The sequence below is a fragment of the Mytilus californianus genome, unplaced genomic scaffold (genome assembly GCF_021869535.1).
Source record: "Mytilus californianus isolate M0D057914Y unplaced genomic scaffold, xbMytCali1.0.p SCAF_3, whole genome shotgun sequence".
In the NCBI taxonomy this organism is placed as follows: Eukaryota; Metazoa; Mollusca; class Bivalvia; order Mytilida; family Mytilidae; genus Mytilus; species Mytilus californianus.
The window spans coordinates 79,562,043-79,701,052 of record NW_026262679.1 but is presented as its reverse complement, the minus strand read 5'-3'; the positions used below and the strand labels follow the sequence as shown (position 1 = coordinate 79,701,052).

Genomic DNA, 139,010 nt, shown 5'->3' with positions numbered 1-139,010 from the left:
CATGTACAAATATTCCTGTGAAGTTGCAGTTAATCTGACCATTCCTTTATACATCACTGATTTGTTCTGGTTCATTGTTCATTTAACATGTACATTGTGACAACCATATGACTTATCCTCAGAATAACTGACATTTCGAGGCAGAATTACTGGGGCTGGGGGGCTCGGGTTTCCTTAATGAGCTACATACAATGCGCGCGTAGCTACGTTTACATCAAAACGCCCGGGCGTACACATAAATTTTGAAGAAAAAAAATATTTGAACCCAAATAAATTATAAGAACTTATTAAAAGCACACGAGCCTTGTATTTAAAAAAAAAACAATAGAACGACAACATTAAAATGGAGACTTGCTTTTTGACTATCTCTATATAAAGAGTGCATTTCTTTCTAACCAAAATTTTGTAAACGTTGTGTGGCGTTTGTTATCGTTTGCTAAACGCTACAAAAGAAGAAACAAATGCATCGTTTAATCCGTGTTTTTTTACCCTGTTTTGAACTTTCAATAATGCATGCACGTGTTGTTGGTAAACAGATGTATCCCCATAAGTGAAATCAAATTCGAACCATTCTAAAATATTACAAGAAAGGTAAAATATAGGGGATACTTGATGAGGATAGGCCTAGGTCTACATGACCATAACCGAAACACCTCTTTGTAATACTGGTAATAAAAACACATACCAGATATGAATTTCTATTCTTAAAATACACACATAAGTCTCATACTACAAGCATGCAAGTATGAATTATGAAAAATGTATTCCACAAGACATAAAAATATGTATCATTCACAGAGTTATACCAGCTCTAAATTACTCTAAATATATGCACATAGAAAATGGATGAATTACGAAGGATTATAATAAGATATACTGGATTGGTCCTGGACCCGATTTATTTTTAATATATTAAAGGTTGAAGTTAGAAACAATTGTAGCGTTTGTACTAACAAACGACAAACGACAAACTGCAGACGCATTTTTAGCGAGTGCATAGTTTGTCAAAGTTTATGTAAACTTTGCAAACGTATGTTTGAAACAAATGATCAAAACATGTGCGCGCTTAGTCGTTTGCATCGTTTGTGCTAGAAAGAAATGCACTCAAAGTTTTGATTTTTTGTCGATTGATTGATTACCCTGGCCACATCTCCTTTTAAACCAATCTAATTAAAATATATATCTCTGATTTCGTTATACTCATAAGATATGAGCATGCGAGTAAATATAGATATAAATTTTAGATTGCTTCTAAACATATTTTTAAGCAACTGTTTTGGGCAATTTTTCTCTTAAATAATTACCATTATATTCCAGATCAATACAATGAATAAATTTAACTGTAAAAAACAAATTAGACTCTAAAAGAGACGCGAAAGGGATATTCAAACTCATCAGTTGAAAACAAACTGACAATACCATGGCAAAAAACGAAAAACTACGAAAAGGCAAACAACAATCCCTTATTTCCATTCTCAATTTTAACAGTATACAAAACACAACATTGAAACATAAGACTTGACAACACGGACCCCACCAAAACCTGGGGGTGATCTCAGGTGCTTCGGAAGGGTAAGCAAATTCTACTCCACGTGTGCAAACCCAGTGATTTATTCTAATTCGGTAGGTAACATTAGAGGAAAAGAGGACGGGATTGTGGTTATATCAACAATTGGAACATATCCGTCGTCATTAACCTACTCGTTATGTCGAAGCATATTGGACACTTGGAACTCTTGGTTCAATAGCTTCCTTGTAAGCATCCACTATCTATCAAGGAAAAAGTTAAATCACAAAATTACTGAACTCCGAGGAAAATTCAAAACGGAAAGTCCCTAATCAAATGGCAAAATCAAAAGCACAAACACATCAAACGAATGGACAACAACTGTCATATTCCTGACTTGGTACAGGCATTTTCTTATGTAGAAAATGGTTGATTAAACCTGGTTTTATAGCGCTAAACCTCTCACTTGTACGACAGTCGCATCAAATTCCATTATATTGACAACGATGCGTGAACAAAATGTCACAAATAGGGGTACAACAACAACACAAACCCCACCAAAAACTGGGGTTGATTTCAGGTGCTCCAGAAGGTCCTGCTCCACACGTGGCACCCGTCGTGTTCATGTTATTAAAAAGCGGGTAAATAGTCTAATTCGGTAGGTCACATTCGTGAAAAGGGAACGGGATTGTAGTTACGACATAAGGAACATATCCGATATCATCTGTATAACGGATATTCCATAACGGTCAACTAACTCGTGATTGCGTTCGTAAAATTTACGAAGTGATGATTTCAACTTCACCACTTGAAATGATGATAGGAAATGCAAGCTCTGGAATATCTTATCAACTGGCATGTATATACTCCATATGCAGGTGCTGCTGGAATGTTGCTACAAAGAAAAGAAAAGTTTACAATTGGAGGCTGAAATCATCTCCTTTGTCGTAAAGTTTTGTTATTAACCGACCAAGTATGTTGCTATTGATGAGTTTTTAATGACAGATATTGGTATCTTTTTCTCAATAACGCGTGAACATCCTTGGGGTTTCGCCCGCAACCAGGAGGTCTTCTGTTCTGGACCTCAAACCCCTCGATGAGGTTCGGGCGTACACTTAAAAATGGCCTAGCTACGCCACCGATTCCAAAGTTTGTTGTGGTTGTGTTTTTTTCTAGAAGATAGTATTTTTATCTATTAGATAAAAAACACAATAGATAAAAACACAAACTATTTTCTCGATAATATACAGGAACAGGAGATAATTATATATAAGGATTTCATTTTTCCGGCTTTATTAAGTACTGCTTTTCAAGACGAAACAATTTTATTTTTGCGCTTTCCTCCTGGAAAGTGTTTTTTTCCTCAATTAAGAAACTAAGAATTAAATAATTTATTAAAAAAAAAAGAAAATGCATTCACCAAACAATAAGTGAATGGTCTGTGCCTAAATCTCTTTTGCTAGCTAGGAGATTCCAGCCAACAATATCATAGTGGGGCTTTGGTTTATTGTTTCCGATGTTGATTATGTGGGGTGTCATGTTTTTGGACTTTGTCTTAAAAAGGGGGGTCGTTATATGTGTTTTTTTTTTAATTGAAGGGGGTTACCAACACAATTGACTTGTATCAAAATTTAACCGACCTCCTCAGCTATGAATATTAACTGTTCCCTTTCGAAACACTATTTCCTTTGATACTTGTTGTCAATAACGATGTTCTGTCTATAAATTAAGCGTACAGAAAAAGAACACCTGCTTATAATTTGCTTGGCAACAACAATCTTTATTATCATAAACCATGAGTTACAACGGTAATAGAGATATACGTCTGCTCTATGGTCGGGTTGTTGTCTCTTTGACACATTCCTCATTTCCATTCTCAATTTTATACATATAGCGATGAAAACAAACTTATTTATAATAACATCATACACACAAACATACACACAAGCATACACCAATTATCAGTAAATACCCACATACACATATCTCATTATGTACAATATATACTAAATGGGGGTTATGTTATTGCCTAGAGAACAAATGTTTTATTTATTTTACGATTATTTAAATTTTTTAAATCTACACAGTTTTTCTGATTTAAACTTGTTTGTAAAGCTCATTATTTCTTTGAATTTCAAAATATTTGGTCTTTGCCACACATTTTCATCTATTAGGTTTTCCTGTTAATTTCAAATTTTTTACATTCTAGAATATAATGATATTCATCACCAATACAATTATTATTACATTTCAAACACATTCTATTTTCTCTTTCTATACCATTCCACCGTCCTGTTTCTATTGCATGGTAGTCTATGATTTGTGGTTCTGAACTTACAAATTGTAAAGATATCTTTATCTTCCAATATATTTAAAAGTTTTCAAACTCAAATGTTACTTTAAATAATCTATAATTTATAGATATTGGTGAATTTAACATAAGTGAATGCCATTCCTGTCTTAATTGATCATGTTGGCGCATCTTTATCGAATAAATAAGCCAATCTGAGCTAGGAAAAATCTGATCTGTCCAAATGTAGGAATAACCAGTATCATCAAACACTTTTCTTATGAACTTTAACCATGGCGATTCAAAATGATTGTCGACCGACAATTTGTATAATAATTGATACGCTAAATAAGATAGTTTTGAATCCTTTCCAGTTAAAAGTCGTGTCCAATATGCAATAATTTTTAGTTTGATGTCTAGCTGAACAGGAAAAATGCTAAGTTCACCATAAATCATATAGTTTGGGGTGGATGATTTCAACTAAAGTAACAATTTACAAAAACGTAATTGTACCCTTTCGATGCATTGTATATTTTTACAAAATCCCCATACATCTGAGCCATACAAAAGAATTGGCTTTACCATTTTAATAAACAGTTGTACTTGACATTCGATTGATAAATTATGAATGCGACCTCTTTTTTAAACCTCATACATTGCTTTTGTTGCCTTCTCTGCTTGCTTTTTTATTGCTTTACTGAAATTCCCGGTCCTGCTAAATAGTATTCCAAGATAGTTTAATTCCTGAACTATCTCTATATCTGCCCCATTGAAAGAAAACTTTAAATCTGCACTAGGCCTTCCCCTTGAAAATACCACGACTTTGGTTTTATTAACATTTACCTTGAGTCTCCATATATTACTGTACTCTCCAAATTTGTTCAATATGTTTTGTAAATCTTCTTTTGGTTCAGACATAAGGACCGTGTCGTCTGCATATAGGACAAAATGTTTCAGGTAAATGTTCAACTTATCTTCTAGTAAATCTGAAATCTCGTTTAGACCCTCAAGATTTTCCGTTTCTAAAAAATCTTGCAAATCATTCAAAAAGAGAACAAACAGAAAAGGCGATAAATTCTCACCTTGCCGTACCCCAATATCACATGAGAAATAGTCTGATTTGTGATTATTATATGTAATACAAGACTTAATATCTTTGTACATATTTAGAATGACATGATATATTTTTCCTTTAAGATCATTTAAAAGTAGTTTATACCAGAGAGCCTCTCTCCAAACCGTGTCGAACAAATGCACAGAACAGTTTCTTATTTCTATATTTCAAAATTTCAAAAAATGAGTATAAAGCAAATAGACTATCAGATGTCGAATACGATTTTTGAAATCCCAAATTGATTTTCAATCAACAAGAGTGTTTCTTCAGAGAAACGATATAATCGTTCATTAAGTATAGCTTTAAATAATTTACCAAGGCAACTCAAGATGGTTATCGGACGGAAGTTTTTTGGATCAAACTGGTTGCCTTTACCTTTATATACAGGTTTTATATTTCCAATAAGCCAAATATCAGGCAGAACGCCGGAGTCAAATATGAGCTTCTCATAAATCGGAAGAAACAAATCTGCAATAGATTTCATGAATTCGTTTACTACATAATCTTCACCACATGCCTTGTTGTTCTTCAGATTTTTAATGCATTTAGTTATTTCTTCTTTGGTAATGTAGACATTTATTTCATCATTAAAATGATCAGATCAATGTCAACACTATCAAATAGATCTGTATATGAAATTTCTCGAACAGCGGGTTCTTCAACCGTTTGGTTCAATTTAAAAAAAAAAAGGTGAACAAGTCCTCAAGCGGAAGATTTGGTTGCCTTTTCAGTTTACCCCTATTTAAAAGATTCCAATACTCTTTCGGGTCGGGGGAAATTTTCATATATTTAAGCTTACACTACGCGTTTGCTTCCTATACTTTTTACTATTCGCATCGAGTGGCTTCTTATATCGCTTCTCTGCTTCTGAAACCTGTTGTTTAAGTGTATCTGTTTTTCTAAACTTAAGTTTTATTTTAAGTTTACGATAGTTTTGTCTTGCGTATCTACATTCTTCGTTAAACCACGGTTTATCTCCCTGAGGCTTCTTATTATTAGATTTTTGCCTTCGCGTATCTTGTCGGGAACCAAAAGTTTTTTTTCGCTATCAATAAAAAGATCGAATAATTGGCTGACAAACGAATTAACTTTATCTTTATCTAAATTGCCACTAAAAGTTTCTTCCTAATAAGTATATAATACTTGCAATTTTTCTTTATCTATATTATCAACAAATGAAGTCTTTTTCGACACGTCCCACTTTTTTAACTCTACAGCTAATTGAACTATTAGTTCGGTGACCAAACTCAATATTTTCAAAATTTAATCGTCAAACATACTATATGGCTATATTATATATTATTGGATTCATCAAAATAAGTACTTTCGAAATATCAATGTCGTCAAAAAGAAATGAAGTAACAGTTTTGCATAAAATAAGGTCAAAGTTCAAATACTATAATGTTAAAGTTTTTCTTGTATATTTTCTTAATTTAAAGATATATGTAGCATTTTATGTTAAATTTCCGATAATAGACATCTTTTAAAATCAATTAACTATTATCTTTGAAAACGTTAAAAAAACAACGCCCAAAACGTCATTTTATATAAATATTGGCGTTATTCAAACACTTGTTCTATTACCAGTATCCAAGATCAACACATATTCCATTGATGTTACAGTAGTCACCTTGTCTGGTGACATTCAAACTCTGGAATAAATGATAAATATTGTTTTTACTTGAGGCCTCTTACCTTGAACGCGTCTTTGGCAAAAGCTCATTCATGTTATTCATAAAAACCAAAACCACTGAATACCTTGCAAACAATTACAATTAAGCTAAAGCCCAACGAAGAGGTCCAAACAACAGAATTCAGCAAGGAGTTTATTCTGTTTCATCTGTCAAAAAAATTGATTAGGCATTTCTTCATAATTCTGACCCCCTGACAAGTACACAGCTTCGTACATGCAAGGTTTAGTTGTGAAAAAACACGTGACATTTTACATGGTGATTTCCCCTTACATGAACACACAAGATCCTGCAAGAATTCTGTGGATATATTATTATATGCCTTTTAAAGTACACGGGGTGAAATGTATTATAAACCTCTCTCCATTCGTACTCTAACAGTGATAGAATAGGGGGTTTAGCAATGTGTGATGCTGTGCAAATTTTAGTTCGAAAAGAAGTACCTTAAACATTCTGTGTCAGTGCCATTCACAGGGAAGCAACCTAGCTAGACTTGCACCTTTAATGACGCGCGTTTTATTCATATCATGACGAAATCATTTATTTTTTCTGATCATATTGCTGTGTAACTGACTTTATCTTACCTCCTATACATTTCTAGGAATATGATTGGTTAAAAGCAACCGCGTGGAGACCGTGTATATTTCATATTAGGTTAGTAGGCGGGGCTTATTTCAATACACGGTTAGTAGTGGTGTTACGTCCCTTTATAAAAACAACACGGTGTTGAGGAAAAATCTGAAATTTTGTATAGACAAATGGAAGTAGGTTCTAAATACTATAGGTATTGAAGACTTAATCGCGTTGATAGGCCGCTAGTCTAAATACCACATGTGAAAGAGGGACGAAAGATACCAAAGGGACAGTCAAACTCATAGATCGAAAACAAACTGACAACGCCAAAAATAAAAAGACAAACAGACAAATAATAGTACAAATGACACAACATAGAAAACTAAATACTAAGCAACACGAACCCCAACAAAAACTAGGGGTGATCTCAGGTGCTCCAGAAGGGTAAGCAGATCCTGCTCCACATGTGGCATCCTTCGTGTTGCTTATGTTATTACAAATCCGGTAAATAGTCTAATTCGGTAGGTCACATTCGTGAAAAGGGAAGGATATTGTAGTTACGACATAAGGAATATATCCGATATCATCTGTGAAACGGTTATTCCATAACGGTCAACCAACTCGTGATGGCGTCCGTAAAATTTACCAAGGGATGATTTCAACTTCACCATTTGGAACTCTTGGTTTAATAGCTTCCTTGTGAGCAGCAATCCTCTATCAAGGAGATCATGATAGGAAATACAAGCCCGGGAATATCGTATCAATTGGGAGATATACACTCCGTATGCAGGCGCTGCTGGAATGTTGCTACATAGAAATGGAAAGTGAAGATAGTCGGTAAGATAAATTCGTTACACGGTGTGCTAGTGACCTAATACGATATATATGGGGTCAGTAAATTCCATATGGGGATTCGTGATTTACTGACCGAAATATATATCGTATTAGGTCACTAACACACCATGTAACTAATATTCTCACACGTACAAGGGCTCTATCTTTATTGGGACTCCCGAAGCTTCTGCAAACCACTGAAATCATTGTGCGTATTCTTCAATGTCCCGTAGACTGATTTCTTACCAACTCCAGACAGAGACTAAGATGTGTCGTATCCGGTAAGAGCTTGTACAAAAGGCAGCTGTTTACAAATAGTTGGAAAAAGGCAGCCACCTAGTTGGTGAATAGGCAAAACAATTATTCGCCTGTTCTTTACACATAATACACTGATAATGTTCCCCATCTGCACCCACAACTCGTTGGTATGTGTCATCTGTTTGTATAGTAGTGCAAACACAGAACAATCACATCCGTATCAGAGTCATTAAAGACAGAAGTGTCTGAAACGACTTAGACAATTTCATGATTTTCAAAAGTTCCGGCTAAATAAAGCTCACAATCATCAGGTGGAATCTTAGGGGGATTGTCAAAGTTTGAAGAACAAAACTACCAAAGAAATTAAAGAGAGCCTGTTTGTTTTCTTCATCATACAGGAATTTATACCAGTCAAGAATACTTCTACCTTTTATAACCTGTTTTGTGCGGCGTTTCCTTTCAGCAGACTATATAGAGTTTTTTTGTCGTAGCGGTCAAACATTGTCTGCTGCTGTGTGCGCTAGAGTAATGCATTGAGACATACTTTTATAATAAGCAGGTGAAAGGTAACCGAATGTTTTATTTTTCTTATCATCAATACTTTGAACCAATGGCAGGTATAAAAAGTGCAGAATAAACTTTAAATTCGAATCGCTTCACCAAATCAGACTTGCATGATTTCTTTATGGTGTCCTCATCGTGAAAAGGAGAAACTGGAATGGGACCGACAAGTCGAGACTACACATTTTGTATTGTAACACCATCTCTGCATTTTGCCAAAATCAATGCACGTCTCAATACAAGTTCTGGTTTTTTGTAACCTGAGATTATTTCCACCGATTTACATTTTAATAAGGTTTGTTTTTAGGGTCATATTTTCAAACGTTTTTACTTTTGACTTTGATATTGAACTATAAAAACTAATTGATTGACATTCATAAAGAGTACTAGTTATGAAATGTTTAGACATGTAAAAGCCTTCCTTGACCGCTATGAGCATCTCGGATGAGATATTGATAAGACATGGAGGATGGAATTCGACATGAAAGAGATCAGTCATGATTTGATTCAGATGGATCACAATGACAGTAAAATGTTCTTGGCCTCTTGTCATTTCTGCTGGTCTTTTTTCCTAATGTTAATTTGTATTATTTGCAGCAATACTAGCTCTTACCATAACACCACTAAGGGATGCTTGGAAATGTTTGGTAAGTGTCAATCTAACTAGTGCAGACTTTTGAATTTGCATGCATGCATGCAATTCAACCTGATCTCTTTGAATCTTTTATAACAGTCTTTTCTGTTGGCATGCCGGTCCCTTTACCGTTAAAATGTCCCGTCTGTGTAAAAGCAAAGTCGCAACCTGTAAATACTGATCGACTCTTCTCTAGAAGTTTCATATAGAGTATGCAAACTAGAGTTATGTGTACGGTTGGTTACAAAAAATAATGTAACATTTGAGATGACGATCTCAAATGAAGTAGCCAATTACCCTCATGTTTTGCTCTAAAATTTTACAGCAAAATATCTACAGCTTCAGGAAACATACATCAGTATTTGAATGTAGGTTATGCAGCACATCTCCCTTGCTTATATGTTTTTATATGATAAAGTATATGAACTTTATTTAACTCCGTCAGATTAGGCGTTATGCCTTGTATCTGGCTTGAATTGTTGGCAATACCACTTTGAATCTTCAACAAAGCATTCCGAGTCGAAATTATGTTTTTGGGATAAATGAATTTGATATTGTTGTTTAATTAAGGTATAAAATATTATATTAATGTCGATTATTTTACATTTAGCATAAAAAAAAATATGAAATTGAATTGAAACGGACTCTATTAAATTCAAAATATTCGTAGTGTTAAACTTATACAAAAATTCTTCAAAAACGGATAAATTTGGCCAAACTCTGTTTGAAATCGATAAAATAAGGTGGAACAACAATGTATATTGTAACAGAAGGAATATAACGAATGTTATTTTAGAATACAAACCTGAAAACTTGCCAATGTCATTTTTTCTTTAAAGTAAGCTAACGTACTTTAAAGCGCATTTTACAAAAAATGCACCATACGATTTTTTGACGACAGGTCAAAATATAAAGTTTAGTCTTTTAACTACCAATATTGTGATTTATAGTCATATAGTCCGAGTGAAATTAAACTCTGTAACTTGATGATATGCGACTTTTCCTCACTCTGTCACCGTACTATATCGCCAGTATTGTCAATTTGGTCATTTACAGCGGCAAGTTCATTCAGGTGTAAAGTAGCGGTAATTAGAGAGTTGGCCTGGGATCCTGGCTCACTGCTCGACAGATGACAAAGTATTAAATTTGGTCAGGATGCCAGACTATTGGAGAATGAACATCTGAGTATAAACGTGAAAACCCATTAACTTTAAAATTAGATATAAATTTAAGAAAATCATATGTGGGTCATTATCAAAAAAACATGCAAAACTATGTTATTTGGTCTTTTCAAGTCAAAAGACATGAAACTATATCAAAATGTATCAAAATAACTATTGCATATGAAAGATATGAATGTTTTGTGATACACTATACACAGTTTACAGTATGAAATGTTATAAAAACATTCTTAATTTTTTCTCAAACCCTTGGATATAGCCAGAATCAACTGTTATTTTTTACTATAAATCCCTTCAGACCTGAAATAGGGCTATTATTCATATCATTTGTTATTAGAAATTATCACTTTTTATTGCATTTGATACATACAAACATTTTTTTAATAATTTGGAAGGTGTATGTTGGTTTTATAATAAAAAATTTAACCAAAAGGAAAAGTCTCATTTTTTAAGTCAATGGTGTAACCAAAAGACAAATTGGTAGGATAAGAGTTATCTTTCTCAATATTTCAGCATTTACAATAGTTTCTCCCTTAGCAATGTTACCTGTAAGTATGTTATGCAAAAGAAAATAAACATTTATGTTGAAAATTTAGTAAAAAAATATTAAAAGTAAGTACAAGCTATATCGTAATTGAAAAAAATGTCCATGGTGTACCCTTATAAAAATCTTTTTGTTTTTTAAATCCCTGAACTTTGAATTATGAAATATATTGATTGTAGAAACAGGCACCAGGAACACCATATAAAATAGGGGAATGGAGCCCTTATTTTGTAACTAAACCTTAAAATACACCTGAAAATCAATGGTGTTACTGTCAATGGTGAGTCCATTTTAATAAAATAACACCATTGACCAGCTTAGTAACACCACTGAATATATTATGGCAATCAGCATTTTTTGGTTTTTCGTTCATGTTTAACAAGCGAAACATCATATTATTTATAACAAACAATACTTATTTAACAATGTTTTAACAATATCATGTATTACATATACACAGTTTTCAAAAACTGGTGTATGCTGGTAACACCAATGACACTATTTAGTAACACTACTGACATTTTTAGTTATTGATATTATGTTACATAATTTGAGATTTTTAAGCCTAAGAATTATTTGTTCTTCTTTTTCTTTTGCTCAGTGTTCTCTGTTTTGTGTTCAGTACTTAATAAAAGTAAAATTTGAAATGTGTTGTCAATGGTGATACTTTTGTGTCATTGGAGTTACTGAAGAGTCAGTGGTGTTACTATATAAAAATGCGATACTTTTTAATTTTTATTCATAAATGAAAGCGTTTTTAGGTTGTATACGAAGGATTAAGCATATTCTAATCATTTCATCTTATACATTATACATATATTCAATTTAAGTGTATTTTTTAGTAATTACATCAGCCATAATTAGGACAGCCAACTTTTTTACGACAATGAATTCTGAAATTTATGTTTAAAAAGAATGTATATCTAGAAGAATAATGTCAATAAGAAGAAATTTAAACCTTAACAACAAATTGGAACAGTTGTTTGATGTTTAACAATAATATTTAGTACCTAAATGCATGTTTTAAATTGGTAACACCATTGACACGATTCTATCAAAGGATGACCTAAAATTGTTAAAATTGAAGGAACCCTTCATTTTTCCCATTGCATATTTCTGAAAATAGTTGCTACCATACTATAGAATAGATGGACACATTTAAATGTTTTAAACAATGACATCGTTTTTCCAAATATTACTTCATCGAAATTTGCATGTTTTTTGATAATGACCCATGTACAAATACAGTTATCAATAACACTGGTATTTTTACATGTTAATTTAGCAGATTCAATTTTATCATCACCAATACGACCATTAACGATAAGTAAGTCATCAACTTTACATAATTCTAATATTTTTTCACCAGAACGGTTTTTAACAGTATCCATAGTCTTTCTATTTCTGTCCGATCAATATTAAGAACCTCTAAGCAATTTAGATTATCCTGTATAAATTCAGAAAAATCTTGTTCGTGTTCATTTGTTTCTATCCCGATATAATCTGGTTCATCTGCAGTTCTGCCATTAAAATCGCCCAATAAACAAATATATTCAAAATTTTGGGAAAAACTACGTAATTCATTTTCAACTTGATCGAAAGTATCTGGTTGGTGATATTCGGAATTTTCTGGGGGAATGTATATACATACTATACCAAAGACAACATCTTCATCTATTTTAAAAAAAAATGAAGAAAGTTTGAACCAGAGGACATATTTTGAATCTGATTCTAATAGTTCTAAATCATTATTTAGTGTTTCTTTATATGCTAAAATAATACCATCAGATTTATTCCCAAATTTTTGTCTGTTTTTCATTTAAAAAATATAACCTGGAAGTGTTTATTGTATCTAAATCATCATCGGCGATAATTACTGTTTACTATGTAAATATGAATGTAATATGGCGTTTTTAGTTAGACACAAGGATTTGTATCGTGCTTGTTTAAACCATTTTTACAAGATTGTGACAGCCGAGTATTTCTTGACCAAAGCACTTCACATGACAGCTGTTCATAGTACGCCTGTGTTTACCTTCCTTTACATTTCTTTAAACATTTTTAGGTGTTTGTTACCCAATACGATAGAGGCTTTAGGAAAGGCTTTGAAATACATACATTTTTGGTAGATAAAAAAAAAAGAGTCAAAGAGAACATGAAGGTTTGGTACCATTAAAACGTTTAAACCCGCTGCAATTGTTTGCACCTGTCCTAACGCAGGAATCTGAGGTTCAGTAGTTGTCGTTTGTTGATGTGGTTCAAAAGTGTTTCTCGTTTCTCGTTTTTTATATAGATTAGACCGTTGGTTTTCCCGTTTGAATGGTTTTACACTAGTAATTTTTGGGGCCCTTTATAGCTTGCTGTTCGGTGTGAGCCAAGGCTCCGTGTTGAAGACCGTACTTTGACCTATAATGGTTTACTTTTATAAATTTTGACTTGGATGGAGAGTTGTTCTTATGTAGTTCCATTTGTAGGAATTTGGTAAAACTGGTATTTTACATCCAGTGTTTTACGGTTACATATTTTATTTAGATATGTTTTGAAAATTGTCCTGTAATTGGTGGATTCAGGTATGTGCCTCCCTTTTTTTTTTATCGAAAAAAAATTGTATCAAATAGCAAAAAATATTTTTATGCTAATTTTTTACAATTACAAAAGTTCTATTTAGCCCATACTTTCCTCGAACCCTGGATCCATCTGGAAACACTGTTATGGTTCAATCACTGCGTCAGTTATTTTTGGGGAAAAGATAAATTCTATAATCTCTAGTTCAAAGGACTAACAAATTGTCCCTTTTGGTTGTTTGCATTGAAATTCTGTACATGTTTGCAATGGGCAATGCACAACATGAACATGCCTTCATCTACTGTCCATGACGTTGCCGCAGTATGAAATCTACTGTGAAGTACAGGCATCGATATAAGAGTGTAGAAAGGCATGATGGCATGATTTGATATGATCAGGTTAAATGCTTTAAGCTTACTTGGAGCACCGTTTGCACTTGTATTCAGTTTTATAGTCTATTACTAATATAGAGTTAAATGCTTTTCCTGTGCTGATTTTTATTGTGTGTTATTTTATGTAAATTTTGTTAGTCCACTGATAGTGATCAGAAAAAAAAACTAATTTAACCACACAATATGTTCATATGCTTGACTCAAAAGAGAGGCGAAAGATACCAAAGGGACATTCAAACTCATAAGTCGAAAAGTAAACTTACAGCGCCGTGCCAAAAGACAAACAACAGTATACAAAATACAACATATAAAACTAAATTAAGACTGAGCAACACGAACCCCATTAAAAACCGGATATGACCTCAGGCGTTTCGAAAAGGTAATCAGATCCTGCTCCACATGTGGCACTCGTCGTGTTGCTCATTTAAGTACAAACCCGCTAATACGTCTAATTCTGTAGGTCACTATTGGGGAGAAAGGAGGACGGGATTGTGGTAACGCCGATCGGAACATATATTCGTCGTCATCTGTGATATTCCATAACGGTCAACCAACTCGTAATAGCCACCGTAACATTTTCGAAGGGACGATTTCAACTTCACTACTTGGAACATTTGGTTAAATAGCTTCCTTTTCAGCAGTAACCTTCTATCAAGGAAATCATATATATACTCCATATGCAGGCGCTACTGGTTTGTTGCTACATAGAATTGGAAAGTTCACAATTGGGAAGCTGAAATCATCTCTTTTGTCCTAAAGTTTTGTTCTCAACCCACCATATTTGTAAATTTCTAGATGTAAGTCAAGACATGAGGCAGACCTAACTGTGTCTGTTTCAAAAGTCAACAAACTTTGAATTATTTAGTGGGAGGATATTCTTCCTTAGAAGCTCCTGTATAAAGTCAGTCTTATATGAATAAAGGAACAAGTCGACAAGAAGAGCCGTCTGTTCCCACGGAAATGCCAATTGTTTGTTGAAAAACACGTCCTGCAAACGTAACTTATATGTTGCCAATCAAGAAATCAAGCATCTCATTTTCAGAGAAAAATATTTTTGAACCAGAGTGATTTTTTTTATAAAGTACGATTTATCCGACTATGAAATATTGTCTCAATACAAAAAAAATATTACCTCCCTTTAACAGGACAACATTTCATAGTATTCATCTGTGAAATATTGTCTATATATAGACACAATTTCACAATGAAAATTTGTCCTTCTCTGGTGGACAATATTTCATAGGACAATATTTTGCTTTGCACTTCCCCTTGCCAGACATGGATCAAGGATTTTGAAAAGGGGGGGTGCAAACTAGGCATTGTTTGGAATGGGACACGCAAAAAGTCTAAACATTAACCATGCATGTATATGTAGCTCCACAAGCCCCCTTTTGATCCACCTCGGCTTACTTATAAAAGAAGAAGATAAATAACTGTCCTCCGTTAGCTGTTCGGTGAAGTACTTCTTTATCAGTTGGTAGAGGGGTACCTTACTGTCCAATTTCTGTGAACTGTAAGGGGGGACTCTTTTTATTTTGTATCTAGTGAAAATCATCTAGGTCGTAGGCTTGGATATATTGCACGTGTATTATGGAACGCCATAGCTGTCTTATGTGTCTTTTTTATTGCTTTTCTATTATACGAAGGTGCTTTTCTATTATACGATGATGGTTTTCTATTATACGAAGGTGGTTTTCTATTATACGAAGGTGCTTTTCTATTATACGAAGGTGCTTTTCTATTATACGATGGTGCTTTTCTATTATACGAAGGTGCTTTTCTATTATAATAAGGTGCTTTTTTATTATGTGATGGTGGTTCCCGTGATTAACCGGAAGCGTGGCGTGTATTTGAATCTCACCGAACCAACATGGCGGCCATGGCTGTGAATACTAAAATGTTAAACGTTTTACAGAAATTAAACTTGCAGCAAGCATTTCCAAACTTTGAGAAAGAGAAAATCACTCCAGACATTGTATGTAGGCTTTCGACACATGAAATGGAAATATTAGGTGTATCTAGTAGGGCAGATATGATGAAGTTAAGAACTGAATGTGTAAAATATGGAACGTCTGCCCCTAATAAAATAAACTCTGAATGCGGCCCTCCGAAATTCGATATTCCAAAGTCTGTTCAGGGATTGACCTCTGAGCTCGTGCTGGCGCTGTGCTGGGGGAATCACTTTGTTTGCATTGTATTTACTTTCATTGCATCATAGTTTGATCAGAGTTAATGACAGTTGAACAAGAGCTACTTGTTGTATTAAAAAATATGTTGTTCGAATATTAAAATGAAATAGTTAGTTCAACATTTGAAGAAATTTTGTATCGCTAAATGGAGTCAAAAAGCGAGACATAGGTATGCTGTTTCCGGCGGCGTCAACAATGTATTAGTTTGTGATTAGGTCTAGTTTATGGTGAAGCACTAGTGATAAGTTAAAGATATTTGGTATGAAGTTGTATTAGTATTGACAAATCTCATTACCATGGAGATTATTGGCCATGTCCCCTCAGTTATGGTCTATTGACTCTGAAATTATTCCTAAGAATCATGTATTAGTTTGTGATTAGGTCAATTATTGGGGAACCAATAGTGGTAAGTTAATGATACTTGGTAAGCAGTTGTATAAGCATTGGCATATCTTATTTCCATGGAGATTATGTGGCCCATCCCCTCAGTCATTGTCTATTGACTGAATGTTTTGTTTAGTTTTTATGGAGCCTGCGACTTTTGTCACAGAAAGCTCGACATATGGATAGTGATCCGGCGGCGTTAGCTAACTTCTTAAAAGCTTTATATTTTAGGTGGAAGACTTGGATTGTTCATACTTTGTATATAGATGCTCAATGATACTAAGTTTCCGTCTGTCACATGGCCAATGTCCTTGACCCCATTTTCATGGTTCAGTGACTGCTTGAAAAAAAGGTTATGATTTTTTGTAATGTTAATTTCTCTCTTATTATGAGTAATAGGATAACTTTATTTGGTATGTGCGTACCTTGTAAGGTCCTCATGCCAGTCAGACACTTTTCACTTGACCTCAACCTCATTTCATGGATCAGTGAACAAGGTTAAGTTTTGATGGTGAAGTCTTTATCACAGATACTTTAAGCAGTAGGTCCAGTATTTTTGGCGTATGGAATGATTGTAAGGTGTGCATGTCCATCTGGTAGTTGTCATCTGACCTTTACCTCATTTTCATGGTTCAGTGGTTATAGTTAAGCTTTTGTGTTTTGGTTATTTTTTCTTATACTATAAGCAATAGGTCAACTATATTAAGTGTATGGAATAATTGTAAGGTGTACATGTATTTCTTGTTTGGTTTATATTACCTTGACCTGATTTTTATACTCATGTTTATGTGATAGTTAGGCTTTCTATTTAGGACTATCAACATATTATCAATGTTTAGTAAAGAAGGCGAGACATTTCAGTGTGTGCACTCTTGTCATGTATTAGTTTGTGATTAGGTCAGTTTATGGGGAACCACTTATGGTAAGTTAATGATAATAGGTATGCAGTTGTATAAGCATTGGCATATGTCATTTCCATGGAGATTATTTGTCCCCGCCCCCTCAGTCATGGTTAATTGACTTTGAATTTTTTGCTTAATTTCAATGTATTTGTTTGTGATTAGGTCAGTTTATGGGGAACCACTAGTGGTAAGTTAATGACAATTGGTATGCAGTTGTATAAGCATTGGCAAATGTCATTTCCATGGAGATTATTTGGCCCCGCCCCTCAGTCATGGTCTATTGACTTAAACTTTTGCTTAGTTTTCATGCATTAGTTTGTGATTAGGTTGGTTTATCGGGAACCACTAGTGGTAGGTCAATGATATTTGGTATGCAGTTGTCATAACATTTGTACACCTCATTACCACAAAGATTATTTGACCTTGCCCCTCAGTTATGGTTTATTGACTTTGAAATTTTGCTTAGTTTACATGTATTAGTTTGTGTTTAAGTTTGTTTATATGGAATTATGATAAGTCAATGGTATTTGGTATTAGCATTGGCACATCTCATTTCCATGGAGATTGTTTAGCCATGTACCTTCAGTCATGGTTCATTGACTTTGAATATTTGCAAAACTTGCATGTTAAAGTGTTGCTATTTTAATTTCAACATATGCATTATAAAAATTACCAAAAAGGGAGACATATATCTCTATGATAACAGTTTATTTATTTTAGTAAACCTGACTGGAGGAATTTCAGTAGAAAAAAATCTATTTAAATTGAATTTTCTGTGTTTGATATCTTCATACCATGACTCTAAGTTTAAAAAAGGTATCTGGTGGGGGGGGGGCAATGCCCTCCAGACCCTCTTAGAAAACTTCTCGCATTTGGCCCTCAACAGTGATACATTGTACTACTAAAAAAAACTGAGAACATTCAAATATTACTGATAGACTAACTTTAGATAAACACCTCTGCGTTATAGATGAGCATCACCACACAAGTTGGAGACTGTTCTTAGTGGAAGAACGGTAGAAGATGCCTTGAAATGAAATTTAGCTCAAGTTCAAGATAGGTGATACGCCAAATTTAATCACTGGAAAGCATTTTCGCAAATATTAGCATTAATTTCATTACATTAAAAATGCTTTTAACCCAAGTCTAATAGTAAAAATAAGTACATTCAGCTACATACTAGTACCTCGGACAGTTTCGAAAAGTACATGTTCGCTAAAGCTTGCCGACACATTTTTTTAAAATCAATGGACTTGTGTACTCCCACAATACTTGTGACACAGTAAAACCTGTCTAAACCGAACCGATTACAGTTAGTTGAAGTAGAGACATATTAAAAAACAAGAGATTGGAAACTCTGAATATTATACAATAGAAAATTGAAGAGGTTTCGGTCTGGAACATTTTATGACAAAATGAAGTTTTCATATTAACATGACAATATTTTGAAACTTACTAAATAACAAAGTATTGAGGGGCATGTGTTGATTTTTGATACTTCTTTTACAACTTGTGTGATCGGTATATTTAGATATCTTGTTAAGTTTTTGAAAAATTAAGGAATATTTCTGAAAACTTAACTACTTTCTTTCTTTATATATGACTCTTATACATGTTATATTCTTATCAAAGCAAGTGGCTGCGATATTTCTCGAAGATTTCACAAAGTTTCTTATCTCTAGTATTATATGTCTCTGGTTGAAGTACTTTTTAATTTGGCAAATTGTAAGACCAATGACTTAATATTCAGGACACAATTAATGATTTTCAGTTCAAACACAAACATTTAAATATTTGTTCATTATTGGCCAAATTCTTTTAATGCATGTAAAAGTCACAGTTACATAAGTTTTCATTTAAAGCATTACCGAAGAATTTCATTTAGCTGAACAATGTAGCCAACCTTTAGCTATATATAAAAAATAAAGATAAAACAGGGAATGGCAATAATTCGATATAAAACATCAAACAGCACCAACACCACCAATCAAGCCATCAAAATAGAGACATACAGCGACAACACAAAAATGAAAATGTACAGAAGGTAGAGAGAAGTCCCGACTTGGTACAGGCAAAACTTGGCAGAGTGGTGGGGTTGAACCATGTTTATGGGTACACTAACCTTGCCCCTCAATCTACTCGACTTCCTATCAATATTCGAAAGACGCGCAGCAAAAAGACTTGCACAATACAATTGCCAACTTAGCGTCCATATAAGTTAGAAAAATTGGTTATAATAAATACTAAAATAGTTAGAGGATATACAGATCTGTACATTGTACATGTACTACCTCTACACAAAATGATACAGTTACATATAACCAATATACCACTTTAAAGCTTGAAGTTGTTGAAAAGTCATGGGGTTTTATAAGATTAAGTATATAAAGAAGTTATGCAGTTATCCATTTACGTTCAAGATATGAAGGCAATTTAGTAAATTACAAATAAGTTTTAATAACCAGTTTACTTATTTCTTTCAATGACTTCCAAACATTCAAGATAATAATCTATTCCAAAGTTGGTATTGCTTCTTATCAATTGTCGAGTTAAATCCAGCCTGCATTGATCACTTATCATGTGTGCAAGGGGTCCAACTATTGGTCTCTCGCCATCTTCTACATCATTTTGATCCACATAGCCTTCAATTCCAATTCCATTTGTCAGTTTTAGTGGGTCTAGATAACCTTCATCTTCCATGTAATAAAATAAGTTGTAAAAGTAAATTAGCACACCTTCATACACATCTCTCCATAGTCTCTCAATCCGTTGATTATGAGTGCTTTTTCCCGTTACCATACTGTTTGGGCCTTTTTGAATCAACATGTAGTTTGCCACAGAAACATTTTCCAATCCTTTGTCAGACCTAACTTTATTGGGTATCCCATACTTTGCAACACCAGAGAAGAAACAATCCAAAACTGTTCTTGATGTGTTATTGTCGGTACATTTTAAAAATGTTATCAATCGACTAAACCCGTCAATGCCACCTACAATAACAAATCTCCACCGGACAAGTTTATGATTTGTATCTATGTGCCATAGGTGATTTGGACCCATTACATTGTAAACACGCCTATGAAGCCTACCAGTACGTCTCGCCTGTACACCGGCGGTATCTTATCGATGCATACACTCCCTCAGTCTCCACCTCTGTACTCTTATGCCTTTTAATAGAAGCATCTGTTGCAATAGTGTTTCGTCACACAATGGAAACTCTTTCATTATTTGTCCAAGTGTCAAGTCTAAATCACTGTCATCAATTTGTGTAAAATTCATTTTGCTTAATCCGAACTGTGACATTCTTCGGTAAATGGTGCTTTCAGACACGGACAACAATTTAGAAATGTCGGATATTTTAAATCCATTTTCCAGAACATTTTTTAGAACAGACTTTGGAATATCAAATTTCGGAGGGCCGCATTCAGAGTTTATTTTATTAGGGGCAGACATTCCATATTTTACACATTCAGTTCTTAACTTCGTCATATCTGCCCTACTAGATACACCTAATATTTCCATTTCATGTGTCGAAAGCCTACATACATGTACAATGTCTAGAGTGATTTTCTCTCTCTCAAAGTTTGGAATTGCTTGCTGCAAGTTTAATTTCTGTAAAACGTTTAACATTTTAGTATTCACAGCCATGGCCGCCATGTTGGTTCGGTGTGATTCAAATACACGCCACGCTTCCGGTTAATCACGGGAACCACCATCACATAATCAATCAAAGTACTGAAGTACTGAACATCGGATGACCACAAGTTCTTGAGGATGGTCAAAAGCACTTGTCTCAGAAAAAAACAACATATCTCTTTACCTGAAACTGAGGTTAATGTACAGAGATATATTTTTTTCTGAGACAAGTTCGTACGTGGATGATGAATAAATGACAGGAAATTCAACTTCACCGTAATAACTATTATATTGTAGTGATACAAATCAGTATACATGGTGGACGCTTTTCTGTAAAAATTCGATTTTTCTAAGATTGGATACGAGTAGGCATTCATATTTTCCCGCAAAAACAATTACAGAGTTACCGGTCCTCGCAAAAAGTTCTCTGAGATATTCTTCCGCATGCTTTAACACAATTTTTCGGTACGTCTGCATTGATATTATCAATGATTTTTTACTTATATATATATATCTAACTACAAAACATTTTCATATTATTAATTTATTTTGTAAACAAAAATATTTTTATCAGTATTCATTGAAGAGATGTATTTATATCAAACGATAAGGAATGTTATTTTGCATTCGTTTATGTGCGCATATTTATCATGTTTATAGATCGGTTACAAACCCAAAACTAATTTACATAATGGAAATCTAGGCGATAGCAATACATCTGAATGACCCCAAGGTCATCGCGATGTAAAAAGCACCTTATTATAATAAAAAAGCACCATCGTATAATAGAAAAGCACATTCGTATAATGCAAAAGCACCATCGTATAATACAAAAGCACCATCGTATAATAGAAAAGCAATTTCGTATAATAGAAAACCACCTTCGTATAATAGAAAACCACCATCGTATAATAGAAAACCACCTTCGTATAATAGAAAATCACCTTCGTATAATAGAAAACCACCTTCGTATAATAGAAAAGCACCATCGTATAATAGAAAAGCACCTTCGTATAATAGAAAACTACCTTCGTATAATAGAAAATCACCATCGTATAATAGAAAAGCACCTTCGTATAATAGAAAAGCAATAAAAAAGACATATAAGACAGCTATGGCGTATATGGAAATAATTCTGATTGTCAACGATAAAATAAATACAAGGAACATTATTATTTATGGGTGAGTCTAAGTAACCACCATGGCATCCTCGAGGATGCCTGATGCAGAGAAGCTAGATCTATATTTTGCCTTCATCAATCAGATCACAAACAGATATTAACATATCAACATTCTCTACATTAGGTAGCCAGATTAGTTTTTGGTTAAAGTAAGAACAGAGTGAGTTAATCATGGAGTACATGCAGTTTCTCATAGTTATAGATGATGTGCATGAATTTTTTTTTTCATTATCAATTTCATTTGAGGTGCACTTGAGACATACTCTGTTTTGTTGAGAATTACCATGATATCTACATTGTTTAATTCTAAGTTCATGTGACGAAATACGCAATCGAGAGAAATTTCTCCCCCGCTTAGGGGATCGCAATAAAACAAGATATCTTTCAAGACCAAAATTTGTCTTTTTGCAAGAGGGGGTCCACCATTAGGTATACAATTATTGATTTTGCTCAAAACAGATAACAGTTAATTTAAATTATCTTAAATTAGAAAACAGAAAACTGAATTCAAAAATAATATAAAAAGGGGTAATTTTTTTCATAATAACAGTTAACAACAATGTCAATTTTAAGAAAACAGATAACAGCTAATAAGTCAATAACAATTATTAACAGAACAAATATTTTCAATACAACAGTTCACAAAAGTTTTAAAATGCCTAAACACCTTAACAGAAAAGATCTTGCCCTCCTATTACATATAAATCTTGTAAGAGGATTTTGAGAGGTTGCTGGGAATAGTTCTGTACAAAATATAAATTTTCGCGCGATTAAAAATTAAGAGAGCCTCGCATAATGTAAACTGCCAATATTCCATCGGACAAAAAAAAAACTCCTCCCATATTCAGAATTATCGAATGATTGTCCTCGATTTAAGTTCACTGGAACCTCTCGAGTAGATTATCTGTCTGGTTACCTGAAACTACACCGATAATATATACAAGTTGTCAAATGTACCATATATACGTGTTTGTGGTTTGTGTAATACGCATAGGTAGTGGCACTTTGTTATTGAATATTTATTTTTAGAACGTAACTGAAAAACCTAGAGAAGTTCCATTTAGCGGGAAAATTATGTCTAAGCATCAAGCCATCAATTGATTTATTTAGATATTGGATAGTTTAATTTCTTTAAGAGGTAAGTCAGTATTTCTGCAAAGATTAAAACCCTGAGCAGGTCCTACTAAAATGTCATTCTTCCCTGACATTATAAAGACGTATAAATTACAACAGTATTCAGTTCAAATTATGTTTCCCCGTATGCATATCCTCGAGTAGTACCTTGAAACACTTCCTCAAAATACGTGAAGTCTTATATTGTATATAATCACAAATTTGTTATTTTCATTGCACTAAATAATTACATTGTGTTTAAATTGGGGTAAAATTTTGTAAATAGGCCACGTATGCTGACAATACAATAATTATGTGATCATCGGATGTCGATGGATCGAATATTGTATACCAAAAGAAGAAAGTCGTTCATGCAGATATATCTTCTGTCGTTTCATATAAAATTCATTTAAAATTTAATGTCATATATAATTGCTATGATTAGTAAAAAGTCAACTAGGACCTATAATATATTGAAACAATTGGTATAAACATAGGAAGAAACTGAGGAAGAAAGAAGCCATTCTGTCATATTACATGTAAAACTATTTATAATGGTAGTTTCCGGAAAATCAACAGATTAACCTAGTTAAGATAATTTGATTGGATTGAGAACATCAGACAATATGTATATAGTTTAACAATCAATATTACTTGTATTTAAAAATTAATAAAGCTGTGTTTAAACATCATTTTATGTTTTATAAGAAACATTTGAGTTGGCTTGTCATTATTTTCGATTTCAGAAATTCAGAATTCTGAGAAACGAAAATAAAAGTACTGGCATTGGTTTTGACTACGTTTTAGGAGTGTTTATTTTCTGCAAGTCAACCAACCATGATGACCTATGACAAAACTTAAAAATACAATTATTACATGACTTTTACGCTTCATTGATTATATGTCTTGTGTTAAGAAACTGACTTGTTTTTATTGACTTTTTACCAACTAAATTTGAATATCCTTGAATCTACTTAATTTTCACTAACTTTATTTAATATCTAAAGGGCTTATCAACACGTGCATGTGAATGAAAGAGAACGGTTATCACGTGCACATCTCTCGAAAATAAGAACCTGTTTGAAATCTCCACATTATAATACTAAAATTAGAAATAAGGGCATACCCTTGTAAGTCAGGTATTGGAGAAGCTGTGTAAACATTGATGATCAAAACGTTTTCAAATAGATTTCAAGATAGCATATAAGTTCGTCCCGCTCTTCAGCAAGTATGCCTATAAAAACCATACGGCTATTCACCAGCGAAAACAAATCTTGTTCGTGAAATTTGTTTAGGAAAAGGAAATCACTCTTCCAGACAGACTGTACGTTACAGATTTATACATTATTAATAAAATAATTAAAATTTTCCTTCAGTTTCAGATTGGAATAAAAAAGATGCCGAGAACGTACGTGAATAATTCAATGAATAGAAGTTTGGGTAGAGTCGGGATGGCCCACGGCAGCATGCCTGTATCCCGTTCAGGTGGCGGTGGTGGCAGTAGTTACAGTGGCGGCGGTGGTGGTAGTTATGGTGGCGGCGGCAGTAGTTACAGTGGCGGTGGTAGCAGTTACAGTAGCGGTAGCAGTTATGGAGGAGGAAATACAAAGACATATGTAGACAACTCTTCCAATCGAAGTTTAGGTCGGGTCGGAATGCCACATGGTAGCATGCCAGTATCTCGTTCCAGTGGGAGTGGAAATTATAGTTCAGGTGATACTAGTTCCAAAACATATGTAGATAACGCGTCTAACCGTAGTTTAGGTCGAGTAGGAATGCCACATGGTAGCATGGTTGTTTCAAGAAGTGGCTCAAGTAATAATTCGAGTCAAGCATCTATCAGTGGAACCAAGTCATATGTCGATAACTCATACAACAGAAGCATAGGACGAGTTGGATTGGAACATGGTACTGCTGTGGTATCGGGAAAAAGTCCTATGAGTTACCGCGAAAACGTATTCAACGATAGTGGTATTGGGGCCTCGTTCCATGTATCTCCGTCACCATCATCGGCCGCCAAAGTCTATAAAGATAATCCTTTCAATCGTCGCCTCGGGCGAGTTGGTTTACCGCACGGTGCTGCTGTACATTCAAGAAACTCAACTTCACAAGCATCTCCAGCAACAAAGAAGTACGTTGATAACGCTCTCAACAGGTCAAAAGGGAGAGTTGGAAAGCCTCTGGGATCTATGCCTATTTCCAGAAAGAGTACGATTACTTCTGGAGCTTCGGATATATACAGAAATTATATGAGGGATCCAGTAAGTAAATTATGGATTTGTTGTAATTTCGTTTTGGAAATATCGTCTGCGCTTGTTTGAATTTTGTGAAGGGATCACGACATTCATGCCTCGTTCACACGTACATTTAATTCGAATTGAATTCGAATCGAATGCGAATCGAATTCGCTAATCGCGTTCACGCACTCTTCTTTTTTAATTCGAAATTAGAAATGCGTTTTTGTTAGTACGAATTAAAAGTTAACGTCGTTCGGACAGTAAAGCGAATTTGCCTCGCAGTGCAATTCGAATTAGAATTTGCGTTTGGACGTAAAACGTTTCGAATGCGAATTAAACTAATTCGAATTAGTTAATGCGAATCGAATTCGAATTACATGTGAACGCAGCATTAGTGTAATCAAGAGTTTTAAATAAAATGTATATCAGCTATAGTCGACAGTTCTGGACACGGTGAAATAAAAAAAAATCTTGTTTTAATTGTGTTAACAAATCCTTACGTGAAATCAGATAAAAACTACCAATTTGATATTATAGTGTTTCCAGCTTCCTCCGTAACATGGTACATAGCTTCCTATTCACATTAACTTAGTAGGCAGTAAGTACCATTTACTGTATCGTTGTTGTGTACTGATGTTTGCACTTTTCAGAATGAGATACTGTTATATAATTTTGTATGTATTTGTCTTTTTGTCGTCTTTCGTTTTTTGCCAGGCGTTGTCAGTTTCTCGCGACTTGTGCGTTTTGAGTGTCCCCTTGGTATTATCATATACATTTTTGTATGTATTTGTCTTTTTGTCTTCCTTCGTTTTTTTGCCAATGCGTTGTCGGGTTCTTACGACTTTCGAGTGTCCCTTGGTACCTTCCACCACTTATTTTACGTTTTTTTCTATGATTGTAAACATTGTATGAGAGGATTTTCACACTAGTGTACTGTAAAGGAATATAACGATTGAATTATATTTGGAATTTTATTTTGCAGGTAAGAGAAATCGATTTCTCAAGAATGGGGATAGACGAAGAACAGCAATATGAAGCTTGTGATGTGGCCCTCAGTCTTATACATAGAATGGAGGAGGTGATGAGATGGCAAAAAGAAACTAGTACGACACGTGAACCGCACACTTCCGATCGGGTGCTGCAGAACTACAGGGGAACTAAAATTGATTTTAGCGACATTGAAATTATGCAGAAAATCGGATCCGGTGGATTTGGTGACGTTCATTTTGCTAAGTGGAAAGGAACCGTTGTTGCTGCCAAAAAACTTCGTGTTCAGAGAGTGTCAAGGCGTAGGTTGAAGGAATTTACAGATGAAATTTTCCTTCTCTGTGAATTAGAGCATCCCAATATTGTAAAGTTCATCGGTGCTTCAGTCGTCACTCCAAATTTGTGCATTGTGATGGAATATATGCAGATGAGTCTGTTCGATGCACTGCATATCAAAGATGACGTGGAGTTTTCAGAGAGAGAGAAGATTGAAATAATTCAGCACACTGCCCTTGGTCTAGAATACTTGCATGATGAAAATATTGCCCATTGCGATATGAAATCTCAGAATGTTTTACTTGATTATGTTGCTGGTGAAACACTTGTTGCTAAGATAACAGACTTTGGACTTAGTATGATGAAGAACGAAACCGAAACGTCAACGTCTGCAGGTGGGGATTACGTACGCAACATCGGAACCCCTCGATACTCATCCCCAGAGAATTTGAGAGGTGAATATCTTCACCTTCGGGACTTAATGATGTCTGATATGTATTCATACTCCTTAATTGTTTTCGAAGTTTGTTGTGAAGAAGAGCCGTTTTACAAGTTAAATTACCCACAGCTGAGAAAACAAGTCGGCGAGTTGGGCCTTACTCCAGAAATACCTCCCGACGTCTCTCTGCATAGTAACGTACTTAGTCTATTGAATAAATGTTGGGACCGTGAGCCGAGACGTCGTCCAACTGCCAAACGCTTTGCTGAATATGCATTACAGTTTGATGCCATTTATCAAATTAATTGAAAGAGGACATGAAAATGCCAAGATTTGAGTTAAGACATTCATAAACTTATTATATTAACTTTACTAATATCCATAGTGGGATTTGATATTGACAAAAAGTTACGAGAACTGGATTTAATATTTTATGTAGTTAGCTGTTACATTTATATAGTGCTATTTTTGTTGCTTAAAAGTAGTATGTGACTGAAATGAATCGAAATGTTTTTGTTAGTGATTACAATTATCACGAATATTTTTGTAAAACGAATATGTTTTTTTTTTTGTTCGTATATACCAAACACTTCATTTCAATGAGGCCAAAAAAAATAATACATGTGTTTCCGCTAACCCTACCTACCCCAATTTTTAGTGCCTACCCTAACACATTTATGCCATTTTGGAACAAGCACTGTTAAAGTCAGAATGATTCCCTAGTAGTAACCAACTAAAAAATGCTTGCAAAATAAAATTAAATAAATTGCCTACGTACCTACCCTATTTTTTGTTTGGACGTTAGCGGAAACACATGTATTATTTTTTTTTGGCCTGATGAGATATGTTTTGTACACTGTTGCTCAGTATTGCAACGATCATTGAACCTCCTTCATATAACTTAAAAAGTCGAACATTTATTCATAATAGTGAAGATGCTTTTACATCCATGAAATACCTTTTAATTTCTCACCAGGAAATACCTGTTCTGGTTTTGGGGGATTTTCTGTGAAAGACATCTATTTTGCATACTAAGCCAGTAAGGCCATTTAATTGCGTAATACAATGATAATGAGTTTGTACACTGTATATATTAGTCTCTCTTTCCCCCCTCTCTCATGCTGCATAATAAAACCTGATGTCATGTATTGTTTTAGTTTGTTCATTCGTCTGTCCTCACAATAGATATTGAAATCTTGTAATGTATCCTGACTATCGTGACTGTGGTACATTTTTTGGGATCCAAACGAATTGTGCGGGTTTTTTTTTTTTTTTGTCTTACAACACAATATGTACTTTGCCGTATATATACTAGTGAAAGGGTGACATGTCATGACTGTTATTTAATTAGTATTGCTTATGTAGGACTATAAACTGTTATTTAATTATTATTGCTTATGTAGGACTATAAGTAAATAAACACCGACAACTAAACATCACCACACACACAGCACGTTGATCGCCACACACATAGCACGTTGGCAAAAACCATCGGATACCCAGTTAAAAAATATCATAATGATAGTAAACCACACAGAAGCCATTTCCAAAAAAAGGAAATAAAATATTAAAGTACGTAAGTAAAAATGTGTTTATTCGCTAAAAATTAAAGAAATACAATATTAAATATTTTTTCGTTAAAAATTAAACTATTTGATATCATAAAGTGAGTTTATACCGATACAGAGGGTAAAACGGAAACGGCTGGTTTGTTTGGTCTGGTTTTTCTTTCCGGTTCTATTCTTTTTTCGTTTTTAGACTTGGGGATATTTTTCTCTGCTGCTTGATTTTCTCTCTTCAGTTTATTTTCTATTTTTCTTATTTTTTCTTTTAGTCTTGCCTCTTTTCTAGCTATTACTTCTTGTCTTCTTTTTGCTGACTCCTTTGCCATTTTTCCTAAATACAACAATACATGTTTATCTTGTTATGATTGCTTATGCAGATATTTACTATTTTTTTTTTATTTCAATAGAATAGCCGGTCAAAATACATAGATGACATAATCCGTGTAATTCTTCGCTACATGCGTGGCAACCATACGCATGAATCAGCTTTCCATATCAGATGACACTGGTGATAAAAAAAAATATATTCCAAAAATCGTGTTTGCAACTTTTGGCCGATAATTCTGTCCACAATATAAAAAAAATCCCTAGTCGTTTGATTGCATGAGTTGCTGTTGATTGTTTTTCACGCTTTTGTTTTTTGTGTTTGTGTTTGTTTGTTTTATTGTTTTGGGTTATTTTTGCAATTAGTTTGTATGTTTCATCTGTTTTTGAATATCTTTGGCTCCTAAAAATCCGCATACAACATACGTTTAAATTGATTATGCGAAACTTTTATAATTACCTTTATCTGCAAGCGCGCCAATACGTCGAATTTCGACCATTAATCCCTTATCTTCTTTAGTATATATATCGTTCTCTAAAATAGAAAAAAAATAATAATATTGTTCAAAATTCGTTTTCTAGAAAAGTACAACATTTTCGTGTTTCACTATAAAGAAACCAGATGCATATAAGAATAGAAAATACAGAAGATTTTAATAACTATTTTCGACCTGTATTTCAAATTAGTGCCTTCGTGATCATATAACTATATGATGCGTAGTGAAGATCCCGGGGTTCAATACACAGTGTGCCACAAAATTCATCAAATTTAACCTTCCAGTTAATTTCCAAATTCAACTTTCCAGTTAATTTCCAAATTCACTTACTTGCAATGATCTTGCCTTCCCACATTCTAACAAAATTTTAATCTGAAATATACCTTTTGAAGTGGTAGCTCTTGATTTTCCAGTGGGTCTTCCTCTTGTTAAACCAGTAGAACCAGGAAGGGCAGGAAGTCGCCTTGGCTTTTCATTTAGCTTGTCACTTTCTGGTAATGTCTCTACAAAAAATCTAACTCCGCCAGAACGTTCGGACACAATCCCAATTCTTTGTAACTCTTGTATAATTTCAGATGATGGACGTGTTTCAAATCTGTGTGTTATGCTGTGCTGAGAATTTGTTACCACCCCTATCTTATTTTTACGGAAGCACCCAGAGCAATCCAATTTTGCAAATGTAGCTCCCATTTTTCCTTTTGGTTTATAGTGTGACTGTCAAGCGGATCTCGTACTAGGGTTTCCAAGGCGCAGTTGTGACGTTTAAGGTCATTGTTTGTGATTTAACGTCATGTTTCAATTCTATTTTGTGCAGTACCGCTATATAGGATTCTTTCATGAGGATTACGTGTAGCTTGATTACAGATATTCGTTTTCAAGCTTCTTGCAATCGGATTGATTATTTAAAATAGTTTTTATCTCATGTAAATGAAAAAAAAATATGAATATTTAAAAAATAACACGTTTTAAATGTGTAGCGTCCAAAGCGCTTCAATAGATTTACCTTTATCAAGAGCTCAAATCTTGTTCAATCACAGTGGTCAGATACATTGACTTAAGTGGGCACAAAAGAACAACCCAAATTCTGGCCGTGCCACCTTTAGAGTTTTTCTCTATAGATATCAAAATGATTCTGGGTCAGCTGTGTATTTTTACTGTCTCAGTGTATTATATTACTATTGACCCGAAACCGTTAATCGAGTATGTCCAAATTTCATAAAATTCCATGAAGGTTTGACAAAGTTATTGATGTCTATAACACTTTAACTAGGATCGCCATGTCTAGCTTTCGCGACAAAAATGTCGCAGGCTCGACAAAAATGATGTTGACGTATGGCTGTTCAACATTCAGTGGCGAATCAAATGCATTCTTAGGACGAGAACATATTAATGTGACATGAATGTTATCCATGCTTTGTACTAGACCGACACTATTTGCCGGGGTTTTACCGTTTTAGTTTTAAGGTAATCATAGACAGGAAGTCATGTCAACTTACCCTGACATATTAATCCGAATCCGAGTAACCAGTCTTTTCTATTACGCCTTTATGTCGCGCGGTTAGCGGAGACACAGCACACATCGCAATATTAAATTCTTTTGTTTAACTCGGCCGGGGTTCTGTATTCAACATGAACAAATTGGTTTGTATGTTTGTATGTTTTTATATTTTCTTTCAAAACAGAAAAAAAACTAATAGAAGTATGCTGTCCCATACACAAGACCAAACAACCCAAGAGAAGGATTAGCACCAAAATAAAATCAACCGTTCTTTATTGTCATGTAAGGACATATGCATATGTGTTTACCATTCTTCCGTCATTGAATTTCCAAAAGCTGTACACCTTTTCATTTCGTATGAAGATTTGCTGTGTAGTACATGTAGAACAATTATATTTGATAAGTTATTAAAGTAACCGGCCTCCTGCATGTTGATTTACTTATAAAACCTTGGATTTATAATATTTCTATACACATGATTAGTATAAACTGCAAACCGTACTGTTCTAGAATTAGTTGGGGTGTTTTAAAGAAAAAAAGAAGCAACACGAGAAATAAATGTGTTAATACATTTTTCAGTATTAACTAACGAACAAAGATCATTCAACGATATATAAGTTATTATCAAACAAGCTTATACCTTTTTCTTTTTCTTTTTATTTACAGTAATTTAAAGCATCACACTTATATTTTCATTAAGGGACAAATTCATTTTTTTTCCCTTAACTATAAATTATCATTCCTTTTAAAAGGCGTTACAATTATTTATTGGAGAATTACGATCTGCAAAGGCATTTTGATATCACACCATGACTCTTTGCATTAAGAGTATCTGATAACATTCTACAATTTTCAATGATTAAGAGATTGCAAAGCATCATTTACTATGGAAAGCCTCAGCTGTCATATATTAGAGATTTACAAAACGTTATGCTGAAGCTTAAAATGTAAAGTTGAGACAGCGTGATGTTGAATCGAGTCATCAAAATGCTAACTCTAAATTACAATATGCTAAGTTGAATCTGCGCAATGTTGACTTGCAATGACAAGTGCTTTAGTCGTGATAGTATAATGATAAGTCACGATGTTGTGATGATATGCCAAACACACGTAACGTTGGGTTTAAAGTACATGATGTGAAGTTGACGTTGCATGATGTTAGCGTGCAGATGGATACTGCTCAGTCATCTACATCGACAGCTATGATAACAAATAAAATGAATAGCTAAAATGTATGGTGCCGACTTGTTATTAATTAATGTTGAGCTGAGATAGTACGATGTTATATCATTGTGATATTACGATTGGTCTATCATGCAATCTGTTGATTTAAAACACCATGATGCACAGTTGAAAGTACATGATGTTAAGTTAAGATAACACGATGCTACACCACTATATTGAAACGAAAGGCTTACCATACAATTTGTTGACTTAAACCAACACGATGCAACGTGTTAAGCTAAGATGCTCACTTGAAACTACAGGACGTACAGTTGAAATTTTGTAATGTTAAGCTACGATAGCACGATGTTATATCATTATAATGTCACAATAGGCTTATTATACAATTTGCTCATTTAAAACTACACAACGTACAGTTGAAAGTACGTGATGTTGAGTTAAGATGGCACGTTGTTGTATCATAATAATATCACGATAGGCTTGCCATACAATATGCTCATTTAAAACTATACGACGTACAGTTGAAAGTACGTGATGTTCAGCTAAGACAGCACGATGTTATATCATTATAATGTCACGATAGGCTTATTACACAATTTTCTCATTTAAAATCACACCACGTACAGCTGAAAGTACGTGATGTTAAGCTAAGATAGCACGTTGTTATATCATTAGAATGTCACGATAGGCTTGCCATACAATATGCTCAGTCAAAACTACACGACGTACAGTTGAAAGTACGTGTTGTTGAGCTCAGATAGCACGATGTTATATCATTATGACGTCACGAGAGGCTTATCATACAATGTGTTGACTTGAAACTACACGATGTAAATTTGAAGAAGTTTGGTCTTGACTTGAAACAGTAAAATGTTAAGTTAAAAAAACAGAACGTAAAGTCAAAATAAAACAATGATAGGATGACATGTACTTGTGCAGAATTGAAGATTTTTGGTGTTGACTTCGAATATAGTACAAATATTAAATAGTTTTATGTTAAATTGAAAGACAAGAACGATGCGTAGAAGTACTGCAATTCTATGGAAAAGAATGAGGGACAAATCCCCAGGATTTTTTCCTCTTTATTTGCAAGTTGATGAATATTAATGAAATTTAACTCCGGAGTCAAAATGATATACAAAGAAAGTTTTCCATAAATTCATAAAGCAAAAGAATTACCCTTCGCTATATATTACACTTGAATACAGTTTTGCCTATATTTTACATGTTTTGTTTGGGTTTTTTTTTTATGATTAAAAACCAGACTTTTTTTTATGAACAATATTTAAGAAAATATTTATCTATGTGGTGTTTTAATATATACAACATAATATTGCGCTTATAAGACTTCGGTTATGACTGTGAGGGTCAAATTTTACTCATATAAAATCACATCTATGTAAGAGTTAGCGGAGAATTTGTATTTACCACTCCCGTTTTCCATGAAATAAAACATAAGAATCTGGAGTCTTAATCTTAAAAAACAAAGATCAACTGATATGACAAATAATACCATTAGCGTTGGACTGAGATGGTGAGAGATATATCAGAATGTGACCCCCTCCCCCCGGTTTTGTTATAGGTATCTAAAAATTTGTATTTTCTTTTCCACGAAATAAAACAAAAGAATCTGGACTCAATCAAAAGCGATGCGATTACGATTTCCATAGAATGTCAGAGACAGTTTGTCGACTAGTTCGTTGATAATTCGGCTAGGCAAGTAAAGTATCTCTTGTAACAAAGCAGGGTTTGTTCATATTCATATCACACTTACATGTTCTCGTCCTGATATGCATGTAATATTTGCCACTGTACGTAAAACGCACCCCTTTTCCCCGAAATAAAACCAAAAAATCTGGACTTAATCAAAACCGATGATATTTGGATTTCCATAGATTGTCAGAGACGGTTTGTCAACTAGTTTGTTAGAAATTCGGCTAAGCAAGCAAAATATGTCTTGTACAGAGCAAAGATTTATTCATATTCATATCACACTTACATATTCTTGTCCTTATATGCATGTAATATTTGCCACTGTACACTAAATACAAATACATTTTCATCAATTCTTTTTTATGAAAAGGAGCCTATTTTAAGCATGTTCATCGATTTGACACCCTGTAGTTCATGTTTTTTTTTTGGGGGGGGGGGGAGTTCCTCGAAAATTATAACACATTCCTTCTTTATTTGCAAAATCGCCAAGTGACGGGTGCCACATATGAAATAGGATCTGCTTACCCTTCTGGAGCACCTGAGATCACCCCTTTTTTTGAGAGTTTCGTGCTGCTCAGTTTTGTTTGGCTTTTGATCATTTTCTCTCGTTTATTTCGGCTGATGAGTTTTTGTCATGCCATTGTCAGTTTGGTTAAGATTTTTACTATCCCTTTTGTATCTTTCGCCTTCTTTTATCCATTTTTGTGTATTTTTTTTTTCGATTCTCCCCTCCCCCTGAACAGTATAATAGATAGATAAATGACCCTTTTCAACAAAAGGAGATCTACAAGTAACTCGACTTGACCGAAATTGTAATTTTCTTCCTCATTAGATATATTGTCCTTAGGGTAGATCGGGTGTCTTCCGCCATCTTAGGGAGCTACCATTTGATTTTTATTGGGGGCTAGAATGAAATTTGAGAAAAAGGCAGGACAGGAGTTTTGAGTTAAAAAAAAAAGGCAGGATGAGCAACTTGGCAAAAAAAAAAGCAGGATGACAATTTATGTAAAAAAAAAATTTTCGTCCTAGCCCAGTCTGTATTCGACTTATGAGGTGATCCCAATTTTTGTTTTTATTTTCTAACATTGAGTTTTCCATGTATAGTTTATACAAAATCTGACAATACTGCATAACCTGTAGCTTGCAAAATGCTCTGTGGCCCAAACTTTTTATTATGTTTTTCAAAAAAGAATAAACTACATTTTTGCAAATAATTAAAAAAAAATCTATCGATTTTAATTTAGACCACACTCATGAAAACTATAAGAGAGAGAGAGAGAGAGAGAGAGAGAAACTGTTCACATCAAAAAAACATATCTACAAATTAATCAAAGCAATACCAAAATAATTCATGGACTTTAACAATTTTTAAAGATTTTTGATTTTTTTCTTTTTCTTTGAAAACACATATAAATAGAGAGAAGCTGCAAAGAACCAAGAAAATCACTATGGACAAGAAAATAAGTGACGGAATTCATTAATTGGCTTCTTATTATAAGTTATAGGGGTCATTGTCCACCAATGACTTTACCAATTTAAAAAATAAAATATTCTCCGAGTGGATATATACATAAACCTGGGCACTATCTTACTTGGTGCTGGAAAAAATGGTTGGCACTGCTGTAAATGATGTATTTCTTTTTTTGAAATTTGACGATTTAGACTGGAGGCTATAGGTCAAATTTCATTAGGTTTCATATAGACTTCATGTATAAGCGAAAAGTATACAACAGAATCTACCATACTTTATATTTGGGTTGCCCCCCCCCCCCACCCCCCCCCCCCCTCCCCCCACCCCTAAGCAGTAGGATTCTTCCACCTATCAATTCTTTTTGTTTTATTTCGTGGAAAAGAAAATTCAAATTTTCGGATACCTCTAACAAGGCCGAGGGTGGGGGTCACATTCTCATATAGCTCTGACCCTCTCAGTCCAACGCTTTACCGTATTATTTGTCATATCAGTTGATCTTTGTTTTTTAAGATTAAGACTCCAGATGCTTATGTTTTATTTCATGGAAAACGGGAGTGGTAAATACAAATTCTCCGCTAACTTTTACATAGATGTGATTTTATATGAGTAAAATTTGACCCTCACAGTCATAACCGAAGTCTTATAAGCGCAATATTATGTTGTATATATTAACACACAACATAGATAAATATTTTCTTAAATATTGTTCATAAAAAAAAGTCTAGTTTTTAATCATAAAAAAAAATCCAAACAAAACATGTAAAATATAGGCAAATCTGTATTCAAGTACAAATATATAGCGAAGGGTAATTCTTTTTCTTTATGAATTTATGGAAAACTTTCTTTGTATATCATTTTGCCTCCGAACTTGCAAATGAAGAAGAAAAAATCCTGGGGATTTGTCCCTCATTCTTTTCAATAGAATTGCAGTTTCAATTCACATTATTCTGTAATGTTTTACGCATCGTTATTGTCTTTCAATTTAACATTTGTACTATATTCGAAGTCAACACCAAAAATCTTCAATTTTGCACAAGAACACGTCATCCTATCATTGTTTTATTTTGACTTTACGTTCTGTTTTTTTAACTAAACATTTTACTGTTTCAAGTCAAGACCAAACTTCTTCAAATTTACATCGTGTAGTTTCAAGTCAACACATTGTATGATAAGCCTCTCGTGACGTCATAGTGATATAACATCGTGCTATCTGAGCTCAACAACACGTACTTTCAACTGTACGTTGTGTAGTTTTGACTGAGCATATTGTATGGCAAGCCTATCGTGATATTATTATGATATAACATCGTGCTATCATAGCTCAACATCACATACTTTCAACTGTACGTTGTGTAGTTTTAAATGAGCAAATTGTATGGTAAGCCTATCGTGACATTCAAATGATATAACAACATGCTATCTTAGCTTAACATCATCTAGTTTCAACTGAAAATTATGTAGTTTTAAATGATCATATCGTGTGGTAAGCCTATCGTAACATTCTAATGATATAACAACGTGCTATCTTAGCTTAACATCACGTACTTTCAGCTGTACGTGGTGTAATTTTAAATGAGAAAATTGTGTAATAAGCCTATCGTGACATTATTATGATATAACATCGTGCTGTCTTAGCTGAACAACACGTACTTTCAACTGTACGTCGTGTTGTTTTAAATGAGCATATTGTATGGCAAGCCTATCGTGATATTATTATGATATAAGATATTGCTATCATAGCTCAACATCACGTACTTTCAACTGTACGTCGTGTAGTTTTAAACGAGCATATCGTGTGGTAAGCCTGTCGTGACATTCTAATGATATAACAACGTGCCATCTTAGCTTAATATCACGTACTTTCAACTGTACGGTGTGTAGTTTTAAACGAGCAAATTGTATTATAAGCCTACTGTGACATTATAATGATATAACATCGTGCTATCGTAGCTTAACATTACAAAATTTCAACTGTACGTCCTGTAGTTTCAAGTGAGCATCTTAGCTTAACACGTTGCATCGTGTTGTTTTAAGTCAACAAATTGTGTGGTAAGCCTTTCGTTTCAATATAGTGGTGTAGCATCGTGTTATCTTAACTCTACATCATGTACTTTCAACTGTGCATCATGGTGTTTTAAATCAACAGATTGCATGATAGACCAATCGTAATATCACAATGATATAACATCGTACTATCTCAGCTCAACATTAATTAATAACAAGTCGGCACCATACATTTTAGCTATTCATTTTATTTGTTATCATAGCTGTCGATGTAGATGACTGAGCAGTATCCATCTGCACGCTAACATCATGCAACGTCAACTTCACATCATGTACTTTAAACCCAACGTTACGTGTGTTTGGCATATCATCACAACATCGTGACTTATCATTATACTATCACGACTAAAGCACTTGTCATTGCAAGTCAACATTGCGCAGATTCAACTTAGCATATTGTAATTTAGAGTTAGCATTTTGATGACTCGATTCAACATCACGCTGTCTCAACTTTACATTTTAAGCTTCAGCATAACGTTTTGTAAATCTCTAATATATGACAGCTGAGGCTTTCCATAATTTACACCATTTTTAACACAATTTACGTCAAATTGTGTTGGAATAGAAGATCGTTTTACTTTAACTGAACAGTTGTAAAAATGTTTGTTATTTGAATGAATAATGTTTTTTTTTCTTAATAATTTGATGATGACCAAACATTCAATTACTTCTTTTTGTAATATTCTGTAAATTTTTTTATGAAATGCGCTGTTATCGTAACACGGATATGAACCGTCCTGTCTTTTTTGAAACAACAAATCAAATAAACCCTGAAAGCCTTTTCTATTAAAAGCTAAATCCAGATGACATTTTTAAGACCGGATTGAGCACATCTTACAGCCATCTGAGCAGACATATATTTTCCCTTAACAAGAAGTCCAAAACTTTCAGCATTATCCTTAACTATTTTATCATATTTCATATTTTCAGCAAGCGATTCAACGCTAAACGAAAATTCAAGTACATCTTGTTCCTGTACTTTGGAAAAAGTCATCAACTTATGTAAGGAATCGACATCATCAATGGCATCATGCGCATTGTCTTGCTCGTTACAAAAATGTTCAAATAATTTCTGCTGACTGTAGCTATTTAGGCCTGCATAGCAGGTTAATTTGGAGATGTTATTTATCAGCCGCCTTGCATCAAATAATTAGCAATTATGTGCAACAAGCATGACCTGACTATTGTTCTCACCATAGTACAAAACTCTTGAGAGCTGCCTCAGAAGTAACGGCATGACAGTTTACTGGAACTCAGCGCTATTGATTAATTCGACTGAATATATAAATATCAAACGTATTAATTCGGTAGAATATAAGTATCAAACGTATCACCAGAGGCTGTGTTTAGTGCAGCTATTTGCAAAGTTTCAGAATCGAATTTCAGCGATGATGTTTCCAAGTCAAAAGATGAAAAAGACAATAGTGCAGGTTTCTGTTTGATTCCTGGGATTTCTATATCTTCAGTAACTAAACTAAGAGACAATCCCGATTTATAAGTAACACCGTCTTTTTTCCCGTCTGTATCAATTTATTCCTAAAGGCCTCTTTTTAACCCCTGATTGCTGGGAGTATTTTTGTTTCCGTTTTCTCTCTTTGGACAATTTTTCAGAATGGTTATTAGTGATTTCATCAGGTAGAATGTTTGCTTGTGTATTTACAAATATCCAATTTTTTTTGTGACACTGCAGCGCTCACCCGTTTTTTTCAGATTTTCACTTTTACTAAAACAAAACCGTTTTGGTGCTTTTGATGCATATATGTTATTTGTAGATTCAACATACTTTGTGTATCCAGCCGGGGCTAGTCGTTCAGCATTATTAGCTACTGTGTCAATTATGATTTGGACGTCTTGTAAAGCATCATCTGTAAGCGGTTTACCATGAGGGAGATATTTATGAAAAATTATTTCCAATACTTTTATATGGCACCAATTGCCACAGTTGCCATGATTACCAAATGAGTGGGGAACTATTGATGTCAATGTTTCTTTTAGCTTAGTCTCATTGTTTTTATTTTGTTGAATTTCATATGAAAAACACATTTTATAATATTCTATAATATCTGTACTCAGTGTTTTGTGCTTAGATTTCAAAACATAAAAAGCATTACCGAGTGATTTTGTTGAATGATTTATATCGCTCCATTTTTTTAATTCGTGGTCCAAAGCTTCTTTTACCCTAGACAAAGTAGCTGCATCGTCGTCCATAATGAGCACATCAACAGGAACCTCAGACACTTTTTCAATATTTTCCATCAGGGATGCTCCTGTGGACGATTCCATGGCTTTTGCGCTTTTTGTCCAATTCTTTTGACGGTTGTGCGGTTTAGCGTCTCTTTTGGCTTTTTATGCACTGTGACATATGGCGCAATGTGTAACACGAAGGTCATAATCCAATATTTTCCCAGTGAGCTGACCAATTACTTTTCCAACCCCAGGTGAACTACTTAACGAGCGACCTGATCCTCGCTTCTGCCAACACATATCGTACTTTACTGACAATCCTTTTCCATTTGTTTTTGCATTTCTGAAAAGAAAATTGAGTTTTGCATTATTACATTTGATTATATTGGTTTTATAATTTTAATTATAAATTCAAAGTAGTATATGAATAAGACTAGTATTTTTCAGCAAAACCGGATGTAGCGGCAAAATCTTTTATTGACAATTATGAGCTACATGTTGTTTTAGAGATTGGTTGATTGTTGGTTGATTAACGTCCAGTGGAAAATATTTCATGCATGTTCAGGACAATGAACAAAAATGTCGGCATTCACCTCAAAAGCTAGCCAAACCTTTAAACAGACTTATTAAGAAGGGATATAGTTACGATACTGTTGTCAGGTCATTAAAGATGGCATATTTTGGCTTTAATATTGATACACTTATAGGGTCTTTGCATCGGAAATAAACATATCTATTCTAAAACCAGTTGTTGGCATGATACGGGTTATGTTCTTCTCATATATTTTATGATGGTATGATACTAAACCCCTAACGAGAGGGATTGTGCTTGATATTCATATTATGAAGACATAATCTTTCAATCAGTTTAATTGAGGTCTGGAGCTAGCATGTCAGTTACTACTAGTAGACCTTTGTTAATTTATGTATCATTGTCATTTTGATTAGTTTCCTTTGTTACCTATATATCATGATTCTGACATCGGACTCGGACTTCTTTTGATCTGAGTTTTACTGTGCGTATTGCTGTGTGTTTATTTTTCTACATTGGCTAGAGGTATAGGGGGAGGGTTGAGATCTCACAAAACATGTTTAACCCCGCCGCATTTTTGCGCCTGTCCCAAGCCAGGAGCCTCTGGCCTTTGTTAGTCTTGTATGATTTTTATACGACCGCAAAAAAATTGCTGGGATTGATTTTGGGGTAATTGCCTCAAAATTTTAGGAATTAGGTGCCAAAAAGGGGCAAAAAACAAGCATTTTTCTAGTTTCAGGACAATAACTTGTGTGTAAGTGTATGGATCTTTATGAAATTGTACTACAAGGTTCCATATTACAAAAGAAAAGCTGGGTTTGAGTTTGGGGGTAATTGCCCTAAACGTTTAGGAATTTAGGGCCAAAAAGGGGCCAAAAAACAAGCATTTTTCTAGTTTCCAGACAATAACTTGACGTGTTCAAGTGTATGGATCTCTCTGAAATTGTACTGCAAGGTACCATACCACAAAGGGAAGGCTGTTATTGAGTTTTGGGGTGATGAATCATATGGGGTTCAAAAAATTTGGGGGGAGATTTTTTTTTCCTTTTTTTCCTTTTTTTTTCTTTAAAATTTTCCATTTTAAATTGGGCCACATCTAAAAATATTTTGGTTTGCCCAAACCCTACCCAAAGGTAGAGACAGTGGATAGGTAGGTAGGCATTTTCTTTTCTTTTTTTCGGCAAAGAGAAATTGAAGTGTCAGATTGTGTTTAGTCTTCATGCCTATCTGATTAAATAAAAAAATTTAAAACATTAAGACAATAAAAGATTTTGACGTCCATTATCACTGAACTAGTACATATTTTTGTTTGGGGGCCAGCTGAAGCACGCCTCCGGGTGCGAGATTTTCTTGCTGTGTTGAAGACCCATTGATGGCCTTCTGGTTTTATTTTAAAGTGCTTCGTACGGGAATAAAGGGAATGTGTGGTATACCGACAATAAAACATTAACCCAACAACAGAAGACATCAACAGGTATTTACTTTTTTCTTTGGTGTAAATATTTATCTATACATTCATCATCCTAATTCTGGACATTTCTTAGATGAATACATATAGATGCGACACTATTTTTTGTAATAAGCCGGAGTCATATAATATTATATTAAACATCCAATAATTATATATACATTTTTTATATAGAATCCCAGCGAGGGAAGAACAAAAATTTGCGATTTAACATTGTTGTGCTGATATTTAGAGTAATTATGAATATAATATGTGTTTTAGCCGTGTATCACCTTCACTGGTGATCCAATGGATGGATCGGTCGAAGAGTTGTCACTTGTTTAGAGGTACGTATTAAATAATTATTTCTGTGACTGCATCTTACGATCCTTTACGACAGATAATTTAGCTAATCTGCAATCAATTCCATCTTCATGCCTAATATATCATGTACTGTGTTACAACTCTATATTCTACTGACGAGGAAAGGTAACACTAGGCCACCGAAAGCTGAATTTTTAGTTCAGTCTAGGTGGCCGAGTGGTATAGAGTGCTGGACACAGTGCAGGCGGTGTTGTCACGATATCCCAATAGCATGAATTCGAATCCCGGCGAGGGAAGAAAAAAAAATTGCTTCCACAAAATTTTATAGTTTGTCTTTCTATGTTGTGATGTTACACTATTGTGTTAGGTTAGGGTGAAGGTTGGTGCCTATCAAAACGTTAAACCCGCTGCATTTGTTTGCACCTGTCGTAAGTCAGGAACCTGATGTTCAGTGGTTGTTTGTTTATGTGGTTCATAAGTGTTTCTCGTTTCTCGTTTTTTATATAGATTAGACCGTTGGTTTCCTGTTTGGATGGTTTTACACTAGTCATTTTTGGGGCCCTTTATAGCTTGCTGTTCGATGTGAGACAAGGCTCCGTGTTGAAGGCCGTCCTTTGACCTATAATGGTTTACTTTTACAAATTGTCACTTGGATGGAGAGTTGTCTCATTGGCACTCATAGCATATCTTCTTATATCTATTAACATTTTTGTGCTGATATTTAGAGTAATTATGAATATCATATGTGTTTTCCGTGTATCACATTCACTGGTGATCCAATGCATGCATCTTTCGTAGAGTTGTCACTTGTTTAGACGTACTTATATATGTATATGTGTGTTATAACAAAAAAAAAGCTTACCAATACCGGTATATGTGCATGTAATAACCTTGTTTCGGAACATTACTTTGTAATTGCTTCATGGCACGAATCTCGTGCTACATCCACCATGGGCTTATACAGTTCGCGTTCTCTCTTCTTCATCGTTATTTCAGTACTACCAGGAACACCCATAATTGTCATAAGTCTTGCAAGCTGACGAATACCTATGCAAACATCTACCATGCATTGCAAAAAATATAATATCACATCTTTGGTTGGTTGCAGGTGTGTTAATGTATAGAGATTTACAGAATTGGATTAGTCGGTTTAATTCAAATTAAAACAACTATAAAGCTGGCACTGGCATATTTATTTACAGAAAACATTTTCATCGCATGAGTTTAAAATACTAGACTAAGTATGCTTGGTTTTAAACACGAGGAAGGACGGACGGACGGACGAATAAAACGAAAATTATATGCTCCCTTTTTTCTTTTTCGAGAAGCATAAAAACCAAACACGTCTTTAAAATACAGAAAAGAGGAAATTGGTTTAGAAAATGAAAGATTTTTTTTTTATACAGGAACCTTTTTTTCTTGGAAATTGTATATGAGTTTGTTATAGGAAATCTACTCCGAGGTTCATTCGCCGATATTACAATGTAGGGGCAGTGTGATTTTATATGAGTCGGTTAGGTGTTTTGCTTTCTGTTACTGTGATTATTTCTTTTATACGGTATGATACTGTACAGCATTATTACAGACCAGTAAAGTCATATTGCCCCACTGTTCAAAGTTCTGTGAGGTTTAGCGCTTAAAGGCAAGCCACATACTATGTATGACTGTCCCAAGTCAGGAGCCTGCAATTAAGTGGTTTTCGTTGGTTGTTTTCTGTCATATTTTGTTTTGTTTATCATAAATCCGGCCGCTGTCTGTTTTGTTGTTGTTTGAATTGATTCACATTTTGTGAGGTCGAGGTCTTATATAGCTGACTAAACGGTATGCACTACTATAAAGACGTAGAAGTTGATATGTTTGAGAAATATTAATTCTGGATAATACTAAATGTCGTTCAAGTAGTGTTTTATTTATTGAAGGAATGGAATTGCAGGAGAAGGTGCAACTAAGATAAATCAATTCAAGTGATCTATTATTTAATCACCTAATGCTGCTTTTGTGTTTTTATCATACACGCATGGGCAACTTTTTCCATGTACATGCGTTTCACTTGTCTCAATCTGATTAACTTACCCGCATTCACATCGTATTAACACATGGCTTGCATATCCCATATTTTTTTCTGATAAAATGTTTATCAGAGCAAGTGCTTTCTTGCATTTTCGACAAAAGAGCTGTTGGTATTTTGATCTCTTAGATCTCTTTTTATTACTTGTGTCGGTAGCTTGCTGTCTCATTTGTGTATACCCAACATCATATAAATAACACATAGCTGAGACGGTGATAGAGCAGATTGTTACCCCGAGAAAACATTGTCAACTGAATCGAAGCCAAAGGTGACAATGTTTATTCGAGAGGTAACAATCTAAATCTTGAAATGGGCAACAAACTGATATGTACATACAGTAATAATTACATTAGATGTATGTTTCCTTATTATACGTTATTTTGATTGGCTAACAGCAATCTCGCGTCATTCTTCATTTCAATGAATTTCATGACTCCCCGAGTCTATCCCCAAACTGATAGAAATGCAACTTCAGAGAAAATATCATTGATCTATCACAAGATGTTCTTATCAAAGAAACTTTTAAAAGCATATACCTTATTCGTTGACGCCGACGTCGCCGGAAACGCGACACCTATGTCTTGCCTTCCCATACTTTCGTTTATGAGTGTCTAGATTGGGGTTCTTCATTCCTTTATTTATTTAATTTTTTAGACCTTTTTCTCTATTCTTTGTTTATTTAGCTCATTATTCTTTATTCTTTTATTTTAGCACATCGTTATTCTCTATTCTTTATTTTTTAGGGGTCTTTATTATGCACTTTTTGCCTATATTTTTTTCTATTCTGTAAACCCATCTAGACTCTGTTATTATTTGATGGGTATACTTTTTAATATATTTTGTTGTCCTATGATTATATGCTGTTTGAATGATATGGTTCTGTTATTGTATCCCACGCTACGAAGTAGCGAATATATAGATATTTTGACACATCAGTCAGTCCGTCAGGGTTAAATCAAATGCTTTATATCAGATTGCAATCTTTTACTTGGAAATAATATAATGAGAGGAAGGCCCTTCTGAATTCCAGGTCAAGGTTACTAGAAATAGACTGAGATTTGTGCAGAAAGGTGGTTTCTAGACGATAAATCAAATACATTGTACTATACATACAGGATTACAACTTCACTTGGAAATATGGTAAAATAGAATTAGCGGAAGTTCCCGATTATTTGACACACTATGTCTAAGGTCAAGGTCATACTTACTAATCATAGATTTGTGTAAGAAGATAATACTGTCTAAAATCTGTAGAATTTTCCACCAAAACCATGTTAATAGAAGTAACCTCCAAATTGGAAAAATCCAAGAAAACAACCCCAAAAAACGAATCAATTTCAAAATGTTGAACCCCCCTTTTAGAAGAAAACAACTAAACAAATGGCATTCAGTGTACATTAATTACATTTGTCATACAAAATAAAAAAACAATACATACATTGTTAGAAAATTTCAAAACCTTTTTCAAACCTAACTTTTAATCAGTCCTAACCACTCTCGACTCCTCCATCATTCTCACCTTCACTGCTTTCACTCTCCATTTGCTCTTCACTTTCATGACCGATCATTTCTTCCACATGGGCTCCCTGATCGGCAGTCTATCCCAACTTTCTTGCTGTTTTTTTCCCAATAACTTTCTTCCACACGATTATCCAAGATTTCCAAAATCAAACATTTTGCTGTATGATTAAAAACATTTTTTCTCGAATTAAAAAAAGAGCTTTCAAAGAAGATCAAAGAAATTTGCCGAATTGTTCAACATCAATATTGTCAGTACTAATGAATTTACCTTTCTTTGCAAAGGTCGTATAATCCATTCATATGAGGAGAAAACAAACGGGTTGTGTTTCAATTGGAGAACAAAGCTGTTTGTTCACACTTTGAAACCAGAATTTTAATTTCCTTTCAACAGCCTTTCTGCGGTTATGGCTCTTCTTTTTGTCTCTCATTCCAACTTCAGTCCTCCCAACTCGACTCTTAGCTCAGAAAATGGGCTTGTGTTTATTTAGCAATCTTTTACATTGATGTAAAATTTCTTTCACTTTGTTTTTCCGTTGAGATAAGGAAGCAAGCATTTTCAAATTAAAAAGGTGTTGAACTATAAAACACAGTTTTTACATACATATGGGGAAAGTGGACACATAAGTCTAAGATTTCAAGTAAAGTCGTTTTGTAGGAGTTGTCCCTCTTAAAACTGCGAACCATTAGAAAACTATAGGAAATCTGCGATGCCGGTTGACAGCGGGGAATATTCAAGGTCACAACCAGTCTCAGGAGCAGTGATGCAGTTTATGTCGTTTATGTTCAATTAAATTGTAAGTAGTCTAATTATGCAATGAAATCAATTCTAAGTACTTCATAAAAATGGTGTTCTCATTTCATTCACACAGAAAAGGAAACCATGTGTAGTTTTAACAGAATAGTTAAATAGTTTCATGATCAATGATGTGTAACAAATTTTAAATAGTCATGACCGATCGGTCATTTCTTCCAAATGGGATCCCTGATCGGCAGTCTATACCCATCTTTCTTGCTGTTTTTTTTTTCAATTCCCAATGTCTTTCTTCACGCGACATGTGGAAGAAATGATCGGTCATGACTATTTAAAATTTGTTACACATCATTGATCATGAAAAAAATAAAAATGGCGACGCACCTTGCGTATCCCGCCAAATCTGCACATTATTCTGGTTAACAGCTCTAATAAAAAAGCAAAATGAGAATGTTGAATTTGATGTATGCCTTTGGTTCATTCCTCCTATTCCCACTTTTTATAAAGCTGCCTGGTAAGAAAAGTTAAAATTTCATAGGGGGAAACTTGTAGATGATGTTCTCTCACTAAATAATACAAAATTTGGTGACTATGTTGAACGAATCTATCCCATCGAACTAGAGATAAAGGATACTACAGATACAGTTAAGTCTGCCTCATATATTGACTTACATCTAGAAATTGACAATGAGGGTCGGTTGAAAACAAAACTTTACGACAAAAGAGATGATTTCAGCTTCCCAATTGTGAACTTTCAATTTCTATGTAGCAACATTCCAGCAGCGCCTGCTTACGGAGTATATATCTCCCAATTCATACGATATTCTCGTGCTTGTATTTCCTATCATAATTTCCTTGATAGAGGATTGCTGCTCACAAGGAAGCTATTAAACCAAGAGTTCCAAATGGTGAAGTTGAAATCATCCCTTCGCCATCACAGTTGGTTGACCGATTTGGAATAACCGTTTCACAGATGGTATCGGATATGCTCCTTATGTCGTGACTACAATACCCTTCCCTTTTCACGAATGTGACCTACCGAATTAGACTATTTACCGGATTTGTAATAACATAAGCAACACGACGTGTGCCACATGTGGAGCAGGATCTGCTTACCCTTCCGGAGCACCTGAGACCACCCCCAGTTTTTGGTGGGGTTCGTGTTGCCTAGTCTTTAGTTTTCTATGTTGTGTCATCTGTACTATTATTTGTCTGTTTGTCTTTTTATTTTTGGCCATGGCGTTGTCAGCTTGTTTTCGATCTATGAGTTTGACTGTCCCTCTGGTATCTTTCGTACCTCTTTTGTGCGTACAACTTTATGAATGTTGTTGTCTATCTTGTATGGAACCTGAATCCCTGTTCCTTGTGCTTTTCACCAGATGCATTGTGTATAGTGGAAAAACAGTGGTTTGCGTTGATGTAAGGAAAAACATAATACGCAGCATTTCGGATGGCGACTTCTTAGTCCAGAATGAAAGTGGTAGGCTGAAGTTGTAGTTGGTAACATACATCTTTGCGTAAAGTCAGGAACCTTGTGTATACTAGTTGGCTGGAAGTGAACTGACTGTACCAGTGGATACCTTGCGCCATCAACCATTGCGTAAAATGTGTAAAGTTTGAAGAATAGGCTTGGACAGGAGTAAAATGTACCTTCACCATACTAGTATATGATATCTGCTGCTGCTAATGTGTTAGATTCTTTTGAGTACTGATGATTAACATACACCCAACTGTGTTGTCATCTGTTAGCAGTCATTTTTTAGGTTTACAAATTCAATGATTTTTTAATCTTACTTTTATTTATCTGACTTATTCTTTATTTTAAGGTATTCTTTAAAGAAGAAAAAAAAAATATTACAAATAAACAGTGTATTGATTTTTATTTTTTTTAAATAATATACTTAAACAGTGTAAGAAATATGTTTTCTTTTAAAAAAAAAATATCTTAAGGTGAATTTTTAATTAACCTTGATTGTTATAAAAACAAATTATTTATCAAAACATCTATTGTTATTTGCATGTGGGAATAGAAGGAATAGTGATTTTAAAAAAGTGGGAATAGGAGGAAGACACCGTGCCTTTTTGTGAGCACTTCTTTGATACATTTGTTTGTTTTGATGACTGCTGTACCCCTATTTTTGACATTTTTACCTATTGTGTCTGTTTGTTTTGTTCACGCATCGTTGTCAATATAATGGAATTTGATGCGACTGTCATACAAGTGAGAGGTGTAGCTAGCTATAAAACCAGGTTCAATCCACCATTTTCTACATAAGAAAATGCCTGTAACAAGTCAGGAATATGACAGTTGTTATCCATTCGTTTGATGTGTTTGGGCTTTTGATTTTGCCATTTGATTAGGGACTTTCCTTTTTGAATTTTCCTCGGAGTTCAGTATTTTTGTGATTTTACTTTTTCTATGAAAATACTGCAAAAAGAACCCGAAATATATATATCTTTTGGTGGCTGGTTTCCGATCACGGTTATATTAATGATTTTAAGATGTAAAAGATATTTTGTTACACATCATTGATCATGAAAAATATGTATTGCATAAAAATGGCGACGAACCTTGCGTATCCCGCCAAATCTGCACATTATTCTAGTTAACACAGCTCACATATCGTATTATCAATAAAATATTGCCTAAATTGGCTGTAAAAATAGGAGTATTTTGTGATTAAGCAAATAATTTTGTCACATCAACTTAAAACACGCGACCGTGGCTAGCAGGTCCTTGTTTATAACATAACATTTCATAAAATTTTCCGTTGATAGATTTAAAAATTATTGGAAAACTTATGTTCAACCTATCTCAGACAAAATTGTCATTACATGTACTATATATATTTTGCTATTCTATCTTGGTCCCCTTTTTCACAAAGCTCCTTAACTATTCAACTTTGAAACATCCTTGTAGTTAACTTCCAATTTTTGGATTTGAGCGTTCTTGGTAAAGTTACATCCAGAAAAACGTTTCGGACGCTACACATTTATAAAGTGTTATTTTCATTTTGATACTATCAACCAAAAGGAAAAATGGTAGCTACATTTGGCAGTCATTTGCTAAGCTCGATTGTTCTGGGTGCATCCTTAAAAATAAGATATTTATGCCCTCAATTTTAGAATTCATTCATATATTTTTGTATATTCAAAATTATCAGTTATATGTGTTCTACAAGGATCACCAGTCCTTTCATTTGATACCTTAATAACTAAAAAAAATTCTACATAGTTTTATATATACACCTATGCGTAGGAACTATTTTGTTTTAAATGTGTACTAAAAGAGGGGGGGTGGAGATACCAGAGGGACATCCAAACTCATAAGTCGAAAATAAAATGACAAAGCCATGTGTGTTCTTTTCGACTGGGCCAAAAAAATTCCACTCAAACCGGTGCTAGGGGCCGTCTTAAACTTACAGTGAGGTGAGAGTTGTTTTTATTTTTTTGCTCCGTGTCGAAGGCCTTACTGTGACTTTGAGATGAAGAACAGCAAGAAAAGTGTTTTTCCTTTGCTTGTTGTGTTTCTTTTGCTGTGAATGTTCTGCTTTTGTGTCATGGATTGATATCCCATATCCTTTGTTTTTTCTATTATAGGAGCAAATTTTCAACACAGCATTACACACAGATTTGAAACACGTCCATCATCTGTAATTAAAAATGAATTGCAGAGAATTGGGATTGTGTCCGAACGTTCTGGCGGAGCAATATTTTGTTGTAGAGACAACAGAAAATGACCAGCCAAATAAAAAGCCAATGAGACTACCTTCCATTCCTGATTCTACTGGTTTAACAAGAGGAAGACTCACCGGAAAATCAAGGGTTACCACTTCAAAAGGTATATTTCAGATCAAAATTTTCGCTCGGTGGAACGGCAAAAGCTACCACAAGTAGAAAATTTCCGGATTACCTGAAAAATTGAATTTGAATGTGGTCGCATAATGTGTATTGAACCTAGACCTTCACACGCGTGATGTAGCTATAAAATCTTCTGTATTTCTCGTTTCTTAAAATATACCTTCTGTATTTCCCTGTTCTTAAAATATATCTGGTTTCTTATTCAAGACTTTAAAGGAACAACGGATATCTTGTGCTTTTCGAGAAAACAAATTTTGAACAATATTATGTTTTACCTTTTAGTGAACGATATACATGACAAAGAAGAAAAGGGTTTGATGGTCGAAATTCGACGTATTGGAGCTCTTGCAGATAAAGGTAATTCTAAAAATTTCGCCCAGTTCATTTTAATCTATACATATTAGTTACTAGAAAGATTGATAGCATCTTTATAAAAATCATATGTTGAATGCGAAGTTTTGAAAGCTAGGGATATTCAAAAACAGATTAAGCATACAAACCTATTGCAAAAAGCCCAAATCCAAAAATATGAAAAATCAAACAAATAAAAAAAAAAAAAAAAAAAAAAAAAAAAAACAACAACCACAACCCATACAATGAAACGGCTAGGGATTTTTTTTTATATTGTGGACGTTATATACGAAATATTATAATTTTGGTTGCTTTCACTTTACTATTTTTGCTCTGCTCCTTATTGGCAGTCATATTGCATGCTATCATATTATATCATATATTGCATGCTATGATATTATATCATCAATTGCTCAGTAGAGGCAGAGACATATATACACATATATATGTCTCTGGTAGAGGGCGTACTTATATAAATAACATAATTGATTACAAAATGGAAGAATTACTGTAGAACATTATTTTAATCGTAGGGGTGTGGAGATAGAATAGAAGGAATTTGTATGTGTGCGCGTGATTTTGATTTTTTTTTTGGGGGGAGGGGGACAACATGAGCTTTTCTTACATCGGCCAACAGTTGCAAATGCGATTTCTTACATGTAAAAATCATTTTTTATCATCAATTTCATATGATACATGTACTATGTGGATAGCTGATTTACGCTAATGATGCAATGATGCGTGCGTGTATTTTTCACAGCATGAAGCGAAGAATTACACGGATGATGTCATCTATATATATGATTGACCAGCTATTCAATTGAACAAAAATAAAATAAGAATTTATTATATGCATAAACAATAACAAGATAAATATGTATTGCTGTATTTAGGAAAAATGATAAAGGATTCCGAAAATAGACGACAAGAAGTTATAGCTAGAAAAGAGGCTAAACTAAAAGAAAAGAGTAAGAAAATAGAAAATAAGCCGAAGAAAGAAAATCAAGCACCACGGGAAAATATCACAAAGCCTTCAAAAGAAAACAGAACAAAACCTGAAAGACAAACCAGACCAAACAATCCAACTGTTTACGTTTTACCCTCTGTATTGGTATAAACTTTATGATATCAAATCATTTAATTTTTAACAAATAAACAATTTTTAATTTGAATTTATAAGTTAACTTGGCATTTGATTTGCTATTTTTGAAATAGCTTCTCTGTGCACGTTTTACTATCATTATGGTTTTTGATCCGACGTTGTGTGCCAATGTGATGTATGTGTGGCGACGTTTAGTATTCGCTTTTAAGTTACTTTTTATTGTGTTTAGCTCTACATAAACAATACTTATTCAATAAAATTCAATAGATATCCGCAAGATTACCTTAACTCGAAATGACATACAACCTTTTCACTTGTTAATGTGGCAATACAGTTTATGTTGTGCTGTAAAAATAAACCAAACTTTTAAAATTCGATTGAATCACAAACAAAATGTACCAGATGTACGATTCCTTCAGAATACATTACACGATTTCCATATTCATTGTGAGGACAGACGAATGATCAAACTTACGCAATTCATGACATCATGTTTTATTATGCAAACCGGGGTATACTGGAGAGAAAGAGTGACTGTCTATACATCTTTATCGCACCGCGGGTAAATTATCACGTTTTGATTGGTTTAAAGCCGTCACGTGGTGACCCCCTATGGATCCGTAGGGGGTTAGTAAATTTCATAGGGGGTTCATGACGTCACGTCTACTGTTAATGGTGACGTCATCTATTAATGTTGTTGTGTCTCATTGTTTATTTTTCAACAAAAAGCAGCAGAAAAAGTCCAGCGTGCGATAAATTCGTTATACGGTTAACTACTGACCCCCTACGGATCATAGAGGGTGAATAAAATCCATAGGGGATTCGGCCTCCGGCCTCACCCCTATGGATTTTACTAACCCTCTATGGATCCTTAGGGGGTCAGTAGCGAACCATATAACTTATAGGATATTACCGTCCTTGATGGTTAATACACAATTTGACTCCGAGCACCATATTTATTTTCGCATATTTCCGTCCTTGAGCTTTCATGATATCAGTAAAAAAGCATGGTACCATGGTATTATTACCGTCCCTGATGATTGATAATCAAACGATCCTAAATGGTTACTCACACGATGCAGGATGCGACGTCCATAGTGCCACGACGTCCATAGGACGTATCGGCCATACCTTGAAAAGATGTATCGGCCATGGAACAACATCGTCCATACTATGTGAAAACGCGTCGCGTCGTCCATGTTTTTTGTTATCGGAAATTAATTTTATTTATAAAGTATTGTGATATATATCGGTTTTCGCGCTATTAGGAATGCATTGTGACGTCACAATTTCCATTGAAAAAGAATGCATAGCAAATTCATATGACGTACGAAAACATATGATCTGAACAATGATGTAGATTGTGATTATAGCTGATCTGAAAGTTACGCCGTCTACTCGTCACTAGCACAGGCACTTGTCCCTGAAAAAAAATCCTATATACCTTAATATAACACGGTTATACTGCGGTCACTAGACAACATGAACTGTGTAACAACCCTAGTAAATCCGACAGGGAAAGTCAGTTTAACACCACTGGGTCGAAACCACTGCTTGCGGAATTTTAGTCCCCAAGTGTATCATCAACTCAGTTGTCAGTGTTTCGGTGCTGAGATGATTTTTTATCGATTTTTTCATACTGAAATTCTTCGTTGATACATTACGAAATTGTAATGAAACTAAGGTTCCAACTCCCTCGTGCAAAGCCACAGACATTTGTCTCTGAAAAAACAATCCTACAAGGTATATAGGAAAAAAATTTCAGAGACAAGTGCCTCTGTGCAAAGTGACTATAGATAAATTTGGCTATTTCTTTTAATGAGAGGCGAAAGATACCAAAGTGATATTCAAACTCATAAATCGACAACAAACTGACAATGCCATGGCAAAAAACGAAAAACGAAGAAAGACAAACAACAGTACACAGCTTAGAAAACTAAAGACTGAGCAACACGAACCCCACCAAAAACCAGGGGTGATCTCGGGTGCTCTGGAAGGGTAAGCAGATCCTGCTTTACATCAGGCACCCGTCGAGTTGTTCATGTATGTACAAACCTGAAAGGTAAGTCTTATTTGGTAGGTCACATTTGAGGAAAAGAGGACGGGATTGTGGTTACGACAATTGGAACATATCCGTCGTCATCTGTGATACAGATATTCCATAATAGTCAACCAACTCGTGATGGTGTCTGTAAAATTTTCGAAGAGATGATTTCAACTTCACAAATTTCTGTTTAGCTCAGTCAGTTGTCATTGTCCTCCGTTTATTTTTGTTATCGCGGTTACACAACAAGCGTTAAGCACCAATCCGCCCATAGTCATCTATCATGATAGGTCAACATTAGTTTCTCTCAAGGATGTTCTTAGGTGAAATTAAAAAAATCTAGAATTAAAAATTGATACTATAAGTCAGAAGAGCATTAGTTAAGAAACAAAATGAGCTAAAATTATTGATAGGTTATGAAGCTCCTCTTCGAGATATTTAATTTTTAAAAAAGGCTGACCCGGACTTTTACTTTCTGTTTGCATTGGTATTATTTGGGTCTTAAATAGAAAGAAAAGAAATCTAGAGTCTGCTTAATTTTTGGTAAATGACCTTTTATGAGCTATTGAAGTCTTATATGAAAAGAAAAATGGGTGTTATGGGGCAAAATATTTTACCCTGTATCGTAAGAAAATACCGGTAAATGGGGAATGTGTCCATGGGACACAGATGATGCCCCCGCTTGTCTATCATATAAAGTTATAAAGGGACATAACTGAAAAACGGTAAAAGTGAAGCTACCCAAATTTGTACTTGATCTGAGTTTTGTGGTAATAGCAATTGTGTATAAGTTTCATAACATTTGGTTGAGGCAAACTTAAGTTAGAGAACGGAAACGAAAAATTCAGCATTTTTTCCATTTGAAAAGGGGCATAACTCTAGAACGGTTAAAGTGACACCACCAAAATTCCAACTTGATCTGTATTTTGTGGTAATAAGCATTGTGTAAAAGTTTCATAGTATTTGGTTGAGGCAAACTTAAATTAGAGAACGGAAACGAAAAATTCAGCAATTTTTCCATTTGTAAAGGGCATAACTCTTGAACAGTTAAAGTGACACCACCAACATTCCAACTTGATCTGTATTTTGTGGTAATAAGTATTGTGTATAAGTTTCATAGCATTTGGTTGAGGCAAACTAAAGTTAGAGAACGGAAACAAAAAATTCAGCAATTTTTCCATTTGTAAAGGAGCATAACTCTAGAACAATAAATGTGACACCAACAAAATTCGAACTTGATCTGTATTTTGTAGTAATAAGCATTTTGTATAAGTTCCATAGCATTTGGTAGAGGCAAACTTAAGTTAGAGAACGGAAACGAAAAATTCAGCAATTTTTCCATTTGTAAAGGGGCATAACTCTAAAACGGTTACAGTGACACCACCAAAATTCAAACTTGATCTGTATTTAGCGGTAATAAGCATTGTGTATAATTTTCATAACATTTGGTTGAGGCAATCTTAAGTTGGAGAACGGAAACCAATTTTGGGACCTACGGACGGACGGAAGTACGAACAGACGGACAAGGGTAAAACTTAATGCCCCCTTCGCTACGGCGAGGGCATAAAAACCTAGGAGTCCGAACATTTGACGAAAATTCCTAAACCTCACCCAAGTACATCCTTAGGTTGCAAGTTGTACATGTAGATGTTGACATAGTTCACCTGGTCTCATTTCTATGGTACTGAATATATAGAATCAACGTTAATTTTTCGTGATTAGGTTATTGTAGAGCAACTGTATTTGGTCAGAATAAATGTGGTATACATTGTCATCTGACAGATATCAACAAGTCACTTACTGCATAGAAAAATAAGAATTTCATGTTGAATGATCTTACAGCAGAATGCATTGACTGTGTAAGTAAAGGTAGAATCTTTGGTTAGCTTGCTTGCTAGCTGAACGTGAAGTCATTATTAGGTTAGGTATACTACCCTCCTTTCAGAGTAGTCTAGTCCTACAGACAGATAGATTGGTCATCTGTCGGACTAGTCTACCCTTAAAGGTACATAATAATGACTTCCCGGTTTAGCTAGCAAGCAAGCTAACCAAAGATATTACCTTTACCTACACATTCAATGCATTCTGCTGTAAGGCTATTTTTGTTCAAGTATTCATCACTAAGCTTACATGTGATTTAAAGCTTGATATTTGGTACTGGCACTTATGTATTATGTCTGCACCTTGTGTTGTGTTGTGTTTTGAACATGTTTGTGTTTTTGTTTTGTAGATGTCTCATTGATGTTCACTCAACACCTCCTTTTCATGCAAAAAAGCTTACTTTGAAATTTAAATATTTTTTTCAGTCACTACGGATGCCACATGTGGAACATTATTTGCTTACCCTTTTGGGGCACATAAGATCAACCCTGGTCTTTGGTGGAGTTTGTATTACTCATTCTTCAGTTTTCTAATTTAGTTAAATTTTGCCATGGTGTTGTTAGTTTTGTTAGACATGATGTTTTAAGTCCCTTTGCCTCTTTTTTTGTCATTCCAGACTTACTAGGTTTCATTCACATAAGAATAATTGTATTTAAACTACAATTGTAGTTAAAGATATGCAGATCAACTACTCTGAGTGTAGATTATAATGACAAATGTCAATTTGTTCATTTGTTGGTGTTTTAAGATTGGTTATGCAAATTACACGTGATTATGTCACTAATATTCTTAAAAAATAAACAATGAATACCTCTGACTGATCTAACCAGGGTAACAAAGCTAGTTTTAACAATTTTATGGCCGATCTGAGGTTAATTCTGTTTAATCAATTAACCATTTGTCTAAACTTAGTATAAATTAGAACTTGACTTGGGTCTACTATTGCTGAAGACTACACATTTGACCTCCAGTTGTCTTTGCATTCCTTTGAAATCTGATAATTTTTTGCGGACTTGACACGATAGATGCTACATGTGGGCATTCCGTGTAATATTGTTGCTAGTATACATAGAAAACAACCAAGGAGTATCTATGAACAATCGAGCCAGGGTTATCAAGCTATTTAAACCATTTTCAATCCAGATGTCAAGCACAAATCTAATACATGTATAATTTAACATTTTATTAGTGAGCTGTCATTCACATTTTCATATAACTTTTACACGTTTCTCATTCTCATATCTACTAGAAAGGTATCAAAAGAGGTTACATCACCTACTAAATATAGCCTATAATGCTGTTATAGAGTATTGATCAAATGCTGTCAATACAGGAAGTTGTCAATGTTGTAAAATAAAGTGAATGCAATGATTATACCCTGTGCTGTTTGAAATATTACATAAGTTGAAAAAATAATTAATCTGTCAGTAATTACATATATTTAATTTTAATTTCATACATTTGTACATCTGTATTTCCTTTGATGAAAATGAAAAACTTGTTCGTCCTGAAAGATGTTATATAATATGACTTCATCTGACACTTCTGTGCTTTTACAATGATATTTTTTTCTGTGAAGTAATCATTAGACTTTTCACTTATACATTTGGTACCGTAACGAAAAAGGAGAATGTACGAAAAAGCCACTTTTTTTTGGCCCCTTAATTTCTTTTTGGGTAAAGCTGTTGTTCATATATTTTTTTACATAAAAACATACGTGAAATGGGCCATTTGAGTCAAAATAAGTTCATTACAACATAATCATGGTGTCATTGGTTTTATTAACCTGTTCAATTACAAATAATTGAACATAATTTGAAGGCTTGGAATAAGTTTACCGGAATTAATTTTGCAATTTCAGGGGCAAAAATAATGGCTCTAATCATATCTCCTCAATAATGAATTTTCAGGTATTTGGAAATATCAATTTCTAGAGTAACTCTAAAAATCTTACCAATCTGTTAAAAGAATTTTCAATGTGATTTATGTAAACTTCTTTGATTTAAATGAAATTTTTCTATGAAAAGCACCAATGTACATTTTATTACACCGGAGAAATATTTTTTTTTTTACAAAGAAAACAGCACATTTTATTTCTAAAACATCGATGAGGTTACTGAGAGAAACGGACAAGTTATAAAATGTAAAACATTCACATAAAATAATCAGGACATATATACACAGCTGAATCCTGCAGCACATACATACAATAATAAATATGATTCAAGTATCAAACTTTGCTTGGTAAATGGTGCTTTCAAAAACATGTATTAAAACAAACATGTAAATAAGGACAAAATTCTCAGTTATTTAGGCAAAATCTACAGTCATTTAGTGTTTTTTTTTTTTTAATTGTTCTACAATTATACACAGTTCTATCGTTAGAAAAAATAACTCAAAATTGTTATGTGAAGTTTATGACAATATAAAAGGATTTTTATCATGTTAATTATGATAATGAGTAAAAACATGGAAGCGACAGATGAAGCAATTAAAAAATATTTCTCCTAACACAAATAAAAGAAGAGATCAATTATTATATTAAAAGTTGATTTACATCCACACCATTTACCATGCAAAAAGACAATTCTTGTACAAGTCAAATTTTATAGCTATATATATATATATTGTAAGAAATTCATATGACAAACATCAATAGTAACCTTTGTACGAACATTCATTTTATATTTTGAGTAACAAAAATTTCTTTCATTCATTGTCAAAAACAATTTGATATTGGTAACATTTTTCAATGCAAAATTGGGCTTATGCAAAAAAAGGAAAATCATTAAACTCCCACCCCCACCCTAAAAAATCACATTAAGAAATTTTGTGTACAAGCTATGAAATCCAAATTCTTTACAGTACTGCAAAACTAACACATATATGAAATGAAAAAAGGATCACTATATGTATGTAAACTTACAGGTAATATGTTATTTGTTAAAAAAAAAATGAACCAAATCCTTCCTCATTAAGCTTCAAATTCATTTAAAAAAATCTATTTTTTTTATACTGAAAATGTGAAAGAATGATATTTTAACTAGATAGAATGTACCTTCATTTGCAAAATACCAATGAGCTTTAAATACAGATTCCTATGTCCACTTTACAAAGGAAGATAAGTTAAATAACTATCATAAACTTCTTCTTGACAGCATAAATTTTAGAATGCACATTTTACAAAGCAATACCTTTAAGTTTCTTCTCATTTCATTTTAATGTAGACTTTACAAAATTTTGCACTGACAACATTTATCATGAGCACCTTGATTCCTTCTTCTAAACATACAAGCTGTAAAACTGCATGAAGTTTCTTTGTAAAGATATTCCTTTTGAATGTTAACTGTCATTGATTTTGGATTTACAAACTTTTGTGTCCAGCAGAGTTGAAAAAGCTTTGTGTAAAGCAGGATTGACATAGCTTTGTGTCAAGTAGACAAATTAAACAAAAATAATGCCTCCTTATCTAAAATGTGGTGGAAACATCATCCTGGTATATCACGCCACATTATGAGCAAGTGTTGATCAGCTTAAAAAATGCCCATACTGTAAAAATACCAGTAGTTACTACTATTTGTTGAACAGGAATATTTGGTATTCATTTGATTGGAGATTATCTAAATAAAAAATATTCATACTCAGAAAGCTTTAAAGGTAAATTCTACCTATATTTTTATTGTCATTTTGTTTGACTTCGCCATCTGATTTTCTAAAACTTCAATCGAAAAGAGAGTTGCAAGAAAATATATACATAGTTGAATCTAATAACTTTCAATTTTGTATTTTCAATTTATATTGGCTGGATAAATGAAAGACTGATCCTCCAGCGCTTTGAAGCAGAGATTCATTAATGAGATTCTCTATTAGTTATATTTCAAATCTACCATTTGAACACATTGCTCTAGCACATAACAATAATTAACTGATATTAATACATTTTTGTCACATTCACATTCATACAATACTATTTACTCATTATGTAGTCACAATCCTCATAATTTAATTATTTACAAGAGTACTCTCTACCTATGCTATAATATTGGACTTTTTCACTTGGAATTGCTATTTGAAAAATTTATTAAAATTTATTTATTAAAGTATTAATAATCATAAATCTTTAAAACATGAATATTTTACAGAGGTTGGTAAAGGGTCTAGGGAGGCTTTTTGTTGTTGACTATGTAAGCAACCTTTATTACTTTTTTATTTTGCTGGAAGGCTGTTATTGGCCATGTTTCTGCAAACAGGTAGAAATGCAACTTTCCAGGTTGAAAAATTGATTTCTTTCGTCAAATAACTTTTGTATTTCCAGTTCTCCACTGCAAAGGAGCCCTTTACTACCTTTTATTGAGATACAGAATTACTGTCTTACTTTTTTCAATAAGTTCAATTTTCTTCTTGATCACATTATTTGATGTCTAAGAACCATCTATTCTTAAGTTCACTTCCTGTGATATACCAGGGTAGTTCTCTCAGAAATTTCATTCAATAAAAAATTTATTTTTGTTAGAATAATGTTTATTCTTAATCACAGATTTAATGTTTATTTACAATACATTTGTTAATTTTACTTCCTGGTGGCGTGTAATCCTAGTAAATTCAGCAAACAGAAAAGTTATAATCAAACAAAATATAATCACAATGCTTCATATATGTTTGTTCTTAATGGCTATAATTAAATATCTAGTCATGTGTTATTTATAGTATATTGAAAGCATCGTTTTTTTTTTTTTTGTATGTGGTCAGGCATTATATAAAGCTTAAAAAAAACTTGGTGTTAATATCATTTTAAGAGGTAGAAGATATATCAACTTTATCAAATGGTCTCAAATGATCTATCTGATTAAACCAGACTGTAGAATTTGTAAAGAAGTAAACCCGGTCAAAAACCAAACATCTGTCAAAAATGGCTATATGTAAAAATTGTAACTTCTAAATGAAACCTTTCAGTAGAAAAGGTTAATAATTTGACAGTTATGAATGTCCTTTACTAGATGTATCAAAAATCACAAGTAAAACTGGTGCCACATCTTCATACAAAACAGAACTGCCTATATCTTGAAATAAAGCATCCACCTAACACTTTAGATACCCCCCAAAATATGATAAGGGGCCTACCAGATTTTTCTTGGGATCCAAGATATTGGAAGTTTTACGTAGACAGAAAATAATGCAAGGTCCTAATGTATCATGGTCATGACGGCGTTGTGTTGATTCCGATGTTGTATAATTTAATCCTCTGTGACCTTTACCTTCATAACCTTGAGTGAAGGCACATTGTTACATTATGACCAACCATTCTGCAATGCCCATCTTAGATTGTGGCAGGTAGTACAAATATTTTGCCTGTACAGCATTTCAATGGACGAATTAACTGCAATCATGATCTTCAAGTGACATTCACCAGGGGTTACAATTTAAAAGATTTTGACTTGAACTAATGGCAGATGTATAATTCACACCTTCTGTTCATTATATCTACAAAGGTAGGGTGTGGATACAAAATGGGAGACAGATGATAAATATTATTCATAAATACCACCATAACTTTCTTCTGGTTGATAAATTTAACAACTGAAATCCTGTACTGTAATTATTCTAAAAGATCATTAGTATCCAAATTTATAAAAATATATATCAACTACAAGCATTTTAGTTATTTTTGGTAAACTACTATTGGTGAAGATTTTAAAAGTTTAAGCAACATTTCCAGTTATAAAAGCCAAGAATTTTCATCAAAGTAAGATGAATTAAAGGAAAGTGTATTATGTTTCATAGCAAAATTTGATATATATATATATATATATATATATATATATATATATATATATATATATATATATATATTATCCTTATAAAATAATGCAAGTCTGGCCTAATCAGAACTACAATGCACAATGAAAAATCACTTCAACGCTGGACAAAATAAATCCTTGTATTATAACGGATGCATTATTTACTACATATGAAAACTTGACAAGTCATCAAATGGGTTCATAACAAAGAATATACATACATCTTAAATACTGGCAGATACTCATTCTCACTATAAAAACTTCTCTCATACCAATGATACAATAACTGAGGAGAAATAAAAATCTAACAATTATAACAAAACATATTACTGTGAGCACATTACCTTGCAATGTAAACAAATCTTTTTTTTTTTGACAAAATACTGGCAAGTTTTCTATCTACGAAATTTCCTTATAGGAAGACAACATTTAAATGAACACCAGGTACAAATAATCTTGACTAGCAAGCTGCCATCATAGCTCCTATCACTTGTTAGATACAGGCATTTATTACCCTATGGTCACATGTATAGCAATCTCATTTTAACATACTCTGAGGGGAGCACACTTTATGTTTGGGGATCTGAACATAAGATGTGTTCCTCTCTCCATGTGTATTTAAATGGGAAAGCCATTATATGAAAGTAAATAAACTCCTCGTCTCAACTTTGGTCACAACTCAGTCTTATTAAATAGTGGTCAGAATAAATAAATGCCCTATTCTATAAAGATTATATAATGTGGGGTATAATATATAGTTTTGTTCCAATGCGACCTTGAACTTGGTCAAAAACTTACTCCCATATTTCAGAGTAAAGGAAAAAGAGGGGATGTGGTATCAATTCATTACAAAATCCCTACATGTACTTAGTTGACAAGACCATTATAAAAGATACAGAGCACTTTTATTGCTGTTCTTCATCTCTAATTATCCTTCACATTAAACTACCATAATAAAAACCATGTTTCTGATAGATTCAAAAAAATTAAGTGCTTGAATAAGTTATGTGAATTTGTTATATTAATAAAATTTTCTGCTCATTACCTATAAGGCTTTGACAAACAACTATGAAAAAATGGAAAAAAAAATAATCATGAATGTTACAAGATTTTTCAAGCAAACAAATGTTTTTTGTTGTTTTTTTTTTGCTTTGTCAAAGTTGTTTTAGAATAAAATTAAACATATAACATGCAATTCTTAGTTTCCTATCAGAAGTTTAAATAACTTCACTTTAGTTCAAAGTGTGAAGTCAAACAAGGTTGTCTTAACTTGGATTTTTCTGAACCAGTACAGAAATGGGACTCTTGTTTTAAATCAGGAAGGAAAATTTCCTAGCACTACTGGATTAATTATAATTTACTAAGCCGACATGTTAAAACTCTTTCAACAGAAAGAAAACTCATTCTTATTCTCTTTTCTGCAAAGAAATATACAGGTCTGCTATAATATGCAAATCATTAAGAAACACAAAATATAAATGTATAATATTAAAATATAATCAAATATCAATGTATTTGAAAGTTATGTTAATTTTTATCTTTTAAAATGTGCAGGGGTTCAAATTTTTATAGTGGTCTAAGGCCCTTAGCCCTTCCTCTAAATTCGTACAAGTACTCCTATTTTCAGGAAAAGAAATTTTTAGGACTAAAACAAAAAATATGTACTATTTTATTAATTATAATTTTTTTCTAATTTAAACAACCGTAAAGATCTGGTTGATGATTAGCGTTACAGTATTGTAACCTAATCATTAGGGCCCATGAGAGCTTAAAGAGGAAGAACTAGGTCAAGGGATATGACTAAAACAATAATGGGCACTTTTGTGGTAACCATTTTTTATAAATTTATTCTAAGCTTTTAAGTAACACAGATTTTTTTTCTTCAATTCTGTATCACATGAAGATAAAAAATCCATGATAAGCATAAATAATTTAGAGTTGTATCCCTTTACCAAGGCTTACCTCCCTTAAGTAAAGGATAACATTTAAAACAAAATTTAAATCAAGACATTTGATTGATATCTAGTAAGTACCCTGCATTATCTAGAGAAGGAACCTGAGTTCTTCAGCTGATCAATGACCTTATTATTAAAATAACATCTAGCAAGTGATATTAGACCTTATTATTAAATATCATCTAGCAAGTGACCACTAGACCTTATTATTGAATATCATCTAGCAAGTGACCACTAGACCTCATTATTGAATATCATCTAGCAAGTGACCACTAGACCTCATTATTGAATATCATCTAGCAAGTGACCACTAGACCTCATTATTGAATTAACATCTAGCAAGTGACCACTATTCACATTTTATCACAGGAGCCCTACAATCCTAAATCTCACATATTCTGGAGGTGCATAATCCACCTTCACAGAAAAAAATGATGGCATATATCTCTGTTTGGATAAACACAATAAGATTATATCAAGATCTCTCTTAACAACAAAAATAAAGTAAGGAACTAGCAAAGTTGTTGATTATACTAGGGAATTTATAAAAATCATTCCTCAGAGACGGCTGTCAGGTCTGGAGTTATCTCCCCATAGACAGTTTATCCTCTGTTTATCTCCCTGGACATAATCCTGAGCTTTGATAAATAATATCACTGAGTGTCTTTAACACCAGGTAAAATACCTCTGTCAGTGTCCTTCTGAATTCTGTTAAAATAGAAAAAAAACATTAAAACTGGTTACAATCAATATTAATAAGAAAAAACCAATCAGTAGAAGTCTGTTATCACACAAGGATCAAATTCACAAGTACCAATTTAAGCTAATCTGACTTAGCAATACTCAATTATTCACTAAAAACAGAGAATGCAAATTTATCAAACTTATAAGTAATACAAACCCTGTAAGTAAATCTCAGATTTGTTTTAATTTTTACCTAAGACCACTCAGATGATGCCCCCACTTGCATACAACATTATAAAGGGGCATAACTCGAGAACAGTAAAAGTACAACCTTGATCTGTGTTTCGTGGTAATAAGCATTGTTTATAAGTTTCATAACATTTGGTTGAGGCAAACTAAAGATAGAGAACGGAAACCAATTTTGGGACGTACAGACGAACAAGGGTAACACTTACTGTCCCTTCCAGTGATGGCAGGGGCATAAAAAAACTTAATATATAAAATAATTTATCATTCTAATATTCAAAGTGTTGTAAATCTATATTTTAATAAATAGACCATATGTAGATGATTTAGTCCTGTTTCTATCTTGAGTGTGTGACCCCAACATTTGCCAATCATAAACTGTTGACACTGAGATATGTCTCGCCTGTTGGTGGAAAATTTTAGAAAAAAAAAACAATCTGATTCACAGTAACATTGCTCTTTAATTGAAAGTTACTAGACCATGACCTAGGGGGCAGGGCCTCCAAATAGTTGTCAAACTGATATGTACTGATAGTAATGCAACTTTATAGAAAATATCTTTGATCTATCACAAGCAGTTCCTATCAAACTAACTTAAACGGAAAACTTAACATTGAAAATTGCTTATTAATTCAAAGTCACTGGACCATGACCTATTGGACATGGCCTTGAAATAGCCATCAACTTGATATGAACTGATAGTAATGCAACTTTATAGAAAATATCATTGATCAATTAGTTCCTATTGAACTAACTTAAACAGGCATTAACTATGATTTAGACAAAAAATTTAAGTACGATTCTTTGTGTTTCAAGTATTAATAAAAGCAGAATTTTGAAATAATATTTCATTATAAGCAGTCAGATTGGCCAAAATCTGTCAAAATAAGCTCAAAATCATTGCTGATGTATCATTGACTTATAAATAATTAATTTAACCTCTTTGAATCGGTATTCATGTGACCTTCAATTTAACCCCTTAGCTGGAGATGGATTACACATGTACCAGGCATGTTCAGCTATTGAAAGGAAAAGAATGAAAGTGAAATAAAGATGGACCATTTTGTTGACCGAGTCGACTCAATCCACAAAAAATCATTTTTATACAGGTAAAAACGATGATTAACATATTTCTTTTAACCTATAACATGAAATCAAACAGTCTAAACTAAAATACACACAAAATGCTGATACATATTATCAAGTCCATGCATTGTTAATTGTTTATGTTAGACTTTTAGTAATTTGGATATATGTTGTAGTATGTTATAAATAAAATATAAGATTTTGAGTCAAATCGGTGAACATTAATTTGACAGCTTATGCCCCTTCAAGCAGAAAACTTAACATTGAAATTGCTTATTAATTGAAAGTCACAGGACAATGACATAGGGGGCAGGGCCTCAAAATATTCATCAAATACTGTAAATTCAGAAATTATTGCTTGCATTTATTATTGCGATTTTGTCATTTTAGACTAAAATGCGATTTCAATTTTTGCGATATTGAGAAAAATCCTGTTTAATTGATATAAAAAATTTCAAAATGCGAGTTTAAATTATTGCGATTATAACCCTGTCGCATTTTACGCAATAATAAAAACATCGCAATAATTTCTGAATTTACAGTATAGAAAATATCATTGATCTATCACAAGCAGTTCCTATCAAACTGACTTAAGCAGAAAACTTCACAATTGTTAACGCCAATAGAAAAGCAACACCTATGTCTCACGAAAAAAAAAATGGCTACAGTTATGATAAGATACAGAATATTGTACCACTAAATGCTAGTCAGTCTTCCATTCTCCTTTAAAGTAAAAATTCATCCAATTTTCTAGATGAAGAACATTGCACATGTTATGGGTAAACACCATTATTGATCATTTTCTTTATCATTGCAATTGTATTGTTTTGGTGGTGGTCCACATACAGTATCTTTTCACGATTTAAGACATCTCAACTGGAATCTTTCAAGTGGTTCATTTAAACCACTTTTGGAAAAAATGTGTCAATAAACTGGCTAGGTTATTTCATTATTTACAATACATGAGTCAAGAGAAATTAAAAATTCATGCTTAAACCTATGTTCTACTTACATAACAGCAATGATGCTGGTTGGTCTGCAAAAATATTCAATTTAAAACTATACACCATAAGGAACAGTATTAAAGGGGTATTAGCTATAAAATTCATGTTCACCAATTCAACTAAAAATCTAATATTTTATTTATAAAATACTATAACGTCTATCAAAATTGTATAGGTCATTTGACCTGAGATGCACATCAAAATATAAATACACAGGCAAGCAAGTGCGATTGTTTAATGCCAATTTTTCTAGATCTGTTTGGTTTTATGTCAAAGATTAAAAATATGTAAATATCTTTTTACCTGTATTTGAATGATTTTTTTGAAGGATGAATAAATTAACGAAAGGGATCTTCCCAGTATCTGCCTTGTTTGAAACAAGTTATTTCACTTTGCAATTTTGACAAACTTATCTTTTTGTTAACTAAACATGCTTAGCCCATCCCAGTTAAAGGTTAAATTGAAGTTTGCATGAATATGGATTCAAATGAGTTGAATTATTGACTTGTAAGTAAATAATAATAAATCATTAATGTTTTGAGCTTATTTTGACAAAATTGAACCAAAACCGACTGCTAATAGTGAAATATTATTTCACAATCCGCTTTTATAAATATTTGAAAAAAAAAAAAATCACATATTTTTATTTTTATTCAACTAAAAATTCATCAGTTTCCAATACAATTTTTTTAATGAAATTTTCCAGAAGGTAATTGGCAGTGGTACATATCCTGAATTGCAGGCAAAGTCATGGAATGTCAATCTGAAAAGGAACCAAATTTTCAAAACCAAATCAAGTTGGTCAAGTGAATTATCAAAATTTATATACTTTGTTCCATAAATTTCAATTCATAATTTTCAATATTGGCTGGTTAGCTGGTACCCTCTCACCTCAGTAAGAAACAGAGAACATGATCAATCTTATGGATATATCCAATTTTTAGAAATGTTTATTTTCCTAGATTGTCAATGGAAAATCAAGATAAATTCTTAAAATTGAACTCACTACAGGTAATGCTGTTTGTTTTGTTCAATTGTACGAAGGGTTTCTGATCAAAAGATTGTTGGTAGTTTAAAAGATGATCTACAAAATTTTTGAAAAGCCATTATAGTAGCTACAAGCTTTTCAATGTGATGAATTAAAAATATGTAAAAAAGCTTTGGTTTATATACTGCATTGGCTTACCCTCGGTCTTCTAAACAATCTTTCCAATAAACCACCTCTGTTTTCTGGAGGTGGTGGGTCTTCTAAATCTGGTGATGGACCACCATCGGGACCAAAAGTATTCAATTCTTTAAAACACTCTGTTTCTATCATCTACAAAATTTGAAAAAAAATTACATATGATATATGCCAATTAAGAGTATTTGTTTCTTTTTTTCAAACACTTTGACAGTATCAGACATGCAATGTCTTATAATTTGTCTTAAATCTATATACTATTGACAATTGTCATTGCTGTTCTACTGTTAGATATTGAAGTTCTGTGATAAGATGGGATGATGTTTACTGCACATTTGATAGTTTTTACAACATATCCAGGAGAACGTTTAAAAATATATACTGCTATTTTTTTTAGATCTACCAAATGATTTGGACTTTTAAAAAGTTAGCTTACAAAGTAACACATCTTTATCTGCAGGATAAAATCCCATCCAAACTATTATATTCATGTCATTTGAACCCTGGTGGATAGTTGATTCATTGGCAATCATACCACATCTCCATATTTTTATAGTCAAATTATTTTGACTCTCAACTATTAAACTAGGATTTGCCTTCACTCCAATAAGCTTTTTCTTTAATCAATAAAAGCAAATAATAATTTAAAAGTCTCTTGTTTGACTAAGGTTGAGAAATAATGCATGGTAAAATGACATTTCTAATTTACTATGTAATAATAACAAGCATTCTGTGAGTATTGCATGGCAATACATAGTTCCCTACTGTTTAAAAATTCATTGTATTGGAATAAATTCTAACTTGATCTATAACTTGTCATGGTGTAAACTATATAACAAATATCAAGTCAATATCCTCAAGCATGATGAAAAAAAGTGTGGAAAACTGATTATTTAGAGAATTTTCTGAGTCCAAGGACCATTACTCTGCACAAAATCATCAGACCGGAACAAAATTTGAACTTGATCTGTAACTTGTCATGATAAAACTATATACCAATTTTCAAATCAATATATTCAAGCATAACAAAAAAAGTGCGGAAAACTGATTATTTGAGCGAATTTTCTTAGTCAAAGGACCATAACTCTTCACAAAATCATCAGACCAGAACAAAATTCGAACTTGATCTGTAGCTTGTCATGATTAAACTATATACCAACTATTAAATCAATATCTTCAAGAAGGACAAAAAAAAGTGCGGTTAACTGATTATTTGAGTGAATTTTGTAAGTCAAAGGACCATAAATCTGCACAAAATCATCAGACCGGAACAAAATTTGAACTTGATCTGTAACTTGTCATGATAAAACAATACATCAAATATCAAATCAATATCTTCAAGCAAGAGAAAAAAAGTGTGGAAAACTGATTTGCCGGATGGACGGATGGATGGATGGATGGACGGACAGACAGACAGACTGACGGAGTGCAAACCTAAAGTCCCTTATACTTCGTCGATAGGGGACTAAAAAAAAAATTGACCATAAAAATGTTGAATCTACATTTTGTAAAGAAGAGTCAAGAAATAAACATACGTACAGGTTGCACCAAAAGTAATTTTTCTTATTTACATACAAATATTCCCATTACAAGCTTTGCCCCAAAAATTGCATCCTTAAGACAGTTTTAATTATACATTTATGGTATTCATGTAACCTAAACATAGCAATTGTAGCATTTCTCAAATATTTTTCATTTAAAAAAACAACTAAAGGTATATACCCACAATATGCCTTTTCGGACTGCCAACCTCTGGTGCCATTACAAATATAAGAAGATGTGTTATAATTGCAAATGAGTCAACTCTCCACCAGAAACCAAGCGATGTAGAAATTAGCAAACTATTGGTCACTGTACAGTCTTCAACAATGTGTAAAACACATACTGCATATCAAGCTTTAAAAGGCCCCAAATAACCTAGGTAGTAATTTACCATATCAAGCCTGATGGGGCAGGTTCTACTAAACATACCTCTTGTTGCCAAGCGTACGATACACTGCCTGTATTGAACTTTACATAAAATTTATCATCAGTTGGATCTAAATTTACTCCTTTTACTGTAGAAAATTGTTCTATATCTAGAACGTCTTTACAATACACAGCTCTTCTCTGAAAATAAAAGAAATATACATACTATAAACTGATCATTGAGAAAATGCAGACAGACTCACATAACCAACTAAATAGCCTCTGTTTTATTCACAACGTTCACAGACTCAGAACAATTTAAAGTTTGACATGATAGATACAGATTTTTCAAAATTTCCCTGCTGTAGCCATCTCCTGAGAAGCTAAGCTAAAATCTCCCACTTTTTAGAAAATGTAACAAACACATTTTGGAATATTCTCAATTGACCAACTTTTAAATTCAATGTGAAATATTGTTTATTTTCAGTTATCTTAATATCAGTTTTAAGACTGCTACAAAGGGGGTCACACATATTAGAGAGCAAAGAATAGTCATAATGAAAGGCCAACATTAACTTCTAATTTGATACTTACAGTGAATATTAATTTTGAGAGCCTAAATAGGCATTTGTTGATGAACACTGATAAAACCTACAGGTTTTTAAATTCATCGGTAACTTTACAACGTAACTTTTACTAGTTTACATTAATTGACTAATCTCATATTGTTGCCTTACAAATGTTCATGAACTTTCTGTATATTCTACAGGCAGAATTATTCATTCAATACATATGCCTTTACAATAACTTACATCGGGAACAAATGGTGGATCCTCTATTCCAGCTTCTAATCGTTTAAAATTGATTGTTTTAAAAAATGGGTGGGCTTTAACTGCATTGGCACCAGACTCTGAACAACCTAATCTACTTGTTGGATCTTTCTGTAGAAGCTGAAAGAAAATTAATAAATGTCAGTATTTAGTATAAAGGTATATTTTGACTAAATCAATCTTTCTGCATATTTCATTTTTAGAAAGCATTTAAAAAAGTCAATTTAAATTTACTTTTTTCTACTGAGAATAATTGTATCATATTATAGCCATCATTTTGTTTGCAAGCGTTAGAGCTACTTTATGTGTGATCAGTGTTAAAGGCCAGAAATTATTTAAAATAAGTCTTAATATCAATATTAAATATTATTTAACGTTGAAAGTTTCACTCATGTCAACTTAAGTTTCAGAGGTTCCAACTACCATTGGCAAATATGACCACATATAACTTTATAGAAAACCAAAGGATATGGGGTATCCATCCATGACACAAAATCAGTACATGCACAGCAAAAAAAAACAATCAATAAGCAAAGGAACAGCCCTTTTATTGCTGTTCTTCATCTCAAAGTCAAGTGAGGCCTTTGTTGAAATTGATTTTGAACTACCTACTCTTATTGTATTATATTTCTTCAGCTTTCAAAACTTTTGGCTATATAGTTTCCTGATATAAAATAACTATCCAAAAAGCCTGTTAAATGCCATAATTCTGGTTCTGATTTTAAAATAATATAAAATAATATGTAAACAATAATAACCTGTTGACAAATATCACAACAATCCGGATTAGAAAATTTAGATGAGTAAACTTCTCTATCTTCTTTCACTCGACGATCCACCTCCTCTCGCCGAACTTTTTCTTTTCTTGCCCTAAAAGGTCCCTGTCATGTATAAAGTTTAACAGTTGATTAACTTTGGCCTGAACGGGATATATACTATAATTTGACAAAAATATACAAATAATATTATACACAACTTCGGGAATTTTGCTTCTCTTTGACAATTTTTTTTTTATCATCTCCCTTACAGGCATTTTTTTTTCTATATCCGTAATATTAGGTTTGATGTATAAATACTTGTCTGGTTTCATATGAAATTGATGTATTAAATTAAAGTAGATTGATTGGACGTCTTCTTTTATAAATAAATCTAAAAAAGAAGGGCATCTTGATGTAATACTGATATGCTGATAAAAGACAACCATTTCAACATTCTTGTATAACAGTGTGTTTAAAAATCAGTTTTAAATGATATCTTTATAAACCTGGTTTAATTACCTTAAATAAACCTCTCATTTGATTAGCCATAGTTTGGAAAGTTATTGCTCCTTCAGAATATATTTACAAAGATTACAAATACCTGACAATATTTCTAGTTAAAATTTTATTTCTTACATATTTTTTTGGTGTTTTCTTTAAAATAATGGCCCTAAATCATTAAGTAAAATTCATCTTGGATAGAATAACACTGTTTACTTCATTTGCACTAGACAATGGGAGATAACTCTTACCTTGCCTTCTATCATTTCATAAATAATACAACCTAAACCCCACCAATCAGGACTAAATGAGTATCTTTCATTTTTAACTACTTCTGGAGCTGAAACATAAAAAAATGGCCTATTTTTTTAACATATTCTAATAAAGTATGCCAGTACAATGAGAAAATATATCAATATGGCAAAATAATTTCAACAAGAATGCATGTGTTGTTGTGCTAAGCATACTCCAACTCAAAATTCAAAGTATCAGATTACAGGAAGTGGTTGTCTGTCATATTGAAAAATGCTCACACTTTGAAACTATCACTGATAAGCTGCTGACTAAATATGCAGTCATTCAGTTCAGTAGCATTTGAGAAAAGTGTGATGAAAAAATTTAAGTTCATTCAACATATTGAAAAATCAAAGTATTTTCAAACAGAAAGAACATGTCTGACAGATCCGAAAAGTTCTCGTATATCAGTGTCAATCAGCTGAACAAATATGAAGTCATTCTGTTTAGTAGTACATGATGAAGGTGTTTGTTGGACGAACAAGGTGAAAGCATTTTTAAAGTGGGGTATAATGTTGGTAAGCTGTCAGTAAACTAGAAATGATGTATTTTCTACTTGAAGGCTTTTCCACATTTTTTATGATTTATCTATTACAAAATTTTTATATAATTGGGATTCATTTCCCTGTTTCTTCACTCATAGAATGGGGAAAGTTAGATACACAAACTAAATTATCTAGGAATTAATATGTTAAACCCTTTTTTTAATGGAAATAGACATATTAAACATTGTTTGTACAAGCTCGCATTTATTTGGGGAGATTTTATGTATTCTAGTCCTCTTGATTAATTTAATCTATTGTGATAAGAATATGTAACACCAAATTTATAATGACCTGCATCACTTTCGAATGTGTCTAATTTCATGAAAAAGATATATGTCACTAACAAGAATGTGTTCATAGTACACAGATGCCCCACTCGCACTATCATTTTCTATGTTCAGTGGACCATGAAATTGGGGTCAAAACTCAAAGTCGGCATTAAAATTAGAAAGATCATATCATAGGGAACGTGTACTAAGTTTCAAGTTGATTGGATTTCAACTTCATCAAAAATAACTACCTTGACCAAAAACTTTAACCTGAAGCGGGACAGACGGAAGGACAGACGCACAGACCGAAAAACATAATGCCCCTAGGTGGGGCATAAAAAAGGGCATTCATTCATGTGTAAAATAAACATTGAAAGCCTTCCAAGGACCAAATGGAGATGAGCTTTGGTTAGTTTGATTACACTTTACATCTACAATAGCTGGTAATGAATTAAAGGTTCATTTAACAAATAAACAAAGTTTACTTTAGTGCATGAAGTATATACTCAGGAATAAGTGCTGTAAATGAATATCTAAACTTCAAACTAAGAGTACACTTTGCACAAAAGAAATATCCTTTAAAGTTAAGTTGCAGGAAATTATGTCATTAATATATTTAATTTTTTCATGCATTTTTTGCTTTGAAACTCTAATTGCTTTCAAACCTAGACAACAGTTTTCTAATACCACCCAAAATATATTTATACTGTTTGAGATTGATTGATTTACTTAACGTCAATGATAAATATTTCATGCATATTTAGGATAAGAACCAATTAAACAATACATCAAAGAATAAGGTTTCCCATAGTCACTATGATGGAGGGCAAAAAATATGGATTGTGACATATATAAGACTGTATGTATCTTGGATAAGGCACATTTTTTGATTTACACCAGAGCATCTACAGACCAATAACTGAGTAACATTTGTTACATAAGTTCTTTAACATGCAAAATTTGTAGCACTCTTCAAATACTGGACAGATTTAACGTTTCCATCCCAACAAATGTTTTACTGAGGATAATATAAAAATAAGAAGATATGGTATGATTGCCAATGAGACAACTCTCCAACAGAGACCAACTGATATAGAAGTTAACAACTATAGGCCACCGTACAGCCTTCAACAATGAGCAAAATGCACATCACATAGTAAGCAATAAAAGGCCCATAAATGACAAACATAAAACAATTCAACTAAACTGCTAACTGCCTATATCAAGGATCTCACTTTTTTTGCAACAAAAAATTCAAATAGGATTCTATAATACATTCATGTATTTTCAAGGATGGTATCAGGAGACAGAGGTCACTTTTGACAACAAGATATTAACATTTAGAAGTTACAAACAAATTACCTCTCTTACGAACACTTCATTTCAGTCATATAAAATAAGATGTGGCATGATTGCCAATGAAGCAACTATCCACCAGAGTCCGAATGATGTGGATGTATGCAACTATGCTTACTTAGTGAATAAAATCTCTTTTCCATAATTAAACAATTGAGGAGGCTCTATGGTGAAAACCAATACCCTAAATGTAGCTATGTATCCAACTCAAAATCATCACTGTAATACTTACCCATATAACCTACAGTTCCTACACGACCTTTAATTGTCTCCCCTTCTGGCACTTCCTCTGCTAGTCCTAAATCTGATATTCTAACATGACCTGTAATTATATTAATAATACGTTGATTGTAAGGGTTCAATACAACCGACAATATAATAAGTACAGGCAAACTCAATTTTGTAGAGGGAAAGTATTCATAAATTAAATATTCATTTATAATAGAGTGAAAATAAATATAGATGCTGTTTAACCATACATTAAGACTTCTCTTGACAACTACACAAGTACTCAAAAATATCCTAACAGTGTCTAGGTAGACATAGAAACCATTAATTGCTAACTTTTGACTACAAGTTTTGTAAGTCTACACTGGCTAACTGGCATTGTTGAGTCACTGCCTTACTGATGTTACTATACATCACTTCTTGGACAGAATGACATTGATTGTTTAATATGAATTGTTTATAGCAACCTTTTTGACAAAATAAAGGAACACATGTTCTTTTGAGGCACTGATCTCCTTTAAGACACAATGGTATCAATTATCAGTTTTATGACGTTTTAATCATAATACTATGAAGGGTTTATCAGAATGGTTGGTATTATATTGATCAATTCAGGGTGTTCCTTGTGGATATTCAAACTAAATAAAAAAAGAATGTGTCTTAGGACACGAATGCCCTCGCTCAAGCTTTGCAATTTTCCAAGTTAAAAAAGGGATATAACTCTAGAACGGTAAATGACTAACCGCCTAAATTTGAACTCTGTCTTCATAATGTGGTTCTAAGCATTGTGTATGTTTTAATAAAATTTGGACGAAGAAAATTTAAGTTAGAGTGTGGAAACAAAATTGGGACAGAGGGAAGAATAGTCATGGGTTACACTTAATGCCCCCATTGCCTAAGGCGGCTGGCACAAAAAATTTGCAGCCATATATAAATTTTGGCTTGTGGCCCATCAAATTTTGATTGATGAGGAAGTAAAAAATTCTGAAGAGCAATCAGGAAAAATTGTGTTTATCTTCAGATTTCAATGAGAATAGAGCGAAATCACTTTAAAATGACAGGAAAGGAAAACAAAATATCTGTTTTATTTTACTAATACTGCCCTGATTATCTAATCACTTATATATAATAGAATCCCACAATTTAGTATACCACAACTTGTGCAGGTTTATACAGAAACAGTAAGTCAAGTACAATGTACCAGTTATTTATGCATTAAAGAACTTGGCCCTTTATAGCTTGCTGTTCGGTGTGAGCCAATGCTCCGTGTTGAAGGCCGTACCTTGACCTACAATGGTTTACTTTTATAAACTGTAACTTGGATGGAGAGTAGTCTCATTGGCACTCATACCACATCTTCCTATATCTATTAAGTTATTTTGTAGTTTGCAGGAACACAGGAAAAAAACCTTGGAAATTCAGTATAATTGTTGTATCTATGGAACTTCATCCATTATGGTAACCAGGCAAATTAAGGTCGCTTGTCAAAATACATGACCTGACAAAGGAAGCCTGCTATATTTTAAAATGGATGAGTAATTTAATACAGAAAATTTAAGAAATAATTCTTTCATGTCATGCTCTATATAGATATAAGAAGATGAGTGCCAATGAGACAACTCTCCATCCAAGTCACAATTTGTAAAAGTAAATCATTATAGGTCAAAGTACGGCCTTCAACACAGAGCCTTGGCTGACACCGAACAGCAAGCTATATAAAGTGCTCATTTTAACATGGGTAGGCATGATATTTGTCAATATCTTTATACCAAGCTTTAGCTTTGAAACAAGAACATAATGATTTCCATTTTAGAATTTGTGTACTTTTAGTCATATAAAGGCTACAAATATGTAATATATAGGACCAAATTCATAGTTATGACATGTTGATCTTGCAGGGGAAATTTCACTAGTTTATTCTGCTAACAAGAATTTTCATTTTTTCAGATTTTTAATTCACGTTAACAGATTATTGTACTTCTTCGACTTTTCTTACTTCATTGATCTTGTATCTTCCAAGGATTTCAATGTCGACACTGCAGAACTATAGTAATCTATCACTAGGTCAGTTTTATTCCTAATTGTCCTTTTGTAATTATGTATTATCAAAATCAACATGTTTTTTTTATTTCTCTAAATGGAAGACAATTATACACAATCAATGTTTAAAACATATTAATTACAGCTGAAAACTACCATGTAACTATGCTAGGTATCAATAACTTACCATTGTCATCTAACAATATGTTTTCTGGCTTCAAATCTCTGAAATAATATAAATTACAACATTTATGACACTGTAAATTCAGAAATTGTGTGCATTTATTATTGCAATTTTTGAGGAATGGACAAAATTATTGCGATTTCAGGAAAAGCTACATAGATACATTAGAAGTATATATCAGATATCATAATGGGAGTTCGTATTATTGTGATACTCACCCAGACGCATTATTTGCAATCCATGAGGGATGGTCAGAATTTTTAACACTTGATAATTTGAAATATATAATGCAAATTGTGATTCAAATTTTCAACTTAATACTGAGGATACGCATTGCAAAATTTGAATTTCAATCTCAAGGGTACGTTACAGTGGAATTCTAAAGAAAAGGTGCACAACTATATGCTACAAAGCATTTATTTGTTAATTATTTTTTACATTTTAACAAGGTTTCATTTGAGATTACACATGTTTCTTTGGACAACTTCAATAACACGATCAATATTTGAGGATAATGACACTAAATTTCTAAAAATGGCATTTCATGTCGCACATACGTATCAGGTTTCCATTACATGACACCTTATCCCAAAAATAAATATAATTTCAAAATTATAGTGATGTGAAAATAACTATTTAATACATGTTTATCAAATTTTCATTAATTCATGATATTTTGTCATGCATTTAATTTATTATTACATAATAAAGAAAAAAATTTATAGTGGCCAAAGTTTGCAAAAATTCGTAAGGGTTCCGTGGAACCCAGTGTCTCGCCTACTTTTGCTGTTAATCGCAGGCTCAACAAAAATGAGGAAAAAAATGAATAAAAATATTCCTTTAGGTACTATCTTTTGATTGTAAGAAGCTTCTGTCAAAATTTGGTATAAATCCAGGATAGTTTATTATTCTAATAAATGTTTTAAAAACTTTAACTGCAGACTGTATTTAATGTTAACTGGAAGAAAAACTAAGTCCATTTATAAGTAAAATACAGAAACAAGTACAAAATTTTAACAAAATTTCCTTCTAGATACTAGCTTTTGATCATAAACAAGCTTCTCTCCAAGTTTGGTACAAATCCAGGATAGTTTAAGAAAGTTATTAAAATTTTAAAAACTTTAACCACAGAGTGATGTAATGTTTCCTGGCAGAAAAACTAAGTCCATTTATAAGTAAAATATGGAAAAAATGAAATTTTTTTTTAACAAATTTACTTCTGGATACTATCTTATGATCATAAACAAGCTTCTGTCCAAGTTTGGTACAAATCCAGGATAGTTTAAGAACGTTATTAAAATTTTAAAAACTTTAACCACAGAGTGAATGTAATGTTTCCTGGCAGAAAAACTGAGTCCATTTACAAGTAAAATACGGAAAAACAGGAATTTTATTTTTACAAAATTTACTTCTGGATACTATCTTATGATCATAAACAAGCTTCTGTCCAAGTTTGGTACAAATCCAGGATAGTTTAAGAAAGTTATTAAAATTTCAAAAACTTTAACCACAGAGTGAATATTTGTGGACGCCGCCGACGACAACAACGACGCCGACGGAATGTAGGATCGCTATGTCTCGCTTTTTCGACTAAAGTCGAAGGCTGGACAAAAATCCAGTCAACACTAGTATTGACCAGGTTGGTGGTAAATACCTGTGTAAATATCAAGAAATACTGCTCAACTGAAATTTTAATAGGACATTACTATAATAAAATGCTTCGCTGGGGCGCAGCTTGATACGACCGCAGAGGTCAAACCCTGAACAGTTGGGGCAAGTATGGACACAACATTCAAGCTTGATACAGTTCTGAATTTGGATTGTTATTAAATATTTGACACAGCATAGGTTTCTGACACAGAAAGAATGTGGTCTAAGAACTTGAATTTTTTTAATTTACCTATTATGGTCCAATGTCCAAAATCAAAATACATGGTTAGATTCAGCATATCAAAGAACCCCATATTTTCAATTTTTGTTGAAATCAAACAAAGTTTAATTTTGGACCCCAACTTGGACAAACTTGAAAACTGGGCCCATAATCAAAAATCTAAACACATGTTTAGATTCAGCATATCAAAGAACCCCAAGAATTCAATTTTTGCTAAAATCAAACTAAGTTTAATTTTGGACCCTTTGGACCTTAATGTAGACCAATTTAAAAAACGGGACTTAAAATTAGAAATCTAAATACACGGTTAGATTTGGAATATCAAAGAACCCCAATAATTCAATTTTTGATGAAATCAAACAAAGTTTAATTTTGGACCCTTTTGACCTCAATATGAACCAATTTGATAGCGGGGCCCACAAATAAAAAATCTAAATACATGGTTAGATTCAGCATATCAAAGAACCTCATATATTCAATTTTTGTTGAAATCAAACAAAGTTTAATTTTGGACCCCAATTTGGACCAACTTGAAAACTGGGCCCATAATCAAAAATCTAAATACATGTTTAGATTCAGCATATCAAAGAACCCCATATATTCAATTTTTGTTGAAATCAAACAAAGTTTAAATACTGGACCCTATCTTGGACCAACTTGAAAACTGGGCCCATAATCAAAAATCTAAACACATGTTTAGATTCAGCATATCAAAGAACCCCAAGAATTCAATTTTTGTTAAAATCAAACTAAGTTTAATTTTGGACCCTTTGGACCTTAATGTAGACCAATTTAAAAAACAGGACCCAAAATTAAAAATCTAAATACACGGTTAGATTTGGAATATCAAAGAACCCCAATAATTCAATTTTAGATGAAATCAAACAAAGTTTAATTTTGGACCCTTTTGACCTCAATATGAACCAATTTGATAACGGGGTCCACAAATAAAAAATTTAAATACATGGTTAGATTCAGCATATCAAAGAACCCCATATATTCAATTTTTGTTGAAATCAAACAAAAAAAGTTTAATTTTGGACCCCAATTTGGACCAACTTGAAAACTGGGCCAAAAATCAAAAATCTAAATACATGTTTAGATTCAGCATATCAAAGAACCTCATATATTCAATTTTTGCTACTAATCAAACAAAGTTTAATTTTGGACCCTTTGGACCTTAATGTAGACCAATTTGAAAACTGGACCCAAAATTAAAAATCTAAATACACTGTTAGATTCGGCATAACAAATAAATAAATGTGATCAAAGATTTTACAAATCTAATGCGCCATACTGTGCAATTAAAGATTACTTCTTGAAATTTTTCAATATTTGAAATTTGAAAAAAAAATAATATTTGAAGAATAATTCTTTTTAATTTCTGAAATCTGAAATGAGAAAAAATTGACCCCCCACAATTTCTTTTATCCCCCCCCCCTTTTTTCCCCAAAAAAATTCTTTCCCTCAAGATATGGTCATAATCTCATAATCTCAATTCAAATTTCCAATGGAGTTGGCAACCATAATTACCCATTTAAATTTACCATAGTGCTAACTTAATCTATTTTATAATAGAATTAAAAATATAGTGTCAAATCTTTAATATGGATTTTTTTGTAAAAAAAAAAGATGCAACATTTGCAGATATTTTTACTGGTCTTCCTTTATAAATATGCATTTCTTTAAACATAATTTAAAAGCAGTGTAAGGGAAGTAACCAAAACGTTGTATTTGGATTACCTCCCTTACACTGTTTTAAATTATCTTTATTGTTCATTAACCATTACTTTATACATAATTTAAAAGCAGTGTAAGGGAGATAATTTCAATTATGTATTTGATTTATCTCCCTTACACTGCTTAAAATTATGTTTTGTACTAAAGTATTTGTCCATTAACCAGGACAACCTTGTTTTCCCCCTTTTTTGCCCCTAATTCCTAAACGGTTTGAGCCATAACCCCCCATAGCAAATCCTAACCATCCCTTTGTGGTATGGAAACTTGTAGTATAATTTCAGAGAGATCCATACACCGTTCCACAGTTATTGTCTGGAAACTAGAAAATGCTTATTTTTGGCCCCTTTTTGGCCCCTAATTCCTTAACTGTTGGTACCATAACCCCCAAAATCAATCCCAACTTTCCTTTTGTGGTATTTAACCTTATGGTCAAATTTCAAAAAGATCCATTCACTTAAACTAAAGTTAGAGTGCGAAAACCAATGTGTCTTCGGACGACGACGCCGGACGACGACGACGACGACGACGACGCCAACGTCATACCAATATACGACCACAAAATTTTTTTGCGGTCGTATAAAAACCAGTTCCTACCAGCTCAATTATTGGGTAATTAGACAAGATATAGTCACATGACAAAAAGAAATAAAATCCTATTAATTTAATCAAAGATTGAATATTCAATGATGTTGGACGACTTTTGTGTATCTCAACTTTGTGTACTGACGAATGATGATAGAAATCCAATAACTATAATTCTATATAAAAAAAATAAATAAAAAAAACATTTTGTATCGAATTAAATATAGCAAGAATGTGTCCATAGTACACGGATGCCCCAATCGCACTATCATTTTCTATGTTCAGTGGACCGTGAAATTGAGGTCAAAACTCTAATTTGGCATTAAAATCAGAAAGATCATATCATAGGGAACATGTGTACTAAGATTCAGGTTGATTGGACTTCAACTTCATCAAAAACTACCTTGACCAAAAACTTAAACCTGAAGCGGGACAGACGGACGAATGGATGAATGAACGAACGGATGCACAGACCGAAAAACATAATGCCCCTAGGTGGGGCATAAAAATCACAAATAAATTGAATGATTATGTAAGGAGTATCCATGCCATATTATTACGAAACAAGCTGCTGGGAATAAGCTGTTCAATAATAAATTGGGATAAATATGTATATTCCCGACTAATCAAGACAATTACCGTATTCATTTATTGAGTACATATGTATATGTAGACTGTATAATCATTACGACTGTAGATTACTGCTAAGGTTTATAATCTCATTCAACTAATTTCTAATGTCCAGGTGATATTCACACCATGCACTGGTAGCAATTAATGAAACATCATCACAACGACAGATCAATAATATAAGACAAATCTGTGTGCCGTGTACAAAATGTTGTCCTTCCTCAGGTAACTTTGTCATGTGACGACATTTTGCCCTACATTCAGTTGCTGTTAGTCATGAGAATATGAAAGTGTTCAAGTCAATATTAAGACTTTTTTTGACTTTTTCTTTCTTATATCATCAGCTCAGTAGTTAGTACTTCAGTACTGACATGATTTATAACAGAGTTTTCTTAGATTGTCCATTTATAAAATAAGGTTTTACATCCCTCAGGCAAAGTAGACCCTAGATGGATTTGGGCTATTATTGTTAGGCCCATTTTGGTCATATAGTTCAACTGTTTTGTTTCTTTCTTATACATGTACATCCATGCATTGGTTTTCAAATATTACCTTGAGCGTTCCTGATAAAGGTTAATCCAGAAAAGTGCTTCGAACCCATGAAATTTATAAAGTGACGTTTTAATTTTTTTTTATATATATACAAGTCTTAATTGAAAACAACGTAAATACCGCAATTTTTATATGTGTGCATGCAAAACAAATTTCTTGGTAGAGGAGTCTAAATATAGCACAGACAACATTTTCCAAAAGACCAAAAAAAGTATATATATATAAATTGTTCTACATGAATACATGATTATTAGAATAATATATCAAAGAAGATAAAAATAGCAGCCATAAGAGTGGAGAGAGAACCTTCCAACTTTCCATTTACTGCATTTCGAAGATTTTCTTCATGCTGTCAAATAGGCAGGAATTAATTTATTGTATTAAACAGTCTTCAAAAACAACTGAATTACTTTTATTCACCATCCAATCTTGATAGTAGCAACCACTTTGTTTAGAATGGTTTGGTGATTTTTTCACACCTTTTACTTTCCATTTTCTATTTATGGTCAAATAAAAAGTTTTATGAAAAAAATTGAAACAAAAAAAAACCCATATATCTTAGCGTTTGTAATTTATGATGCCATATTCATAAATATTTACATACCGATAAACAATGCCCTTTGAATGAAGGTCAGCAAGACCACAAGTTATTTCTGCTGCATAGAAAACAGCCCTATCTTCTTCAAAGCCAGGGTTGCCCATATTGTGTATGTGAAATTTCAGATCTCCACCATTCATAATGGTTAACACTAGACACAGTGCATCTTTTGTTTCAAATGCATAGGCTAAATTAACCTGTTAAAAAAATATATACATATTTACATAGAAGTGTTATCAATTATCAGCAAAAAGTTAAGGTTTTGGTAATTTAACCAGAAAGACAAGATAGTACACTGATTCATACTGCCATACGAAAGCAGTGATAAGGTACCAATTTGATGACAGTAAAATAGATTTCTAACTATCCTACTACCCGTCGATACATTTATTTTTGGCATTGCACAAGTCATGTCTTCTTTGACTGTTCATGATGTTAAAATACTAAATCCCTGGGATGTATTTTAGTTGATTTTAGTCTCTGATGCATGATTTTTTATTATTAATTGTTTTGGCTTTTAACTAGCTGTCAGTAACTGCGAGTACTCTCAAATCGTACTTTCTTTTTAATTTGACCTGTTGATACTATTTGTAATGCTATTTTGTTATTTAATGTTAACATGGATCTTGTCTATATACCAGCTTTGATTATTTGGTATTACTAAAAATTTTCACTTCTTCGTACTACGAACATCAAAATTATTTCATTTTTCCTTAGATGCTGTTCTTGAACCTGTACAGGAAGTTTTATCTAGCACTAATTGTATAGTTTTATTGTTGATATTCACCCCATATGTACCAAGTGTTAGATTAGTTTTATTGATATTAAAGAAATTTCTTGGTATTCCTAAACGGAAGATTTTATACACACAGAAGAAGAAGTATACTTAACAACAAAATTATTTTCATTTACCTGTGTATAATATGACGCAGGTTTCTTCAAAAGTGATGATTTTCTAAAAATTGTTTGACATTTCACAGTGATATCATACTTTAACTTTGTTTAAACCTGTTTATTTACTTTTGACTTTAATTATTTATCCCTTGTAATTTTTTATTAACTGTGTATTTGCATTCAGGTGTCACAGGTGAAATTTATTCGTTCATTGTGTGTTAATTTACATTTTTTGATTGAGTTAAGCCTTCCAATTGATATTTTATAGTGTGTTTTTCTATGTTGTGATGTTATACTATTGTTTCAGAAAAGGGAGAAGGATTGGTACCATTAAAACTTTTAATCCCGCTGCAAATGTTTGCACCTGTCCTTAGTCAGGAATCTGATTACAGTAGTTGTCGTCTGTTTATGAAGTTCATACGTGTTTCTCGTTTCTCGTTTTTATATAGATTAGATCGTTGGTTTTTCCATTTGAATGGTTTTACACTAGTAATTATTTGGGGCCCTTTACAGCTTGCTTGTTCGGTGTGAGCCAATGCTCCGTGTTGAAGGCCGTACCTTGACCTATAATGGTTTACTTTTATAAATTGTAACTTGGATGGAGAGTTGTCTCATTGGCACTCATACCACATCTTCCTATATCTATTCATTCCAAATCCAAACTATAAAACATCTTCTGAAAGTGTTATTGCATCTAGAAAATTCAAGATGATGACATATTTCCTGTTTTATCAAAACTAATTGCTCTTTTATGAACCAGAGAAAAGATAAAATAATTATTTATTACTTTTATGTAAATCAGATGTAGTCGTCTCATATCTTCGTGGCTGACACCATTCTGATATAAGAAGACTACATCTAATACATAAATTTAACCCTAATGTAACTGTAAAATATTATCAAAATATGGGCATATAGGATAATAATTCCAAAACCTTTTCAAACTGTAATATAAGAAGAACTTAAAAGAACCCATTTGAGATGAAAAAGGTCCATAAATGAGTATAGATATCCTATTTCCATAATGTCACTGAAAAATACTATAAAAATATGGGCACATAGATTAACAATTCTAATACCTATTCAAACTGTAAGGGCTGTCTTAAACTTTCAGTGAGGTGAGAGGGTGCATTTTTTTTTGCTCTGTGTTGAAGGCATCACTGTGACTTTGAGATGAAGAACAGTAATAAAAGCACTGTTCCTTTGCTTTTTGCGTATTTTATGCTGTGCATGTACTGATTTTATGTCATGGATGGATAACCCATAAACATTGTTATTGCCGCCAGAATAGAATATATTTAGAATACATTCTAAGACATTTATGATCGCAAAACAAAAAGTTTCTTATTCTGAAACAATACTTACAATAAATCTTGAGTTTATTCTTTGAAGAATCTGCTTTTCATTTAAAGCCATTCTTTCTCCATTTCTCTTCTTTATTCTTTTCTTTTCTAACTTTTTACATGCATACATTTTACCAGTTGCTCGTACTTGACAAGCACATACTTCGCCAAAGCCACCCTTCCCTAACACTCTGTACATTCGAAACGTGTTCTTGGTTACAGGTTGCCTGAAATAGAATAACAAGTTCATCATCAGATTTTAAAACTTTAATCATGTTAAGTTAATGTAAACTCCTGAAATTCCAAAAATAGTTAAATTATCCAATCCATTTAAAATTATGTGAGTTCTTTTGATAAATGAATAGAATATATAATCTGGACAATCTAGAACAGAAATGTCAGTTGTGATGTCACCATGACGTTATAAACATGTTGAATGTGACATATATTTGACGTAAAATGACCATTTTAAACATAATTTTTGGTCAAACTCTGAACAGTTGGGGGCAAGTATGGACACAATATTCAAGCTTGATACAGCTCTAAATTTGGATAGTGATTAAATATTTGACACATTATAGATTTCTGACACAGAATAAATGTAGTCAGATAACTTAAAAATTTGAAATCTACTTAATGGTCCAATATCCAAAATCTAATACTTAATGGTCCAATATCCAAAATCTAATTCCATGGTTAGATTCAGCATATATATATAAAAAAACATGAATTCAAAATTTTTTAATTTTGGACCCTTTGGACCTTAATATGGACTAATCTGAAAACAGGGCCCAAAATTAAAAATCTGAATGCACGGTTAGATTCAGCATATCATAGAACCACCAGAATTCAGTTTTTGATGAAATCAAAACAAAGTCTAATTTTTGGTCCCTTTGGACCTCAATGTAGACCTATTTAAAAATGTCCAAATATCCAATATAGTAATACATGGTAAAAACCTCAAACAATTCAAGACTTTAAATTAATCTTCATTGAAATTGGTTAAAAAAAATTTCAATTGAAGATTTCTTGCTGAACATTGTGCAATACTTTGCTGTTGAGCAATACTTAGTAAATCTGTTTACAAACTAAATATAATAATTTACACACCCTGTTTGGTGTGTATCTCCTGCCATATCAGTATTTGTTGTTTCTTTATATAGATCAGAAATAATTTATGTTAGAACCAGCTTAGCCAGTATTAGAAAAGTCTTGTTTTTGGCCCCTATTTGGCCTCTAGTTTCTTAACGATTAAAGCCACAACCTACAAAATCGACCCAAACCGTCTGTGTGTGGTATGGAACCTTGTGGTACGATTTCATAGAGATCCATTGACTAATACTTAAGTATTTGTCTGGAAACCAGAAAAAACCTTGTTCCTCTCCTCCCCCTTTTTTGCCCCTTATTCCTGAACGATTTGAGCCATAACCCCCAAAGTCAAACCCAACCTTCCCTTTGTGGTATGGAACCTTGTGTTTCAATTTCATAGAAATCCATACACTTGTTATTGTCTGGAAACTAGAAAAATGCCTTTTTTGGCCCCTTTTTGACACCTAATTCCTAAACAGTTGGGACCATAACCCCCAAACCTTGTGGTTAAAATTAAAGAGATCCATTCACTTGTACTAAAGTTACTGTCCGGAAACCAAATGTCTTCGGAAGACGACATGATAGCAATATATGAACGCAAATTTTTTGCGGCCGTTTAAAAAGGTATGGTTTCCATATTAAACTGAATGGAACTGAACATGCGTATTACAAGTACATTTAGTTCTCACTGGTCAAATATAGAAGACTTGATAATCATAGTCAATTTCTATGTAAGCACTTCAAAAAACATCCAAAAATAAAAGGAAAATAATGAAAATAAAATTTTGCTCTCATGGTATACATGTCTTAGAGGATTCTTAAACAATCCTTCTTTTTTAGTAATATATCTATCTTATTAATAACCAAATAACTTATATATGTTATGTATACATGTACATTTATTTTTTTCCACAGTTGTCGTAAAACAATCAACATATTTTCCAAACAAAAACCAATTTGGCAAACTGATCAATATAAACACAGCAGGCGATACCAACCGCTAATTAATATTACAAGTCATATGGTATTAGCAAACAGGTGCGAGACAGTTTTGACATTTAAGTCCAAATTTTCATCTCTATACTGATTCTCAACGGTGTTTAAATTAGCAGATTAGGGAATTCTGTAAAGCTCAAGTCTATATTGACAGGTATATCCTATTACCAAAAATCAATATATATTATTGTACATGTAATTGATCATCAATGTCACCTGTAAATATTTATAAATGGAAAGACCTATTTTTTCTATGTAAGCCATCTTTATTATGCCTTTTAGGTAAATTCTATTTCTAGCACAAATAACATAATGTATGTTTAATGATCTTTTTTAAAGGAAAGTGGCGTCAATTTAGGTTATAAATTATGCAAGCCATTATGCAGATCTTTATATAAGAGGAACATTTTTTGTTATACATTTGAATGTTTATTTTGTGCAATTTTAACATCAATTCATTTCATTGAAAATCGTGTGTTTGAAATGTATAACAGAGATTGCACCAGCCATGGTCATAGGCCTGTTATGGGTTTTAATAATAATCTGTTTAAAATACAGAATCTGTGTCCAAGCTTTGCTTACAAGGATCTGAAAACGCCCGATTCTACTTTCAGTTTTAAAAACCTTTGGGGATCCTCAGGTTTTATGGGATTTATACACACCTTCAAAAATTTGAAGGCTGTAATTTCCTTGGCTGATCTAATAATTACTAGACGGAAGTAAAATGGTTGTTCTAGAACAGAAAGTAAAATGGTTGTTCACAGATCCGTGTAAACAAAGTCTGAACACAGGTTCTGCATTTTAATTAGATTGTTTTAATATCTCCCAGAAATGAAATAAGTATAATACTGTGTTACTTACTGTTCTAAATATTTCCATTGCAGGTATCTTTTAAAATACAATGATTCCAGAAATTCTGAGAATGGATCTTTCCGCAAATGCTCTGTCACAGCGCTGTAGAAATAAATTATAAAATCAGATCAAATTTTGCATGTTACTCATATACTATATTAAAATGTAGGTTAAACAGGTTCAGCATTGGATATCTAGAATCTAAGAGTAGAGGAGCACAGTAAGATGAAGAGCTTGTAAGCATGATTTCTAGTCAGAATAGGTAATATAAAGGGGAATGAACTATTCATTTTTGCTGCATTTAAAGTATTTTTGAGTCATATAAAGCTTTTTTCGGTTGTTGAGACTTCAATTTTTTAAAAAGTCTTCTATAAAGTGCCTACTCTAACCTGATTTTATTACATATATTTATTTTGCTAAATTGCTATTCAATTTACATTGTTTCCATCATTTAAACCTTCACAACGTATGTAAAATATTTATCATCCATATACAGGTCAAGAACTTTAACAATACATGATAGTGTAGATGTTTACAGAGTGAGTTGACTGGAATGATGGATGTAAAAATCATTGTGCCACTTTTAAAAGGGGTACACTTGTATGTTTGTTAAGGATAGAAATTTTAACTTGAAAAAGGTCCCTTAAGGACCACACAAGAGTTATTACTCGCCCATCACAGATTTGATATTCCTATTTGAACTCTATATGGCTGTGTATTTCTATATACACAACTTATCAGGCTCTACTTTGCAGGGTCTTGGTGCCAGATTTCGCTTCATGATAAAATGTTTTGGAAAAATAAAACAATTTTACCTTTCTTTCCTTTAAAAAAAAAAATTGAATGTTAGGCTAAATTAAAACAGGAAGTGTTTAGTCCATATCCATAAAACAAACAAGCCTTAACAAGACATACTTACTCAACACACGAGGTAAAAAGGTCCTTATTAGCACTATTATCTGCAATGGCTTCCTTTATTTTTGAGACCTGGACGCCATTTAAATGACTAACATAGTCCGGAGACTGAAAGTAGAAAGCATACAGATAATCATTGACTTTGTCTCCTAAGTATCTTGTAACCCTAATAAAATCACCAAAGCTGATATGGAAGCAACTTGTCATTTTAGCATTGAAAGGCCTTAACCCGTTATTGTGGATTCATTTATTTTCGTGGTTATCAAAAAAAATTTTCATGAATATTTGATTTCATGGTTTTGCCAATCTTTGCATACAAAGCCTATAAAAAATTTGTAATTCGTTGAACATTTGAATTCGTGGTTCACTTGTACCCACGAAACCAACACAAATTGGTATCCAATGAATAATAATGAATCCACAGTATTCAAATGTGTATGTTATAATGTACATGTACAATTTCCTATTTAACATCCAAGTCTGCATATGCTTTTACAGCCATTTTACAAATACTGACAGTGAATTGCCATGTAATCTTGTATGCAGCTACAATTTGGAAAGACTGAGCATGTGACATAAGATGATATTAACATGACCCATAATTATCAGTTTTATGGCTTTTAAGTTTCAAGTTATATACCACCTTACAAGATACAAGTTATGAATACATGTATCAACATCTTTCGATAAAACTCAATTTTCATAGTGACATTTCTGATGAAATACCAGAATTTATTCATCAAATAATTTTGACATTTCTAATGAAATACCAGAATTAATAAATCAAATAATTTTGGAAAGTTTACAACAACACAAATTTTTGAGGGCAATAACATTTGCACAAACTAAAAACTTAAATTTAAGAAAATACCTTTGTGTCTAAATATTTGTCAAATATAGAAGTAGCATCTGTTAATCTCTTCTCGGCAGGACTGACTTCAAATGTGGACTACAAACAAAATAAAATAAACATGTTTGATATTCATTCATTCATTCATTTAAATACACTTATAATGATATAGGAGTAGGTTTTTGATAAGGCCCCAATATTGCCTCAATTTCTAGCTAAAATTCAAATTAGGATCAAATGGCCATTATCACAATGAAAAATACTTAAAACAATCACTAATACATATTGTAGCTATAGGAAGTAGGTCGAAAAAATTTTCAGCATCAGCTATTTTTTAATGACATAAATAAATTGAAAATTGCAATAAATTTCAATTATACGCCAAATTCAATGAAAATAATAAATTTCCATTGGTTTTAAGGACTGCAACATATAGTGCATATATTGACAAACAGATCTTTCAACGTAATGTTTGTTTTCACAAATAAGTGAACCTATCTGACTTTAAAATTTTGTTTTCAATCCCTGTGCTCTATGTTTCCAAGGCCTAATTGTGGATGAAATCCAGAAGAACTTTCAACAAAATTTTGTGGGCATAACGTAACTGTCAATGCTCAATAAGAAAAGCTTAACATAAAATGTTCTTATCCCTTTTCCTACATGCATATACATAAACTTGAAACATTTTTCAACCTGAAATAATGGACATTATAAATACTTGGGGATCTTTTGCAAATTCTATCAATTAATATAGTAATACACTGTCAGACACAGGATATACACGTATATGATTTTGATATCAAACCAGCATGTGCTTGACCCTAAAAAATGTCTGATATGTTAGCTGATTTATTCACCTCTGCAAAAAACAGGTAAATCAGCAAAACAATACTATGAGCTCATTAATCATACCCTCTACATGAAAATAGAAGATATGACCTGTAGCTGCTGAGAAAATAAGACAAAAAATGTTCTTATACAACAACTTACTCCATCACCAATCAAGGACCCACAAGGAGCATAACTAGAATACATATAAAGGAAAAAGAATATTGGCCATACATAGATATACATTAAATTTGTTCAAAACGCAAGTTTTTGGCAAAGAGCAAGCAAATAATTGAAGGAAACTAAAAAAATGTGTCACACTGCATGGAATGACCAGATGAAGCTTGGTGCTCATATATCAAAAAGCTAATAGCCTAGGACTTATATTTGCAATTTCATATATATGTGCAAGATATTTGAAAAATATAAGTTTTTGACATAGAGGAAGCAGAGAATTGAAGGAACTGAAAATACAAAAATTGAACATAACCAAATAAAGATTGCTGCCATATCTCAAGCTATGACTTTTAGTTGGCCTACAAAAACTGAAAGATATGTTTTATGGACAGATGTAAACCAGTACATCTCCATTCTTTGGAGAAGGATATAAACTAGAGGCTCCAAGGAGCCTGTGTCGCTCACCTGATATTTTTGTTTACAATTGATGCATGAAATAATGCAACCATTATACTTTTGCTTTAGTTTCAGATATATAAGCCAAAAACTGGGCAGATAGATCTCAACCTGATGAACATTCTTACCCCATGTGAGATTTACTCTAAATGCTTTAGTTTCAGAGATATAAGCCAAAAACTGCATTTTACCCCTTTGTTCTATTCTTAGCCATGTCAGCCATGTTGGTTGGCAGGCAGGGGCTTCGGACACATTTTTAAAACTAGATACCCCAATGATGATTGTGGCCAAGTTTGGTTAAATTTGGTCCAGTATTTTCCGAGGAGAAGATTTCTGTAAAAGTTAACGACGGACGCCAAGTGATGAGAAAAGCTCACTTAGCCAGGTGAGCTAAAAATGTACATTTGTTTTATACATGCACTAAATATATACACTTAAATTCTTAACCTTATTGAAGTAAAATCTCACATTTACAATACAAAGAGAGGCTTTCTTTAGTATTCATGCTAAAAATAAATGCACACAAAATGAATACATCTGTACATTTTTGTATACATTGCATTAGGAATTGAAGGTCTCATGATTTTTTTTCTGGGGTATTTGGGATCGATTACCAGCAAGGCAAGGACAAGGACTTTGAAATTGTTATCTGTATTATTTCCCCTTATCACCAGACATTCAGGACTAAAAGCAATAACTGTTCAGCTGGGAGTATGAATAATGAGTCCATGTTGGGTGATAAGTCTTCCTGGTGACCGTTACCTTAAATATAAGCATGCAATTTTAAACACTGGGTCAGCATGTCGGTCTAGTATAAATATAACAAAACAGGATTTATATTGTTATAACATCATGAAGTTCTTGTCATAATTGTCTTTTCCCTCCAGTTATAAAATTGGACTTTGATATTGGATTTTGAATTGAAAATATCATTTTTTTTAAATCTTGTAGCAACCTTTACCATAACAGTTTTGGGTTAGTAGCAGTCTTATATTGTCTGACATGTAAAACCAATGAAATGTCCTTGCCTGAGGAAAAATAAATGGAATTTTCATAGTTGAACATATGGTAGAAGAAAATCAAAATATGTGTCAATTTTTTCCACTGACAATCATACCATATTCCTGAAATTGATATTCTAAAGAATTAAATTAGCTCTGTCATAACTTAAATGGTTGTCAAACAGATTCATTCTCAAAATAATAAAATATTTCGGAAAGGATAAATTTAATTTTGCTTGGTATTAAAATGAAGACTATCCAAGTGGAAAATGATAATTTAGGATCCACTGAAGTGTGAAATATACAAGAGGCCCAAGAAGGTCTTCTAGGTGATCACAATGAATCCTGATTTTTTTTCCATAGAAGTATTTAAATGTAACTTGTTCTGATATCATTGTAAATTTCAGACCCACACAATTATTTCATTAGTATTATACCTTTAACAATATGTAGTTCATTATGGTTCTACAATGTATGCGGTGGTTATCGTTTGGTTTTGGGGCAGTCACCAATTGGACTGTCTGGGTTCCCTTTTTGACATTATCAGCCAGATCCATGTACATGTCTATCTATAAAAATGTTTCCACAATAAACTATAAGAATGCAAAATTTTATATGGACTTTTCTAATTTACGATCCTAGCAATGACTTGATTTTAAACTCACGCAAATCAATTCAAGAACTATCTGATAATCACTGCATAATATTGATTCAATTTGTAATAGTATCATATATTTTTTTAAAGACCCAATATGTGTTAGTGCCTTTCAAAGAAAATAATATAAGCATAAAGTTGGATATAATAGCTTCAACGCCATTAAGACTAACAACCCTGAAAAATATATCTGTTGTTAAAAATGCATAACACGTAACTTTTTAAGCTCTTTTAAAAAACTTGTCACCTGTAAAAACCCTTAAAAATTTATGTGACATTCACAAAAGATTATAATAAGTTTGAATGGATCAGACTAGTAATACATGTACAAAGAATTTAAACAATTGAATAGTTGAATCTACGCACTGAAGTTACATCATGTACATAGTTTTGTCTTTCAATGACCCTCTGCTGACTTCACATGTTAAGACTATTTAGCATGTTTTGAAAACAAAATAATCTTTAATCTTTGATAAAAAACCTTTGTGAATTTTTCTGATTACCTGTGTAATTTATAAATTTGTATACAGAAAATGAGAACAGGAAATACCATTTGTTTTTATTCAGATTCAAGAAAAAAAATCTTTAAATATCTTGTTTGGTAGCCTGCCAATTTTTATGTTTTTTGTTGATGACTGAGGAATACTTTTCTGTAGTATTTCCACCTATATAGTTCTATAAAATAAATGATATCCGACTCAAATGAGCTAAAACAGAAATTATATCACTCTTAAATTTTGTTTTTTTTTTTATAATTAGTACCCCAAATGTGGTACATTTATAGGTGCTGTCCAATCAACCATTTTTAACTATATATAAAAAATAACTATCAATTCATAATTAAGACATTATTGGAATAACATTCCCGTGATAAAAAAATCTCTCATCGCTTGCTCTAATTTCTATTACAATCGCAAAATGTTTCAAATTCTTATACAAAGCCATCATTATAAATGATATTTTGGATGAAACAAGTACAACTACTGCAAGCAGTATGACGTATAATACTTCCAACCTCTGTAATTATAAAGCTGTTACCCTTAAGTATTTATAGCAATATCTCTATCAAGTAATCAGCTTTCCCCTGATCTATATCTCTTTACCTACTTACTCCTATCTTAATTTAATGGGAAAATGTAACATGAAGTGCCTATAAAAATCTAGATTTTTTAAGATGAATATAAGATTAAGGATATCATTAATATCTATCTACATGTATATAACAGCTAAAGTTATAAATCATGGAAATGATAGCAAAAACTTCAACATGCACAGCATGTTTCTGAATACCTGTTTGATTTCTGTGCTCAATTTGTACTTGATAAAACAAAGGAACTGTATTACTTCTGATTCTAATCTAACAGATCACCAGGAAGGCTCATCATTTTGCAGATAATATGTCCAATTAATTTTTTAAAGTTTCAAGTCTGGATAAACATACATGTATAGTCTAGTATATACAATGTAGACTATAGAATGGAATGATTTCACATCAGTAAGTCAAGTACTTTAAGCTTGCTTTCAGTAACTTGGAGCATTTTTTATAAAATGGTTAAGTGCTGGTTTTTGTCATCTTTCCCATCATTTTTGTTATTTTCCTGTACTGATTTTTACTGAGTTCTATTGTATAACTTTTTCAGTCCACTGATGAAGATAAAAACGGGGAAGGGAAAACTCCAAAAAATTGTTTAATTTAGACTTAAGAGATGTGGTATGATTGCCAATTAAACCACTTTCCATAAGAGTTCAAATGTCATGCATTATATCAACTATAGGTCACCATAAGGCCTTCCACAATGACCAAAACCAATACTGTATAGTCAGCTATAAAAGGTCCTGACATGACAAAATGTGAAGCAATTCAAACAAGAAAACCAAAGAACTGATTTATGACAAAATAAATGGGGAATGTGTCCATGGGACACAGATGATGCCCCCGCTTGCATATAAGGTTATATAAGGACATGACTCAAGAACGGTAAAAGTGACGCTACACAAATTCATACATGATCTGAGTTTTGTGGTAATAAGCACTGTGTATAAGTTTCATAACATTTAGTTGAGGCAAACTTAAGTTAGAGAATGGAAACATAAAATTCAGCTATTTTTCCATTTGTAAAGGGGCATAACTCTAGAAAGGTAAAAGTGACACCACCCAAATTCAAATTATATCTGTGTTTTGTGGTAATAAAAGCTTTGTGTATAAGTTTCATAGCATTTGTTGAGGCAAACTTAAGTTAGAGAACTGAAACAAAAAATTCAGCAATTTTTCCATTTGTAAAGGGGCATAACTCTAGAACCGTAAAAGTGACACTACCAAAATTCAAACTTGATCTGTGTTTTGTAGTAGTAAGCATTGTGTATAAGTTTCATAATATTTGGTTGAGGCGAACTTAAGTTAGGGAACGGAAATGAAAAATTCAGCAACTTTTCCATTTGTAAAGGAGCATAACTCTAGAAAGGCAAAAGTGACACCACCCAAATTCAAACTTGATCTGTGTTTGGTGGTAATAAGCATTGTGTATAAGTTTCATAACATTTAGTTGAGGCAAACTTAAGTTAGAGAACGGAAACAAAAAATTCAGCAATTATTTCATTTGTAAAGGGGCATAACTCTAAAAAGGTAAAAGTGATGCCACCCAAATCAAAATTGATCTGTGTTTTGTGGTAATAAGCATTGCATATAAGTTTCATAACATTTGGTTGAGGTAAATTAAAGTTACAAAACGCAAACCAATTTTGGGATGTACATACGGAAGTACAGACAGACAAGGGTAAAACTTAATGCCCCCTCCGCTATGGTGGGGGCATTAAAATACACAATGACAGACATTAACCAATGATAACCACTAAATTATAGGCTCCTGACATAAAGAACATGTTATTGAACACTCAACACTTCCCCTAACCTGTGCCAGTGATGTAACAGCACAAAATAAGAACAAAATGTAAAAAATCCTTTAGAATTGGCTTGACTAGTCAGATTGCCACAAACACCAAAAACAACTTACATAAAGACAAAAGATACTAAGTATTGATCAAAGAGAACTCGCAGTTACTGAAAGCTAGTTCAAAGCCAATTACAACAAATAAATACATCATTATCAATCAGTAAACATCCAACAGATTTAGTGACATAATGACCTTTAATGTCTTTCTGTTAATTGAATACTTTGGTGACAATGGCAGATCTTTGAATGTCTTTGTTTATTAGTATTCAATCTTTTTGGCCTAACTGTGAAAAAGCTTTTTTGACTAACTGTGAATAAGAGCTTGATATTTTGTATAGACACCTGTCCATTGTTGAAGATTGAATGTTGCTCTTTAGATAACTTTTAGTTATTTATATCATTCGGTTGCTGTCTCATTGACCAATTACTAATACTAACACCTGCCTTTATTCATAAAGAAAATATATACAGATTTCATATATATAAAGCAGAATTGAATGGAAGCACATCAATGGTTTTTCTGTCTGCTTGTTTAGACAAATGATTTTGCTAGTAGAATTTTTCTAATAACAAAATTTCAACGACATAAACATGATAAATATTTAATTTAAATCCATGCATGTATAAATAATTGTGGGCGTGGCTTAATCCTTTAAATCAAGGAAACGTAATTTATATTTAAAGGATATAGAAACAAAATTTTCTCTAAATATGAATAATTGATACATTCCTTTTACATTTCCAAGTGCCAGACAACAGAGTTAAGGAGCTGTGTCACTTATGAAACTTACGAAAGGCCATAAATTAATAATAAGAAATTGACAATCACTTCTGATAGACTTGGATGTCAAGTGTTAATAATTGTCAATGGTATACTTATATTTATATATAATAAAATATACACTCAATTCCAGCATAAACAATTTATGAATTCAACTTAAAGTAAAATAAGTACATGTGCACATATACACTGAAACTTTTCATTTACCTTATTGAATATAGCTAAATAATATGTTGACAGTCACTTACTTCAGGTACATGTGTATATAGAAAACTTGAACTATTATCAATGAATCATGAAAATGAGGTTAAGGTCAGGTGACCCCTGTCAGACACACATATGTACAATGTTCATCTAACATTGATTCATAAACCAAATTCAGCTGAACTAATATTCAAAGGAACTAAGACACTGACTTGAACAAGGATTGTGGAAAAATGAAAATGAGGTCAAAATCTGATGCCTCCTGTTAGACAAGAACATCTTACAAAGATTCTTTAGACCAAATAGTTGAAAGAATATTCATATTAACTTTAAATAATGATAAAGTCAGACAAACATGATGTTATAACGAATATTAGAAACTGTATTGCCAAAAGAGTTTTATTTCATATATACCCTAGATGCAGGGATTGAGCGTGACTTGATAAATATAAAATAGTACTATAGTGCTGAGCCACATGATTAATCCTTTCCAATAAAAATTCAGTAATTTTTTTCAAGCAAACACAGATGAAAATAAAAAGGTCCTGTTTGAATTCAGATATCTGTGTGCACATTTTTCTGAAACCGCAATAATAAATCTCCCTTTTTTGTCCATTCTTCAGAAATCACAATAATAAATGCACGCAATATATATATATATATAATTTTTGAATTTACAGTTTACAATTCAAGAACAACTTCACAGCAAACTCAATTTACTCCAATATTCTTTCAAACAGAAATATTGCATTACTCTGATCATGACAAACCTACATGTACAGTACAACTCAAACCTGATTAAAATTTCTTAAAATATTGAATGAAAAGAAAAGATATAAGTTGATTGTACATGGAACAAAAGTACAAGGAAGTAATAGCCAATATATAAAAGGAACAGCCCTTTATTGCTCTGACACAGTTAAATTTTAGGGACTAAGCTTTAAAATTTCACTCCATGTGAAAATTTTGCATTGACCATAAGGGAATATTCTGTAAAAGGTTAGGGGCCCAGCCAAATTTTCAGAAGCATTGGCTACTGGGCCCCTGTAAAAGATTATTCCCTGAGTTTACTTATGGCCTTCAAGGATGTAAACATGTAAATAACCCATATTTTATGTTTCAGTAAGACCAAGATAGCATCTAGCATTGACTTAAAGGATCCTCTTTTTTATATTTATTGATAACTATTACATGTGCATATGGATATCTATGAAAGATCCTGTGAAGGTACAAGTTATCAATAAATTGTATATAAAATTGGTGAAGTTCTCCTTCAAGGTTTATTGCTTATGTTCTAACAATATCTGACAGGTTATAAAATAGCATAGATGAAATTTAAAGCTAGGTACATTTATGCTACACATCTCTGGCTGTATAGAACATATTTATATTACAAATTACCACGGTTGATTACAGGAAATGTCAACAAGGACATAACATAAAATAAACACTATGAAATTCTATGTACATGTACATAGGTAATCAGAATTCATGTGTGTTGAAGTACATGTATGTCAAATCACAGAATTATATATAGATATTCAATATTGAGGTCAGTCTAATAGCCTGTTTCCCTAAAATCAAAAATAAAGCACAACCAATTGCTCTAAAAAGAACCTACATCCTAAGAAATTTTGGACACTGTGATCATAATAGAAAGATATTTACCACTTGGTCAAGGAATTTGATGGCTTTGGCAAGCTCTGGCCTTGTGTTACAATATAATCTAAATAACTGGTTCCCTATTGGTTGCTGCTCCACTAAAAACTCATAGGATATATCTGAAATTAATAATTAAAAAGAAGTTTGAGGTTATTGTTTCATTCCTTTGAGAAATTTCAAATTTAAGTCTTGTCTGGCCTAGTTATTTCATTAGTTACAACCATTTTTGGTAAGCTGACTCCAATGAATATTCTAATCTACTTAAATTTCTATGCTTTGAAACATTGTTGGACTATGGAACTACTAATTTATTCATTAACTTACAGGGCTAAGCTTGTAGCCCACAGGGCAAAATTGTTTCCTACATGTACAAATGTACATGTATCTCCCAACTTCCGGTCAGTGTCAAACACTGCCTAAACAAATACAATGACGTCCAACTGCAAAACTATTTTTTGTCTTGGTCTTCAGTCATCCAACCTTTTTGTCACATTTTTAAAGAAAAGGATTTCTTATAAATATGATGTAAAACTAAAATTTAGGCCAGAAAACATTTTTTCATTCGTACCCTGTGTATTGAAACTTTCTGGATATATTGCAAAGAATACATCATGTACATGTACCAAAAATATTTCTAGGGTTTTGTTACAATTGAGCCAGACTTGATTTCAAATAAATTGAGAACTTTATTGCTGACCGGAATACATTTAAAAAATTATTCATACATTTTCATAAAGGAACAAGTTCAAAAAGGGTTAAAATTGGCCCTACGAATTTGATTTTTTTTTAATCAGGCCAAAATACTACAAAATTTCACATAGAAATAGTTGTGAAATAAATATTAATACAAAATAACTTCTTTTTGGCACATCACATTAAAAATGACCCCTCAAGTATGCCTTATTTGTGTTGAAAAATCATTTTTTGGTCAAACTTTCTATAATTCTAAAAGTTTTTAACATAATTTACCTAGGCCACCACCCTTGATCCAGAAAATGATTGTGTCTCTGGATTCATTACTATCATTGGCAACTTCGCTACAGAACATTTTGGATCCTTGGTGGGGGCCAGGGGTATCCTCAAGCTTTTATGTCCAAAAAATGCACAAAATCATTGTTTTTTGACAATTTAACCAAAATGTGCTGACTTTGAAGCTTAGAATGTACTCTAATGAAGAGATTTGTTTAACCGAGTAGTGAGGCTTGTGAACTATATCCATTTAAGAACCAAATTATGGCCTTTTTGATATTAAACGATACACAGGGCTCTCACTAAGACGAGTCCATGAGTCCTGGACTCATGAACTCATGAAAATCTGTCTGGACTCGTCATTTTCAAAACTGGTGAGTCCAAAGATGCATGAAGATTGTAAAATGATGTATCAACTAAGCACACATATCCAAATTTTAGATATGTTAAGAGGAAAAGTTTTAATTTTGATGTCATTTTCTTGCTTTATTTTGTCATGTAGACTGAAATTATAAAGCAATAAAATTTCTTCTCATTCTTGGACTCGTCATGGCTAAAAATGATGAGTGCCTGGATTCACCTTCAAAATCCCTACTGAGAACCCTGTGATACAGTTGAATTTTAAGGCCATATTTAGCGTAAAATGAACCTTGTCTTTATGGTATTGCTCTATCCACATACCATGTATACTATCTTCTTGTATCAATATAAATCATGTACATTTTATATGTTCTTCACTCAATAAAAGTGCATCATGTGCATGTTGATTTGTACATGTACATAATCATAAGATTTTATTTCTGACTTTAAAAGTTGAAGATTTAAAAAAATCAATTAGAGTTTTACTTACGTATGTCATCTTTTTTATGTAAACATTTTGAGATGTGTGGGAATTTCAGTATCTGTTTCCATTTTTTACTCTTGCCTTTTCTTTTTCCTCCTCCGCCTGTAACGTATATGATAAATACATTAATAACATTTATAATCTGGCTTACAATGTACATGTAGGCTAGGTTGAAATAACTACAACTTGTTAAAATACTGCTGGTGTTAGCTCTTTGGAGATAAAGAAAACTTACACATAGAGGCATAAGACTTGATGTAAGAACTACCTCAAACACTGTGACAGCAATGTTTGTTTTGCACCAGACCATGGTACATGTATCAGTAGCTTTGAGCTGTCTGACAATTGCCAGATATTGAAACTGGAAATAAAGTACATGTATATACTTCTAATCTTGTAAAGATTTTACCATTTCTTTACATTACCAAAATATAATTTTACATGTACATAAAAATGCATCAATGTATTACAATTGGTAGGATGAATACTAGCAATAACTATATAAATGTATAACATGCATTGTTCATACATGTTCAGGTAATACTCAGCTTAAAAATGTCATCAGGAAAACTTGCATGGAGTCTACGTTTACATTTGTATTATTCAAACTGATTCACCTTCAGTATAAATTAAACCTTCTTTTCCCATTCTAATTGTTTTCAAATAGTCTGTGGTCAATGAAGCGGCTTTTGCCATCATTAAATTTCAATTGTATGTCTATCATAGATATACAATATTTAAAATCACTGGTTTTAATCATTTTGTTCACATTTAATCTCGGTTTTATGTCTTTGTGTATACGTAACAATTGTTGCATTGGAGCCAAGTTTTGCATTCAACATGCATGACATGATAATATTTTGTACATTTCTTCAATTTTAATAAAATATTTTGTTGTTGCTACATGTACATGTACAGTACATTGTACCTTAGGCTAAAAAAAATATCCTTCATGTTTTCCGTTACATTTTTGTACCTTGTAAACTCTTCAAATTTGCTTACATGTATATGTAATTGTCATAATCTACTTTGCAGTTAAATAAGAGTGCCAATATAAATTTCAGTTTTAAGTCTACACCGTAACATGCAAGTAGAAGAGCAGTAACATTAAACAAAACATTACTACCTGCATATTGTCAGCTATGAAAGAACTTAAGTTCAGCTAGATGTTATCAGGGTTCTCACTAAGAATTTTTGAAGGCGAGTCCAGGGACTCGTCATTTTTAGCCATGGTGAGTCGAACAGTAAGAAGACATTTTATTACAATATAATTTATCCTTTTAGTCTCCATGACCTAATAGAGCAATTAAATGACATTAAATTCAGATTTCTTTTAAACTTTTCATATAAAATAATGATATGTGTGTTCAGTTTAAACAAAATTTTTAATCTTGATGCATCTTTGGACTCATCAGTTTTGAAAATGGCGAGTCCAGACAGATTTTCATGAGTCTAGGACTCATGGACTCGCCGTAGCCTCAGTTATTAAAATGCATGCATTTCTTTCAGTATTATCTTTTATGATTGCAAGGGTTATATAAGGCCCATTATGTTATTGTATCCAATATAAACCTATACTCGTTCTAATAATATGATTGAAATTGTTGGTGTTTGTTTACATAAAACTGGAAATGAGACCATTTAACTTGCAGAAACTACAATACTATTAATTTCATTTTGAAATGTAATTGAATGTTATGTAGATTCATATTGATGACTGATTTACTATTTTTGAAAGATTAGAATGCAAAATTAAAAGACTTATCACTTCCTGAGAGATAAAAATTGATATTTTCAAACTGTTCCTCAACTTAAAGCAGGAGGTGCACTATTTTTGGCCAATCAGGTGATGATTTTTATATTTGGCTATTAGAGTTCATCACTGCCTGAAAATTTATTTACGAAAATGGAAGCCATAAATTCATGAACCAACAATGTTAAAATTTGATGTGTGATTTCCAGAACCAAACACAAGAGACCTGTTACAAATTAAATGAAGTATGATTTACCAGTAATGTAACCAGATGGAATATAAAATCTCATATGGTTAAAGTCTGACCCTTATATTACATGATACAATAAATAAGTTCAAAAACATGGGCTTATTTCCTACATTGTAGGTGAATGAATTTACATATATTTATTTAACTTCTCACAACAGAATGAACTGTTTAGATGTACATAAGTACATGTTTGTACATGTATAGTTACCATCTTCACTAATGTACATGTATACATGTACATATAAATAAATAACAGATTTTTGTCCAAATGTTTTCCCTATTAATTTTTTGTTTTTTCTCTCTTGAACTGAAAAAAAATCGTTCCAGATTTTGTCTTAATGATATGCACATTTGACTTTTCTAAATACTATACATTTTGTACATTTTTGTGTATATGCAGTTAGCAAAGAATGAATTTTAATCTGACATTTAAGATGTTTGTGTTTCCCTTAGACTGTTTTCCTCAATGTGCTTCTGTCCCATCAGATATTTCACTGTGCATGCTATTCTATTATTTTTCAATGCTGTTAATTTGTTCAGTAAATTTGAAATCTTTCAATATTTACAATTATTACATTAAAACAAATGAACATGTACAATGTAATTGCAATGAAATAAATGACAGGATTTCCTAGTCACATAAAAAAGATAAATTTCTCTTCTCTGACATCATAAAACAATGGGTGCTGTCAAGATCATCTGAATGATGTACAAAAATGAAGCAAGAACGATAAGACGTAGTCCCTTGCATTGGTGTAAAACTCAATGAAATATTAAAAAAGAATATAACCTAATCCAAGAATTCAAATATAAAAAAAATATTCTTCAGCTCACGAATGAACAACAGAGATAATTAACTCAATCAATTTACACATTCGTGAATTGATGTGTTTTACAGTCACTTGTTGCATTTTTTTCCACATTTGAATTCTTGGGTTAGTTTTGAAGCACCTACAAAATCATCATTAAAGATGTAGTGATCTGTTGGAGAGTTAAATTTATTCACTGTTAAGAATATAACCTGTCATCACAGGCCAATTAACTCAATACATTGCTAGTTTGCAAGCATAGCCTAAAATCTTGACCAGACACTGGTTTGTGGTCTATCTTATCTTTTGTATACATCTAGTCACAATTATGCATTAATCATTATGCATGCATTTATTATGAAATTAGCAAAAGGGGGTTTTCAAGTTTCCATTCCATGAAATATATAATTGAAAAGAACAACATTTTTATCTTTCTTTTAATTACATTTTTTTAATATTGGTCAACTGAAATTGACGTCTGCATACAAATGTGTATTCCGAAAAGCCATTCCGAATAACTTATACACCATACACACATATGAAAACATAAAATTTCTTGGGAAAATTATATGCATAGTATATAAGCATTTGTGAAAAAAATGAAGTTCTTTTGTTTTGAAAGATAACAGTGCTACACAATACCGATAAATGTAATAAACTTAAAAATATAAATTGAATGAATATTATGACAGAGAGAAATGACAGTTGTGTCGATACTTTACCCTCGCGTGCTTTTAAATACACAGTATTTGCAACGATGTTTTCCAATTCCATTTACTTATTGTTTTGAGATAATGGAGATCAACAAGGGTCAACTTCGACCCTAATTGAGTCCACTAACTCGCTATAAAAATCCCAGGGTGTGGTAAAGAAATCCAACAATATGGCGAACATTCAGAAAATGAGAGAGTCGTGTGATCTGATTGGTCAAAATAGGTTTCTGTCGACGAAATCGATGAAGGCAAAAGAAAGGGAAACTACTCCTGTTCAAATAATAATAATCGATTAACATTGATGTTTGTCAACATAGATTTAAGAGTAGCAAATTAATGTGTTGTGCCATTTTAAAAAGGAAAATATTAAATACATTATCTTGTATACTTTTGATTAAATGAAATTTTATTTAAATTTTTATTTGTTTTTGTTTTCAGTATGACAAAAGAAGTGTGGAAGTTAATTAAGAAATTATTTATTTTTTTTAAATTTCTATGCCTAGGCTTTGCTCATTTTTTTAATGTGTTTTCAGTGACGTCCGCTTTCACACCCGCTGTAACAACAATGTCTTCAATGACGTTCGCGTGTCGGTGGGTGTCTTCAGTGACGTTCGCTCTTTAAATTGCTCGTTGAGGAAAACGGGATTTACAAAAAAATCTTTGTCCATTATTGAATATGTAACATTTAAAATATAATTGTTGAAACCTTTTTTATCCTCCAATTAGTTCTATGTATACACATGATACAAAATACATATAAGAATTGAAACGATAAGTGTAACATTTAAATCATTAAAAATATTAACCATTGAAGTTCTTAGATATTTCATCAAACTTTCTATTTTACAGGATGATAGAATAGTTAGTTCGGACTATACGTCATGAAATCGGAAGTCCATTACTCTAGTAATAGTAATGGACTTCTGATGAAACTAGTAAGACAAACCCCGGTCCGATGGCATTCATGTGTATTGGCATTGCTGATAAAATGTGAATAAGACTATCTAAATAATATCAACATAACAACCTATATAAAATAGATCGCCAGTGAGAAATGGGTTACTGATGTTTTTGACGTTAAAAAATGCGAAAAAGGCCCTGAAACTATTTCAGTACATATAGAAAGGGTTTTAAAACATTTTAAAAACTAGCATATACGTTAAAACATGACCGAAATTCCGTGACCATCGTCCCATTTTATCGGCCAACTTTCGGTTGAGACGAAACGTAACACCAAGCCGACTACATCATTGTGTGATAGACTTTGTCTTTTTTTGTAATGATGACAATTTTATAGAGACAGAAACAACATATGTTAATAGACTGTAATATTTTCTCAGATACAAGGGAAGAACCTTTTAACCATGTTGATATTTTGAACAATTCTTTTAAAAGTTTTAATTCGGATGACAAGTTAAACTTTATAATGAATTGTGATGTTACTCAAGTTTGATAGCAAAGACATTGCATCTTATGTTAGACGTAATAAGACAAATTTCTAAATTTCAATCTTTTCTGAATGTATTAATGAATTTTAACTCTTATGTTGTGTTATTGCACTACTGTCCCACGCTAGGGGAAGGTTTTGGTGCCATCTAACTACTTGAACCCCGCCACATTCTGTACGTGCCTGTGCCAAGTCAGGAGCCTGTTATTCAGTGGTTGTCGTTTGTTGGTGTATATCATATTTTTTTTTTCGTTCATTATTTTGTACATAAATCATACCACATCTTCTTATTTTTATATTTAACAAGTATTTAATAAAGAGAGAGAGAGAGAGAGAGAGATAATTTGTTCATCAACAAAGATTTTAATAAAAAGAAAGTTTGTTATCTCCCTTTGAATAGTAATTTCAAGTACAAATTTTGTTATGTGCCTATATCAATATACCTATCCTGATCCAGACATATGTCATGTAGAGTGTTTAATCAAACAATAAATGATACTAAGGCTTTATATATTTCGCGCGTCCGAAGAACTTCTCTTGATTTACACTATAAAAACATCATTTCAGTTTTGTGAGCACAGACAGACTGACTACACACTGACAGTTGACTGAATTGCAATAAACACCGCTGGTCAAAGTTTCGTAAAAATCCGAAAATCAAATATCTCCCAATTATGATTACCTTGCCTGTTTTTTATATTCCTATTGGATGTACATGTGAACAAGAAGTGCTTTTCATCATCTATTTCACCTGAATTGCACCATGAAAAACATTCTTTTGGAATGTTAAATAACTTGATATGCTTTGGAAAACATATACGTCTCAAGTTATAAAATAGTAGTTTATTCATACTGAATCCTCCTTCAAATATTATTATAAACATTTTCAATTCTTCTCCATTGACAGAGTAGTAAAGCAATGCAACAGTATCAGCCTCGCAACTTACTTATAAATGACGTAGTTACAAATTATAAAAATAAAGATTCAAAACCGAAAGATAAAATTCTGATAAAGGAAGTATTTTGTTCGCTGGAAAAAAGTTTCGGAATAGCACCATTAATTTGTCATAATATCGGGGAAATTGGCAGTATTAAACAAATACAAATATTACATATTCTAAACTAACAAATCAATGACCCTCCAGCTAACAACTACAAAAATGTAACCATATATTGTAAGCTTCAACTATGAATAAATACATAATACTACAGGATATATGAAAATTTTAGGCACATTAATAAAAAAAAAGTAATTTAAGTCCTCATACTTAATTGCCAGAATTGGCTTTGTTTTATGCACAAACCTGTGCAGTTGAGAAAGGGTTAAGGCTGGCATGACATAAATATATACAAGTTAGATGCATTTTGTGTACAATTATGGCTTAATAAATAAACATTAAAGATCTTTTAGCCAGACGCCATTCGATGTATGCATTATTCGCTCATTTTATATTTCCAAATAGATTAAAAGTTTAAACTACATGGCCCCGGCCTTAAAAGGAGATTGACCAGATAAAAAGTAGACGGCACATACATTTGTTTAAACCACTAAATAACAATACTATCAAGTGTTTTTCCCTTTGGCAATAAATTTCCAACCCATAAGTGTGTTGATTTTTACTAGATAGATTTATGTTTAACAGTCAATATAAAAAAGAAGATGTGGTATGATTGCCAATGAGACAACTCTCCACAAGAGACCAAATGACACAACTATAGGTCACCGTACGGCCTTCAACAATGAGCAAATCCCATACCGCACAGTCAGCTATAAAAGGCCCCGAAATGACAATGTAAAACAATTCAAACGAGAAAACTAACGGCCTAATTTATGTACAAAAAATGAACGAAAAACAAATATGTAACACATAAACAAACGACAACTACTAAATTACAGGCTCCTGACTTGGGACAGGCACATACATACAGAATGTGGCGGGGTTAAACATGTAAGCGGGATCCCAACCCCCTAGCCTGGGACAGTGGTGTAACAGTACATCATAAGAACGAACTATAAAAATCAGTTGAAAGAGGTTTAACTCATCAGATGGATAAAAATATAAATACTACAAATACAAGTGGACGTGGCCGGGTACTTGTACATCCAAACAACAAAAAGACACTAAGTACAGATCTGAGAGTACTCGCAGTTACTGACAGCTAGTTCAAAGCCACTAACAACTAATAAAAAAAAGACTATTTTCACCACGCACGTCTATATATGCTGTTCCTATATTCTTATAGATATAGAGGGGCATATATAAATTATTGCTGTTTTTAATTTAATATCGTATGGATGTGACCAAAACACATCAAATAAGCAAAAAAAAACAACGTTAAGATATTAATGAATATTTAAAAAAAATGAGCACATGAAGGAAGGAACATGTTCAACCTAGCCATGCCACATTCTTTATGTGTCTGTCCAAAGTCAGGAACCTGTAATTCCGTGGTAGTCGTTGGTTACTGTCTGAAATATTTGTTTTTTTCATAAATCAGGCTGTTGGTTTTCTTTTTTGAATTGTGACACATTTTGTCATGTCGGGGTCTTTTAAAGCTTAGTATGCGGTATGGGGTTTTCTCATACCTGAATGACATACTGTGACATATAGTTGCTTCCATCTAAATTATTTAGACTCTGGTGGATAGTTGTCTAAATGGTAATCATACCACATCTCTTTGATTTTTCTAAGATTCCTTGGATTCAGTGAGGGTCGTATAATACTGCCTCCACCAACCCCAGTAACTGTCGTATAATAAACGGCCTCCGCCAACCCCAGTAACGGTCGTATCATACTGCCTCCACCAACCCCAGTAACTGTCGTATAATAAACGGCCTCCGCCAACCCCAGTAACGGTCGTATCATACTGCCTCCACCAACCCCAGTAACTGTCGTATAATAAACGGCCTCCGCCAACCCCAGTAACGGTCGTATCATACTGCCTCCACCAACCCCAGTAACTGTCGTATAATAAACGGCCTCCGCCAACCCCAGTAACGGTCGTATCATACTGCCTCCACAAACCCCAGTAACGGTCGTATAATAAACGGCCTCCGCCAACCCCAGTAACGGTCGTATCATACTGCCTCCACCAACCCCAGTAACGGTCGTATCATACTGCCTCCACCAACCCTAGTAACGGTCGTATCATACTGCCTCCACCAACCCCAGTAACGGTCGTATCATACTGCCTCCACCAACCCCAGTAACGGTCGTATCATACTGCCTCCACCAACCCTAGTAACGGTCGTATCATACTGCCTCCACCAACCCTAGTAACGGTCGTATCATACTGCCTCCACCAACCCCAGTAACGGTCGTATAATGTACTGCCTCCACCAACCCCAGTAACGGTCGTATCATACTGCCTCCACCAACCCCAGTAACGGTGGAATAATACACATGATCTGCCTCCTCCAACCCCATAAACACTCACACACATAGAAAGGTTTAGAGAATATTAAATATTCAATGAAATGTTTACAGATTTAATCAATGTATTCCGATACTAAGTTTGTAATTGAGCACTATGAAAGCGATGGTGCATATACCAATTCTAAAAAGTATTTAAATTCTTTCTGTTGTCTTTGTGACATAAGCATGGGTCACTAGTTAAAGATATTCGTTGTATCCAGGGACTTACACAACAAAAAATGGTAAGGAACTGCTTTTCAAATTATATATCAAATCATTCTTTCATATTATCTTTTAATAGTAACCTTTTCAAATGAAGATATATTACATGGTCACTCTGTGGAATTGCCTCCGAAAACCTCACCCAAATTCGATATATAAATGTTTCATTGTTTAAACAATTAACCGACTTGAATTTACTACTTTAACGCTTACAATATATGATCTAATTCAGTTGATTCGATTTGTTATATTGGCTATAACATGTATAAGGTTATCTGAATTGACTCGCCAGAGTTAATTTGATACCACTGCATGAAGCAATTGAAATTAACCCTTTTAATTCAGGTAATTGTTTATTTATCTTATTTCTAGATTAGTTGTTTTTACTCATTTGAACAATTTGATCTCAATGGTGCAATTGAAATGATTGAGTCAATCGACCTGATCATGGCTTATCAAACTAGACAACCCTTGTTTAGAATAACACAGCCTACAATTCTATTGATTCCACTGCAAATGGCTATCTGAACACGAGTGATCTTGTGGATCAATGACAAACCGGTCAGCCTTGCGGTTCGATTGACTCTGGACAGTTACATAACACAATTGATACAACTGAGTCAACTTTAATGACCATGCAAACTTAATGCTTCATATAAAGCATTCACTAGATCAGTCAAAATATGAATCGAACCAAATGGAATATATCTGAACGGCGGCAACTTTCTTTCACATCCGACATCCATTGACTTTTTCTAACTAAGAGGTGAATATTAACATGAAGAAAATTAAGATAATGTTTCAACAAATTGAAACATCAAAAGTGAAGCAATACTTTACCCCCACTCTCCTTTTTAAGAATATTTAATGAAAACAAAATGCAAGAATTCATTAGACATCGTATATATGAACTTTTAGAATTACATTAAATTCACGATTTTACTTGAAACTGCCACTTATATACCGATATATGTTATAGGCATTTTTTCGGCAGTGTTCAAATCTTGACCACTCGATTATATGTTCCGTCGCCACTGATATGCCATTAATACTTATAGTATCACATTATATGTTAAAAAGTTAATGTTTATAAGTCACCAGTGCTCATAATTTCTTTTTGTATAGGAGGACGACGTTCCAGAAGAACACAAAGAGCGTAAGTAGATTGAAATAGGACGATACCAGGGTACTCCTCCACACCTTAGACTATGCCAGCAGTGTAACTCTGGTAATATTGAAGATGAAGTTCATTTTTTCTTTTATTGCACAGAATATAACGAAGGCAGACACCATTTATATCACATTATTTCGGAATCATGTCCCAATTTCATTAACTTAAATTCCCAAGAGAAATTGCTGTGGCTGCTGTCTTCTGAGAACCAGTCAACTGTATTAAAAGAGTTGTGTATTTACCTGGTTAAACACTGCAAATACAGATTTATATGACATGTTTCGCATAATTAGCAATTGTTGTTTTTCAAAAAAAAAATATTTGTTAATTGACCGTATTCAGTTTCTCTATTTATTTTGTTCATCTGCTTCTGACACGGGGAGGATTGCTGTTATTGCCTATCGCACCGTCCCTTGGTGTCTCCTGCAGATGAACAAATTTCCATCTTTATAGATAATAATTTAAGTTTGTTCAAACTTTATTATTAATATTTTTTATTTTTTTTTTATTTTTGCACTGCTGGACATAGAAATAATAATGGTAATAAGGAAGGAAGAGGGAAAATACTCAACAGTACTTTTAATGTATTTTTGTTATTAATGCCATTTTCATTTGTCTATTATAATATCTGTCACGTTATATACTGTACAATGTCTCATGTTTGTTGCTTATACTATCATAATTGTTAATTGTAAATGCCCCCTGTGGGACCCTGATCGGAATAATAAAATATTTGATTTGATTTGATTTGATATAAATTTGATTATTGGTTTAAAATTTTCTCAAATTCACGAATGCTTACAAATTCTTTATGTTAATATTACTCGTTAATATGCAAATATTTGCGGCAAAATATGTATCACTGGGACAGGAGCATGCAGATGACGCGCAAAAAATGCGAAAATTAGTTAAGGCGTGTATCGTTATGTTCAAATCCATACTTAGCCTTAATGTTAGCAAAATCACTTGCAGTTTCATATGTAAAGATTATTCATTATATTATTTATCCAGGTCTTGAACAGTTGTTCTACATGTACTGTCATCCAGACTCTGGGTTACTCACCAAGGAGGGTTTTATCTCTGTGTTACGTGGTTTACACCTTGATCCAACCAACACCTTTATCGAATCTATATACGCTGAACACAACAAAGACGGCAATGGTATGTACTGAAATAAAGAAATTTGATAAAAACAAATGTGCATAGGTGTGAACATCTTTGAAAAAAAGCAGGATTTTTTTTCAGAAATATAGTTGATCGACCAGGTTTTGACATAAAATCATATGTTTGCTTATCATGTATGTACTTTAATTAAAAAACGCATTCACCAATTTTGGGCTGTTTCTGATCAAGCTTTACTAAAAATAGTTTCCCATTCAAATGTCTCTTCGCTGTTATACATCTTTATATGATTTGTTTATTGAGAAACGAGACCAACGTTTACAAGAAATTACCAGTATAAATTCCAAGATATGATCCCTGTAGATATTTCCATCACAATTGAACTATAACTACTAGGAATCATTTTCATACGGCTACTGTAGAATATTTAAGTAACTTATCGCAATCTCAAAATAAGGGGTGAAAAATTAAGAGTGGAAGAGGGGAAACGACATTTACCTGAATAAAAAATACAAAAAGGTTGCAAATATGTATTTAAAAATATATGTATTTGTATTTATTTGAAGACGATGGAATTAGTCTTTACGAATTCAAATCATGGATGAAGAATAGATGGAATACTAAAGATGAAATGGAAAACAGATTATTTTCATCACTGGAAGTTTTGTTCTCACGATATTCTGACAATCCATCACGTGATATGAGAAATCTGAAAATTCCACTCAACGATCTCATGGATGCTTTGCAAAACGCAGGTAGCGAACCTTTAAATAAAACGGAAGCTGATCTTATTCGAACAGAGCTTTCCGCAATAGATACATCAGGAACTGGAATATTAGATGGAAAAGGTACGAACAAAATGTTCATTAACTTATCAAGCCGCATTGTTTTTACTTGCTAATGAAGTATATATAAACAGAAAATTAAGAAGATAGTAATTTTCAAAAGTAACCCTGTATCAGGACCAAACACGTAGGAATATATTGTATGATTGGAAAGCTTGTTTGAATATTCTGTTTTGCCAGGCAACCAAAAAGTCTTAATGTGCAATTTCTGTTAAATCAAACATTCCCAAATTTTCAAGTTTAAACGAAATGAAATTGTCTTGCTCTTGAATGATAAAAATATGCAAGAACTTATAAATAAATAGTTCCTCATCAAACGTCCACTAAGAGGTCGATATCGTTGTATTTAACCCCAATAAATATCCAGAGTAAAATATTGATATGAAGCAGCAACTTGCAACCTTTTTAGAAGTGAAATTGTATCTTTATTCATTTCAGATTTGGTAACCTTTCTACACGGAGAAGACGAGACGTTGTCAGCTCGAGATAGTGTCCGGAAAGGATTAGCAACGGCTAGAGGTGGACCACGACAAATGGTAAAAAGTACTAATGAGATTGAAAGAACGCCAACAGGGGACCAGTATTAGTTTAACCAAGCAACATAAACTATTTTCATGAGGAAGTCTCATTATACCGTTGTCAATTGTCAAACATTTATCATTGAAAATTACACGATGAAAGCACTATAGTGTGTATTTTTGTGTCTTATAACACAATCAATAAATGTCAAGTATATATTGCAAATAAAGCCCATAAATTACTGAGTTGCTTTATACAAAGCATTCAGTTCTTGGTAGACGAATATACTTGTTCAGTGTTATAATCAAGGAAGATATAAATATAAACTGTGTCCCGTATGTTATGTAAGCATCCTTTACCCAGACAGCCTAGCAGACATGCGTTTGCAATATCAATTCACTGGCAAACCTCAATATATTGCAACAATATATCTTAACACTAGGTGTAATGCTTTTTTCTTGCATAGTATTACACGATAAATAAGCGCATACAGTTTCTTCAGACTTGTGACAGTTTGAGAGCTTGACATACCACAACAGACACCTGTCTACATATTGTTGAAGACTGTACGTTGCCCCCTGGATGTCTTTTCGTTATTTATGTCGTTGGTTTTTTGTCTCATTGACGTTTACCCAACATCTATTTTTATTTATACTTATTTTACTGTGTTCCCGTACAACAGTTATTTTTATTGGCCTAAAGAATAAACAAATTGTTAGTCTAAGCGATAGCCTGAAATCTAAGCTTGCACTCGAAGCCATGCATAGACTGAGATGAAAAATGAAAGTCAAACAAACCAGTTGTTATCCAAAAATACAGTTTATAACTGGTATGATTTTGTTTTGCTTAAAAAAGTAAACATCAAATTTTGGGGGCGTTTATATCCATTCCGATGCATGCTTGTGGTTAACAAATCACCACCGGTCCAACAGTCCCAAAAACTGTTGTCCTGCATGCTGTACAAGAAAGATGTGAATATTGAGAAAAAAAAGTTTCCAATATTTATTTAATATAATACAATTATTATTACTTCTAAAAGAACTAAATCGTTTCTGTTGGTCTCAATCACGTTAAAATGCAAACGCATGAATTTTTAATTACTTCGAATTCAATCAAACATAAATAACATTTCTGGAGCGTTGAAATATTTACTTAAAAGGAATGATGAAATATGTACATTTTAGAATATCCTCTCGATTCATTACCGGGTTACTACTTAAAAAGTTAAGCTTTCAACGAAATAGGTTTGGGGGTTAAATGGCTTGAAACGAATATTTCAAATATTTGCACAACGAGAAAGGGCATAGGAGTCTAATTTTTATCAACACAATACTGTTCTTTTTGGATTTTGAATTTAAAAAAAATTATCATGAAAGTTTGGGTACCAAAATCAATGATAAATGCAATCTGTTTAAAATATAGATCAAGGTCAGCAAAGCTTGAACACAGGATCTGTATTTTAAACAGATTGTGATAAATGGGACGACTTTTCCTTTCCTATCGATAATTGAATTTATTTATGGTGATGTTCTGTTAGCTCTTTTTCATGAAGTGTACAATTCTCAGTTTTTTCGATATGGGCGTGTTTACAGCACTTCAATGAATATAATATCTCTATTATCAAAAACAGAAATAAAAAGATCCTACATTTGTCAAAACATTTACAAATTTGTTCACATTATAAGTTTTATTGTGGAAGGATATTTACATCTGCATGAGTCTATAAAAAAAAATTGAATTCAGAATTCCGCTTTTTACGGTACTGAATATTATACATACAACTGCCTTCAAATCTGTGTTACGGCGTTCAGCAAACAACAATGAATTAATGAATCAATTCTTTCTGTTAAAATTTGGTTGAATATATTTATTGGTAATAGTTATATTGATACTGCTGATCTTCGATCACGGCGTTTTTTTCTTCAAATAACATTAATTTGTTTATTTATAGGTTGAAGAAATTATAAAATTTTTCTTCTGTTTTTGTGCATTTAATTTCTGTACAGATTGTTACCTGATATCGTTAAAATCATATCTTTCTCTTCTTAATTCTCTGTTTATGACGATGATATCTTCTATGAAGCACAGTTACCGATATTAGACGGTGTAGAATCGCATGATTTCAAATTAGCAGTTTGTCTTTAGTAACCTTGAATATTTTTTGATGCGGTATGTTATTGTTTGTAATTTTTTTGTAGTTGTGTTTTGTTATCAATCAAGTTGAGAGTTATGAGAACTAATTCCCTTTTAATTTTTGTTGTTGAACATTCTTTCATCCACCTTCTGTTAGTCAACTGGTCATGGAAAGAGGGATGATTGAGATTTCAAAAAACTAGTTTAACCCGACTTACATTAATGTGGCTATTATAAGTCGGGAACCTCATCGATGGTTATCTTATATTGTGTAATATTTTAGTGTTGATGGCAAATCTTTGTTTTTTATTTAATTTCAAACTCGGGACGAATCAGTGCTTGTCATATCGTATATACAATTATTAATCCTTAATAGCATAGGCGGCAATAAAAAAAATGTCGACGACCGAGACAGACTTGACCATAAAAAAAAAGCATACAGACAAGCAAACAAATAAGATGACATCCGTCGTGTTACTCTGGTTAAATTTGTGATGGGCCATAAGACATTAAAATGTAGCAGATTGATATAACCAAGCACAAATATAACAAACAGATTGGTTGAAGACACAGATTTTATTTCACAATTAGGTATAAAATGGCGAACAGAAGTTATGTAAAACAATGAAGGGTTTGAATAGTCAAACAGTTTTTAATCTGGGAATACATTCTTTGAAAAGAAGTCTCCGGGAGTGTTAATGTAACAAATAAAGGTATTTTGTTAACGAACAGATTCAAATAATGGAACAAAGTTTACAGAAGGTAATCTAAACTGACGGTGAAATCTTTTTTAACACACTTTTATCTTTCTCCATGACTGTGCAAGGTACTGCTTGTTAACCTGTAATAAAAAGAATACGTTAGAAATACATGTTTAGCGAGGAAAGAGAATGTTGTATAAACCAATGCATAAGCATAAGTTTATGTAAAATATTTGCGTTAACAGGATTTTCCGACTGTTATTGATGATTGATTGGACGGCGGACTATCGGTCGGGCAGGCGGCTACATCTGTTTCTGTGTAATAACTTAGGAACTGTTTACCCTTTTCAGATTTTGATACGATGTTGATGATGACAAGTCAAGTTCGATATTGACAATTTTCACTTTTGTTGTTCGGGAGTTCGGTAGTTATGATTTATTGGGAAAAATGGTACTTTGTATCGTTTATGTTCAACAATTTGAGAACCGTTCAACCAATGCTTTTTCAAATGTTAATATGTTGTCACTGATGGCAAAATGAAGGTCAAGTTCGATTTTGACGATTTTAATTTTTGCCGTCGTTGAGTTATAGTCCTTGATTGATTGGGAAATAGTCCTTTCCGTGCAATTTTTTTGAGAAAAAATGAAAAAAAATGCTGTTTAAACTTTAATATGTTGTTACTGATGATAAAACGGATGTCAAGTTTGATATAGACGATTTATACTTTTGCCTTTCTGGAATTATGTTGCTTGATTGATTGGAAATAGGCACATAATGTAAATTCTGTGCGATAAATTCAGAACGCTTGGCAATCCCGTTCAAATTTTAACTTTTTTCTTTTGGCATAATGCAGGTCAAGATTCGTTTTTACGATTTTCACTTTTGTCGTTCATGAGTTATAGTCCTTGATTGCTTTTAACAATGACGCTAATATATGAAAAGAAAACTTCGGTTTTTCATATTTTGACAGCCTCTCGTTCTTTTTAATTATTCATTATAACATGTGTATATACAAATGACATTTACAGGAAGGCCAACTTATACAGTGAAAAATAAAGTTTGCTTTCAAACACTACTAAGTATTTTAATATGTTATATTTTGTAGGAAAATTTTACAATAAATACATTATTACGTTTTGAAATGCCAGGTTGTTTTTATTTTGTTTTTAAGAAATTATGTAAAATGATCATATTTTATCGTTTTTTATTTGAAGTAATACTGTGGACAAGCTGGAGCAAATTGCACGCCAAATTCGGTCCCTGTCAACATACCCTTGAAAGCTTTTCACGTTGAAATGGCAAATGCAAAATTCAAATAAGATAACTTCTTACCTTTGATGTTTGTGAAAAAAGTTGTTTAACCAGCGATTCTGTTTCCAGTGAAGTTAAAGAGGTTTAAGAAGTACAGACCTCCGAGGACTACAAAATCAAATACAAAATATTATTATTAATAATAATAATAATAATAATAATAATAATAATAATAATAATAATAACGAGAAAAATTATAAAGTCTGAGACGCCGTGTTAAACGTACATTTTTGCGTAATTATTTTAAAGTAACTAAGATTAAACTTTAGTTAGATTTCATACTTATAAACATTTAAAAAGCCATAAACTCAAGATTCCCATTTTAATTCTTAAAATATCATCTCTCAAATAGATTTATTCTCGTAATTTTAACAAATGATTAAATAAATAAATGACAAGAATCCTCAGCTACTGTATTCTTTATATTTGACTTGAGATCTTTCAATCTTATATATAACAAACATTCTTGATACTAATGCGATTTCCTTTGTGATATTCTACAATCCCAACCACTTTCATTATTCTAACAATATTTGAACCTAGTGTAAGATATACTCACGGTAGTTAAAGAGTCTAGCCTGTTTCAGACCCTGGTAACTATTGGCAGCATAGTTTGCATAAGGAGCCACCTGTCTTGGTTGTTGGTATCCGTAGTTACCAGGTAAATAAGCACAGGAAACCAGTGCGATGATGCAGGGAAGGATCAGACAAATGGCGATTTTTGTGTTCATTTTGAAGATTGACTCTCACAGCTAAAAGGGATAAATAAAAAAGAAATTAAGCATATTTTTAAATGGTTATTTTGTTTAGGTTTCATGCATTTGATTAAAAGATATAAATATTTTTCTCATTTCAGAAGACAAGTGATATAAAGATGAAAATGCAATGCTCATCGCAATCATGTTAACACACAATGATCATATAATAATTTCTTCTTGAATCATAAATAGAAAAAAGTGCAATAGTAAAACCCTTAAAAAATCAGTAGTCGAAAATGCGCAAATAATCACATTATCGAAAAGACCTTTGACATGTCATTGTATATAAATATCCATTTATTCTCATCCCGCGCACCAAAATATTTATCATTCGTTTAGTTTGCTTTTTTTTCGTCAGTTAAAAGAAATAAAAGAGATAGATAACCAAGGATTTTTATTCTGTCATTACTCTAAAATATTTCAAAAAGTCCTACACAAACCATTTTACAAACTTACCTAAAAGAACTTAATTTGAAAGTGAATAGTACACGAGTTGTACATGTATTTATATGTAACGTAACTTCCCTGTTGAACTGAAGTCGTAAGAAATTATGTCTGTAAATCGACAACATTACAGAATGTCCGGACAATAACATTACCGCATTCGAGTGTTTTATGTACCGCTAATGCAAAAGAAATATTTACAGTGAACCTTATTTTATGATGGGAGGATGTGTTTGAAAAAGAATGAAGTGTTTTATTATAATTCTGTGCTTACGATTTTTGAAAATGTAACACTGTTAATACATTAATTACTGCTCAGTTTCATATTTATTCATTAACACTGTCATATCTTTTACTACCAAACTAACAAAATAATTCGTACTTTTTTTTACCGTTTTTTGTTGACGTATTTATATATATATATATATATATATATATATGTACCAACGAAGAGAGTGGTTTTTCTCATATCGGATATAACAAGACTTGATGCTAAAATATAAAATATTTGACGGTTATCTTTATCAAAGTGCCTATAAAAATGACACGCAGCATACTTAAATTTGCACGTTTTCGAATTTCTCTTTTTAATGGTTTTAAACGAAAATTCGATTAAGTTACCATATCTTTAATTTGAATTTCACTTGGAAAAAGTTTTCACAAATTGTAAGTTATATTAATATACGAAAAACTGACTGCTTCTTTCAAATAGTTTAAAAAAACTCTGGTTACATCCCTGGGTTATATGTCAATGAGACAACAACTCAAAAACACACAAAAAAAAAGAAGAAAACAAACAAACAAAAGACAAGATAGGATATTTTCAACAACATACAACTGTTTATACAATTTGTCAAGCTCTTAAGGGGCATTAGCTGTCAAATTCACGTTCACCGATTTGACTCAAATTCTCATATTTGATTTATAACATACTAATACATATATACAAATTACAAAAACTCCAAAAGAAATAATTTATAATTCATGGATTCTTTATAATGGATCAGTATTTCGAGTGTATGTTAGACTAGACCCCAACTATTTAACCATCGAGATGACCTCCGAAGAATGCCGATTGTTTGTACGACTAGATATAAATAAAAGCATAAATATGAATATGAAAAAAACAAACAGACACGAACAATCGTATAACAGCGATTTTTCGATCTGTTTGATTTCGTGTCAATGCTTAAAAATATATGTAAATCATCGTTTTAACTGAGTAAGAATGATTTTTTTTTGTTTTCAGAATCGGTCAACGAAATGGATCTACACCGTGGCTCCATAGTTTCACTTTCCACTGTTGACATTATTTTCTTTTCAATAATTGAACATGATTAACACATGCGTAACCGAGGGTTAAATTGAAAGTCTGATGAATACGTATTCAAATGAGTTGAACTATTAACTTGCAAGCTAATAATACAGTATCGATGTTTTTGAGCATATTTTGACAAAATGGAACCAAAGTGACTACTAATAGCGAAATATTATGCAGTCACAATTCTGCTTTCATAAATGTTTGAAACAAAGAAAATCGTATTCTATGTTTTTGTCAAAATTGTAAGATAGATTTAAAACGTCCGATGACTTTCGAAATGGTTGAATATTTTGCTGTATGAACTTAATTTGGAATAAGATATAAGAATTTGAGTTAAATCGGTGACTAGGCTACGAATTTGCGCCTTTAATCGTCCTGATTATAGAAAATTTGTGAATAAATTTAACAGACATTATCAAAGATCGACTAAATTTCCTAAATGTCGAGGTTCCTGACTGGGGACAGATATGTACACATTTTGGATGTTAAACTAGTTTAAAAACACTTTGTCTGACCTTTCCAGAAAAAAAAACGGTTTGTGTGGACCAAAATTATATCATCCGTTTTATTTTTTCAAACTATAAATTGGCGAATTAGGGCTCTTTCCGAAAAATACTAGAGGCAACGATTTAACAACAACAGTATAACTATAGTCTTCGTCATTAGTCTGAAAGCCTCCCCAGACCACCACAACAAACCCAACAAAAAAAAAATGGGGGAATAAACAATAGAAAGACTAGACGACAATTTGTAGACTTGATCGCTTAATAAATAACATTACAATAAAAACCTTAGTGTGAATTAAAAGAATTCCAGCAGGCGGAATCATACTTCCCAATGAATTTATATTTATGATGACATTTAGAGAAATGTTGACTATATTTGTCTCATTGGCAATCATACCATATCTCCTTATTTTTATATTATAATAACTATATTATCCCTTCTACAATCCACCATATGTAAGTTACAAGTTATGATGTGTATTTGATATGTACTCATGTGAAAATTTTGTTTCCCCTGGTTTCTATTTTCTCTCTCTTAATTAATACCCTATACAAACCATGTTAGTCGTTACAGTTTTTTCGTGGTTAGTTACTTATTCAAAAAGCGTTATTTTCATTACTTTATCCGTCACAACGTATATCTTATCACATATTATCGTCAAAAGGAAAAGAAGGTACTGTTTATAAAGAAGCGCTTTATTTCAAGCATTCCGAACGAAAGTGGGCGGTATAAAAAGCCCGGTGTTTCGAATAACAATTATTTGGCACGACAAGTTAAAGGGGGTTAACTAACCTCTAGTTTAGAAACGCGGAGTGTAGACAATTCAAATACATTAAGTTGACTCTATAAATAACATAACTGAGTTCAGAATGAATTATTCGATTAACAGCTGCTTATCATCCAGCAGAAAATACCATAGAATATTCAAGACGATAACATGTTGATGTCATGGAATAGGATCCCAGTTACAGGATACCAGTCCAGTACCAAAGAATGAAGTCCCTTAATAAATCTACCATCTTTTAAATCAGATATTGTACCGAGACGAAAATTATGTAAATATGCTTAAATTTAGTATATCTAATGGGTATTCATTAAACTTTCAACTTCCTTTAAATTTTCAGTGTTTCTGAAATGTATAGGGTGGATGATTGTCTGGTTAATTGATCCAAATTTTATTTTCATTTTATATTAATACTCAAAACAGTATTGCTCTCTTAAATGCCGGTCATGACCTTTCAAGAATTCTCGCAGAAACCACGAAGGGGGTTACTAGTATGAGAAAGTAATTAAAATTTTGTAGTCTGATATAGAGAATAAAAAATCTGCCACTCAATTTGGATAAAATTGCATTGACGTTCCTGACACGAATACACATAGTGCTCTATACTATACTTGCACGTGGGTCGGATTTTTTGACGTGCTAAATCACAATATAAAGGTCACAAAGCAGGAGAGAAATATCTATTTAGAGTGAATACAACTACTTGGTTCTTCTGTAATATAAAATATCGTTTTCACATTTAAAACCGATATTTTTGATTTACTAATTGATAAAAGAGTTAGCCAGTACCAGATCACATGAAATCACTACAAGTACTTAAGCAGCTATAGCTGAGAGGAAAGATAATACTTATGAATAACAAGTTTGTCTTGACTTCCAATGACATTTCAACAATGAAGACCTCAAATCCATTTAAAACGAAAGTTTTTTTTTTCATAATTAAGAGAATTTAGCCGGGTATGTGATGCGTTCAACTAAGATTCAAAACTTTAACTTCTTATAAGAATTCATACTTCTGATTTAACAGCAGTTAATGAGGGATTACAGAAGAAATGTTACAAGATCTACTATCTCTATTAATGGTGTCAATCAAATGTCTTTGTTTTCTTTTAAAAATTCCAAAGATTTATGTTTTGAAATCAAAAAGTTTTAATTTTGTAACTTTTCCACACGTTTCCAACCCTCATGTTGAATTAAAAAATCGTTCCCATAAAGTCTTAAAAAATATGTTGTTGGTTAATGAAAGAAGAAAAAAGGCGTGCTTCCATGGTTTTAGAAAATAAAATTATAATGCCAGGAACCGCACTCACAAAACGAAAAGGTACTCAGAAGAAAATAATGTTGTAATCCAGGATTTTCTTCAATCTCGTTGAACAGATCGCTCAACATACCATTGGCATAGAGATGAACACCACTTGTGCACCGCTTGTTGTTGAATGATTTCTATACTCGTATGAAGCAGAATTAATCAAAGGTTATCACTTCCGCTGGTATGTTGGGAGTTCATGTTTCTAAGATGTATTTTAAATTCGTTGTACGCATACGTCGGATTTTGTTGGTACTTACACTTGTCACGTTACTTTGATTTGTCTCGTAATGTTTTGTCAATTGTGTTTTGTCTTAATTGTGTTTTGTCTCAATTGTGATTTGTCTTAATTGTGTTTTGTCTTAATTGTGTTTTGTCTCAATTGTGCTTTATTGTGTTATATCTTGTAGGTTCGTCCATTTGTTATGTACTAGTAAACATAGAATTCTGAATTGCAATGTATATAAGATTGATGCAATATTATTCAGAACTACTTTCATACGTCTTTGAATATATATACATGAAATCATTTTGTGGACCGGAAACCACGAAGCTTAGTTAGTTACCTCGGTTTTAGACCTAACTCCTCTATAATTGTCATTATAAGGCTCGATTTTCTAAAATCATTTATGTAGACCAAAACTGCTTATGTATATACATTTTAGCGAATGCATTTTAATTTTTCGTTTGAAAGGTCTAATTCATAACGTAGTGTTTTTCTTTATTCTTTTCTAAAATTTATCTTCATTTCTACTTGCATAGGTTTTGTTCTGTATTTCTATATAGGGACGGTTTGGTATGTTATTGTTTAAACTTATTTGTTAGATCATTTTTGAAATGTTTGTTCTGAAGTGCTTTGACCAATTTATTTTTGTTTCTTTGATTGATTAAGATGGTTTGTATTGCATTATTGTAAAGTGGCCTTTGGTCCATTTTTTTTCTTTATTAGTTACGTTCTTAAGCTTTCTACTATTGTTTAAAAATTGTATATTCCAATCTTGTTCGTAACTAATTAAGTTGGGTACGATGTCGTTTAGAACTATTTAATGGTGGTTTTAATGAACTTTTATTTCACTGAGAAACGTTTTGATGAGGTGTTAACGTTACCAACGTTTTGTTCTACATTAAAAAAATAATTTCTTCAAAAATGCGAAAATATTGAAAACGAATATTTTATACTAAGATAGAACAGTCTACCTAATCTGGATTTGTATAAAAAAAAATATCTTCAGATTTTTCAATAATTGTGACATTGTCATCATCAAGTCACTTGTTTGTATAAAATGAGGACATCAATTTTATTCATAAGGTTGACCCGGAACAAAAGAATGTAACAGAAAGGTTGGTAGAGACAAATCTTTTATTCACAATTGTAATACAAATAACATCTATAACGTTTGAGTACTGTCTAAACAAACAAGGCATTACAGTACAGACAATTTTGATTATGGAAATACACTCTTTGAAATGATGTTCATCAGGACTGAAGTTTTTACACAGGGTATTTTATTAACAACTGAGTGGACACGATGCTATAAGGTATTCTGATCTGATGTAAGACGTTTGACACTCTGGTATACATCTTTACCATATAACTGTACAGCATACTGCTTGTAAACCTATAATGAAGAGTATAACATTTGAAACATATTGAAAGTTATTTGCATAAACAGTAAATCAATTTTCGAGTCCGTTTATATTAAATTCACTTGTAACTTACACCCTTCCGGAGCACCTGAGATCACCCCCAGTTTTTTGGGGGGTTCGTGTTGCTCAGTCTTTAATTTTCTATGTTGTTTTGTGTACTGCTGTTTGTTTTTGTTTTTGTTTTTCTTTTTAAGCGTTGTCAGTTTATTTTTCGACTTATGAGGTTGAATGTCCCTTTGGTTTCCTTCTCCTCTCTTTTACGTGTAAATTTCAAACTTATAATATAAAGAATATTTAGAGGAACGATCACTTTTGCAGTGAAAAAATTGAATGTGTCTATGAACATACACTATATTATAAATTTTTGATTTGATAGAAGCATTAAAGACACATTAATTTCAGTATAACGTGACAAAGAAGCCGTTCTTTTCCATTTTAAAAGAAATTGTATAAAATGCATAGATTTTCATCTTTGTTTATCAGTTTAAATACTGAGGTCAAGCTTCAACCAATTACATTCTTGTCTGAATTTTAAGTCTTTTTTTACCCTTCTATAATATTTTTAGTCGGAGCGGAGTAATAATATAAAATTCACTTAAATCAACATACCTTATAAACTCATGAAAATGTTCTCTAACCAGCAATTTTGTTTCCAGTGAAGTTGAACAGGTTTAAGAAGTATAATCCTCCGAGAACTAGAAAGTAAAATGATAATAATAAACATAATAATTGATAATGAAATTAATGATAATGATTATAGTTTATAAAATAATATGAATATTGATAATAATACTGATAATGCTGATACGTAATATAAAACAAAATTATCGTTAATAAATTGAATTGAATATATTTTATACTTTAAACCTTTGACGAAATATCCCGGCTATATAATATAACTATATATTATTTGAGTATGATTTGAACCCAGTGTTACTCGTACTCACGGTAGTTAAAAAGTCTAGCCTGTTTCAGACCCTGGTAACTATTGGCAGCATAGTTTGCATAAGGAGCTACCTGTCTTGGTTGTTGGTATCCAGAGTACCCAGGGTAATAAGCACAGGAAACCAGTGCGATGATACAAGGAAGGATCAGACAAATGGCGATTTTTGTGTTCATTTTGAAGATTGACTCTCACGACTGAAAGAACATAATTTAGAAAAAAACATTAATATTTTCCAGTGGGTATATTATTAATTAAAAAGAAAAACAACAACAAATACAAAAACAAACCAAAAGACAAAAGTTACCGTCACACGAAGAAAAATTACAATAAGATTAAAAAAATATATGCTATAAATGAAAAACAAATTTCAAACATACCTAGAAATATTAAAGTTGAAAGTGAATGATACACGAGTTTTACATGTATTTATATGTAATACATAACTTCCCTATTGAACAGAAGTGGTAGGAAATTATGTTTATAAACCGAAAACATTATAGAATGTCGTCTGGGCAGTAACATTACCGCATTTGAGTATTCAGTAGGTTGTACTGTGATAACCTTAATCTAGACCGCTAATGAAAAATAAAATGTGTAAACAGTATAATCACTTTATCGATGGAAGAGGGTGCATATAAGAATACTAAGATTTTTTAAAAATTTTCTCAACATGTTTTTTTCATATAAAACTTAAGTAACATTGATGGTTTAATGCATTAGCTGTCAAATTTATAAATAAAACACTTTTGTCTTATTTTTGATAAATAAAACATATCAGTAGTTCCTGACCTGTTGTAAGCTGCAATTTAATACCTGACATAACTGTCGCACGCATATTTTCGATTTTTTCTTTAAAATCAGGTTTAACGAACAAATAATTGAAGTGACCAGCAAAATTCATATCAGTGTCAAGTTATTATCTTTATTCGTTATAAACTGTTTACATGTAGTTAAAATAAACTGATTATAATGCTAATGATTAAAAAGACACGGCCTAGATTAATCATAAATTTCAGCAAGGCTTAAAAGAGAGACGAAAGATATCCGAAGGGACATTCAAACTCATAAGTCGAAAATAAACTAACAACGCCATGACTAAAAACGAAAAAGACCAACAGACAAACTGTGTTACAGACAAACAGACAAACAACAGTACACAAAACATAACATAGAAAACCAAAAGACTGAGCAACACGAACTCCACCCAAAACTGGGGGGGGGGGGGATCTCGGGTGCTCCGGAAGAGTAAGCAGATCCTGCTCCACATGTGGCATCCATCGTGTTGCTGATGTAAGTGCAAACCCGGTGATAAGTCTAATTCGGTAGGTCACATTCGGGGAAAAGGGAAGGGATGATAGTAACGATATTTGGAACATATCCGTTGTCATCTGTGACACGGATATTCCGTAACGGTCAACCAACTCGTGATGGCGTCCGTATGAAGCGTTAATATATGTTTTAAAATATAATTTTTTATTTTTTCAAAAAATATTTATTCAATATAAAGTTCTGAGGTATAAGTTTTCGAGCCTTATTATATCAGAAAAAAATCACATCTAAAAGTATTACAATAGCCTAAAATAAATTGACGAGTAATGAATTCATTAACAGATTTTTGATAATCATGGAAAGAGTTCTAAATAATGACTCTCTGTGATTTTTAAAATTGTGGAATTTTTTTGTACAGAAAAGAACACATTTTCATCATACATATTATCTTTGTTAAGAATGAATATTTTATTTAAAAAAAAAAAAAAAAAAATTCAAAGCGTCAATATGTAATTTCCATGAAGGGAATACATCTTTTCTTAAATTTTCCGTTGATAAATTAAGAAAACTAGTGTTTCAACTCCCTCAGGAAGAGTTGTCCTTAGATGAATTTGGCTATTTTAGGTCCATTTTGGTCATACAGATGTTTACGTGGTTAGGTCTTAAAGAAAGTGTATATAAAAAAGCGCTTCAGACGCTCGAAAATAAATAAAGTGTTTTTTTTTTCATCTACTAACACTGATTCGATACACCTGTTGGTGGATTGTAAGTCCCCAAGGGTATTACTAACCCAGTAGTCAGTGCTTCGGTCAAAGTTAACATTTTCAAATATTTTTTCTCAAAATTAAACCACAAAAAAAGAAAACAAGTTGCTTTCTTTAAAAAAAGAAAAGCAATACGTGAACCTAAGACCGCTGACTGGTCACCAAAAGATTGTTGCTGAATTTTTGTTTGCTTTTGAATTGAAATAATTGACTGTGAATATAAGAAGATAATGATGAAGTTAAACTACCTTTATTAAAAATATGTTATAGCGTGTACATTCTTGCACAAGTCAGTTGAAAGTTGAATGCTTAGAATAATCAGTGACGCTCGAATAAAAATAGTTAAAAAGGCCAAATAAAGTACGAAGTCAAGTAATCTATTCCTTGGGTAGAAAATCATTGGCATTTCGAAAATGTCAAATTTTATAAAAGGACAGTGACTCAAAAAAGAAAACAAAAGAGAAACAGTTAGAGGTCAGAATACCATAAGCAATGATGACCGTGCTTGAAAGTCACATGGCAAGGTCTTATTGCCGTGTCCTGAATTTAGATAAGAAAAGCGAAAATTCGCATTAGCGAGTGAAATTAATATTTATGCATGAACGTGGTATTTTGGCGCAAGAGAAATAGTAAATTGAAAGCATACGCACTGATACTCTGGATAAGAATACGAATTTGCGTCATCGCATATATTATTCTAAAAGTTGAATTCTGATGTCAAACTACCTACCTCAAGTGTTTTGACTCCGGATTCATTGACATTTTATCCGGAATTTTTGTGAACGCAAACCGATAGTGTGCGTGTGAACAGGGTGATGTATAATGTGAATGAATCAAGACGTGTAGGATAGCTGACCAACACAATGAATACAACTTTCAAAACCGTGTCATAGTACAAATATTTAGATGCTATAATGTTGAACCAATAAAAGAAAAAAATTATGATAGTAATTAAATGTTGTTATGATTATTGTAAAATATTGATTACGTTTTTTGCTAGATGCAAGGATTTGAAATCCTTGTGAATTTAAACCACGCAAGTATTTTTTCATTCACGACCGTTTAAAGTTTAGATATTTAGCTAACTTTGAGTACGCATCCCTGCTCGTTGGTGCTCATACGTTACATATAATTTTCATAAATGTAATGACTGATCAAACCTGTGAGACATAATGCACGTATACATTACAATTTTAATTATATTCTATAACTATTTGGAATAAATTCAGTCTCAGTTTTACCTTAACAATGAATATTCTCTTAGTCTGGTAGTATCTATTAATGAAATTAGATATTTTGTTACAGAAAAATCCTTTTGTTTGATTATCTTGACCACTGTGTTTCCGACCTTAGATAAATAATTTTAACAGAAATATCGTTTTCTTAACTTTCTTCTTTCTTTCCGACATTTTCTCATGCTATGATTGAAATGCTAAATATCAAATGATAAACGTTCAGAAAAAATCAGTTTATTATGGATCATTGTATATCAATAAACTATTCCCAGGTTTATTAAATAAAACACACACAACGCGTAAAGGGACCGTCTCAAAGCATGAATTATATAACTGCGTTATCATTATACTTGATATTTAATAAACACTCACATTATTTTGTCAAAAGGCAAATAGGTTCTAACATATAAATGATTTTTAGAATGCAACCTAGTCTTTATTGTTTTACTTTCAAATCTACAAATGAACCGTTTGCCGGATTGTTGAAATATACATTGTCACGTTGTAGCCTATCCACAGCGGAACCGTATCAAAGACATAAATAACTACCTGTATAAATGATGGAAAATTTTCGAGACGTTCCGAGAATCGTGATTCCGAGGATAGCGAGTGACCCATAGACACTTCCAAAACTCGCCAATATATAAGCGTGAACCCCTCAGTGGGTTCACGCAATTAGTGGTTTAAGTGATGTAGTGACTGAATTTTTAGTGTGGGGAAGCATGGTATAATTACTAGTTGAAATAGGGGGTAGGACTAGCTTTCGGTAATTGCGAGTACTCTAAGGTAAGTACTTAATGTTTTTCGTTTTCTGTTTTTGTGCTTAGTACCAACCTGATCAGTAAAGCTTTTTCCAACTGAGTTTTAGTATTTGTTCTTATTTGTTGTTCTGTTCACTGTCCCAGGTTAGGGTTAGAATTGGGCGTTCATAAGCATATTTCAGACTTTCACAAGACTATTTATGATGCCTTTAAGTAAATCCGTTGATGTGTACTGATTGATATTTCAGTCTGGGAAGTCATGGTTTATCTATTGGTTGAAATTTGCTTAGACTACAGCTGCGTCAATCTTACCTATCTTTGGAACTGTCAGAATAATCTGTCATAGAACTGTTCTCTCAGTTTAAGGATAGGTTTAGCTTAAAACTGTTCTAGAATAGAACTTTCAGAACTATATTTTTTAAAACTATAAATTGGCGAATTAGTGCTCTTTCCAAACAATACTAGAGGCAACGATTGAAAAACAAAAGTATAACTAGAGTATGTATCATAAAGTAAGGAAAGCTAAAACAAAAAATTAAAAAAAAGAACAAAGGGAAAAGAGAAAGGAAGAACTAAAGGACAATGCCAGCCTTGATCGCTCATTAACTTATATGACTGTAAAAATATTTAGTGAGAAATGACACCAATAAATTGAATTCCTGCAGACGGAATCATACTTTCACGTAAAAATCTATATTTCTGATGAAATTTAGAAAAAAATATATTGACCAGTTGATTACACCTACGTTTTTGGATTTTGGTGGATAGTTGTCTCATTGGCAATAATACTACCTTGTTTTTATGGTTTAATAACTATACTCTTTCAATAATTCACAATATGTAAGTTAAAATCTATGTTTTAACGTGATAAATCACAACATAGCAGTCACCAAAACAAAAAACATATCTTACGACTCAATATCCTGATTCTGAACAGACTGAATCCTTAATGGCATTATGCCGCATGCTCGGCGGAGAAGCAGCAAATACCTTTTTTTTTAATTTCCGGAGATCGAACCAATGACATCCTGTACTCGAGATGAGCAAGTTACCATGAGATTACTAATAACTGAAGGCTGATAACAGTATACATATCACTGAAATACAAACATAACAATACTTTCTACATTTGGTGCGTTCAAACATTTTTTTTTGGATTTACCTTCATCATGAATGTTCAAACCCCACAATTTGAAAGCCAAAGATGTTTAACTACTTAATAATGTGAGGAGCTATATGTCAAAAAAACTTAAAAATTATAACTAAATCCACCCAAGTTCATCTTTCCCTGAGGGAATTGGAATCCATTTCTTTTTAATTACTAGATCTAAAACGGAGAATTTAAGAAAGATATGTTGTATATATATATATATATAAACAAGTCTAAATTCAAAACAACGTTCAAACCTATGATTGCGTTGGATAAAAACCGCAATTTTTATACGTGTGCATGCAAAACAAATTTCTTGGTAGAGGGGTCTAAATACAGCACAAACAACATTTTCCAAAAGACCAAAAACAGTGAAAAAGTATATTTTAATAAAACGCATTTGACTAGCAGGTCGAACAACTGATGTTCTTAAACCCTGCTGACTGCCATTGGCGATTGCCAAATAAACGGATCACCAGATGTAACAAAATGGATCTTATGTTTTATATATATATATATATAAAATGACTGAATAATAGCCAACGAAAAATCTTACGGGGCGATGGATCATATAAATATGATACAGTACACTACAAAATGTAATATATAACCAGTCTAAAAGGGTACAACATCACCAAAAAATGACAATAAACGAACAAATGTAACTATAAATATTTCGGATAACAGATATCCTTCATCAGTATGAGCACGATGTAAAATGAATCAGATCAATCTATTCTGATTATTAAACTATAGCAATCTTGAATTCTATATAATAAAAAAAATGAAACAGTTTCACCCGAACATCATATGTAGAGACGCTAATAAATTTTTAAAATTTCCAAAAAACGACTCAAAGACATGCCTAAAATGAAAATAGTAATTAGAGATATGAATTGGCATAACTTTAAAATTCCAAAATGACGTCAGTTAAGATGTTACAACAACTGCGTGTAAATACATTCCCCAAAAAACAGCACTGATCGATATAAGCTGGTAAAATATGTCAAACAAAGGCTGCGTATTTATCATCCCAAATAAATAGCAGTTTTATAATGAAAAGAAAAAATAATAAAATTTGGGCTAAGGTTAAATAATTAAATAAAAATAATTATTTGCCTCCGGGTTTATATGATCCGTTCATCCTATTTTGACTCCTCAAAATTCAAGAGTCTATTCTAAATTGAGGTAAATTGTTTGGCTTTCCAAATACCGTTTCGATTCCTAATATCACTGAAGAGACATTAATTGTCGAAATCCGGATATGGTGTACAAAAAACTTTGCAACTTTTGTTTGCGGTATACCATCTTTTCCGCAAGTTTATTGTTTTCTGTTTAGTATCGGTGATCCGTTTATTTGGCAATCGCCAATAGCAGTCAGCAGGGTTTAAGAACATTTGTTGTTCGACCTGTTAGTCAAATGCGTTTTGTTAAAATATACTTTTTCACTTTTTTGGTCTTTTGGAAAATGTTGTTTGTGCTGTATTTAGACTCCTCTAACAAGAAATTTGTTTTGCATGCACACATATAAAAATTGCGGTTTTTATCCAACGCAATCATAGGTTTGAACGTTGTTTTCAATTTAGACTTGGTTGTATATATATATATATATATATATAAACGCCTAAAAAGTGTACACAACAACACCTAGGATTTAGACTTAAATCCTGAAAATTATGTCCAGGCATTAATGTTAATGCCTAAACTGAAAATGGGAGAAAATAAAAAGAAATTTATTCGAAGTTAAAATACAGTTTGTACATAATCAAATAAAAAGAACAGACGTTTGAATATCAATTATATGAAATAAAATCATAAGTAAAATATTGATGTTAAAAATCATTGAATAAATCTCTTAAAATATATGTAAACTTGTTGGATAGTTGTCTCATCTGCAATCGTACTACATTTTCTTTTTTTATATTGATAGAAACTATGGTATTGAAATTTATTTGTCACCAATTGGCGAAGCTATGGTACACACTATTTTCAAGTTTAATTTTTTTCTGTTAATTCTTTGTTCTTCATCCATGTAGTTAGCATGTCATGAATATTTCCGTTTGACCACTCAGTACTACCCTGTGATAGATGTATTGACTTCCAGTGAACAACAACTAGTTCTGGCCACATAAGAATTAATTCAGATAACCTTAGCTGTAAATGCACGACCTTTGTCACGCCAAATATTGTGAAAACATGAACTAAATTAGAAGCCACCTTTGAAGCACTTTTTGACGTAAGAGCTGTAGTAATATAAATTATGTTTAAGGTGATCTTGGTACACCATAAGAAAATATAGTTTCCATTTTACTTTGATTGGAAATCGATTAAATTAACCCGTCCTGTTCTGTAAAACTGTTTGGATAAAACGGGTTTTACTACTACTCCCTTCCCATGCTACAATTTCCACAAAATGGAAATAAAAGTACAATGGAATCATGGAAAATGTTTACAAAGACATTATTAGGTTGTTTAATTCTACGGTCTATAATAATTCTACGGTCTATAATATTAATAGGCCGCTTTGGCATATTTCTATGTGATTTTTTTCCCAATATACAATACAGTTTCTCTAGTTCATGTTTGTAATATTTGTTTTTCGTAAAGTGATTTGTTATAAATTAGGCCGTTAGTTTTCTCAATTGAATTGAATTGAGCCTTTTAAAGCCGACCATACGGTATGGGTTTTCTCATTGCTGAATGCCGTACGGTTGCCTATAATTGCTTACATCCACTTCATTTGAACTTTGGTGGATGTCTCATGTCAATCATACCACATCTCTTTATTTTTTATTTCCGTGATCATTCTCTTTTACTTTAGCTACCAGTCTTTCAAACCTCCAATGGTAAAAAATATCATACCATTTTAAATTGTAATAGTCTATTATAGTTGCCTTATTTTCTGTTTTTGAAAGTTTAATCTTTGCCAAATGGTCATTGTACTTTTGCTTTAGATATATGATCTTTGTTTTCCCTGATTCAAATTTATATTCCGGAAAGACTCAAGAAATTTGTTGTTGCTTAAATGCTAATAATCTAGATTAAGAAGTGAAACTCAACCATTGAAGAAAAATATCACAAAGAAATACGAGTAATTTTGTTTTGAATACGAAACAATACTAAATATTGAAGTTCTCTTAAATAAGTTTATATTAATTTTTGAAATGTAATTTAAGATAGTATTTATCAAGAATATTTCAACGCCTGTACATGTATTTGGAAGATAAGCAAAAATCCCAAAGTTCACTTATTGCCTGAAATGATGTTTGGCAATAGGTTGAATAATCATCGTCAGATTTCAGGAAATAAGCTTAATGCCTGGAAATTTCAGGCAATAACTTAATGCCTAGGATTTAAGCTTAATGCCTAATTTCACTTATTGCCGCTAACATATATTCATATATCTTTATTTCTCAATAAATCATTTACATTGGAATGGTACAGAGAACACATAATATTAATAACAAATCAACAAATCAACAAATCAACATGTATGAGAGAGATGTCAGCCCGGATCACACAACCCTTAATTAACAATTTTAATAAATTTGCAGAGTTTCGAAAGTATCGATTTTCTTTTGCAGGTCATAAGATTACTAAATTTAAGTCAGGAATATGACAGTTGTTATCCATTCGTTTGATGTGTTTGAGCTTTTGATTTTGTCATTTTCTTAGGGACTTTCCGTTTAGAATTTTCCTCGGAGTTCGGTATTTTTGTGATTATTGATTTTTTTGTACAGAAGCACTGACTACTGAGCTGATGATATCACCGATAACTAGCATTCCATCTGAAGCGTTATCGACCCAGCGCTAAAAAATGAAAACAACATTTTATAAATTTGTTGCATTCGAAGCTACTTGCAAAATGCGAGGAACTATTTGACCAAAAGGGAATGGTAATCTGTTAAATATATTTTTTTCATCCTTCTGGGTACTCCTATTTTTTCCTAACGCTGTTTTCTAAATTCGTTGTATGCAAACGGCTGATTTTATTGGTACGTACATCTGTCAATTACTTTTGATTTGTCTTAATTGTGAATTGTCTTTGGATTTCAATTTCTTGTTTATTTGGTTACGGATCTGCTATTTTTTTTTATATCTTATGGGTTCGCCCATCTGTTATGTTATCATATAATTCTGAATTAATACGTGTTTAAGTGTAATACAATATGGTTCGTCACTACTTATATATGTCTTTGAATAACTGAAATCAACTTGTGGATTCGTAACTGATTACGCTTATGTGCGAATTCGTTAAGACCTTTTAATGGTGGTTTTAATGCAATTTTGTTTCATTGAGAAACGTTTTTATGCGCTGTTAACGTTACTACTAAAATTAACATGAAGTAAAAAGGGTTTTTTAAATATCCCTTTTTTTTAAAGTAATTGCGAAAATAATGAAAATGAATTTAATGTGGATTTAAATAACAAATCTTCAGCTTTTTAGTAACTGACTTATTTACATCGAGGACGTTGATTTTATTCGTAAGGTCGACCTGGCACAAAAATGTAACAGAAATATTGGTAGAGACAAATCTTTTATTTACATTTGTAAAACATTTTACATCAACAATGTTTAAGTAGTGCCTAAACAAACAAGACATTAATCTACAGACAACTTCGATCTGGGTAATACGATCTTTGAAAAAAATGTTCACCAGGACTGAAGTGTTTGCACATGGTATTTTGTTAACAACTGAATTGACACGATGCTATAAGGTATTCTGATCTAATGTAAGATGTTCGACACTATGGCATATATCTTTACTATGACTGTACAGCATACTGCTTGCTAACCTAAAATAAAGAGTAAAAGGTTCGAAACAAATTAAGTGAGTTGAATAAACATTTTATCAATTTCTGCAAATTATACACCAGTATTGTAAGTTAGTATTGAATTATTTTGTTAGTGAGTGGTGTAATTTTTTCACTTGTAACTGAATGTACATTTCAAACTTTTAGTACAAAGGATATTTACAGGAACGATCTCTTTAGCAGTAAACAAATAAAATGTATAAGAAAATACTATTTAAAATATATTTATAATTTGTAGCAGCATTTAGGTCACAAGAATTTAAGCATAACGTGACAAAAGGTAGTTCTTTTTAATTTTAACGAACATTATTTAGAATACATACTTTTCATCTTTGTTTATCATTATAACCACTGAGGCCAAGCTTCAACCAATTATATTCTAGTCTGAATTTTAAGTGTTTTCTTTACCATCCTATAACATTTTTATTCGGAGCGGAATAATAATATAAAATTCAAATTAATCCACTTACCTTATAAAAGCTCATGAAAATTTTCTCTAACCAGCAATTCTGTTTCCAGTGAAGTTGAAGAGGTTTAAGAAGTATAATCCTCCGAGAACTAGAATATATAATGATAATAATAAACATAATAATCGATAATGAAATTAATGATAATGATTATAATTTCGATAATAATATAAATATTGATGATAATACTAATAATTCGAAGACGTCATATGAAACAAAATGATCGCAAATACATTAAATTGAATATTTTTTTTACAGCAATTCGGTTTCTAGTGAAGTTAAAGAGGTTTAAGAAGAAAAAACCCACTGAGGACTAGAAAATAAATAATAATTGATAATGAAATTAATGATACTGATACTAATTTCGACCATAGTATTAATTTTAATAATAAAAATAATTTTGATACGCCATATTAAATAAAATTATCGTGACATAAATTAAATAGAATAGACTTCATACTTCACATATTTGTCAAAACATCCCGGCTGTATAAGATATATATATGTAATTTTAACAATAGTAGTATATCAAAATAAGGAAAATACTTAAAAATTGCTGTATTCCCCATTTTTTTTTATAAAGGTGGAATGCGACAATCCTTCTACATAACAAATTTGCGTACGTGAATATTTTGTTATATCCTACAGTTCAAGTAATATTTATTTTTTGAAAATGATTTGAACCCAGCGTTAGATGTACTCACGATAGTTGAAGAGTCTAGCCTGTTTTAGACCCTGGTAACTATTGGCAGCATAGTTTGCATAAGGAGCCACCTGTCTTGGTTGTTGGTATCCATAGTTACCAGGTAAATAAGCACAGGAAACCAGTGCGATGATACAGGGAAGGATCAGACAAATGGCGACTTTTGTGTTCATTTTGAAGATTGACTCTCACGACTGAAAAAAATATAAATTAGAAAATGCATGTTAATGGTTATTTTGTTAATAATAATAATAAAAAAAAAACAAATACAAAAACATAACATCAGTAAAATAACAAAAACTAAACTAAAACAAATCAAAGGATTAAAGTCTAAACTCAAAAGAAAATTTATAAAAATATTTTATCAAAATGTACTATAAAAGAAACAGCTTCCAAACATACCTAGACAGATTAAAGTTGAAAGTGAATATACCAGGAGTTTTACACGTATTTATATGTATTAAATAACTTCCCTTTTGAATAGAAGTGGTAACAAATCATGTTTACATTATAAAATGTCGTCTGGACTATATTATAACATTACCGCATTTGAGTATTCAGTAGGTTCTTCTGTGATAACTATAAACTACCTCTGATGTTAATAAATATATGTGTAAACAGTATTATCCATTTAACGATGGAAGAGGGTGTATACAAGAATACGAAAGTACTAGTTTTTTTTAATTGTCTCTACACAATATTTTTTATATAACAATTATGTAACATTAAGCTGTTACAAAATATTAATTTATTTTGATATTATAACAAAAATCTCAGTAGTTCATAACATGTCGTTTTGGGTTCAAATTAACCAGCAAAATAAGCTGCAACTTCATACCTGACATAACTGAACTTGGTACTAGACAGTTTACATATGACAAGAACATTTGTAACAGTTATGTATATCAACCTGTACAATATAAAACACACGCATATTGTCGAAATTTTCTTCTAAATTAGGTTTACCGAACAAATATTTTTAGTAAGCAGTCAAATGTATATCAGTGTCAAATTAATATTTCTATTCGTTATAAAGTATTCACATGTAGCTAAATAAACTAATTTTAATTGCAATGCTTAAAACAGTATGGCCTAACTTAATCATAAATATTAGCAATAACTGCTACTTGCAAATATTTTGAAAACGATTAAATATATGTATTTGAATAGACAACTTTTATTTACCCTTGAAACGTAACATCAAAAGATATACTTTGAAGACATTTTTCTGAGATATAAGTTTTCAAGTCTAAATATATAAGAAAAAAAAACATTACTTACTAAAAGTATTGCAACAGCCCAAAATAAACTGACGATTAATAAATTCGCTATCAGATGTTTCATAACCATAGAAAAAGGTATAAATCGTGACTTTCTATAATTTTTAATGACAGTGAAAGATTTTTGTGACATGAAAATTATCCTTGTTGGCAATGCTATTTTTTTTTTATTTCAAACTAAAGAAAAATTATTCGTTCAAAGCGTCAATATATAATTTACATAAAATCAGTAGTCGATGCTTCTGAACTGTAATGATTTTTCAACAAACTTTTCCTAAAGTCTCCGTTGATAAATTAAGAAATTATTAAGAAGTTAGATTCCATTTTCCTGTTGACAATGTTGACCTTAAATGAAAACGGCTATTTGAGCTAGGTCCCTTCTGGTCATATAGCTTTTCACGTGGCTAGATCTTATCAGTGGCTTTCAAATGTTGGGATTTGAGAGTGCCTAATGGAGGTGTTTCAAAAAAGCGCTTTGGACACACGAAATTAATAAATTGTTTTTTTTTATTTACCGGCACTGGGTCGATATCACTGCTAGAGGACTGTTAGTCCTCGGGGAACAGTCCTCGGGGACATCCCCAACGCAGTGTTCAGTCCTTTAATCAAAGTTAACATTTGAACATACTATTTTCTTAAAGTTTCATCACAAATGAGAAAAATAGTAGTTTTTGTAGTGTAGTGGTTGGTATCTTATTCTAGGAAGCATGCTTTGGTTGAAATTGTTTTTCAGTAATTGCGAGGTACATTTTGTACTTCGTCATATGGTAGTTGTTTAATCTGACGAGTAAAGCCTTTTCCAACTAATTTTTAATGTTTTTTTTCTTATTTGTTGTGCTGTTATACCACTATCCCAAGTTAGGGGGAGGATTGATCTTTTATTAACATAACTCAGGATTGTACCAGAGGAGGGACGACAGCCTTAGGTGCTGTGTGCAAATTTTTGTAGGTCACGTGGTACGATTTTAGCGTCCCTCGACAATTTTGAATCTGGAAAAGATCGATTTGTTCATGTTTTTGTATCAAATATACTCTCTTGCACTCGCCGAAAATACAGAAAGTTTTGAAATAAAAAGATTAATCAATGATAGAAGATCAATATGAATTATTTTCTTTATGTTTTTTTTTATCTTTTAGAGTAAATTCTATCAATAAAGAAATGCACTGTAATGGCGGGAAATTTTATTTGATCTCTGCGAAATCACGAGGCACAGAGTTTTGTAAATTTTACAAATGTCAGCACGTGAAAATCTTTCAAATTTATGTCAATCAAAGAACACTATTCGAACTATCTAAATCTTCTTAAGTCTCCTTAAGTCTCCAGCCGTTGCTTCGTAATAAGTCGCTTAAATATGATTTCCGGGAAGTAAAATATCCAAAATATTTGTCAAATCCGCGAGTAATTATGTTATTTTAGGCATATAAACTCTTATGTATTTTTAATTATTTTGAAAACAAAATGAAAATTTTGTCTTATGAATTACCATCATGAAAAAATATAGTTTTTTTTCATAATTGAATCGTGCATTATTTGTGTATTGGATTGCTTAATTGCCTTCTCTCTAGTGTTATCTCTGGGTTTTTTTACTGACAAATGACGAAATAATACAATATTCAAAATTTAGTATTTTACAAAACTTTGTCCCGATTAAAAACTTAAAACCGACTGAATAAATTGAGAATTCAGTGATTATCGATGTCGAAATTAGCCCTTGGTAATAACATAGATATAAAAGGCTATTATATCTATGGTAATAAACAGTCAGTTTGGGTATAAATATGTTTATTGCCAAGAAATAACTAACAAATTTGTTTATTATGTATGTACAAAGTATATGTATATTGCATGATCAGCCCTTTTGCATATTACTTGGTTTTTTTTAATTGATTCAACAAATTTCGCTTGTCCAGGTGTCATTAACGGTGATGTCCACACCACGAGTAGTTTATTATAAATGACACAATATCACCGCGACCGATCGATAATATAAGACAAATCTGCGTGCCGTGTGCAGAGTGTCGTCCCTCCTCTAGGATTGTACAAGACTAGTAATGACGTATTAAAGGTTAATCCGTTGGATGTATACTGATTGATATTTTATTCTGGGAAGACATCTTTTATTTATAAGTTGAATATACTTTGACTACAGCCGTGGTCAGTTCTAACCTATCTTTGAAATTGTCAGAATAAGCTGTCGTAGAAATGATCCAGCAGTGCTAGAATACTTCTACCCTGCATC

The 139,010-nt window shown here is 32.4% G+C and overlaps 3 protein-coding genes and 2 long non-coding RNA genes across 8 annotated transcripts; 2 read left to right on the top strand and 3 right to left on the bottom strand.

Moving 5' to 3' along the window:
* The first annotated feature begins 23,360 nt into the window (after positions 1-23,360).
* Positions 23,361-28,636, top strand: LOC127735150 (uncharacterized). The gene is made up of 3 exons (XM_052245234.1): positions 23,361-23,574; positions 24,926-25,810; positions 26,769-28,636. The coding sequence occupies exons 2-3, from the start codon at positions 24,947-24,949 to the stop codon at positions 27,795-27,797; spliced, it is 1,893 nt and encodes a 630-aa protein (XP_052101194.1). The 5' UTR covers positions 23,361-23,574; positions 24,926-24,946; the 3' UTR covers positions 27,798-28,636.
* Positions 28,637-60,813: 32,177 nt separating this feature from the next.
* On the bottom strand, positions 60,814-103,928 carry LOC127735134 (G protein-coupled receptor kinase 5-like). Of its 3 annotated transcripts, XM_052245220.1 has the most exons (18): positions 103,735-103,928; positions 100,207-100,302; positions 98,394-98,506; positions 92,572-92,703; positions 89,694-89,771; positions 88,827-88,930; positions 87,917-88,009; positions 84,993-85,197; positions 82,740-82,930; positions 76,744-76,781; positions 74,521-74,610; positions 72,076-72,164; positions 71,324-71,446; positions 70,548-70,685; positions 69,799-69,936; positions 67,831-67,962; positions 66,653-66,676; positions 60,814-64,332 (listed from the first exon to the last, which is right to left on the bottom strand). In XM_052245220.1, exons 1-18 carry the CDS (start codon positions 103,784-103,786, stop codon positions 64,315-64,317), a joined length of 1,854 nt encoding a protein of 617 aa, XP_052101180.1. In that variant the 5' UTR covers positions 103,787-103,928; the 3' UTR covers positions 60,814-64,314. The 3 variants fall into 3 exon arrangements, with proteins under 3 accessions (XP_052101180.1, XP_052101181.1, XP_052101182.1); XM_052245221.1 differs by lacking the exon at positions 66,653-66,676; XM_052245222.1 differs by lacking the exon at positions 92,572-92,703.
* A 4,802-nt stretch (positions 103,929-108,730) lies between these two features.
* Positions 108,731-112,750, top strand: LOC127735140 (uncharacterized). Its single transcript, XM_052245228.1, has 5 exons — positions 108,731-108,830; positions 109,936-109,966; positions 110,993-111,142; positions 111,670-111,951; positions 112,387-112,750. Exons 1-5 carry the CDS (start codon positions 108,828-108,830, stop codon positions 112,533-112,535), a joined length of 615 nt encoding a protein of 204 aa, XP_052101188.1. The 5' UTR covers positions 108,731-108,827; the 3' UTR covers positions 112,536-112,750.
* A 2,407-nt stretch (positions 112,751-115,157) lies between these two features.
* On the bottom strand, positions 115,158-124,527 carry LOC127735146 (uncharacterized). 2 transcript variants are annotated; one of them, XR_007998138.1, is made up of 4 exons: positions 124,398-124,527; positions 117,173-117,242; positions 116,635-116,721; positions 115,158-115,441 (listed from the first exon to the last, which is right to left on the bottom strand). It is a non-coding gene; the product is annotated as an uncharacterized LOC127735146 (long non-coding RNA). The 2 variants fall into 2 exon arrangements; XR_007998137.1 differs by lacking the exon at positions 124,398-124,527 and having other exon boundaries at positions 117,173-117,366.
* Positions 124,528-134,026: 9,499 nt separating this feature from the next.
* On the bottom strand, positions 134,027-135,680 carry LOC127735147 (uncharacterized). Its single transcript, XR_007998139.1, has 3 exons — positions 135,492-135,680; positions 134,791-134,878; positions 134,027-134,302 (listed from the first exon to the last, which is right to left on the bottom strand). It is a non-coding gene; the product is annotated as an uncharacterized LOC127735147 (long non-coding RNA).
* Between the last annotated feature and the right edge of the window lie 3,330 nt (positions 135,681-139,010).

Coding starts and splice junctions, on each gene's coding strand:
- LOC127735150 (XM_052245234.1), top strand. CDS start 24,947: ATGCCGAGAACGTACGTGAATAATTCAATGAATAGAAGTTTGGGTAGA. Junction 25,811..26,768: donor GAAATTATATGAGGGATCCA/GTAAGTAAATTA, acceptor TTTATTTTGCAG/GTAAGAGAAATCGATTTCTC.
- LOC127735134 (XM_052245220.1), bottom strand. CDS start 103,786: ATGGAATTGGAAAACATCGTTGCAAATACTGTGTATTTAAAAGCACGC. Junction 100,303..103,734: donor GTATTTAAAAGCACGCGAGG/GTAAAGTATCGA, acceptor TATACGTTACAG/GCGGAGGAGGAAAAAGAAAA. Junction 74,611..76,743: donor CATATTGTTAGATGACAATG/GTAAGTTATTGA, acceptor ATATAATTACAG/GTCATGTTAGAATATCAGAT.
- LOC127735140 (XM_052245228.1), top strand. Junction 109,967..110,992: donor TCCAGAAGAACACAAAGAGC/GTAAGTAGATTG, acceptor TTATTTATCCAG/GTCTTGAACAGTTGTTCTAC. Junction 111,143..111,669: donor ACACAACAAAGACGGCAATG/GTATGTACTGAA, acceptor ATTTATTTGAAG/ACGATGGAATTAGTCTTTAC.